This window comes from Podarcis raffonei, chromosome 9 (assembly GCF_027172205.1).
Source record: "Podarcis raffonei isolate rPodRaf1 chromosome 9, rPodRaf1.pri, whole genome shotgun sequence".
Classification (NCBI taxonomy): Eukaryota; Metazoa; Chordata; class Lepidosauria; order Squamata; family Lacertidae; genus Podarcis; species Podarcis raffonei.
In genome coordinates this window covers 57,457,570-57,601,748 of record NC_070610.1, presented here as the reverse complement: position 1 = coordinate 57,601,748, position 144,179 = coordinate 57,457,570, and the positions used below count along the sequence as shown (strand labels likewise).

The following is a 144,179-nucleotide window of genomic DNA, read 5'->3' as shown; positions in this document are numbered from 1 at the left end:
GCAGAAAATATAATTAGCCAAGCAATCAATCATTCTTAAGCTTCATTATGAATTTTCCACTTCATATATTTATGGAAACCATCATCTGTTTCTTCGAATGTGTTCATCATTCATGTTTATTAGCCAAATAGCCAGGGAAGCTGAGTTTCGGAATGTTTTGGCGTGTGCGAAATGTTTACGTCAAACCATTTGCTCCTTGTTACTTGTGTTTTGTCCAACACTATTGTTCCTGGTCCTTTGTAGGGTGATTGGCATATTTTAAACAGAAGACTAATGAGTAGGAAATACTTCTTGCATTAATGTTTAGGCAAATAGTTTCGATAATATTCCTGAACCATAAGGAGTAGATGTTTCATGCATAGCTAGAAGGTTTTCTAAATGCTTACCAAGGCCACAGCCCTGTGTCTAATTATACATTGTTATTTCAGTGGACTGAATAATGGACAACAGAACTTCAGCCTAAGAACTTAGATGCCACCAGAGTCCAAAATGAAGCAGAATGCAACAATATGTTTGTGGTTCTCTTCATGGTGACCTTCTCCAGAAAAGACCCCGGGGCATTTCCAGAAACCAGTATGTTTCACCTTGATACTGGAGATCCAGGCCCTGCGGACCTCAGTATTATTAATTAATTAAATTTGTATACATACTGCCCTGTATCCCAGGATGGTTCACAATAGGGCTGGGAGATATATTGATATATCGTCCAAAACCGTTTTGTGATAGCAGTTCCATCATTTTTGACTTGGCAATATATCACGAATCATGATGTGTTTTTTGTGTGCTATGCAAAAAAAATCATGATGTGGGGAAAATGGTAAAACCAGCCAATGCCTCTACACAGCTCCATCCTTATTTCAGACATTGTGCTATATCAGCATATTACAATGTTTAGCTGGTTATGTATCACAATGTTGAAAACCAGATGCTGCCCAGCCCTAGTTCACAACAGACCAAAAAACCCCATCATGTCCTGGTGATGGCTGGAGGTCAGTCTTGCTTGTATACTCAGGAGTAAGTTGATTTGCATATTTATAATCCAGGAAGGAATTTTACAAGGTTGCATTAGCTGGCGGCTTTGGGATGTTTCCAGCTTTATCTGTAGAATGATATAGGCTGCTTTTGTGTGTGCGGTTCATACATCCATGCATTTATTTTGTTTAATTATTTCATTAAATTTATATACAATGTGATTGTAAAAAATAATAATTTAAAAAACCTCAGGGTGGTTTACAAAAAGGTAAAAGCAAGAAAACCAAGGGAAAAAATACAATACTTTAAAACATACATTTGCAGCACCTAGATCGCTTAAGTACCTGAGGTATTTCCATAAAGTTCCTCCAACAAATTCCACAGAAATGGTTGACCTACCGTAAATTCTTTCTGGGTTGACATCCATACTTGTCTTGAGTTCTAGGAAGATGTGCTGGCCCCCATACTGGGCAGCATATATGGAAGTGTTTGTGTGTGGTCATGAGGGGACCCCCAGCAACGCACTGTGAATGTGCATATACATTTTTCTTTTTCGACTAGCTCAGTTGGTAGCACACAAGACTCTTCATCTTAAGATTGTGGATTTGAGCCCCATGTTGGGCAAAAAGATCCCTGCATTGCAGGAGTTGGTTCCATCCAACTCATCAATTCTATGATTTTGTAAAATGTGTATAGTTCAAAAAAGTCTCTGGAAAGAAACTGAACATTGGGAAGAAGAGAGATGTCAAGTAGAGACCTAGAAAATCCTGTTGGCCCTAATTTTTTTTTGAAAACTCAAGCCTTTTGAGTTATTATTTTAAAGTTCCATAAGGCGAATGCACACAATCCCTATTATCAGTTCTTAAATGAATCTTGCCCATAGGGATTAAGTATAACTGGTATAATTTTGCTTATTTTGCTGTATAATTTCAGATATCATAGGCTTTACTGTGTGGGTAATGGCCTAGGAAGAATTACTTATGGAGAAGTATGATAGAGTTTGGCTAGGCAACTATGAAGGTGGGCACATCTTCTTGAATTAGCTATTCCAAAGTGAACCGGTGTGGTATAATGGGTGGAGTGTTAGATTTTTGCCAGGGAGACTTGGGTTCATATCCACACTGAGCCATGAAGGCCACTGGGTGACCATGGGAAAAATAACCTACACTATCCCACAAGGTTGCTGAAAACAAAATAAGCTCCACATAAGCCACCCTGAGCTCCTTCAAGAAAAGGTAGGTTAACAATGGGATAAATAAAGGAGAAGATGTCCTCATCCCTCAACTTCTCTTTAAGCTCTTGTGAATTTAACAATTTTGTACACTCCAAATACTGCAAGCTTTCTCTCTCTCTCTCATAATCCAGAATAATTACTGGTTTTAGTAAGAGGATGGCTTGATTAAGTGCATTTTGAGACATGTTTATTCCTTCTGCTCCTTTTCATGTTTTATACATTATGGATGCTTGTGGTATTGTTTCCCTGTGATGTTCTGTTGAAAGAATACTGTGGAATCTAGTTGTGTGCCATCAATTTCATTTTCTCCCCAGACAGGCATGGTGTCTGACAAACAATTCTGGTTTGGGTGAGATGAATCTCAGAGTGTCTTGGATTTCTCCTGTTGCATGCACAGGTGGCCAACACATTTGATGAAAAGTGTCCAGCCACAAGGCTGGGTTCAATTAAGAACCTCAGAAAGCCATGGGGTCTCACGCTGTAGATCAAGTCACCTACCAGAGTGCTCGCCAAGCTGAGTGCTGATATGTGCTAACCACAATTCCAAAGGTAATCCTTGACAACCACAGTGGTTATTATACCTTGTTCACGTTTGTGAGCATGGAGCAGAGTTAGACTCCCTCTATGCGGCCTGTTGAAATCAAGGCCCTCTGTGGAGCCCTTTGTGTTTTCTTAGGGTTGCAAGAATTTACCACCCAAAGAGATGAAGGAAGATATTCCTGGACTCTTCAGTTTGAGCAACAATGCAGAGATGTGTGGCTTCATGGCAAAACAAAACAAAACAAAACCCAATTAAAAGGTGTGGCTTAGGAAACTATGGTTGCAACCCTAAATACACTTATCTGGGAGTAAGGTAAGGTAAAGGACCCCTGGACGGTTAAGTCCAATCAAAGGTGACTATGGGGTTACGGCGCTCATCTCTCTTTCAGGCCGAGGGAACTGGCGTTTGTCCACAGACAGCTTTCCAGGTCATGTGGCCAGCAGGACTAAACTGCTTCTGGCACAACGGAACACCATGACGGAAGCCAGAGCGCACGGAAACGCCGTTTACCTTCCCACCACCGTGGGAATAAGTAAGACCCTTTGAACACAGTGGGATTTACTTCTGAGCAGGCGTTCACCGTATTGCACTGTCATATGGCTATTTAATATTTTCCAGTAGAGGAAACCACAGAAACAAAGGCAAAAAAAATGACCCCTGTTTCCTCCAATGCAATTTCCAAAACCAGGGTAATTATATTTTCTGAGTCATTTGCCTTTATTGTTCCTTAAAAACTCATCACTTCATCCGGCCTAGAACCACCACTTTTCTGCCGCCCAGAAAAGAACAAGGAATTAAGTTATGTCTGTGGATTTGCAGCCATGTTGGAGGGCCTCTTATTACAGCTGGAAGCCTATTGTCATTGTGTGGATTCATCACAGCTGTTTGTGGTGCAGAACAACCCTCCATTCAAATTTCATCCTTGAATGCTTGCCCCTTGCAAATCCAACGCACTATGATGTGTAGCTACATGCTCCCTAAACTTTTTTTCCCATGCTTTATTTGACTGTGAGCGTGCGGGCAGGGACCTGTCTGCTTTATTCATCTATACTATTTAATTAGTAGATGCTTGAGGTGCTATTAATATATGGTGAAAAGCTCCTAGATACCCCTTTGTGAATGTTACAACGAATACATTTTTCCTAGGTTCACCTACGGATGAGGGTGAAATTTTGTTTGGTCCACATTTTTATGTGAATCTGCCTATTTCACACCTCCCAAAATGATATGTTAATGAAAACACCATTTATTTTGAAATTCGCCCTTCTCTTAATTTTCTGATGCAGTTCTCCAACCATATAATGTATACAAAATGCATGCATTATCAGAAAAGGAGCACAAAAATGCATATGATATTAGTGAAAATAACATCAGAATTGTTTTACATCTGGGGAAATTGCTTGCAGAAATTGCTTGCAGTTTTTGAACATTTTTGGGGGGAAGCTGAAAATCCGATGAGGTTTCCACTATTGTTTCCAGCGCGCCTGCGCAATCGGAAGCCATGCCTTGGTTTCTGAATGTTTCGGAAGTCGAAAGGACTTCCGGAACGCATTCTGTTTGAAAACCAAGGTACGACTGTATTGGCTTCTTACTTTTTATCCTTTTTAGTTTATTATATTCTTAGTATTTAAGGTTTTCAATGTCCTACTCAAAAAAGAGCTACTGAAATTATTACACACAGTAACTTACGTTCGCTAATGTGAAATATATATATATATATATATATATATATATATATATATATCATTAGCAGTACAGCCCTATGAGTGTTTCCTCATCTCATCCCTGACCATTGACCATGCTGGTTGGGGCTAATGGAAGCTGGAGTCATCTGGAGGACCACTGGTTAGCTACTCTGATCTTGAGTTTCTACATAAAAATACGTCTAGAGTTAAAAACAAGCTGAATAACCTATTTTAATTTATTTATTATATTTATACCTCCACTCCACACCATAGAACTCACAGGCTCCCAAAGCCATGAACAGCATATTAACAGAAAAGAAACAATATAAGTACAATAAATAAATCAAAACAATATAAAACAATGCAATCATCAGATACCCACAAATAATATTTGCGAGCTGTATTCATGCAATTACCACCCACCCACACCTCCCTGCCATTTCACCTGCCTCTTGGAGGCCATATTAACTCAAAACTCCCTCACCGCTGGCTGCTCCAAACCTAGGAGCAAGCCCATCTACAACCACATGGGGCTGTGCCCTTGCCCTCATCACATTCTGAAGAGGCAGCTCAAAAGTCAGACCCTCCTTTAGTGTCGTCACACTGAGGCTAGATGCTGCACTTCTTTCTCAACTTGTATCACCTCAAGCCCAATACTCTTCAGCAAACACCACAGAAACAACCAGCTGAGAGTCACTGAGGGATAATATATCAAATGATGTATGTCAACAAGATGTGAATCAGCCTTATAGCCCAGTCCTTGATCCAGAATTATGTTTGCAGACCTACGCTATACTGCCACGTGTACCGGAATCTTTGGAAGCGGCTGAGTGCTATCATTTGACAAGCAGAGAGGGAGAAGGGACAGGGAGGTTGGTGCAATGCAAACACTCTAGCAGGCGCTCCAGATTGACTTCACCAGTGCATTTGCACTGCACCAACCTCTCTGCCACCTCTCTCTTCTCCCTCCTGATAAGCAACAGTGACCCACCTGCTGGGAAGCTAGCCCCACTCAGCTAGCCACTTCTGATGGTGCACATGCTAAAGACCCAGAAATGCTTTTCCTCAGCAAAGCTCATGCATCGTGTGTCTTCAGGTCATAGCCCTTGGACCAGCAGTCAAGATGGAAGTATCTTGAGATACTTTATAAAGACTTTTAAAGCCTTTGTCATACCATTTTAGTGACCCAACCAACTCTATGATACAGATATTTTGGACAAATATTTGCTCAGCTTAGTCTGAGGACAATGCAGCAGCAAAAGTACCCCCACTCCCCAAAAGAAACATCTATCCTCATAGGGGAAAAGCCCCACACCCTTGTCATTCCTTTAAATGCGTTTAGAAAAAGAGAAAAGAAAATGAACTCACACTTTGACTAGGTTTAGGCAAACTTTCTGTTTAAAGGCCCCAGACTGCATGTCCATTATATGCATCCAACTCTTTATTATGTTCTGCTGCTGTAACAGGAAAAACACAACACAACATGTCAAGAGAAGCTAAGCCTTTCTCCCTCCGTGTAAACACTTTCACACTATCCTGTTACATTTCTACGAGAATGTTATTACACGAATATCAATGATTTCCTTTTTGTTTCCTAAGGTAAACACACAGCTGCCTTAGCAATTTTAAGCGCTCTAGGGAGTTATTGTGATGAGTCCTCCTGGAAAAAAGAAAAGCAGAAGACCAGCATCTCAGCTGTTGGAAATTTGCATCCTTAATACTGATGTCAACAGAACAAACCTGATATACACCAGCTAAGGTCCTGGACCAAGTTTCTTAACATGTAATGAACTTGTTTAATTTGTAGAGCCATTTTTAGAAAACTATCTCAGATGGCCTTACGACTTGCCTCTCTACAATTTTCAAACAAAGCGCTATTGTAGAACACCTTCCCAAGTGAATATTCTTGCATCAGTTTTTCAAAAGGTAGGCAGGCAGAAAACACCTGAGGATGTGCATCTTTGTAATGCTGGTTCAGTATAAAGCTTGCTCATTAGGAGTCCACATGAAGCATTTATGTAGTGAAAAGCTTCTAGTGACTGTATGAACTAATATGGCCTGCACTCCCTGGGGGGGGGGGGGAGCCCATTCCAGCCTGCTTCCTTGTCCTGGGCGGCTACTTCTTGAAGCCAGACATTTCTAAAGAGCGCAGAGCTTATGGGCCAACAAGCAGACAGTACTGAAAAAGAGCTAGAAAGGTGCCGCTTGTGTGTGACCATAACCACTTATCAGAACTAAGAGCTATTACAGTCACTCAGAGGCTTCCAGCCACATGGAGGATGTAACTATTTAGGGCTCCTGTGTCAATTGGGTTTTAGAGTTATGCCTGAAACTCGTGTTTCAGAAAGCTTCTAAGACTTTCTTTTTGAATCCATATATCTCAAATTTGTCATTGACTTTTATGGCATATGCATCCTGAGCTACTTCCCCACAAGTATTTTTAAAACGCAGTCAGGGAAATATAATGGCAGATGCAGCCCTGAATAGCTCCATTGATTCCAATGGGATTTCTCCAGAAAAAGTGATTTGAAGACAGTGGTCCAAGATCCATCATTTGTAATGCAACTTCCCTGCTACCAAGTACAGACAAAAATGTTAATGATTTGTGCAGAAAACGTCAAACTGGTGTGATAGATAGCTGGGACTCCTAGAGTTCTATCTGTAGCACCTTGGACAATGGGGGAAAAGAAAGTTACTGTGTATAGTTTTCAGGTGTGAAATTTTATTTAGCTATTTTACAAAGTTCTCTGACACCTCCTGAGATTCAGAAGCTTCACATCTGTTTTGGTTCCTCAATGGAGTGTTGATTTAGCAGACTAACAAAAGATTAGAAAGGGGAGGGCGAACACATTCTGAAGAATACGTTGGTTACTGGAATTGTAGACACACTTGCTTATGGGAGCAGGAAATATGATGATATGATTTCCAGACAAATAGGGTCATCAACCACAGGTGAGGGTTGGGCTTTGGGAAACGAGGCTGGACTTTTGAGACTGTGCAGAATCTTCTGCTTGCCTGTGCACTACAGGGGGAAAATTGCTCTTCTCTGGACAGGTTCCTTAACAGATGTGCCTTAGTACATCATCTGCACTACTGAGAAACCAAAATACATCTGGCGATTTAAACATCTTTATATAGTTGCATGATTTATTCAGAAAGTATGGCTGAAGCTGTAGAAAGCTGAAGAATTCCATGTAAATAACTCGACAAGAATCTCAGCAGAGATAATAACCCATGAAACTGAAAATTAGACAAAAGTGCTGTTGTTTGCTACAGAAATATTTTAAGGTCATTACATACAACGCAGCCTCCTATTTACATTCTGCTATTTTGGTATTTCCCTTACAGTCAAGGGATTTGAATAAACCTGCAGTCTCTGTGGGTTATAGTTATGTACTGTTTTATACATACTAGAGAACTATAAGCCTGCAGGCTGAGATAACTGCACAATAAACATATATTTTATGAAATAATACCTTTAACATATGTTAGTTGAGAGAGAGAGAGAAATCTATTCTTCCATGTAGATTTCAACCTAAGCCACTACCCATATAAATGTTGTAGGCTTCCATTAAGAAAATGGCTTTTCACAGGGGTGAGATGGAGGGTTCAGGTTGCCCCCACTTTTGTACCAACTGTGCATTGTTGTTATTGTTTAGTTGTGTCCAACTCTTTGTGACCCCATGGACCAGAGCACACCAGGCACTCCTGTCTTCCACTGCCTCCCGCAGTTTGGTCAAGCTCATGTTGGTAGCTTCGAGAACACTGTCCAGCCATCTCATCCTCTGTCGTCCCCTTCTCCTTGTGCCCTCAATCTTTCCCAACATCAGGGTCTTTTCCAGGGAGTCTTCTCTCGTCATGAAGTGGCCAAAATATTGGAGCCTCAGCTTCAGGATCTGTCCTTCCAGTGAGCACTCAGGGCTGATTTCCTTCAGAATGGATAGGTTTGATCTTCTTGAAGTCCATGGGACTCTCAAGAGTCTCCTCCAGCACCATCATTCAAAAGCATCAATTCTTCAGCAATCAGCCTTCTTTATGGTCCAGCTCTCACTTCCATACATCATTACTGGGAAAACCATAGTTTTAACTATATGGACCTTTGTCAGCAAGGTGATGTCTCTGCTTTTTAAGATGCTGTCTAGATTTGTCATTGCTTTTCTCCCAACAAGCAGGCATCTTTTAATTTCGTGACTGCTGTCACCATCTGCAGTGATCATGGAACCCAAGAAAGTAAAATCTCTCACTGCCTCCATTTCTTCCCCTTCTATTTGCCAGGAGGTGATGGGACAAGTGGCCATGAATTTAGTTTTTTTGATGTTGAGCTTCAGACCATATTTTGCACTCTCCTCTTTCACCATCATTAAAAAGTTATTTAATTCCTCTTCACTTTCTGCCATCAAGGTTGTGTCATCTGCATATCTGAGGTTGTTTATATTTCTTCCGGCAATCTTAATTCTGGCTTGGAATTCATCCAGTCCAGTCTTTTGAATGATGAATTCTGCGTATAAGTTAAATAAGCAGGGAGACAATAGACAGCCTTATTGTACTCCTTTCCAAATTTTGAACCAATCAGTTGTTCCATATCCAGTTCTAACTATAGCTTCTTGTCCCACATAAAGATTTCTCAGGAGACAGATGAAGTGATCAGGCACTCCCATTTTTTAAAAGATCTTGCCATAGTTTGCTGTGGTCGACACAGTCAAAGGCTTTTGCATAGTGTGCACTGGCTACCTATTTATTTCTGAACACAGTTCAAAGTGCAGCTTTTGACCTATAATGACTTACCTGAAGGATCACTTTATCTGCCTTTAAAAAATTGAAATAAAACATATATATCTATAAGCTGTTCTAGAAGCCTTTTTGGCTGAAAAGTGAAGAAAAAAGGTTTAAAAATAAAATAGAACAGTAAATCAAGAAAAAAAATCGCTCCTATTGTGGCCTTGCTGAACTTATCTGAGGATGATAAATAGTATCTTAAGGCAAAGGAAACTGATTACTCACCTTCTTTTTGTAGCAAGAATGACAATAACTAAGTAATGGTGAGGGTGTGGATTCATGAATCTGGAAAATTGGTGGATTAAATAAAGCAAATAGCTGTTGTGGAATGACTATTTCACAGACTTCAAGTTCAAACAAAAATGGACAAGCTTTTGGCAGGCTGGCGTTCATCTATTGATTTTATAAAGAGGCAGGAATCTGGTAGATTGGTTCCAACTATATTAAAAGTTGTTTGGCCATTTTAAAGGGAAAATTGGATCAACTAGAGGAGGGTTAGAATGAATGAAGAAACTTGAAATGTGGCTCTAATTAAGGGAGTCATTTGTTTTGATTATAGGTTATCAAAAACAATGAACACTGTAAATGAAAAGATGAATTATATATCACAGTAGATCAAATACTATGTTAAATAGAAGATTATTGGTCCTACTTGTAGAATATATTGTGTTTTAATGTAACCTGAATCCTGAAATACTGTTCATGGGGGGGACAGAAGGCAATTTATGTTTAGATTTAGATTTACTTATGTAATATTTTTCAGATAATACAACCCAGCACAATCCTACCCAATAATTGGGATTTTTTACAGAGGCCCCCTGTATGGCAGCAGCAAGTGGGTAAGAAGATGCCTGTCAGCTGGCTAGTGAGTTGAAGCATGTGAGCCTGCAGGTGGTGTATTTGAGGGAGGTACACAATCCACCCCCATCTTCATCTGTCCGACATGAGCCCTGGTTGTAACCTAACAGATACTTGAAGGGACATAGCAAGCAGAAGGATATTGATAAGCTAGAATGGGTGCAGAAACGGGTGACCAAGATGATCAAGGGTCTGGAAACCAAGCCTTGGTTGGTTGGGTATGTTTAGCCTGGGAAAGCGAAGACGGAGAGGATATATGACAGCCATCTTCAAATATCTAAAAGGCATGGAAGATGGAGCAAGCTTGTTTTCTTCTGCTCTAGAGGGAAGGACCCCTACCAATGGATTCAAGTTACAAGAAAGGAGATTTCAATGAAACATCAGAAAGAACTTTCTGACAGTAAGATCTGTTCAACGGTGGAACGGTCTCCCTCAGGAGGTTGTGGACTCTCCTTCCTTGGAGGTCTTTAAGCAGAGGTCAGATGGCCATCTGTCATGGATGCTTTAGTTCAGGCTTCCTCAAACTCGGCCCTCCAGATGTTTTGAGACTACAATTCCTATCATCCCTGACCACTGGTCCTGCTAGCTAGGGATCATGGGAGTTGTAGGCCAAAAACATCTGGAGGGCCGAGTTTGAGGAAGCCTGCTTTAGTTGATATTCCTACATTGCAAGGGGTTGACCTAGATGACCCTCAAGGTCCTTTTGAACTCTACAGTTCTATGCGTTCATAATCAGTACCACACCACTTTACACAGCAACGGCTCCCCTCAGAGAATACTGTAGTCTGTTAATTGTTGGGATACCCTAGGTCCCCTTACAAAGCTGCAATTCCCGGAGTTCATTGGGAAGAGGGATTGACTGTTAAGCCAGTTTCAGAACTGCAGGTCTATGAGGGGAATGGGGGTGTCCTAACATTTCTCAGATCCCTTAACAAACTATAATTCCCAATATGGTTTAACAGCTGACCTCTCTTTCCAGGGAAGTCTGGGAATTGCTGCTCTGTGAGGGAAATAGGGGTTTTGAAATATACTTGGAGTCCTGTAGTGATGTCATGCTCTTTATTGCAGCTTGTAAAACTGTGATTGAATTGCCTCCCAAACCTCAGGCTTTTATATACATTATTTACACAATGAGTCCTGTCTGATTGGCTGATTCTGCTTCCCCCCTGGAGCCTGATTGGTCTTTTCCTGCAGGCCAATCAGTTTAGTTGTTGCATTCTATGATCCTACCAGCCTAATAGGCTGATTAACTTCTTCCTGGAGCCTGATTGGTCTTCTCCTGCAAGCCAATCAGTTGTTGCATTCTAGGATCCTACTTGCCTATTGTTCTAGGATCCAAGCTTAGTACACAACAGGTTTCCTAATAACTCTCAGCATCAAAGTTCAGTTTCTAGCATTCTTCGGGGGGAGCCAGGATCATTTAAAGTCGAATGGTACCACCTTAAATGTATAACACAGGTAGGGCCTAACTTAGGCCCATAGTTCAGAGGGTTTTACTCTGGATACAACACAGAGAATAGGATTGGATTGACAGTCAAAACATCTTTCAGTCCTGTTGATGGGACAACATTCTCCACCTCCACCTGAGGATTGCAGTCTAGTGCTGGAAATACAGAGCTGGGACTCTGGAGGAATGAGCAAATGCGTGCTGTTGCACCCTGGCATGTGCTGCCCGAGCAGTTGTCTCACTCTGCCGATTGGTAGGGCCGGCCTCAGCCACACAGTAGGGCTACTCAACCAAGGCATGTTTAGCTTTGGTTTTAATAAGCCTGATACCTTCCTGTAGAAATGCAGGGTTTTACTTTACTTTTAATTTTGATGCCTTTCAAAAAGGAGTGATGAACAGCGTATCTGTTGATCTTAACTCACTTTAGGCAGTTCATTTATTTAATTTTGTAATAACCTGCTCGTGCCCTTGACGTTTCCAACTGTGGGGACATTATCAATGACTAGTTAGGATGAAAGGAAATACTTCACCTCAGCTGTGGAGGATCCAGCATCTGTTACATTTTAGCTGTTATCTTTGGCCAGAGACCTATAACTGATCTCACAACGAAGACAGGAACCATATGTATTAGAAACATATTAACCCTCACCTAGCCATCCTGGTGAATATACTATAATGGTGACCCACACATAATGGATCCCCAACCACCATCCCGTGCATCACAACTGTTTATTCCTAGTGTGTGGGTGTGGGTGTATGTGTGGGTGAGAGAGACAGAGTTCAGCTTGTGCATCCTGATTCTTTTTTATTTAAGAAATAACACTCTGAGCAGCTGTAGTTTTGTATTTTAAACTTGAATAAAATTGTAGCACCATTACAGCTGCAGGAATAAAATGGGGCTTGGTTAGACTTGACAGTGAATGTGTCTACTTGCGGGAAAGTGCCATTTTGTTGTAGAAGGTGATAATATGTATTAAAGTAAAAATAATAAAAGGAACATCTGTAACCATGGACATGCCAGCCCACCAGCCCTGACAATAAAATGTAATAACAACAAAAAGATAAGGAAGAAAGGATGGGGCAGTATTACCCATTATTAAATTCTCAGTCTTTGAGTATAGCTTTTTAATACATACCTTAGTCTGTCTCAAGTGATTTTTATGAATTTTACTGCCAAGCCTTATTTAGTAGTAGTAACAGTAGTTAAATTCCTCTTCCTTTCTGTTTGTGGCTTTGTCATGCAGACACCTTAGTCTGTCCCAGGAAATTTTATTTACTTTTTTGCCAAACCATAGGCTGTCTTATTGTGTTGCTGTTAATATCATCATCAGCATCAGCAGCATCATCACCATGCACTTTGTGTATGTATTTGACTTTTTCACATGGACTACTTAGTCCCGTGTTTCCCAAACTTGGGTCTTCAGCTGTTTTTGGACCACATTTCCCATCATTCCTGACCGGTCCTGCTAGTTAGGGATGATGGGAGTTGTAGCCTCAAAACAGCTGGAGACCCAAGTTTGGAAAACCCTGCCTAAGTCTGTCCCAGGTGATTTTTATTTATTTTGTTGGCTGGTCATAGTCTGCCTTATCGAGTCATTATTGTTGTCTGATCATGAGCCACATATGCACTGCTGGCAAAAAAACCCACATGGCGCTCCCAAGACCAGAGTGCCCAAGTGTGTGGAGAAAATACAGATGTGGCAGCAGCACTGGCTTTCTGAGTTCACCTTGCCCCAAGCTCAAAAAACACATTCAGTGTTGCAAGCAGTGATTATATGCAGCAGCAGCAGGTTGGATCCTGCACCAGAAGTGGGACTAAATGGCTGAGCATAGCCTAGGATCCCTTTGAGCTCAGAGTGGATCCTTGCCTGCATTCCAGGAAGAAGTTGGTAAGGGAAAAGCTTTCAGAGTGCTACACAAGCAGCTTATGTCTGCGCTGGCGGCACCAGTACTTTTGCTTGGGGAAGAAAAGAGCCAGGGAAGTCAAGCAGAAATGATGAGAGGTGTGCAAGGCAAAGAAAGGCTAAGAAGTCTCCGCACACTCTCAAACTCTGCCCCACCACCACAACCTAAAAGCTGAAGCAGATTCAAATTAGGAAAATACCTATGGAGAATTTGGAGTGGAGGACGTTTGGCTCCAAGAGAAGAAAATTTCCAGTGATGACATCAGTCTACTTCCTGTATCAAAAGATATTGCTAGCGTACCATCTAGGGATACCTGCCTAATGCGATTGAATTGGTGTCCAGAACCAAAATAGCAGCTTTTAATCCTCCCCCAAATCAATTTTAAAGGTTTCTAGCACACACAAAAATCCTGAACCTATTTGTCTGAAATTTGGGGGCATCTTTCTCATGCCTGTTATTTTCAGACCAATTGTTTACAAAACACTAGGGGAGATTAAGTGATTCACTTTTGTCTCCTCTCCAGTACTGGAAAGATTGAAATTCTGGGGAAATCATTGCATCCCTCCTCCTGGGATTTGTCAGAATTCACCTTCAGATTTAATTAAAATCTGCTCCCAAAGTTTCTTTAAAATTTTATATCAAAATGTAAAATCTAGCAGGAAAAACCCCGCACTGATCTGCCTATAATTTGGCAGGTTTCATACACTCTGTAAGGGCCACACATTTCATTCACTTCTGTCAAAAGAAAAGAGGGAGTGGGAGGAGGGGAAATGAACCCTCTTTCTTCCTGACTTGACTTGGCCCCGGATCCTGAGTCTAACCAAGAAGCCTCTGAATGTCTTCAGATGAAGTTGAGCCGTTTCCCAAGCACCAATGCAGTCCAAACCAAATATTGTGATTGGTACACATCCCTAGACTGGAGGTCACTTCATAAAAGCTTAATTTGGCTTGTCAGGGAAACAAACAACAATTAAATATACCCCAAACGAAATGGTATTATTTTTAAAAATGCAAATCAAAGGAGCAATCCAAAAATGGCTATGCTAACAGTAAATTGTAGGAGAATGTGTTTGTATGCATGCGTGTATTTTAATAAAAAGATGAGAAACATCAACCTAGAAAGTGTTTTATGTGCAGTGAAAACTGAAATTAAAACTTGCTACATTTTCTGTTATGTGATATTATATTGAATTATATGACACTTCCCCTTATCCCACTGCACATGTTGGCTTAGTTCTAAACTCTTTACTCACACAACTATGATTTGCAAGGTGGATGACATTGTCTTGGCAGTACAGAGTCCTTCTTAGATAGGAGAGCCCATGAGAAAAAGAACCAAAAGCAAGGATTAGTGAGGAGTGATCTTGCCTGCCTTTGGCCATCAATACTCGCCATTCCAAAACTAGTTCTACACCATTAACAATCCTTTTGGCACTGAAATTTAAGGCTCAGAGACTCCTTTTGCATTGACTCTTTGTGGTCTCACATATGTTTAAATGGTTGTTATCAGAAAAGAAATACGCTGCACATTGAAACTGCTACAGTAAATTATTTCTGTTGGATGAGTTAATTGTCAAAATGTTAATTTGTCAGATGGATATGGTGAAGTCTTCTGCAGCTTGGGAGTCCCAGTTGCTATGCATACCACCGCTTTGCCCGTTGATCAGAACAAACATTAAAGCCCTTCAGGTAATTACCGTATTTTTCGCTCCATAAGATGCACCTGACCATTAGATGCACCTAGTTTTTAGAAGGGGAATGCAAGAAAAAATATATTTTTAAAGGGAACGCTGAGCAGAGCCTGTATGCATCCCAGGCTCTGCTCAGCGCTCCCCTTCACGAGCCACGTGGAGTGTGTGTGCGGGGCTTGCAGGCTTTCCCCAGGAGGGAGAAAGGCAGCCCATCACTGACGCATGTTCCACACGGCTAGTGAAAGGGAGTGCGGCTCTTGGGGGCTTTTCCGGGAGGTGGGGGAAGGGACTGAAGGGCTGCCCTCTGTCCCTTCCCCCACCTCCCACAAAAGCCAGCAAGAGCCGCATGCTCTTTAAAGGGTGCACAGCTTTTACGTGCTTTTCTCTGAGGAGGGAGAAGGGACTGATGCAGCTAGTCAGTCCCTTCTCCCTCTTGGGGAAAAGCCCGCAAGAGCCGTGCGGAGCGTGTGTGCAGCTCTTGGGGGCTTTCCCCACCTGCCTCCTGTCTGCATTCGTTTCATAAGACACACACACATTTCCCCTTACTTTTTAGGAGGGAAAAAGTGCGTCTTATGGAGCGAAAAATACGGTATCTGGAATTTCATCATCAGGGGGTTAAAAGGCATTTGTTATGAAGAGAGAAACTGATTTTTAAGTATCTACTTCCTCTAACCCATCAGAGTCCAGATATCCTTCTATTAAAACCCTGAATTCCAAAAATTAGAATTAAATGTAAAACTATGAGAAGGGAAAGCTTTCATGTTCAAGTTCTGAACAAAAGAGCTGCTATGGAGCTGCTACAGCATGGAATGTCAACAATTATCTGATCAGCAATAAGTTTATTTAAAGGAACCCCCAACAATGATGATGGGAAAAGACCCTCCAGCACACCTCAGGTCAGCAAGCTAATTTAGGTTGCACAGTGCAGTCCGCATAGTGAGCAGAGCTTTGCACCCCATTGCCTTAGTGCTACCGCCCTTAGCAAAATCTGCCACGCAAGGCAGCCACCTCACTCTGCCCAATGGTAGGGCCAGCCTTGGTCCATAGAGTTTAGTATTGTCTACTGTCAGGGAATGGTCCGAACAGGAGGATTGGGAAGGGTATCTGCAGTCAGATCAGCTTCTCTCCGAAGGCGGGGGGGGGGAGAGGCTCACCCCCCTTCTCCCCAGTAGTTTCAGTAGGAGAGGAGAATACTGCATAGCCTCCACAGGAGTTACCGAGCTATGAGATAGTGGAAGGAGAGAGGGGAGGGAGAGAACAGCCAGCAGAGACATCCCTAGAGAGCCTGGGCGACCCCTCCTCCCCTCAGGCTCGTAGGTCTCTCCATATTAGGGAACAGAGATTAGATTAGATTGGTCTCCATATTAGGGAACAGAGAGCGCGGAGAGGCGGAACTTCCTGTTGGTGCCCAGGATGTTGCTGGGGGCGGAAGGGGAAGGGCTCAGAGTATCCAACACCTCTCTTTGTGGAGAGATATGAATTCTTGCTTTGCAACCAGATGACTGAATAAAAACGACTATAAAATACAAACTGCTTGTAATTCTCGCCTATGAAGTTACCAGGGGAGGACAGGACTCTCCACACATGACACCTACACTGGCAGGCAGCAGCTCTCCAGGGTTTCAGACAAGGGACATTTGCAGCTCTACCTGGACATTCCAGGGACTGAACCCAGGACCCTTTGCAAGGAAAGCTGATGCTCTGCCACTGACCACAGCCCTTTCTTTAAACGTGGCACCAATTCAATGAGGCTTTCAACCTCTGAAAGCAATAAATATAATAAGAGAGAAAGCAGGTTTCAGAATGTGACAGGGTTGACTGTGGTAAAAAAAGTGAAATATTTGGGGATAAATATGACAGCTAAGAATGTGAATTTATTTAAAGATAATTATGAAAAAACTTGGATAGAAGTGAAAAAAGATTTGGAGATTTGGTCAAACATGAAGCTTTCCTTGTTAGGCCGAATTGCGGTTATAAAAATGAATGTATTGCCAAGAATGTTGTTTCTGTTCCAAGCATTGCAAATAATAGACAAGACGGATTGCTTCAAGAAGTGGCAAAAAGATATATCTAAATTTGTCTGGCAGGGCAAGAAGCCCAGAATAAAATTTAAGATACTAACGGATGCAAAGGAAAGGGGGGGATTTGCCCTGCCAGACTTTAAACTTTATTATGAAGCGGCAGCTTTTTGCTGGCTAAGAGATTGGCTACTTCTTGAAAATACAGATATCTTGGATTTAGAAGGTTTTAATAATATCTTTGGGTGGCATGCATATTTGTGGTATGACAAGGTTAAAGCACACAAAGGTTTTAAAAACCATATTGTCAGAAAAGCACTACTAAATGTCTGGACTAGATATAAAGATTTGTTGGAAAACAAAACCCCAAGGTGGTTGTCGCCAATGGAAGCTAAGGCAGTTAAAAAGCTAAATATGGAGTCTAAATGGCCAAGATATTGGGAAATTCTGGAAAAGGAAGGGGACAGACTGAGATTGCAGAGTTTTGAGAAATTAAAAGGGAAAGTGAGAGATTGGCTGCATTATCATCAAATAAATGAAGTGTTTAAAATGGACAGTAAAATTGGCTTCCAGGTGGAAAAATCAAAATTGGAGACTGAACTGTTAGAATCCAGCACTAGAAATTTGTCAAAAATGTATAATTTGCTGCTGAAATGGAATACACAGGAGGAAACGGTCAAATCAAGTATGATTAAATGGGCTCAGGACATTGGTCATAACATTATGTTTGCTGACTGGGAGAAGTTGTGGACCACCGGGATGAAATTTACGGCATGTAATGCCTTAAGAGAAAATATTATGAAGATGATCTATAGGTGGTACATAACCCCAGTCAAGCTTGCAAAGATTTACCATTTGCCTGATAATAAATGTTGGAAATGTAAGGAAAAGGAAGGTACATTCTTTCACCTCTGGTGGACGTGCCCGAAGATTAAGGCATTCTGGGAAATGATCTATAATGAACTGAAAAAGGTATTTAAATATACCTTCCCTAAGAAACCAGAGGCCTTTCTCTTGGGTATTGTCGGCCAAGGGGTGTTAAAGGCGGATATAACCTTTTTTATGTATGCTACAACAGCAGCAAGAATACTCATTGCGAAGTACTGGAAGACACAAGATCTACCCACTCTGGAAGAATGGCAGATGAAGGTGATTGACTACATGGGTCTGGCAGAAATGACGAGCAGAATCCGAAACCAGGGAAGAGAAGCAGCGGAAGAAGAATGGAAAAAATTTAAGGACTATTTAAAGAAATATTACAAAATTAATGAAAGCTAAAATGATGTTGGACTAGAAAATAAATGGTTACTATTAGTAATGGATAAGATAAGGAGAATAAGGAAGATCAAACTAAAATTAAAATAAGGGAAGATTTGCTGAATAAATGATTAGAAATTGGAATACAGAAAAGGGAGGCATGAGGAAGTCGGAGAAGTAAGGTATAAGAAAATAAGATCTGAAATTGTACTTGTTTCTGTTTTCGTTTGTTTGTTTGTTGTGTTTATCGTATTGTATTGTTATGTTTCTGTTGTTACAAAAAAAAATTCTTTAATAAAAAATTATATATATATATAAAAAAGCAAATGTACTAATCGCTCCAAAACTACCTAGTGTGGGTTTTCTATGCATAAGTAATCATGTCACAACTTTTTTCAAAGTTAGGTATTTTTCAATTTTACAGAGCTAAAACACCTGTGTGTTCATGTGGGATTTAAAAAAAAAATCTAGTTGCTTAACTTTACTATTCCTAAATCACCATGCGGTGGGGGGAGGAGGGAAGAGTCACAGCTGCTATTCAAGGTGCAAGACAGTAATATTGTTTAGTTCTGGCTTCAGAGCAATGAAAATTTGGCAGCTTCAGAGGTAGGAATGGGAGGAGATGGGTGTGCGAGAGAGCCAGGGCTTGGCATGAAGATTTCATCACTGGGCTAAGAAAACATCAGGCAGAATGGGGTCTTCTGCATGCGAATTAGACTGCAGAAATGTATAAAGCTGATTAAGGTATGCATTAAAAACTGCAAACCCAAGCCTCTCAGTTTTGACATACTGATTTTGCACCTAATCCTAACACTGTGGTGGCAGCAGAGCCATCTTTCTTATTGGGCTTAGTGGCGCATTGCGCCAGGGCGCTGGCCTCTCAGGGGTGCCCCAGCAAGTGGGGGAGCTGCGTGGCTTTGCTGGCAGCCTCCCCTTTCCCTGCATGCCCACCAGCTGTGCCCCGTCAACCATATGACTGGCGGGCATGCAGCTTGCCTCCAAAGCCTCTGTGGGAGGAGAGTGTTCCCTGCAGAGGCTTAGGATGGAAGCTGTGCCCTGCCAACTATATGGCTGGCGGCAGCAGGAGCAGTAGCAGCAGCTAGGCGCTCGCTCGTGGATGCGCGCACTCTCCTGTCCATCCGTTGGTGCCCGCAGGAGCCTCTGTGCGCTCGCCATGGTGGACAGCATCTACCTGACCCGCTCGCTGGGCGTGGCAGCCGAGGGGCTGCTGGACCAGTACACCCATGGCTGAGAGGTGTGGGTCTGGCAGCTCTGCATTGGCGAAACGCGGAGCCACACTGTCGAGTACAAGAACTGGCTGGTGTCACTGCTGCATGCCCAGCGCTGCAATACGGTGCTCGACTTGGCCTGCGGCACTGGGTGAGTCACACGGCAGAAGGAGGACGCAGTGCTGGGTGCTGGATCATGACCCAGCTTGAAGGCCTGGGCTCCCTTCTCCCCAGGGGGGTTTGTGGCTCTAATCCAGATCTACGCATGCGGCAGCTGATCAGGACCTCCCCCCCTCATTGAAAGCACATGGCTCCACACCTCGCACCCAAGATTTCTGGAAACTACAATTCCCAGCGCCCTCTAACAAACCACCACTTCTCAGGATTCTTTGAAGGTGTGTGCTTCAAACGAGTCGGGTGTGATTTAAATGAAAGGAAAGGGCCCCCGTCGCTTTGTTGTGGGAGAGCCCCCCCCCCATTAGGAATATGACACGTGGGCAGGAGGAGAGCGATCCCCACAGAGGCTTGGGTAAAGGTCGACAATTCTGGGAAATGGGGGGGCGCGGAGGGATCTTTGCACCACAGCACCTGATATGTTTAAGACGGCTCTGGGTGGCAGGAAGTTCTCCTTGCTTGCCAGTAGGTGGCAACATCCACAGAGCTCCACTTTATTATCTTCATTCACCCCTTCTAAACGCTGCAGTCATTTGACTAAGGGCCACGAAGAAATTGCCATTTAGGAATGGTGTGCAGTGGCTAAGTGTGTTTGGTGGGAGCCTAGAGGTCCCTGGTTCAGATCTCACAGCAGCCACAAGCTTGCTATGTCACTTTATGTCACTGGGGAACACGTTGCAGTCTCAGGGGTGCATTATTCCCTTTGGAGCAATATTCCGAGACCAAATGCCAGTCAGCTGCAGGCATGGCGACACTCTTAGGTTTAAGGATACAGAGAAACAGTACACAAATAAAGTGACTATGACCCATGAGGCAAGGTGAGGCAACCATCTCAGGTGGCAGGATCCACAGAGGCAGCAGATCCCATTGTAGATCTTTATGCTCAGCTTCTCGCTATAATGTACGTCTTCACTCACCCCCTTCTTCCCTGCTGGGGAAGGGGGGCACTGTTTTGTGGTACGCTTCAGCATACCCTCCAAGCATACCAAGCGTACCCCCTGTGCCGCCACCAAGGAGGATGAGCAGTGGCAGCGACACTGGGCAGTGGCAAGGGAGCACCCCTTTGCCTCTCCATGGCCACAACTGTCAGCTTCCTCCCTTGAACAGCTTGTAGCAGCTGCTGGAGTGCAAGTGAGGAGCAAGAGAGAGTTGGCAGAAGGCAGGGCCACCCTGGGCAGGAAGAAAGGAGGAATGGAACCCAAGAAGTTTTGATTTTTTTTCTGCATCCACATCTACTGTTGCCCTCTTGTATAATTTATTTATTGTTGCATGTTTTTCTTTTTGTAAATCTACCAAACCATAGAACAAAACAAAAATTTACTGAGCCAACCGAAAGAAAAATGTGTATAATTTGAGGAGAAAGACAGAGGCTAGTTCTTTCTTAGGTCACGCCTTGAACATAGCAGGTTGCCACCTTCACCCTCCCCTGTCTTGGCTTAATTATTATTATTATTATTATTATTAATTTATTTATTCCCCAGCCACTCTGGGCAGCTTCCAACAAAATATAAAAAATACAATTAAACATCAAACATTAAAAGCTTCCCTAAACAGGGCTGCCTCCAGATGTCTTCTGAAAGTCATACAGTTGTTTATTTCCTTGACATCTGATGGGAGGGTGTTCCACAGGGCCGGTGCTACTACCAAGAAGGCCCTCTGTCTGGTTCCCTGTAGCTTCACTTCTCACAACGAGGTAACTGCCAGAAGGCCTTCGGAGCTGGACCTCAGTGTCCAGGCTGAATGATGGGGGTGGAGATGCTCCTTCAGGTATACTAAGTCTAACCCTAAGAGAATTAACCCTTTGGTTATAGACTGAATGATCTCTGCTGTTGCATTCCCAACACTGGGCAGCCTGGTGATTGGAAATAATTGGTTTCATATTCTTGAGTTAAACTCAGATTATGCAGGCTGGCACTCGTCTTTGGGAATGTTCGCATCTGGTGTTAGCAGCTCTTCTGGCCCTGATTCATGGAGCAAGTAGGTGGCTGGATTCTCCATGATCGATGCCAAGAAAAGGGAGAAACAAAAGAGAAAAAGTTTCATCTGTATTGTAAGCCTCACGGGTGGCAGACTCTCCAGCCAGAATGTGTGAATGAAAGGAAGGATGGAGGGGAAGGAAGGGGGTCCATCCGCACCGTTTTTACAATCGATGTCTATTATTCAAAATAAGGGAGGCAGTTTTATAAGGCCTGCGAGTGCAGATTTCCTAGCCTGCTTCTTCTAAAATTACCAAGAATGCAAAAAAGGAAAATAAAATAAAACCCCAATAGTTTGACCTCTTAAATCACAAATTGGATAGGTTTACTACTAAAGTGCATTGTAAATATGTTTCCCATTATTTAGCTCATTTAGCATGTTCAGCAGTGAGCATTCGGATGTTTTGCGTCTTATTATTATTATTATTATTTCATAGCAGGCATTTGATGATTTTCCAAGCCATGGGGATATTTAAAAGACCTGAACGCAACTGGCACAATGCTAATAGGTCATTGTAAGCCATCTGGATGCAGACAAAGAAAGATGAAAGATGTAATAGACTCAGATCAGGCTGCTTATATTGGAGCCCTGGATGCTAAGATACTTAACATACTCAGCATTATGTTTAAAGTAAAAAAAAAGCTGAATAGCTCTTACATATTTGTTCAAACCTTATGGAAATAGCCTTTCTGGTATTGTTTGTGAGTGCAGCCCTCACTCTAATTAAGTAGAGATAAATCTTATGGACAGTACCCAATGAAGTACCTCTTCTAGGGATTTCTGCCTGCACAAGGGAACTTCCCCTTCCTCTCCTCTCCCCATGTGCCCCTGTGCCCTCCTTGTTCAGGAGGGCTGGAGGAAACCCCAGAACAAATTTAGGGGTGAGCACGGGGTGAGTAGCAAAAGAGAAGTTCGATTGCACAATCAAAAGCTAGAGGGACTAATTATTTGGATACCACCTTACCAAATTCTATGGTGCTGTGAGCAAGATTGTAGTCTTTGCCCAAATCCACGGAGAAGTCTTTATACATGTGTGTGTGTTTATATGCATATGTGCAGCAGTGTGGTGCAGAGTGATCTACTACGACCTGGGAGACCAGTGTTCAGATCCCCGCTCAAGCAAGAAGCTCACTAGGTTACCTTATGTACCTCAGGTAGGCGAACCTACCTCACAGGGTTGCTGTGAAGATAAAATGGGGAGAGGGAGAACCATGTCCACCACCTAGAGCTCCTTGGAACAGAGGCAGAATGTAAATTTAATAAATGAATAAATAACAGTAAGAGAACACAGTCATGCTATTTAACCCTTCCATATTGTAATACATCCATACAGTGGTACCTCGGGTTACATACGCTTCAGGTTACATACGCTTCAGGTTACATACGCTTCAGGTTACAGACTCGGCTAACCCAGAAATAGTACCTCAGGTTAAGAACTTTGCTTCAGGATGAGAACAGAAATCGTGCTCCAGTGGCGCGGCAGCAGCGGGAGGCCCCATTAGCTAAAGTAGTGCTTCAGGTTAAGAACAGTTTCAGGTTAAATATGACCTCCGGAACGAATTAAGTACTTAACCCGAGGTACCACTGTACTTTACACAATCACAATTTTCTTGTTATACCATTAACATAATATAATACATTTTTTGCATGTTGTTCTGACTAATCTATGCATTTTTATGTACACTTTTCCCATATGAATGCTTTTTTTAACACTTTATTTGCTTGGAGAATGGCATCATAACATTCAGAAAAGTGAGGATTTCAAAGCATAGCTGGGTTCTGGTTTGTGTATTTCAGGAAGCCTGAATTAGGTAGATTCGTGTTTTTAACTAAATCCCACCCCCATCCCTAGTCAGTACAGCAGGCAGATGATGGGATCAGAGGGAGAATCCAATGGGAGTAGCTGTCGCTGCCCCCCCCCTTCACTACATTCAAAGTTTCACACCTTCTCTAGGATGTAGCCTGATTCACATCTGGACAATATTTAGAGGACGTGAGATCACCTGGGAGCTCCATGTATGCCACTCTGGAGTCCTCAGAGAAAGGCAGGAATGTAACAAACAAGGAAATGTGTGTAGCTGAAATCTGTAGCAAAGTGATGTCTCATTGCACGACGTAAGAAGAAGAGAATGAATTTCTGTGACCAACTTTGAAGGAGTTTTTCAGAAGCATTTCCCCTTGTCCAAGAGGTCTACGTTTAGCACTTATTAGAAACCATATACCGTATTTTTTGCTCTATAAGACGCACCAGACCACAAGACGCACCTAGTTTTTGGAGGAGGAAAACAAGAAAAAAAATATTCTGAATCTCAGAAGCCAGAACAGCAAGAGGGATCGCTGCGCAGTGAAAGCAGCAACCCCTCTTGCTGTTCTGGCTTCTGGGATAGCTGCGCGGCCTGCATTCGCTCCATAAGACGCACACACATTCCCCCTTACTCTTTAGGAGGGAAAAAGTGAGTCGTATAGAGCAAAAAATACGGTATTTAATGGCACACCACAAAATAGTTATAATGCCTTCTGCCTGCATTGGATTGCAGCCCAAGACTCTTGTAACACTGAAGCATAGGAAGCTGACTTATACAGAGTGAGACCACTGGTCCATCTACCCCAGTACTGTTTACACTGACTGGCAGTGCCTCTCCAAAATTTCTGATGGAGTTTTCCCCCCTGGCCTACCTGGAGATGCCAGGGATCAAAACTAGGACCTTCTGCACACAGAACAGATGCTCATCCACTGAGCTATGGCCCTTCCATGTGTTTTAGCAAGGGACTATGGGAATACTGTAATGCTAGATTCTACCGCTTTGGTTAAATAAGAATTACTTTCATTTGCTTTTATTCTTGATAACTAGAGTGGGCCTATTTCCAGATTTTCCAGTGGATTTATTCCTTTGCATTTTAATGTACATCAGACTTCCTTTGCACTGTATTTTTTACATATTTTAAGCTTGGAAAAAAATGTACTGGAACAATAAGGATAATGGAGCAAGGAGAAAGGAGTCCCAAAAGCTGCATTAAGGGAATATGCATGACTTTCAATGCAAAAGCCAGTGACTGCAATCCTGCTCCATTAATATCCACAGATTTTGCCACTGATTCCTAGACGTGCAGGATTGCACCCAGAATAAACTAGCTTAGCACAACCTGAATACCACATAAACCTTGCATTTAAATCGTCTTAGTCCCCCCTGGTTTAAGCGCAACGGTACTGCCTTTTGTCCTTTGCAGATGCCAGACCCGGGTCTCAAACGGAAACAGAATGAAAAGCCCTTTCACTAATGATCCATGGATGTTTCAGCAGCTTACAAACTAATAGAGCATCATTGGCCAGCTGTATCCATACCTAAATGGCGCATATGGTGAGCAAGTTCATGCACTCTCCCAATTAGGCCCTGGGTCTTAAAACTGCAAACCTGTTTAACAGTTAGCCTGGGAGTAGCTCTGTGAATACAGTAAAATGACACTTATGCTGAAAGTGGATGCTACACTTCGCAAAAGGGTGAATTTATTGATCTGTGCTTCTAACTGGACACAAACTGGAAGAATTCCATTAAACCCAGGAATCATATTAGCCTTCAGATGGCACAAATGGCATTCTCCATATTTTTTGTTTGGATGGAGAAACATTATATAGTTGTGATTTACCCCCCCCCACACACACACACGATTCTCCCTCATACACCAAGATGCTGTGGACTAGTAGATGATGCACAAGGATCATATAACTCAGAGGATATCAACATGGTGCCCTCCGGAGTCCAGCTCCCATTAGTCCTAGTCCAGCACAACCTTTAGTGAAGGATGTTGGGAGTTGTAGTCCAGCAGACACCATATTAGCTACCCCTGGTAAAACTGCTGCCACAGAAGTACACAAAAAACAGAGGTGTCCATGCAGAGAGAACCAGCAAACCATCTTTAACTCTGGCCAAAACCATGTCAAATGATTAGGGCCATACTAAATATTCCCTAATGTCAGTATATAATATTTGCTTTGAAATTAGCCCATTGTCTACAGCCAAACTAGTTGCTGGAAAAGGTAGTTACATAACTTTAACTCTCTTGTTGTTTCAGTGCTGTTTGGCACCCCTTTCTTCCCCAGGCTTCTTTACTGAACTTCTCCTCCTTCACTGTCTACAGACCCAATTTGTCCTTACCACTGTTTAATCTGTAGTGATTTGTTCAAATCTATTGTACTAGCAGTTGCGACATCATCTGTTGTTGTTGTTGTTGTTACATTTATATACCACCCTTCATCTGAAAATGACAGGGCAGTTTACAACATAAAAAGCACAAAATCAAGAATACATAACGTAATAATATGTAAAGGTAAAGGTACCCCTGATCATTAGGTCCAGTCGTGGACGACTCTGGAGTTGCAGCACTCATTTCGCTTTATTGGCCGAGGGAGCCGACATACAGCTTTCGGGTCATGTGGCCAGCATGACTAAGCTACTTCTGGCAAACCAGAGCAGCACATGGAAATGCTGTTTACCTTCCCGCCAGAGCGGTACCTATTTATCTACTTGCACTTTGACATGCTTTCGAACTGCTAGGTGGGCAGGAGCTGGGTCCAAGCAACGGGAGCTCACCCCGTTGCAGGGATTCGAACCGCTGATCTTCCGATTGGCAAGCCCTAGGCTCTGTGGTTGTGATGGCCTGGGAATCCGATTCAGAGTCTGAACCGCAGGAATCCCAGCCTGCACAGGAGTCCCCGCCTCCAGGGCCGGCTGAACTGGGGCAGGGTCTTGATTCTGAAGCGCCTGCACCTGTGCCGGATCCTCAGGAGCAGGCACCAGGTGAATCCACTCTAGCTCTGGAGGTGGTTGAGGACTCAGTGCCTACAGGTGAGTCTCCCCCTGGGTCCAGTAACCCTTCAGCCTCTCCTGAACTGCAGAGGCTCAGGACAGAGAGGCGAAGGGAACTGGTTTCTCCCAGGAGGAGTGCTCGCCTTAAGGCCAGGAGAGGCGGGTCTCCTGGGGGCCGGGACCGCCCCTGGCCTCAGAGAAGATAAAGGCCAGTCAGCCTGGTCCCAGGTTGCGGGAGCAACGTCGTTAAAGAGCTGTTTCGGCCAGCATCCAGTCCTGTTCCTCCAGTATTCCTGTCCTTGCCCGGCTCCTCGCTTTGAACCCCGCTTCGCCCGTGGAGTACTGTCTGCCGTCCCTCGACTCAGGTCCTGGACCTCGCCCCACGGTAACCTCCCCCTGGGACCAGCACAGTGGTTTACACCACAGTGCCACCCCATCCCGGGTTCCACCCGGAAAATGACATAGGTCACCATTGGAGATTAAATGCCAATGAGGGCAAATGAGGGAAAGGACAGAGAGGGCAAATAAGAATAATATTTGTGCCGAGATTGAGCAACAGGCAGGAGAACAAGTTGGGGCCAAGCAGCATTGAAACAACACAGTTTTCCAATGAATATGAAAAATCAGACAATGCTTCAATAATCTGACTGTAAAAAAAATTGCTGTGGAAAAGTGTTTCCTCAAAAGCTGAAGTAATATCTCAAAGCTTGCCATATTTACCAGAGGGTGGAGAAGGTGGATGGAGAGAGCTGACAGGCTGAGCTTGTAAACGGGAAATTATTTTACTTGAAAAGCAAATCCTTTTTAATTCTTGTCCCACCCCACCCCCACAAAAAACTTTAAAGGTTTCTAGTATATAAGGCCCTGGACTTATTTGTTTGTAATTTGGTAGGTTCCTACCTAGGGGCACATCTCTCATCTCTGCAGTTTTCAGACTACTTCTCCACAAAGCAATAAGAGAGATTAAGTGATTCCTTTCTTACTCACTGTAAGTCCAGTCAAAGGCTCATCTCGCTTCAGGCTGAGGGAACCGGCATTTGTCCACAGACAGCTTTCCGGGTCATGTGGCCAGCAGGACTAAACCACTTCTGGCACAACAGAACACCATGATGGAAACCAGAGTGCACGGAAATACCATTTACCTTCCCGCCACAGCGGTACCTATTTATCTACTTGCACTGGTGTGCTTTCAAACTGCTAGGTTGGCAGGAGCTGGGACAGAGCAACAGGAGCTCGTCACCATCGTGCAGATTCGAACCACTGACCTTCCATTCAGTGGTTTAGACCACAATGCCACCCACTCTCTAGTGGTTTAGATCACAGCACCACCCGCTCTCTTTTAGCTTAAATAGACCCCAGGCCAAATCAGGCAGTCCATGAAGTGCCTTGGACTAAGGAGCATTATTTTCCAAAGCATTAACTTGGGCTCTTGAATCATGTGGTGAGTGCATTCTCTCACCTCACTTCTTTCAAGCACACTTGGTACCTTTCATCCTCCTGCTTGGGAAATGGGTGGGTTATGGTTGTCCTGAGGAGGTTAAAGAATGTTCCACTGCATAGCAATCTATGAAAGCAGCAAACAGGATTTGATGTTCATTATTCCACTCTGATTCTGACATCAGAGGTGCAAAGGGATTTTAGCAAGTGTGAAATGTCTTAAATTCCTTAAGCCTCACACCGTTCGAGAGCTACCAATATTAACTAAAAGAGCAACGGTGTGAAATTACTTTTGGTCACTTATAATCTATCCAGACTCTAACGCTGTGTTTAAAATTAAGCCCTGATTGCAAAGGATAAGAAATGTTCTCCTCTAATTTCTCATCTGGGGAGATATAAAGTGACTTATGGTTAACCAGAGGAAATGAAAGAGGGATGAGACCTACAGTTAGAAGTCCAGGTGGTTCTACTGCTTTCTTATTTTTCTTCACTTTTAGATTTTTTCCATCCCTCTCTTCCTTTTGTTTGTGTGTGTGTGTGTGTGTGTGTGTGTGTGTGTGTGAGATTTAAAAAAAACCCCGCTTGTGATATTGTGAAGGGAAGAATGTAACCCTTCCATTTTATTTTTCCGCATATAAAGGCAAACGTGTTTCATTAAAACAAGATTCCAAACGTGTTTCATTAAAATAAGATTGCTGAAAAATGCTCTGCTGATGACTAGATCCTCAGCGGCAGATTAATGGAATGTATGCAGTTCTTTACAAACAGATAAAATGTTATCTGCAATTCTTAACCTATATTGCAGCAGCAGTATGCAGGATGGCTGTCCTTTAAAGTTCTCTTGGTTACGCATATGGGTTAATGTAGTTACAGGGGGTTATTGTTCTAAGGGGAATTTGCCTGTGAAATGAAAGACATGAAAAGATAATGATAACTCTAAATTATGCAAGTCTGTTTAACAGAAATATGTGGTGAAACGCAGCCAATGGGACATTTCTAAACTGTGGGTACAGTGTTATAAAATATGTGAGAGTTGCCCAGACACTGCAGAGCTGATGGGAAACATGTGCCTGTACCACCAGCCCAAAGACCAAGGGTCCCTGAGATTCTTGCCTCCAAGGAAAAACATTGTGGCAAGGAGAAGTATATGCAGGTGCCAGGTGGCAGAGGAACTGACCCTCACAACAGGTTGCCAGGAACGGATAAGACAAGGAAAAGTCCTTACCATCTGCTTTTATTCAATATTTACAGAGAGAGGCTTGAGAGTGCAACCTCTTGGAATAATAGCGTTGTCCTGAGTAAATCTCTGTCCCCTCTTTTCTCCTACTTCCTCATTCATCACCTTCTTCTGTATGGGTGGTGCTGAGGACCCTTTGCTCCTGAGCCCTTTGCTCTACTACTTTCACGGCTCGCCAGGTTCTGGGGGTGGGGTCTGGAATGCTTTCTAGACACAGTGTCTGTCAGCTGTTGCTCTCCTGGTGCTTCCTCTCCCATTATTTCCCAGCTTTCCCCGTCATCTGCCTCTGAGCTGTGACCTCCCTCAACCCCCTGTTGCAATTCTGAACAGTCTTCTTCTCTGGAAGGGTCAAGCTTGGGAGGCGGTCTCCACCATTCCTCCTCTGCCCAGTCCCTGACAGCAGGATACCTGGGCTCAAGTACCTGCAGAAGCATCTTCTCTGATACCAAGTGACTTGATCCATAAGATTCTGGTGTATATGTGCTCTGCTCATGGTCTCTGTGGGGATTCCTGGTGAGAGGGTAGTTAGAAGAGCATTCTCCATAGCAGGGCCTCAATTTTGGAATGATCGCGCCCTGGAGTTTGATCTGCATTCTTCATTGCTGGGATTTTGACACCGACTGAAGGTGCTTTTGTTCACCCAGGTCTTTTCAGTTTGATAATGTAAAGGTAAAGGGACCCCTGACCATTAGGTTCAGTCGTGGCCGACTCTGGGGTTGCAGTGCTCATCACGCTTTACTGGCCGAGGGAGCTGGCGTACAGCTTCCGGGTCATGGGGCCAACATGACTAAGCCGCTTCTGGCGAACCAGAGCAGCACACGGAAACGCCATTTACCTTCTCGCTGGAGCGGTACCTATTTATCTACTTGCACTTTGACGTGCTTTTGAACTGCTAGGTTGGCAGGATCAGGGACCAAGCAACGGGAGCTCACCCCATCGCGGGGATTCGAACCGCCAACCTTCTAATCGGCAAGCCATAGGCTCTGTGGTTGAACCCACAGCACCACCCGCGTCCTTGATAATGTAATGTTATCATTAATAGCATTTTCTGGATTAGGTGGGTTTTTTTAATGATTAACATTTTAATCAGCGTTTTAGTGACTTATTTAGGGATGCACTTTGTTGGCTTATCTTGTGCTATACGTGGTTCAGGGCTCTGAGGAGAAAGGCTGACTTATAAACATAATAAAATAAGTAAGAACATAAGCCTTTTGGATCAGGCCAACATCCTGTTCTCACAGTGGTCAACCAGATGATTGTGGGACCTGAACACAAGAGCCCTCTCCCCTCCTGTGGTTTCTTGTTGCCTCTCACTGTGGAGACAGAACATAGACATCAAAATCAGCAGCTCCTAATCTCCTTATTTCCCAAGGATTGGGCCAATCCTCTTTTAAAGCCGTCCAAGTTGGTGACCATCACTGCTTCCTGGGAGAGCGTGTTCCATGGTTTAACTATGTGTTGTGTGGAGAAGAACTTCCTTTTATCTTTCCTGAATCTTCCAGCATTCAGCTTCCTTGGATAGTCTTGAGTTCTAGCATCTCACCTGTCAGGGAACTGCCATTGGAACGAGAGGAGGAGGAGAGGCTCCACGACGATGCTGGAGAGGGGCCAAGTAGGGAGAGAGGCAGGTCTCCTGTTGGGGAAGAAATTCAGCGCGACACCAGGGATGGAGGGGGGCCAATGGGGGAAGCGGAGAGCAGGCTCCGAGACTCTTCACTGGACACCAGCGGAGAGAGCACAGGTCCTCCGCTACCCACGCCCACCCTGCGCAGAAGACTTCTGCGCAGGGAGAGTAGGAGGAGACTGGGCGTCAAACAACTTTTATGTTGGAAAAGGTTGAAGAAACGCCCACTGTCGGATTCTGCCAGCGACTGAACAGCCACGAAGTGAGGGGCTGTCCAGCCAGGAAAGGTTTAACCAGGTCACCTAGCCAGGAGTGGTGGCAACTTATGCACGAGCAACCCCATAACCATTACAGCACCACTCCCCCCATGCCATGCGTCATTTTATAAACTTCTGTCATGTCAGCTCTTGCTCACCTGTTCTCTAAACTAAAAAATCCCAAATGCTGCAACCATAGCTGTCAACTTTCCCCTTTTCTTGCAAGGAATCCTATTCGGAATAAGGGAATTCCCCTTTAAAAAAGGGAAACATTGACAGCTATGGCTGCAACCATTCTCCATAGAGGACCATCCTTGCCCTATCTATAGGGATGAGAAAAAGCAGCAGGAGGGTAGATAATATCTCTCCCCCCTGCCCTTTCTCTGCCAAAAAATGAACATTCCATTCCAACAGTCAGTTGCCCTGGGGCTGTGGAGCAGAGGAGAAACACATGCTGCCCCCATCCATGTGGCACACACAAACACATACAGATTTAATGACCATTTTAAACAAACACATGGGCTTGCAAATGTCTAATATATTTTCCCCTCCTTTGAGATGTCAAACTTCACTGCCTCACCCCTTTTTGAAAAAAACAAAAGTGTGTTTTTGAATACAGTGCTCAAACATACAAGTCCACTTGTGTATATGGGACTGATAACGTGGAATAAGATACAATGCCATCTTAAGCAACTTGCACAATGGACAAGAAAGGATTCTGCCACTTCAGCTTCAAGATCCCTGCCTCCATCTGACGCTTTCGACTGTCCATAGTAATGATGCTCACTCAGCGAGCAAAATCTTCCCGTAATCCTTTTACCAGCCAGTGCTTTGCGAGTGATGACAGCTGCCTGCTCTTTCCGGGTTACTAATGGCCTCGGATACAGAACAGGCTTTCGGAGCATTCCAGTCCCAATGATACATACATAAGAGTATCCCTGCCAGACAGTTTCTGCATCGATAGGTGTCTCAGGTATCTTGCAAGTGTCTCAGGAGGGATGCAGGAATTCGGAGATGGAAAGATCCTTCTTTAAGCAAGGTGAAGTCCTGGCAATCTGTGAATATATCTGTTTACTTTGAAGAAGAAACCAGCCACCTTCTGTAGTCGCTGGCATGCAGTGGCTAGCCTTGTCCTCTCACTGCCATAGCGCTCTGCACCTTCTCTTCTCTTCTCTTTTCTTTTTCCTTTCTTCTTTTTTTAAAAAAATACTTTGTTTTACATTTAAATCAAGGAACAATGAACATCGCATTTCCAAAACAGGAGCTGTGCTTTTGATGTGCTGTATGTAGTAAGGTGTTCTCGTCTTATATATGTCCATGTATTTCCTCTACACAGAAACCCTTAAACGCCACCCAACTTTTGTTTCTGGGCATGCTGAACACTCCAGACTCCAGACTCACATCAACATGGTCTCTGGTACCTTTAGCAGCAACTTTTGTAGCTGGAATCAGCCAGGGTTCCATCCTCCCAAGCTAGATGGAAATAAGTAGCAGAGCTGAGGGCACATCTTGCAGGAATCACATCCGTGTCCGTGTGTGTCTGTGTAAAACTCTTTCAGAGGGATATCAAATGCATGGATGTCTGCTGGGGAAATAGTGAGGGGGGCAGACACAACCCCATGTGCCTTGCAGCTCCCTCTACGTAGTCTCTGGATGGGCCTGTGTGAAGTCCCTTCTACTGTAACAGTCTCAGTGTGCAAAGCTGTTTCTTTTCTTATTAGTGCTTCATATCAGGCACAAAGGGCTTAAAGGGCTTAAATTTATCTGGGGAACCAGCTCACTTGTCCAAAAGCTCTTCCTCTAATTTGTGATGTGTGGGGTCTGAATGCTGTGTACAGTAGCACTTTCAGCTATTTTTATTTCTCATACTTCAGTTATAAGACCTGGCACTGGACACAAATGAAAAGGCTGGATTTGGATTAGCTCTAGAACAAATAAAACCCAGATTCTTCTGAAAATAAGCCTTAAATTTCCAGGTCATCTGAGACATCAAACGAAGCAGGCTGGAGCCTACAAAATCTTTTGGCGCAAAGTGCTTCATGGTCTTTAAAGCGCCACAAGTGTCTCAAATATTGACCCAGTCCTTAGGGCTGAACCAAATGTCACTCTGTGTGTGTGTGTGTGTGTGTGTGCGTGCACACACACACACACACACACACACATGCGCGCAAGCCCCCAGAATTATCCTTAAGACCTTAGCAAGCAGGAAAGGGGAAGCTTAACCCTTTCCTTTCCCATCCATGTCCCCTTTGTGGTTGTGATGAAATCAGTATACGAGGAAAGACCCTAGCTCCATAGTGGAACACCTGCTTTGTAATCAGAGGGTCCAAGGTTCAGTCCCTGGCATTTCTATAAAGGGCTGGGAATGCCCTCTGTTTGGAAACCTACAGAGCTGCTGCCAGTCAGTGTAGAGAATACTGACCTAGACAAACCAATGGTGCAACTCAGCTTTCTATGTGACCTGCACCTGCTATTCACGGTTTTTTTTGGTTTTTTTTTTGTTTTTTTAAGGATGTGAGTGTAAGTTATACATTATGGCTATGTGAACACTCATTTACTTAGCATCCAATGTGCTCCCACTCCTGGTTTGGGAAGTGTCATACATACAACATTACCCACAAGTTCCATTGTGTCCCATTTAGATGTGTTTAGGATTGCAGGCTTGGCCTTCTAACGTCAAGTCTTCGGGGAATTACGATTCCTCCCCCGGTGGCAGTCAAAAGACAAATAACCGAAAGAGTTCTTACCACATGATTTATTCAGTATTCACAGAGAGAGACAAAAGAACGCTGTCTCTAAAATGATGGCGCTGCTCCAACTGAGCTCCTCCCCCCTCCCTTCCTAGCAACAGGATATCCCCTTATGGTGGCTACCAGGGGCTAATTGTCTTGGAGTCCCTCGCTCTTCCACTTTCAATGCACGCCGAGTTCTGGGAGGAGGGGGTCAGAAATGCTCTCCAGTGATAATGTGTCAGCTGGCTGCCCTGTCTCTGTCTTCCCCTTCTCTTCTCCCAACACCTCCTAACTCTTCTGTTCACCTGTCTCTGAGCTGTGACCTTCCTCAAAGCACTGCTGTAATTCAATACTGCCTTCCTCTTCTCTGGGAAGTTCAGGAGGAGGCGAGTCAGTCTCCACCATTCCACCTCAGTCTCGTCCCTCTCAGTCCAGTCCCTGACAAATAATTGCATCACCTGGTAGAGTTGATGTGTCACTTAGCAGATCTGGATAGGAAGCTGCACCCCTGTTTGCATTAGAAGTCGCATCCCTCCAGTTCAGTGTGATCTTCGTGAGCATCATGGTGCACATGCAAACCCAGACGTCCACCTGCACCTTTCTTGCACATGCAGAAAGCTGTGTCACACACCTTTTCTGAAAATATATGAGACTTGGTTGTAGTTTCTTTTGCTGTTGTTGTTCCAAAAAAAAAAAAAGTCAATAGAATAACACGTTAGATGTTGCATGCAAGGCCCAAGAGGTCGTTTCGCATAATTGCATAAGGAGTTGAAAACCCCACACCTGTTTCTGCTCGCTGCGGAAGTGGCATCAAGTACAAGGGATTGCAAGCGAGCTCTGAAAAAAAGTAAATGGTCAAAAATTCCCAAACATGCTGAAAAGTGGAAATATTGAATTTCCACAGGTGGCTTTTAAAACCGAATGTTTCCCGTTTTGTTTTGTTTTTAAATGCCATGAATGAAAAGATGTCATGCAACCAGACTTCAGTAAAACAACCTTGTGTTGGGGCAAAGCTAGTTGATGGAAGTTCTACCTCTGTCAACAAAACGGAATCCAGATGAGGCTTTGTTGACATTAATATTAGTTGATTTGCTCATTCTTGTGGGTAAGAGCTAATAATGGATTTCCACATATTCAAGGAATGCATTTGGATTTTGAAGACAAACTCTTCAGCAATTCCCTTTATAGCCAAATAGCACATTAATGCAGAGAGTAATAGTGTAATCAAATCCTGCTATGAGACAAAGGAAAGTCATTTTTCTTCCCTTTCCTTTTTTTTAACCGTAGGAATTTAGCAGCCTCTAGTAATCACACTGATATACTCTAGACTCATACTTGCTCCCAGAGAGAGAAGTCAAGGGAATAATAACAGATGCAAGGCTGGGTATCAGTCTCATGTGAAATTAAAAACAACATTGACAGTTTCGAGTGGGGAAGGTTTAAATTCAGAAAGTGTTGGAAGATCTAGTTGAAGATTAGTATTAAACCTCATGTGGGGGAAAGGGAGGTGAAGTCTTTTCCATAAATCATCCAGATACTTAATTTGATATCAAACATGAACCTTAACATGTGTCATATAATCTGGCTTAATACACCCGGGGCTTATTAAAATGGTGTGAGCCAAAGAGTACAGTTATTTAGACAAGTTTGAACAACTCCAATGCAAGGCAGAAAATCTACCTTAATTTGAAATCATCTTGGAATTGTCTTATGTAAGGAAAAAGAGGGAGGGAGGGAAAGAAAATGTTTACCAGTTCTGCTGCTATGAATTTTGATCCAAAAAGCAACAATCTTGAGACCAGCAAGATTATTCTAAGAAAAGGTCATGAAATAAGCTTTCAGAGGTAGAAAATGTTTTGTGGTTGTCCTTCATGTCAATTTTGGAGAGAGAATAGACGAGGGCTGAGACCCATCCGTGTCACCATTTGGTAAATCATTTCAGTGGTAAATTCTGAAATATAGGAGTTCATTCTCTTCTGAAAGTGCTCTGGGGCTGAAGTGATCCTGAAGGATATTTTCTTGAAATGATATCACTTCAATGGAGTCACTCTAGACTAGACCAATGTACTGGTGTTGTCCCAGATCTAATTTAAAGTATATTCATGGTAAAATTACGATTGAATGGTGAACAGGGGTGAAGTTTGGCATGGAGTGTTACAAAACTATTCTATTTGCCCAGCATCCACTCATTGTGTATTTACTGCTATGATTTTCAAAATAGGTTTGCTGGAAATCTTGAAGATTCCTTGAAAAATCCACCAGGGCTGCCTCCCTCAACCTAGTGCCCTCCAGATGTTTTGAACTACATCTCTCCTCAGCCCTTGTCAACATGTACACCTGAAGTAGCGTCTCTACCCCCATCTTTCAGCCCAGACTCTGCGGTCCAGTTCTGAGGGCCTTTTGGCAGTTCCTTCACTACAAGAAGTGAAGTTACAGGGAACTAGCAGAGGGCATTCCCAGTAGTGGCACCAGCCCTGTAGAACACCCTCCCATCAGATGTCAAAGACATGAACAATTATACGACTTCCAGAAGACATCTGAATGCAGACCTGTATAGGGAAGTTTTTAATGTCTGATGTTTCATTACACACACACACACACATATGGAAGCCACCCAGAGTGGCTGGGGCAAGCCAGTCAGATAGGTGGGTTAAAAGTAAATTATTATTATTATTATTATTATTATTATTATTATTATTACTTTGTAGTTCAAGCCTTTGCAAATGCTTGACTCCAGCAAATTACTGTGCTTTGAGCTGGTGTAGGAGGCGGCATAGTAGTGTTAACATAATAAAATAAGACATTATTGCTAATTAGTCCTAAGCTGATCAAGATGCAATGAAGAACCTTGTGGTGCAATTATGTCTTGTTTGAGGAGAACAAGTGGAATTTTGAATCGCATTAAACAGTCACCAAACAGCGGTAAGGCAATCAAGTTTAATCACATTTCCAGAAACTCATACAGACGTTCCTTTTCCTTTTGGGAAGCCAAATTCAGTCACAATTGCATTCTTCTCCTTATAATTCTTTCAAACCTCTTTGCATCAATGGATGCTGGCAGCTCTACAGTTTCGGCATTGCACCCTCCCAAATGATAATAGCAGACATTCAACAAGTTTTGTAATGACCAGTGATGACAGATGTAGATGCATCTCAGGTGCATATGGAGAGGGCAAAGTAAAGAATGAAGATGTCTTATAAGGTCTATTATAACTACAAAGAAATGTAGAAACCAAAACCAAATATGAGTTTTATTTGCACGGGGGGGGGGGGGAATCCATTATATCCATGAATGTTAATTAAGCAATATACCTTTTAAGTATTGGTTGACATTACATGTATTCTAGGAGAAAATTCCACTAGATATGAACCGTGATTCCTAGTTGTGTCCTGTTGTCCTGTTGTTCAAGCCATTTTTAATTTTTTCCGTATATAGTGAATGTATTTTGCATTATGACATAATACGTTTATGTTGCTATGGAAGCACACAGAAATGTTGTCCTAGTTGTCCTAGGAAACACACAGAAACAGTTTCTGATAATGGCTGTCACACTGTAGCTCAATCCAGACTTTTTCGTTCTTTGTTCTTCTAAAAGCCAGGATGTCGTACTGAACCTTGAGCTACAGTACTGAAGTCTTAGTGCAGACCACACACAGCTTAATCATTAGGGAGTTGGGTACAATGTTTCCATGAATCCAGTGCCTGCAACCTACCTTTGTCCCATCCGCTATAATCACCGGAGGGGATCATTGGAAGACCAGAATTTCATGGCTGGCTTCTTGCTTTGAGCATGGAAGAAGGGTATACTCATGGTGTATTCATATTTTCCATTTCTTCCCACCCAGTTGCTCTTGTTGGTCTTCTTGGCTTGGATATGCATGCTGTCCCAGTGTTGGGAAGGTTCAATGAGCTATAGCGTTGCTTTGTGCGTGAGCAAGAAGAACAGCTTTTGTCCAGCTTTTGTGGCTCTTCTGGGCGTGGTACCTATTCCTGGCTGAAGCTTTCTGTGGACTCGGCATTGGGAGTCAATAGCGCAAAGCCCAGCACATCTGCATTTTCTGGCATGGGATGGTTGACTTCATTACTGGTAGTTTGCTACATCCATTTGGGGAGAACAGGGAATCTGCTCATTAGGGGAGGAAATCCAGTGAAGTGATTGTGCCAAATTGAATCATCCAATTAACTGCGCAAGATTTAACAGTCTCAGTGGTACCAGTTCATTTTCATACTAGACAGCAATTAAGGATTGCTATTATTATTACTATTATTTACCTTCCCTTCACTAGAAAGTCCCAGGGTGGGTTACAGCAATATAAAACACATCATTAAAACATTTTAAAACAAACTACGCTCGCAACTAGAGTGGGTCCTAAAAATATATAACTCAGGTGTCCAAGCCCAGGTTAAAGAGGTGTGTCTTCAGTATATGATGAAAGCAGTACAATGAAGGGGCCAGACACACCTTTGTGGGGAGGGAATTCCATAATGTAGCAGCTGCTACAGAAAATGTTCACCCAGACTTCTGAGGATGAATGGAATACTATGTGCTTCCTCTGGTGTATGGATCAGCCTACCGAATTCAATGGAGCAAAAAGTCGGGATATACATGCATTTGTTCATGCTGCAGAATATATTTATTTCCACAACACATTTTTCTCCACTTGTTTCAACTGCAACTTTTGAAAATCTGAAAGTTAATAAAGAACATTTTAAAAAACAGTTAACAGAATTAAGCATAAAAACAATTGCATTTTTAAAAGCCATAAAAGGAGTGTAAAGCAAACAAATCAAGCAAAAATACTACTTTACCCACTATCTCCAAAGCTCCAAAACTGAACTTGCTTAATTCCCACTTGAATACATAAACTAACTGCAGCCATCTTGCTATAAAGAATGCATAGAAAGCATATGTGGCAAAAATAATATACTAACATCCAAGGTATCATTATAATTTATTACATGTGTAATAAATTATACTTGTAGGTCTTGGGGCAGTTCACAACAAAAAGTTACAATATACAAAGCACAAAATAAAAATAATAAAAACTTAATCAAAAATAATCAAAACAATTAACAATACTAATGTATACACACCACTAAACAATACACTCCCCAACAAAAGGCCCTAAACAGTACTCCAGCCCGCAAATACAAATACAAGAATCCGAATTAACATGTAACATTTAACAGCAATTTAAAACAACCCCACCCTCTGAATAAAACGGCTGGCAATCCCCCAGCAGTAACTGCAGATGGTCCTCTTGGTGGGGGAGATGGCAGTCTCCAGGAAAACTGTTTTGCAAAACTGTGTATGCTGGGCAAAATCGCAAGTAAAATGTGCATATTAGGAGAACTGAAATGCTGGTGTGTTCTCACGAGGACTTTTTTTTTAATTAAAAAATTGCAAACTAATCTGGAAAAGTGAATGGAAATGGGCAGATTGGCCCATCCCTAGCCAGCAGTAGGCTCGTCTTCCTTTTCCCTTTTCCAGAGGTTGCAATTGCTGGAAGGCCAGAGCCATAGAAAGCAGAGAAGCTCAGATCATCTCAGGTAAGCTTACATTCCAAGGCAGGGCGCCACCGAGAACTATTTCAGACAAAGAGAAATGCTCCAAACTTCCTTACATGAAGCTTCTTGATGGATGTGCAGTGATTTCAGATGTTTTTGATTACTTGTTCAATAAATGCCAGCTCCGTTGTAAATTCCTTCACAAGGGAAAGATTGTTTCCACTGCCTTCAGTGAAAAATCACTAAGCCTTTTTCTGCTCGGTGCCCTGCCGTTTTAAAGTTTGGTTAGTTTTATACTGCTGATTGCTTTTGAATTTTTCATAAACACATATAACTGGAACTGAGGGACAAAGAGACAGCCCCTGTTGCACATGCAAGTATTCAGGCTGCAAAAATTGGTGGGTTATTTCAGCTGGTTTCAGGGGTGGCAGCAAAACTCATCAGTGAGTTTTGGCCACTATTATTGTTTCAAAGAAAAATGCCCAGCATGATATTTACATCATGACATAACACTGCTCCAAAGAGCATTATTTGGGGAGGGGGGGAATGTTGTCCCTCACTGGCAGGTGCCATTAATATTTTGCTTACCTGAAGTTATAACTCTGTGTGTGGTATCTGATTCAAATTGTTTTTAAAATGAGAAATCTCACACAAGTCAATGGATGTCTTTACAAACTTCGAAGCAGTACAACAGAAAGAAAGAAAGAAAGAAAGAAAGAAAGAAAGAAAGAAAGAAAAAGAAAGAAAGAAAGAAAGAAAGAAAGAAAGAAAGAAAGAAAGAAAGAAAGAAAGACTCGCCCAACCTAAGAGAACACAACTTTCAGTATGAACAAGGTTTGAAGGCAAACTCTGAAAACAGATTAACCATCTAGTCCCCTAGACAAAAAGTTGAGAGTAGAGACAAAACCTTGTGCTAATGCATGGCGAGACCGGTCTTCCTTTCACAGAATAAGTCAGTAAGGATGCAACTGCAGCAACCACAGACTAATGCAAAACACAGGATTGGCTGCAGTTTAGCACACTATTAAGTAATGGGCAAATGTGTCGTCGTCCCCCATTTATGTACTTATAGTTTTCTGTACTTACACACAGGGTTTGTGCTTGGGTGGAAGACAAAACCTGGTGTCAGCGCTGCCCAAGGTCCCAGCTCACACAAGACCAACGCTGCTTCTTCCTCAAGTAAAAAAGTCTTTATTGAAGTTCAGTTTCATTTCCAGACGCGCAGCGCGCAACGCTACGTCTATGCCCTAGACCGTAGAAGTCCCATTTGAATCTCCTCCCCCCTGACACCAGCTTAAGATTCTAGCCTTACTCCACCTCTTCCTCTGTTCCTTCTTCCTCTGGGTCCTCCTGCTAGTCGGAGTTTCAGCCCTCCTAGATTCTTCTGACGCTGAGTCCGCCGACTCTTCTCCCCCCCTCCTTCGGGCTTTAGGACCCGGCTCCCAATCCGGGTTTTCTGCTGTCCCGCGCTCCTGCACATTTGAACTTGGCGCGCGCGCGCAGCCTCCCACTTTCCTTCTGACCGTTACACTTGTGTCACTGCTCCCTCTTTCGGGGAGGCTAGCTGGACCTGGCCTTCCCTCCGTTTCCCCACTCCCCGATGGGGGCGTGGTTACCCCTGACTCATCTTCTCTCCCCGCTGGAGGAGAAGCTGGTCCTGACTCATGTGACTCTTCCCCCCCACTGTGCTCTGGTGGGGGAACTGGTCCTGATCCTCCGCTACTCCTTTGGGACTCCCCTCTGGTTCCTTGTTTATGGAACGTCCCCCCTGGGATTCCCCTCGCCCTTACCATAGGCGCCCCCTCCTGGGAATCTTCTGATTCGCTGGAGAAGCTCATGGAATTTCTCGGGCGACTGTCATATTCCCCTACGCTCCCCTCTGATTCCTCTCCTCCGCTCTCTATTTGCTCTCTCCCCTGCTCTTCTGCTCCTGAGCCTCTGACACCTGGGTTTGTGCTGGAGGAGAAACAGCCAATTCCATTTTTCTATAGTGAGGTATTGCTGTTCACAAAAGCTCGTTCCTAAAATTCATTTAGGAAATCAAGACGAGGCAACAGAAACTGCTTGGTCACAGCTCAGCGGTAGAGAATCTGCCTTGCATGCAGGAAATCCCAGGGTCAATTCTCAGCAACTCCAGGTAGGCTAGGAGAGACTCCCTACCTGAAACCTGGAGAGCAGCTGCCAGTCAGTGTAGGCAACACTGAGTGAGATGGACCATTGGTGTGACTAGGTATATGGCAGCTTTCTCCATTCCTAACTTTCTGAAAAGCAATATGCTCAAATTGTGCATTTTAATATATTTCTTTAGAATAATGTAATGGTAAACACGAAACAAAATGGGTGCCCCCTAGTGGCCATATACTAGCTCTAAATCCTTGTAACATTTAATCAAAGATCAACAATTGGCCGGTGGAATATAAAAATCACTCAATAAACTGCCAAGTAACAATGTTTCACACAGGATGATGTTTCAAATGTATTTCACACACAAACACACACACTCGATCTCCCCCACCATACTGTCTGCTTTGGGCTTTGATTGTTAACGTCTTTATTTTCCGACACACAGCTAAATTGTAGCCTTCCTGTTGTGTTGTTTATTTTTATCACTTCCACACCATACAAACTGACTGTGTGTGTGTGTGTGTGAGAGAGAGAGAGAGAGAGAGAGAGAGAGAGAGAGAGAGGGAGGGAGGGAGGGAAGGAGGGAGGGAGAGAGGTGTTGGTGGTTTCCTTCTCTGATGTGCATAATTAAACAATACTCCTACAACCAGTTACCTTTTAGCATTTGTTTTCCTTTTACAATGGAAGTGGAGAATCTGTGGCCCTCCACAGATGTTGAACTCCAGCCCCCATCAGGCCCAGTCAGCGTGACACTGGATGATGGGAGCTGGAGTCCAGTCACACTTGCAGAGCCACAGGTTTTACAGATTGCTAGAAGGTGAAAAGGAGAAAAACCACGTGAGACACCAGACCTTCTTGTACAATTCTTTGTAAGTTCAGCCATGGGAGAGAGTGAAAATGGGAATTACCATACCATACCATTTTCCATATTCAGATCATTTCCCCACACTGCTGTTTGTCCCTCTCTAGTCTGAATCAAATTCTCTCAGCTTCTTTTGAAAGAAATTGAAATAGACATGGGGTCCAATTATGAATCCTCGTCTCGTTTCACTTTAGTTGTCAGGGAGTCAAAAATCCATGCCAAGACTAACGGGTTTTTCTTTCATGTCAGGATAAGTGATTATATACATAAAAGATGACTGTGTTGTTGTTGTTTTTTCTGATAAATGAAGATGTCAGTTCTGCGGAGAAACATAAGGCAGCTTCAGACATTTTTACCTGCACCAAAGATCCTGGACTATAACTGCCTCCACTATGTTCATGATGTGATTTGTGAGAGGGGCACTTTATGCGGAAAGCATGTGTCCTCCTTTTCTTCCCACTTTTTAGATGAGAAGAAAGTTAAACAATTCAGTATCTGCATAGAGTGTCCTTGTCACAGTCACACATCTGTGTCATAAACATGGAAGGAGAGGGATCAATGGGAAGAGGATCTTCAGGTGGGTCATAGTGTGTGTGTGCGCGCGTGCGCATGTGCGTATCCAAAATAGTCTGCAAGTGGAGTACAATTGGGGGGGGGGAATCAAAATTCCAGCATACAAAAGATGAACAGGTTAAATCTGTAATGATACACTGGAACTGGTACTGTGTATGCTTGAGTAGTCCCAGAATAAAAGCACTGACTGTACCCATTGCATTATTGGAATACATTATTGGAGCTGCGTTTTCAGGTGGAATAAATGAGCAATGCTGCTTAACTTCTGCTAATGCTCAAATTCCTGAACAAATAGAACAACAACAACAAAAAGAGGATGCATTTGTGAGGAGGGAAGCGTGTCTCTAAGCGGCCAGAAAGGATGTGCACTCAATAACAAACATCTCTAAAAGAAGATTTCAGTTTCTTAAAAGCATTTGATGGTGAGACGTGCAGCCCGAAAGTGGAGTTGCTGTGCATTTCATCACAAGGAAGACAAATTTCGTTGACGGAAAGACAAACATCTTTGAGCGAGTCCTTTAAAATGAAAGAACATGTGTTATGATTTGTACATATATGGCAATCCTGCGTGACAGACGGCCTGAGAATGTGAAAGGAGCTTTTGGAAAGGTCCGCTGCTGAGAGAACATTAAACAAACACTTAGACCAAGACAACGATATCTCAAGTCTGCTACTGACAGGATGAGAAGCCTGAAGTTTTCACTGCCTGTCTTCATTCCTTTCACAAGCTCGGGTCTTCTGCGATCCTCCCTAGAAAGAGGGAGTTAGAGATGTAAGTGTTAGGTCTCTCTCGAGAGAAGAAACTTGAGATAATCTGAAATGAAGAAGAGATGGACTCCGGTGAATTCGCAGTGATGAGTTGAAGGCACAGTGCACCTACAGATGAGTTTAACAGTTGAGCTCCTCAGGAGTGCAAGCAACTTATTTATGGCAATGCAGCTGGAGGCTAGAAAACCTAGGGATTTAGTAGGCTTTAGTAATGGAAGTTTGCACTGACAAAAAGTTGGCCAGCAATTATCTTACAGGTAATTCAGACTGTCACAAGACTGACTTATTGGACTGGAAATGGACAAAGCTATTAATTGTAAAGGAAACTCAAGGTATGGTTAAAAGCTTGACAACACAGGTCTACTATTTGACCAGTTTGGGGCTTTGCCACCCAAAAGCCATTTTGTGGTCACTTAACATCTCTCAAGGCCCTCTGTGGTTAAGTTGCCCCACAATGAGTCAATGGATCCCATTCTGCTTTCCTCAAGTCACCCGCCAGCAATAAGCTATTAGCTTAACCTCGTAACTGAAATTAATATAGAATAAGGAGAAGCAAGACACTGGGGGAGTTATTATCTGTCTTCCAGATGCAGAGGGTGAGGAAAATATGGGAGGAACTGTGCTTTTTAAATAAAAAAAATAATAAAAAATCATATTCCGATGGCCACAATCCAGGACCTGACTAATGACTTTGAAATGCTGCGGACAGAAGTTAAACAGGCATCTCGATCTGGATGCACAAGGGAGCTCTTGATCAAGGACTGGAGAGGGCCAAAAGCAAGGGAAGCTCTGCAATTTGAAGTCCTGCCAGAAGCATAAAAACCCACCAGGTCTGTGCCTGTTGCAGGTACTAACAAAGGGAAAGTAGCCCTATGAGAGTAGGAGGTACAGTTCGAGGACAGAGAAATTGAGAAACAAGGAGACTGAGAAGGTACCAAATGGCCTTGTATAGATCAACAGGATGCTTTAGCTGTGGTGTCAAATACTTCGCACCACAAAGCTTCATTCTATCTAGGAGGGATATAGAGATACATGCAGTGCCTTTTCTTTTCTCCTAAAAAAGATGTTTAGGAGTACTCTCATTCTGACTCAAGAAAATCACCATTTTATAGTTCAAATCAGGGAAAATAAATACAGTAAAAGGACAAAAGGACAAAGATTCACAAACTTTTTAGGGGTATGCATACCCCTGCATACCCCCAGAAAAAAAGCACTGGATACATGTTAAGTTTCCTCCCAGCACAATGACAGAAGGAGGTCATATCATATGGAGAGTGGGGTGGGAGAATCTAAAATGGCTTCCCCTGAGAATTTGCTCTCAGCATTGGGTGTTTAAGAACTCCTGGCTCAGTTGAGTAAGGTAGAAAGTGGTAGGAAGTTGGAAAGCAAAATATAAGTGGAGGAATATGGGATTAAACATATTGAAAGTTGGGATTAAAGGTGGCTCTTGATTCTGAAAAAGTTTAAGACCACGGCACTATACCCTATAGCCTGATCCTGTTTTATACAAATTAATTATTGGGCATTGTAAAATTATATTTTTTTGCATATTATATTGCGCAAAATCATTTGGATGTATTAATAATTAATCTGATGCAAAAGGTTGTTATTAGAGATGTTCTACAAATTGGCATGCCCAGGTCATTTGTCCTCTGTTTTGATCACTCAAATGCTTAGCCAGAAAGTCAATTGCTTAGCACAACTAGTTATGGCATTGAGAGAATGGTATGTTACCTGTTCATTTTCATCATAGCAACTTGGGGGGGGGGGGATTTTTAATTGGGAAAAGGTGGAGCTGGAAAGCAGAAAATCTGATCACTAATCTCATGATTTATTTATTTTTGCATCCTTAGATAATGCAATAAAGATTAATTGTAAGCTAATTGTTAAAATACTTTTAAAAAAATAATTAAAGCCTTCTGTGGAATCTTCTGCTGCAAACTAATATTAAGAATTGTTATCATGCAAAAAAAAAATACACATTCATTTGGGAAGTGTTATAAAAATTACAAAAAAATCCCCATTTGCAGTAAATGGCATAATCAGAGAGTTAAAGTCCCAGAATTTCCCTGTCTGTCTAAGAATGTGCAGGTGTGCAGTTTCTAATCGGCATTGCAACTGGCTCACTGTTCCCCACAATGCAAAGTCAACAGGTCTGTAAAACAGAATGTCTCAGCTTATTCATCACATCTCCTTGTGGACTGTGTTGTAGGGGTCATAAATGAAATCATTCTGCTCTACCGAGTGATAAATATTCTGTTCATGAGAGCCTGCTTTTCAACTCTGATAAGCCTGGGAGGCTAGGAGTCCTTTTTTCCATTTGCAGGTTGACCCACACTTCCCTGAAGGCTTCTTCATACTGGGGCACCAGTTCCCCCATAGCAGTACTTTCAAATTTCTACGGGGCTCATCCTGTCTCCATGTCTGCCTGTTCTCTCTCTCTCTCTCTCTCTCTCTCTCTCTCTCTCTCTCTCTCTCTCTGTGTGTGTGATCTTCTCAACCCAAAATCTGGTATCTCAAATCCAGAGAAAGTTAGGAGTCCTTAAACCTTATTGGAATCAGTTGCACAAGTTGTGACTCATTTATGTCTCATTCATTTCCATAGGACTTCAGGAGAACTTTATTATTAGTATTATTTCAGCCAATATGTGTGTTCTTCTTGAGCCCCCACCCACCCACCCATTTTTGACCTCCTCACCCCGTCCAATAAAATAAAAGTCTGCCATTTGGACCAAAGTTGACTTTGCGGGAAACTTTATTTTTTCTGGCAGTATGGCTTGGGCCACTGAGCATCATACAAGCTGAATATTTTACCATCACATCATCAAATTAAGTTCTAGTCTCTTTGACTGAGGCTGGATTCAAACCAGGATGATTTGAGTGAAAAGCCACCCATTCTCTTTATAAAGCACTCCATTACTTTTCCATTTCTTAATGGATGATCGCAATGTGGTCTGGGCTGCTTCTTTGCAAGCATTGAACTTGCTCTGTCTGCAGCTGGCAGGTCAAGATTGCACCTGTCTTCACCCTTTGACAACTGACAGCAGTTTAATTCACAAGCTCTTGGTCTTCATTCAACAGGGCGAGTGGTGGATTGCTCACTTTTTCCAGACAATGGCTTGAAAGTGATATTCCAAACCATATTTAGCATATGACTATCATGCATCATTTCTTTTGAAATATGGGGACTGGAAGTCCCATCTACAGCATATCCACCTTCCTTGCCGGGTCCGGCAAATGCAATTTAAATCATGGCAGCACTTTAGGAGCATTTTAGAATCCCAGCTATATTAAACGCATCTGGTGTCATGTGGTGGGAATGGAGGCTGCTAAGAACTGGGCAAGCATTCAGCTTGATCCTCAAAGCTCTCAACTGGTGCCAGGACTTTTAAACTGAGCCAGGGTGGTATACGGCACATGACCACAAATTGCACCTTTGGGACAGTGCAATCTGCAGCTGTGGCCAACAGCAGCTTGTGAGTTTTGCTGAAGGCTTGGCAGACTGACTAAACCTGTGAGAAGGTTGAAATGCACAATGGATAACCGCATAGACTCACCTTTGAATTGCTCGGTCATATTCTGAAAAGCATCTTTGCCCATTTGTCATGCTTATTTTCCAGTATATTGCACCATCTTGTCCTCTAGAGGGCAAGCATTCGCCAGGTGGTCCAGTTTGACCAAGAAATGAAGGGAGACCATTGCCATCTTCATACAATTTGATAAATGCTGGTTGTGTGGAAGCACAGCACACCCACTGTCCTGTCTCCTGTCTTCTATACTCATTCAGCATAACTTCAGAAAGCAGTTCGTAGAATCTGCCCACGCAGCTGATAAATCCTGAAAAAGGTATGTTCTCTAACCAAGAGAAAACATCACATGAGAGTAGAATTTGTCTGCATGTAAGAGGTGGAAGAAAGGTTGAAGGCTTCAATCTCACCCCCTACCTCTATGGGTATTCTTGGTAATCTGTGAAGAGACTGTTGTATCTCTGTCAGGAGTTGGGCCTACACTCGAGTAGGACCCTGGCAGAGACACATGCCCCTACTGACATGTTCCCTCTCACCTGGTTGATCGTTTGGGAGCTTCATAAGCTTTCTTCAGCCAGAACATCACAGCGACCGATGCCAACTGACACCGGCACACTTAGGGATCCGCAGAGTTTGCACACCTGCGTGACAGACCTCAGCAACTCAGCGTTTTGGCTAATCTACTTTACAGTCATACCTCAGGTTAAATATGCTTCAGGTTGAGCGTTTTCGGGTTGTGCTCTGCGGCGACCTGGAAGTAATGGAATGCATTACTTCTGGGTTTCGCCGCTCGCGCATGTGCAGATGCTCAAAATGACGTCACACGCATGCGCGGTAGCAGCGAATCACGACCTGCGCATGCACAGACGTGGGTTGCATTTGTTTCAGGATGTGAATGGGGCTCCGGAACGGGGCTCCTGTCCTCCTTCTCCCCTCCTTCTGTATGCAACCCCCCATATGCTCTGGAGAGTGGGAGAACCCCTCAAAGTAGATTTGGGGAGGGGTGCATGCAGGGAGGAGAGGGAGGGGACATTCTGTGCCACAAGCAGACATCATCCCATGAGTGCAATGATTTCATTGGCTTCAACCATTGGACTTTTTTTTTTGCCAAGGAGTTCCCTGACAGTAGCTCTCCATGGTCTTCCCCCATTTTGATACCTTTGAACTTGAGATGCCAAGGACTGAAACTGTGAATGTTCTCTGTCCCTGAGCTGTGGCTTCTCTCCGGGACTGCTCATCTCTGTTTAATACACTTCAGGCAGGGTCAATGGAAGACACCAAGGGTGTCCTTCCAACTGCTGGGTAACACTAGGATTACTGGCCTGTCTTTGCTATAGGTACATTCATTCTGTGTGTTCTCTCCCCCTAACTGTGGAAGGTGTGTGGGATGCAAATGCTAAACAACTTTTTCATGCCTGTCGGCACAATTGCAATTTTTTTAGGGAGTGCCATGGGTTCAACCACTTCTAGCCACCTCTAGTAGAATACAGTGGTACCTTGGGTTAAGAACTTAATTCGTTCTGGAGGTCCGTTCTTAACCTGAAACTGTTCTTAACCTGAAGCACCACTTTAGCTAATGGGGCCTCCTGCTGCCGCTGCGCCGCCGGAGCACGATTTCTGTTCTCATCCTGAAGCAAAGTTCTTAACCTGAAGCACTATTTCTGGGTTAGCAGAGTCTGTAACCTGAAGTGTCTGTAACCTGAAGCGTCTGTAACCCGAGGTACTACTATAAGTCCAAACCTGGAAAAGTACATAGAGCTGAAAGAGGAAGTGGGAAAATGTCACTCTTCTAATTTCCTCCTTCAGCTCTATGTACTGTTCATGGGAGAAGAAAGCAGCAGCCCACACCATCTCATGGCCAAGGAGACATTAGGGGGATCAGAGGTTTTGTGGGCACCAGGGGAAGACCTCCAGGGCACCATTTTGACAATCCCTGTGTTAAGCTGTCAGGTACAGCACCCCTGCTCTGCAGTCACAGTCCCCAAGGTAATTGCAGATGAATTCTTCCCTGTGGAGAGCAGCGTGGATAATTCAGTTGTTGCTGATAGAACAACCTCTCCATGGAAGGAGCAGAAATATGGAAGAAGCAAGCCTATAGACTAGCTGACTGCAGCTTGTAAACATTAACAACACATCGCACATTGCTACCAGGGGTGATGCCAGATTCAGAAGGGGAGAGAGGGAGAGAAATATTCAACACAGAGCAGCAATTTGAACACTGAAGTGCTATATAAATGATAAGCATTATTATGATGGATGTGGTCAATTTCTTTCCCTTCCTGCAGTAGTCTCTTGCATGTGTTCTAGGAGGGATCTGCACACAGAAGCCTATTTCCGGGCACTGATCTCTTCTCTCTGGACCAGGGCCAATGCGTTTAGGCCTGGGAATGTTAGAAGTTTAGGCCAAACTGTCTGTATTCAGTAATCCAAGAATGCATCTAGCAAACACTGCTCTCTTGGCCCCCCCTTTTTTTGTTTCAGTGACTTTGATTCAGTTCTTGCAGGTTTCTTGGTCAGACAGATTGGGTTGCAGTCCTGCCGTGGCCAGGAGTGTCTCATGAAACCATAAACCAGAAAAGGGAACCTGAACTGGGACTGAGAAAATGTTGATTAGATTTGAAGCACTGGATGGATGCCTCTTATTTGTGTTGCTTTCCTGACATGTACAATTATGATGATGACATTTGAATTGTCCAGTCCAAGAGTTCAGAAAACACAAGGTTAGCTATATATGAACTTAGATTTCAAGCCACTGCAAAGAAGAATGAAAGGGCTTACTGACTGCAAGATTATTATTTTTTCAAATGACTCCAAGTCAGCTTCCATTTTGTACAGGGGAGGTGCAGGAGATCACGTTGCACACGGTTGCCTTTGCTCTGACTGAAACTCTTGCCCTGGGTTCCTCTTTGCACTCTGGACTTCCCTTAATTTAGCCCAATGCAAATTTCTAGGTCACAGCCTCAGGAAAAATGATAGGAAGTGTTAGATGTAGTGCTGGACTTGAGAAATGATAGGATCAGATAAAGTAATGGGGAGAGAGGTTCTGGAGGTTGCCAGAAAACCAATAACACAAGTTTCTGGCTTTCAGTTTCGGCCACAAACTCCACAGTATCATTTCAGATCTTTGTCTAACTGACAGATATCCTGTGATTTTTGCAGCCAGCTGTTCACATAGTACTAGCGGCAACTTGAAGTTACCTCTTAATGTGTTTTTATTTGACTTCTGTTAAGTTATTCTACCCATTGCTTAAAGGTGATGAACCAGACGAACCATAGCACTATCTATTGGTACAGTGGTAAAACTAAAGCTATATGTGACATGAACTATGTAAATATAATTGTCAGGAGTAATGAGAAGTTCCCCTTGATGCCTTGGTGCCAATAGAAGCTTCCCTTGAGATAGAAGTAGCTGGTCCAGAGAGGAGATTGTTGTCAGGACTGTAGCAGAGAGAGAAAGAGTTAAACTCCCTCTTGCTACCCCCCATTGTATCGAAGCTGCCTGGGCTTCCTCATGGCTGTTATTAACAAAAAAATGCAATAACATCATGTCTCGTTTGGAGCTAAAACAAAAGCCCCAGAGTTTATCTGCGTATTGGTCAATGTGTTGATCTATTTGTAGAATCAGTGACTTTCACCAGTGAGCTCCCAGCAGTTGATAAACTCAGCTGTTTAATCAAGGTGCTTGAGCACAACCTTTTGCACAAGAGATGGGATACTTGGAGCTGATTCTTAGTTTTGGTGCTGCCCTGGGTACCTTGGTGTTAGCCAAGGAGAATGCATAAATTGTGAAGAATACATCTAGGTATCCATACATGGAGTGGGTGTGCAGCAGGAATGTGTAGCCAATCACAGCTGCCAATACATGAGCAAGGAATGGAGCCATGCTAAGCAGCCACACCTTTTATGTCACTAGCCTCAACCCCTGGCATCTGCACGCACAGCTGCACACAGTGCAAACATCTGCAGGCAGATGGAGGCTTGCATGTGATCTGGAACCCGAGTTGCTCAGGGATTCAAATTGTGTGGAAGCCTCTGTAAACGTGAAAGCTCTCTCCCTGCTGATGTGTTGACTGAATGAATAAACATTGGGGGATGTGGCTAGTCAGCACAATGACATTAGAGGTTCATGTTTCCAAGCACAATTCAAAGTGTTGGTGCTGACCTTTAGAGCCCTAAAATGGCCTCGGCCCAGTACACCTGAAGGAGCATCTCCACCCCCATCATTCAGCCCGGACACCGAGGTCCACCTCTGCGAGCCTTCTGGCAGTTCCCTCACTGCGAGAAGTGAGGTTGCAGGGAACCAGACAGAGGGCCTTCTCAGCAGTGGTGCCGTCCTTTGGAACTCCCTCCCATCAGATGTCAAGGAAACAAACGACACTCTGACTTTTAGAAGACATCTGAAGGCAACCCTGCTTTGGGAAGAGTTTAACATCTTATTATGTTTTTATATGTTTGGAAGCCACCCAGAGTGGCTGGGGAAACCCAGCCAGATTGGCAGGGTATAAATAATAAAATTGTTGTTGTTGTTGTTGTTGTTATACATGGCACAATGCGTGAGTAAATCACCTGTGTAGGACTAAATCAGGGAAGAGAAACCTGTAGTCTTCCAGATGTTGCTACACTCCCAACTCCCAGTAGCCCAAGCCATCATAGTCCGTGGTCAGGGATTATGGCAGTTGTTGTCCAGAAACATCTGGAGGGCCACAGGTTTTCCGTCCCTAGACTCAGCCATTTCATATGAATCCTTCTAAGATTCATCTTCAGTTTGGAAATTTTTATATTTCTATCCGACTGGAAAGACTATGAAGAGACAGAGTTCCCTGAGCTGTTTTGGCACACCTACAGCTTTGGCTCGAACTGGAAAATCCAGAGGTGCAGTGAAATGAAAACAATGTGGTAAAGAATATATCATAACTGTCAGTGCTAGGCATTCAATGGCCCATCAATACTTCATGGTAGCAGCAGGACAGGATGAAGGCTTCCCTGGTCTGTTCTGTAAAACAACAGGTCCATTTCTGAAGAGAAACCACTGATCATTAATGCATGCATGCATACCGACAGAAAAATACATATGTTTCAGCAATTTCTAGAAAATGAAGCTATAGGGGATCGGGAGACAATGTTCATTGGGACCATGATGCAGGGGCAGGGCTTCCCTTTGGGTGCTATTTAAGAAATTAAACACATACATAAACACACATGGAATATAATCACACAGTTCACATATCATCTGGAACAGTGATGGGGAACCTGTGGCCTTCTGGGTATTAACTCCCACCAGTACTAGCTAACATGGCCTATAGTCAGGGATGATGGAAGTTGCAGTCAAGTGAATTCTCCCTCTGGCCTTTTGTGAAGAGATCTGGAGCTGCTCTCAGAGCCTCTCTGAGACCCTTTGGTAAGCTGAACTTTGTTTTGGGAGTCTTAGCCCATCAAGGTTTCCGTACATGAGCAGATGTCATGCTCAGCCCATGTCTTCAGCGCCTGCATGGGCTGGGCGACAGGAGCACCTTCTCTGACCTTCCGATCACAGGAACGCAGGAACAGCAACACACCATCCCTGAAGAATAGGTCCTCGTGCTGTGGACTCACATCTGCTCATGTGAGCACCCAAATTCAGCAGAGTAAACGGAAACAAAGCTGCGGAGGTTTTGTAGCATACCTAATTTATTTCTCCTAATTAAACAAATAAAAGAACATAACAAACATGTACGAGAGAAGCAGCTCTCATACAGCCATCCTGTCTCTAGACAGATCAAAGGAAAAGTCTTGAATTACTAGAGATGGAAGTCTTGAACAGTAGCTTCTGCCCCCTCCTTTCTCACAGAATGAAAGTAAAACAACATGATCAGGTGATCCTTGCAATGGGAAGGATGAAAATACTGACACAAGGATGGGGCATCAAGCTTAATGGCACTTGTACATTTGGGACCAATCAATGGGGAAATGAGCTTTGAAGCTGACTGTACCAGGTATGGGTGTTGATTGCTAAAGTCATCTATGCTAAAAGGAAGATCTCTCCCTATAAGAGATGGCGATGTCCTTTAACAATATTCACTTAACCAGTCCAGGCTCAGATGCTTATTGTTTTTGGAAAAATTATGGATGTGAGAAAGTTATGTTGATATGATTAAGTCCAGAGCGCTTGAGCTTCTGGCACCATGGGATCTGTTTTGATATTCAGATAAATGATATATAGAAATTAAGGGTGTGCGTCAGATATCAGAATCCAAAATCAGAAGCCAAAGAGGGACACTTGGGAACGAATCAGTGCTAGTTCAAGCCAGAGCAGGATCTTTCTGAAGTGCCCTGAACTGAATCATTGAACACTGCATCAATTCAGTCAACTTCTGAGACTGGAACCTTGTATGTGTGTGTGTGTGTGTGTGTGTGTGTGTGTGTGTGTGTGTGTGTGTGTCAGGGAGGCAGGATGACATCTATCTTTCTGAAACATTGCAAATTTCTTACCTAGGGGCACCTCTCTGATGTGTGCTCTTTTCATACATATTGCTCACAAAACAATATGTTTTAGCCTTTAGTCTTTTTTAAAAATCACCTCAAAACTGTAAATGCTGCCGTTGCAGGAAAATCACTATGATTACCCTTCTGAAATATGGCAGAATTCATTCCCATGTAAGAGGTCTGCTAATGTAATCCAGTTTGTTCCTTTTTTTGTTTTTGTTTTAAAGACAAATTAAAGTTGGCTATTTTTTAAAATTGTTTGGATTTTAGCAGGCTTCATCCACCCTAAATGTAAAGGTAAAGAGACCCCTGACCATTAGGTCCAGTCATGACCGACTCTGGGGTTGCGCGCTCATCTCGCTCTATAGGCCAAGGGAGCCGGCGTTTGTCCGCAGACAGCTTCCGGGTCATGTGGCCAGCATGACTAAGCCGCTTCTGGCGAACCAGAGCAGCACACGGAAACGCCATTTACCTTCCCACCAGAGCGGTCCCTATTTATCTACTTGCACTTTGTTGTGCTTTCGAACTGCTAGGTTGGCAGGAGCAGGGACTGAGCAACGGGAGCTCACCCCGTCATGGGGATTCGAACCTCCGACCTTCGGATCGGCAAGTCCTAGGCTCTGTGGTTTAACCCACAGCGCCACCCGCGTCCCTCATCCACCCTAGAGAAGCTAAAATGCCTGCATTCCCCCAGCCCAAATTTCATCCAATCTTGTCAAACAGTGGAAAAGTAGCCATTAAAAAAATTCCCCATGATGGTGAATGCAGAGTCATGCAATTGGAATTTTCTGAATTGCGATTTGGATTTGGATCTGAACCAAATCACTCATCTTCTGAACTGGCCTGAACCAAATCAAGCTGTTTTCCAAAGCACCAAATTGGGTTCCAAACCAAATCTTGTGGTTTGTTGTAAATCTTTTAAAAAGGGGAACTATCCATCAGAACAGTTCATGCCCTCCTTCTCCTGACAATAAAAATTTAAAGCTCAGCTGTGGTATTTTATATTGTGCTGCAAGCCAGTGTAAATTCACATGTTGCTATTATGATGCTGCAAAAATATAGCAATAAAGTTGCCTTCTCTGGCTGTTCCAGCAACTACCCATTTTCTCTGGCAATATCATTGTTTCGTAACACTTTTAAGATCAATAGGAAATATGAAGAGCTGTCCAGAAAAGAGTAGATGAACTTTTAAAACTACTGTTTATTTTCCTGTTGCCTGCTATTACTTTTTCTGTCATCTTTTTTTATCCATGTGGGTCCTCCTCTATTTACTTAAAAGTAGTCTCGCTGATTCAAGATCATATTCTCTTTCAGGAGAACCTGTAGGCAACAGTCAATTCTCCACAACTAATAGTGGGCTTGTATTTGGTGACACGAACATTTATTTCTAGGAGGGCTTTGCAAGTAATTACACTCACGCAACAGTGACAAACTCTTTAAATAAGTGAAACTTCCAGAACAGGGGGAATAAGTTCTAATTTATCAATAATGAGAATATGCACTCTCCCCATGCTCAGAGGAACTTTTTCTCACATACTCCAGGAGTCAGTACTGGAAACAGATTCCACATTTTATCCCTGGGTAGCCCTGACAGGGTGAGCCCCCGTTGCTCGGTCCCTGCTCCTGCCAACCTAGCAATTCGAAAGCATGTCAAAGTGCAAGTAGATAAATAGGTACCGCTCCGGCAGGAAGGTAAACGATATTTCTGTGCACTGCTCTGGTTCCCCTAAGTGGCTTAGTCATGCTGGCCACATGACCTGGAAGCTGTACGCTGGCTCCCTTGGCCAATAAAGAGAGATGAGCGCCGCAACCCCAGAGTCAGCCACGACTGGACCTAATGGTCAGGGGTCCCTTTACCTTTACCTAGCCCTGACATAAAGGAAGCCATGGTGGTGGCAATGCCCAACCCCTCCACAGTTTGGTTTGGTTTTCTTTCTTTTTGTTCTTAGGAAGTGTGTGTGTGCATGCGGGCACGCACATGTGAGTTCCTTGGTTTGTATCATAAAGGAAATGATCAATGAATGGGACCTTTCTACTTTGTGAAGGCCCAACTGCATGCAACATGGAATATCTCCTGCTGTTTATACTTTAAAAATAGCTATTTAACAGGGATGGGATGCAAAGCCTGAATTGGTAAAAGTCTGTGTTGCCAGAGATTTGTTTATCCCCCCCCCCGTTTTGATATTTTCCCAATCAGCCCCCACTGCCCTGCTAAGATTCTGTATTTTCCCCTCATTTCATTTATAGTTTGGTCCCGAGTTTCTATGCCAGCTGGTTTAACCCAAGAAGCAAGGCTGGTGGAACTTTTTTTTTGTTGATAGCCACATTCCTTTTGGGGTAATCTGTCAGGGCCATAGATGGCCACCACTCTTATCTTCTTTTTCAAGCAGATATGAGGGCTTGGCCACTAGCCAGGCACACAAAAGATTCCACCTGTACTTCATACACCTGTGATTTCTGCTCCCCCACCCCACAACAATGCCCTGAGCCTCAAATCATGTTATGTATTAAAGTTCTCACCCTGGCCACCAGGGGTATAGTGTATATAGTTTTCACTCAGGTCCACATCAGTTAATTTAGGCAGTAAACCCTGGGTTGTTGTTGTTACAATGTTGACAGCCGGCTGCCTATAAAAGCAGGCCGGCTGAGCTGTTTGCTGTTCAGTTCAACTCCAGCTTATTTATAAAGAACCACTTGGAGAAATCTCTGTGTCGTCAGCTATGTCCACCCACTATTTAATAAATCATATATCACACAAGAAATTACTTCTGGGTTTCAAAAGTGGTTAGGTGGTTAAGGAGAAGAAGGAACAGCTGTAGAAACTGGGGTTGCCATATTTCAAACAGAAGCAAAATAAACAAACACGGCGTGCCAGCAGATGTGGTCCCTCAGGCAGCCAGTGCTGCTGACCCCTCTGCCATTGAAGAAGAAGAGTTTGGATTTGATATCCCGCTTGATCACTACCCTAAGGAGTCTCAAAGCGGCTTACAATCTCCTTTCCCTTCCTCCCCCACAACAAACACTCTGAGAGGTGAGTGAGGCTGTGAGTCTTCAGAGAAGTGTGACTAGCCCAAGGTCACCCAGCAACTGCATGTGGAGGAGCGGGGAAGTGAACCCAGTTCACCAGATTACGAGTCCACCGCTCTTAACCACTACACCACACTGGCTCTCACATTGCCCCCATATCTGCCTCTGGGGACACCATGTGGTTTGCTGCATACATGCGTCATGGTCAAACCCAGTGGTGGTTAGCAACAGAAGTGTGACTGTGTGAGGGTGAGATACCACCAGCAAGGGAGCAAGGTTTAAAGCTACATTTCCTGCTTTTATCAAATTTCCTGCTTGGCCATTCATCTGTATTGCTTCTTGGATTCCATTCCCTGATTGAAGTCGAAAGTGGTAGGATGTTGGGTTCCTCAGACTAAATGTTGAGAAGTACCGGTAGCTTTTTATAGCAGGAATAGAGAATGTGTGGCCCCTCAGATATCATTGGGCATTAGCCATGCTGACTGAGGCTGGTGGGAGCAGGCCATAATTTCTTCAACCCTTTATAGAAAATGCACTGGCTACTCACTCCAAGGAACAAAGGACAACTGCAAGTTCATGGCTGTTTCAGAAGTCATTTGGTATTAAATGTTAGCGATTTCCTATCATCATCTTTAGCTCCAATTGTTTCAAAGATATGTGCCAGCACGGCGTCTAAAAATGCATATCAATTTCATGTCAATTTCATGCCATTTTCTTAGCCTTCTCCAGAGGTCAAGCCACAGGAAATGGATACACAGCATTCCAAGGTGATAAAAGCAACAGAATGGGGCTGTGTGGTCCAATCCTTTTCATGCTTGGCCAAAGTTGTTATTATTTGAATTATTTGGAACTTACACCACAATAAGTAAGCACAGAATTGCAGCCTTACAGTGCAATGCTGCTCATGTCTACTCAGAATTAACCCCATTGAATTCATTGAGGCTTATTCCCAACTAAGTGTTTATAGGTTTGCAGCCTAAGCCACAATTTTAGAACTGATTTTGCAATGCTGTTCTTAAGCTTAGTCCTGTTGACCATAGCAGGACCTCAGAGTAAATATGCATATAATCTGGTTGTAATGTAGATTATAGAGCGCAAGATGGGTTGCTTAAAGCATTAAAACAAGGACAGCGGTTTGGGGGTCAGTTCATACAGAGCAAGAATCAGAAATCCCCACACATATATCATCAGGTTTTACATATTTATAAAGTGTTATGTGCTCATGTAGTAATTAATATGACTATCACATTTGATGATTTACATATGGCAGTTGTGAAATGTCCTACACAGAACTGACTTTTCACATAAGATTTTCGTAATGTGTGGGGCAATTATTGTTCACAAAGCACTTAGTGTTCGGACAGAAAGTATATTAACCACTTGAGGGCTAACAGTCTGTTGTAATGATTAAAGGAACCCAAGGCTTCTGTTTTCTCTGCAATAAGGTTGTAAGTTCAAATGTTCAAGTCAAAATATTTTCATTTTAAATGTGTTTTATAGGTTGCATTTCAGGACCAGAACCAAGATATTGGGGGGGGGGAGGTGTTGCTCTCTTCTAAATCTTCCTTGCAATTGATATAATTTGAACTGCTTAAAAAACTGTGACAAAATTTGAATCCCACCTCCCACCCCCCAGCCACTGAGCTGAAAATGAGCAGAGACATATTGCTGGAAACATATTTATTTATGAAAATATTTATATTTTCAGCCCCATTCCAACATGGCTCACAAAAGCCAGTTAAAACAACATACAATTGGTAAAGCGATTAAAACAAAGAACCCAGATGAAAACCAACAACCAGATGTTAAGATTGCAGAAGGGGAGAAAGAAATGAAGAACACTGAATGAGTCAACACAGCAAAATGCCAGTAAATAATGAGTCGGTTGGGCTTCTTGCGGAGCAAAATTCCGCAATCTGGGTGCCAAAACTGAAAAGGTCCTGTCCCACTTTCCAGCCATCTGAGAAATGGCAATAAGACAAAGCCTCTGATAATGATTGTACTTTTTGACCAAACTTACGTGGGAGAAGGCAATTCTTCCAAGTTGCCCACTCCCAGAGTTTATGACTTTATATAGCTAGGGACTCAATTCACTGAATTGTGATTGGAAATGCCAGCGCAATTTGAATGGTGTCAGTTACACTCTCTGAAAAACAGGCCCCAGAGAAAACGTATCTGCATTTAGTTTTATAAATTTGATGAATATTGTTTGCACAGTCTATTGCTCACCATACAGCTGTCTTGTAATATTTCCCTTTGTCTCATCTTCATCAAATTAGTTACTGTAGAAATCAGTCCGTGTTGGGGATGATCTTCCCAAGCCAAATAGTATATGTTTTGGATTTTGGATTTTTTTTTAAAGTTAAACACAGCTTTTCTGAAACTTGGGGGTTCAGTTTGAGGGAGGGAGGATGATGCCTGACATAGAGAGAAGATAAGTCTCAATGATCTGATTGTGAGTTATTTGAAGTGTGCAGCCTGTGGGCTAAATCCTGATGGGTCTTGCTCTTGTGGGTTGAAGTCAGAAAGAAATAAGGCCCCTTTTTCTTCAGAATCAGATGCATTCCATATGGCAATACTGGGAGGTGCAAAGATAAGGGTGGTTGTTTGTACAAATATTTTGCACAAATATTTCCCTGGCCTTGATGTTAAAACATGCTTAAATTCTGAGCCCAGGGGTCCACTTAAAAAGATGGTAAACAATAGATGATGTTTTCTTATTTGCAGTGCAACTGGGGTTATCTGAAGGAAGTCCATGTTTGTTTGGGAATTAACAACAGCAGTAGGAAGAGTATTACTCCTGTCCACTCTTCCCTGCTGGCAAGAGGAATTTCACAAGCAATGAAAGCTTCAGCCTTCCAGCTCAGACTTCCTATTTAGATGGGGCGGCCACATTTCTAGGTGGGGCATTTGAGGGAGGGAGGTGGAAAGGATGTGAGGGCCAGATCAGAGAAAGGAAAAGGCCCTCACTCCTCCTCTGCAGAGAGTATGTTAAAAGTCTGCTGACGACTGGCATAATTTGCTCCTCAGTGGGAGAGAAACTGGATTAAAACAAAAGAAGACCAGAAAAGGAAAGAGGAGAGGAAGCCTGTTCCTTTCGTTTCATTTCCACCCTGTCAAAACCAGCTCAGTAATGTGGGTGCAGGCTGGGCCTCAGGTGCTGCATTGGCAACGCCCCGAATGTGAGGAAATGAGCAAAGAATACCAAGACAAATGTGGGCAAAGGGACATTTTAATATATTTAATCTTTTTATACATTTCTTTCTAAATTACAAAGTCGACAAGTTGCAAGTATAGTTTGCTGCAAAAAGCTTTCTGTACGAAATATCTTCTATAAGAAAATACATCTCATTAAACATTTCCTGTAAATAAATTACTTCAAATGCTAGTTCTTGCAGGAGAATTATGAGAAGGGCATGCAGAAGCCATCAGATAACGCTTAAATGAGTGGGAGCTTTACTTTGGCTGCGCTGAGGGACACGACTCCTTCCTGTAGTCTCACAGAGGCAAAAGGATTTCAGATACGCACTTGCATCCCTTAAGGGCGGTCAGAAATGAAAATGTCTTATTGAAACTGTACATTTTTCCAGCCTTAGTCTTGTTTTCATTGCCGTAGAGCCGTGGCAGAAACCTGTAGTTCTCCATGTGGTGCAGTGGGGAGGAAACTGGGGATCTCTACCCCTAGGCAGCACAGAGACAATGGTAAGAGAGGTGGAAGAGGTTTCCCACCTCTCCACTAAAGTAAGCCAATTACAGTTTCTTGTACTCAGCCTTAAAATAAGTCCCAGTGAGATACAGAATTAAGCCTTTGCTTTTTGGAGTTTACATAGCCCTTTGTAAATAATATTATTATTTAGAAAGATATAACCATGGGCATAATCCCTCTGGCCTAATCTTAGTTAGTTTGCTTCTGTTCTTAGCTACTGATAGGTTGCTATCAACAGGCAAACTACATGTTGTACACAAATGCTAGAAATGAAGACCTAGCTGTTTTTCAATGAAAAACAGAACCAGAAGGCTGAATTTTCGAATGAAGTTGTGCATGGAAAGAGAGAGGTCAGTCTGCCATTTTCCCACCACTGTTTTCTCACTCAGTATGCTCCCCAAGCCGCTGGTCCTCCAAATGTTGCTGGGCTTCAACACCCATCAGCCCCAGACAGCATGGCCAAGGGTCAAGGAGGATGGCCATTGGTAGTCCAGTAGCACTAGGCAGGCCACAGGTTCCTTGCCCTTGCCTGAGACAGTGTACATTATCCCAAATATTGTGCAGTGGTATTGATACTAAGGCCTGAGGTCAAAGGGCTGGACCCAGGATATATATGCACTATGCTCTTAAAACTATTTCATTGGCATGGCTTTCTTTGAAGTCCATCAAAGTAGAATCTTAGAATAATTTTCAGCACTCTCCCTAAAGGACAGTTAGTGAAGAAGCCACAGCAAATGGACTGGTTCAAACCCAGTTTCTATTTGTAGTGTAGACACATGCTCCTAGATAATTTTAGGTACCTTCCAACCCTGTGGTTTGATAATGACATGATAAATCATTCTCCTTATTCACAAATATATGAGAGTTACTTTTAAAAAAAATAGAGATAAAGAAAATGTAGCATAAGGCTTGCGTTTACTGAGAGATATTTCGATACTGGTTACAAATAGACCATAATTTTAATGGCACATTGTCAAAAGGTGGCTATGGGAAGCCAGGAAAATATGGCTTGTGGAAAGTGAGATAGCCAGGGAACCCCTTTTTCATTAGACTGCTTCAGATACTTCATTTTCACATAGATACGATCAATCACACTGCTGTTTCAAATGGCACGTGGTAGCAGGAAAAACTCAGTCTAACACACACAGACACACACACACACACCCCGCCTCTGAGTAGCATTTAAAAAAAGGAATACCATTCTCTTCTCCAATCAACAATATTTCCTGGAGAGTGATCCTACCCCTTTTCAAGGCTCCAATGCTTACACAAATAACACATTTGAAAAATAAGTGAGTATAGAAAATGCAAGAGTGTTAGAAGGGTGGTGGTAGAATGACTGAACAGGTCACCATTCATCTTTGTCAGTCCATTAATACTGTGGCAGTGATAGTGAACACTGGTATCCACTACAGTCAATGGGAATCCAGTAGCAAGTGATAATATCCACATTCCAAATATTTGCAAGTCTGAGTTGTTATATTGTATCATGTGATGTCATTTGCTGATCACACTTTGGGCCTCCATGTCCATCTTGTTTTCTTTTCATTCCACCCCTGTTGCTGCTGGCACAGGATGCTTCCATTTTAAGTTCTCCAAACCACAGAAGATCTGTACTGAAAGCCCTGATGATGCTGTTATTTAGTAGTACACACAGTCAATGGACGCTGGATGCCTCCGCCAGAGGCAAAGCTGAAAAATAGTTCACAATACAACCCACAATTCCCCACTATTTACAGCTAGCAGCTCAGCATACAATTCTGCTCAGAATGCATTCATGGACACTTTGCTTTTTTCTCTGTTAGCCCCCTGTGTGCTAGCAGTAAACTGAGACAAAAGGAAGCCATTGGCTATGAAGATGAAATTATTTGGGTGTTGTGGTCCAAATGCTTAACAGTATGCAAATTGAAAACATCATGCCTGCTTTATTACCTCTGTTCAAGGCAGATTTTGCCAGGCACGTGTGTTGTGTGTGTTTGTGAAATGAGTGAGATTTTTCCATTTGCACTGCAGTCTTCCATATGTAGCCCTTGTTTGGCAGGAGAAGATTTCTCATTCAGGTGACAGCCTTTGGTTGTTCATGGGTAATGTTAACAGATAAAGACATGTATGGTAATTTTCCCCTTGGCCTCTGATAGCTTCAGTTTACTAACATGGTTTTTTGTTCAGTACCCAAGAAGGTGCCGATAGAAAAGTCATTTGGCAAAGCACTGCTTTGTGTTGTAAATATGTCATATAGCAATATTTTACAATCATAAGGGGGGGGGACCTAACCACAACCAATGTGTAGAATTCACAAAGCCATACGTCAAACATGAGTTAAATGTCAAATGTCATTGGCGCGGCGCTTTTCCACAAATGTCTGGCAGCATTGGCAGAGAGGCACCACGTCACAAATCAAAGGCCAGCTGCCACCGTATTCACCTCCAGGGCAGAAATATAATTCAGTTTGGGGTGTTGTTTCTTCCCACGACAATGGACACTTTGGCAATTTGTTTCTTATTTACAATCCTTGCATTCTACGATGCTGCAATGTGTACATTTTGCCAGTTCTTCACGGCCTGTGAATGACAGTCTCCCAGTCCACCATCAGATCTTCTGGCACACGTGAAGCCTCGCTTTTGAAGAGTAAGTGGCATCTTTCCAGATTTTGCATGACAGCCCTTTGGCACAGTCACATCGCTGGAAAATCTCCAAGCCGTGGGACCCCTTCTTGCGTTGCTTGGTGCACACTTCCCCCTGGTGCAAGACGGGCTTGCAAATTTTGGTCCAGAAATGGCGAGCACAACAAAAGCCCTCAGTGCAGTCGGAAGACCTTAAGCAGGAGTCTCCTTCGTGGCCTAAAGAAAGCAACTGCATAGTTAATATACAGGGAAGAAGAGCACGGAAAGAAATCAAACATGGGCTTTCTAAAAACAAAACTCGCAACACAATATAATTTGGGGAGAAACAATGCCAGAAGTGGGGCCAGCAATGAAATTTTGTGCTATAGGCTTGCCCACCAACTGGAATGCTCCAATTTGGATGACTTTAAAGAGGATTAGACAAATTCATGGCTCCTGGCCGTGATGGTTATGGTGAGAGTGCGCTCTTGTGCTCAGATCCTGCTTGCAGGTTTCTCACAGGCATCTTTTCGACCACTGTGAGAACAGGATGCTGGACTAGATAGCCATTGGCCTGATCCAGCAGCCTCTTTTTATGTTCTTTAGCACCTTTTCCAGGCAAGTTTACTCAAAGGTGACACAGACTTTAATGCTGGTAAGTGTGTCTAAGACTGCAACCTACTAGTCCAGTCCTATGCATGTAGGTCACTTATTATTATTATTATTATTATTATTATTATTATTATTATTATTTATACCCCGCCCATCTGGCTGGGTTTCCCCAACCACTCTGGGCGTCTCCCAACCAAATATTAAAAATAGAATCAAACATTAAAAACTTCCCTAAACAGGGCTGCCATCAGATGTTTTCTAAAAGTCAGATAGTTGTTTATTTCCTTGACATCTGACTGGAGGGCGTTCCACAGGGTGGGTGCCACTACCGAGAAGGCCCTCTGCCTGGTTCCCTGTAACTTGGCTTCTCACAGTGATGGAACCGCCAGAAGGCCATCGGAACTGGACCTCAGTGTCCGGGCAGAACAATGGGGGTGGAGATGCCCCCTCAGGTATACTGGGCCGAGGCCATTTAGGGCTTTAAAGGTCAACACCAACACTTTGAATTGTGCTCGGAAACATACTGGGAGCCAATGTAGGTCTTTCAGGACCAGTGTTATATGGTCTCGGTGGCCGGCCCCAGTCACCAGTCTAGCTGCTGCATTCTGGATTAGTTGTAGTTTCCGGGTCACCACATAGAACACATTGCAGTAGTCCAAGCAGGAGATAACTAGAGCATGCACCACTCTGGTGAGACAGTCCACGGGCAGGTAGGGTCTCAGCCTACGTACCAGATGGAGCTGGTAGACAGCTGCCCTGGACACAGAATTGACCTGCACCTCCATGGACAGCTGTGAGTCCAAAATGACTCCCAGGCTGCGCACCTGGTCCTTCAGGGGCACAGTTACCCCATTCAGGACCACGGAGTCCTCCACACCCACCCTCCTCCTGCCCCCCCAAAACAGTACTTCTGTCTTGTCAGGATTCAACCTCAATCTGTTAGCCACCATCCATCCTCCAACCACCTCCAGACACTCACACAGGACATTCACTGCCTTCACTGGTTCTGATTTGAAAGAGAGGTAGAACTTTCTTCAGTGGAGCCTATCCAGGTAAGTGTGCTTAGGATTGCAGCTTTGATCAATTAAAAAAGACCTCATTCTTTCCCATCATATTTATGAAGGAAACTCATTGCTGAATGTATGTATTGCTATCGCTGTATACAAGCATCTGATTAATTCAGTACGCTAGAATGGAGTAGTTCTGCATCTTGTGAAACTAAAGATTACAAAATGCACATTGCAAAACACTCACATGGCATTTTGGGGTTTTGAGAAATATGTTATAACCCACCCCGAACATTGTTTTTGCCATGGAAGTATGGGATATAAAGAGTTGTAGCCAAAGTTAGTCTGACTGAGAGATGACGCATTGAAACTACTAGACGTGACTGAGGTTCACTAATTTCAATGAATCTTCTTGGAATTGGATTATCGTTGGATGCAACACTCATAAACAAACAAAGAAGCTTCCATTGCCAAGGCACGGGACTTCATAAAAGTGGGGATGATTCTTCTTTCAAATCAGGTGGCTACACAAAGTTAAGATCTGTCTCTGCAGCGGCACTCCTTGGGCTGTTCCAAGTCATCGCTCTTTTGCTTGGTGTGGGTGTCTTGTTTATGTACCAAAGAGGTGCATTACAAATGTGTCATTTGATCCTTTCAAGCAATGTGCTGCACGACTTTTCCACAGTAAATACCGTTTACTGAAAAGGGGGGAGTGGGAGCATGCTGTTTTAATTCTTAAAAGTACACAGAGGAACAGAACGAAAACATGGGGAAATGGGAACGGAGAGAGAGAGAGAAAAATCCTAGCCTAAACAAAAGGCTGCAAATAGTTACATAGGTGGCTATAACTGCAATAATATGCTCACTTTTCAGGGTATAAGCCCCGTAGGATGCAGCAGGGCTCTCTTCTGAATAAATGCACTTGCATTGCAGGACTGCACTTTTAGCTCATTGTGGACACATTTCCAACCACCCAAATTCTGTGGTGCGCGCTTACCCTTCCTTGGCTCCTCTTAGACACTAACCAGTTTATTACAGTATAAGCTTTCATACTCAAAGGTTGTGTTGCAGTACAACACAAGCTGTTACTAAGGATTTGAGCAATGGGTTCTTTTTGGCTTGGCTAACCCCTAAACAGCATCTTAAAAAGCAGAGACATCACCTTGCCAACAAAGGTCCATATAGTTAAAGCTATGGTTTTCCCAGTAGTGATGTATGGAAGTGAGAGCTGGACCATAAAGAAGGCTGATCGCTGAAGAATTGATGCTTTTGAATTATGGTGCTGGAGGAGACTCTTGAGAGTCCCATGGACTGCAAGAAGATCAAACCTCTCCATTCTGAAGGAAATCAGCCCTGAGTGCTCACTGGAAGGACAGATCCTGAAGCTGAGGCTCCAATACTTTGGCCACCTCATGAGAAGAGAAGACTCCCTGGAAATGACCCTGATGTTGGGAAAGATGGAGGGCACAGGGAGAAGGGGACGACAGAGGACAAGATGGCTGGACAGTGTTCTCGAAGCTACCAGCACGAGTTTCGCCAAACTGCAGGAGGCAGTGGAAGACAGGAGTGCCTGGCATGCTCTGGTCCATGGGGTCATGAAGAGTCAGACACGACTAAACGACTAAACAACAACAATCCCTAAAAAGTAGTTTAGCATTGTTCGTGTTCTTCCAATGGCATTTTTTTTATCCCCTTCTTTAAATTGATTTGTTTCTACCTGCTTTCAGTCTTACCGTGCAATATAGTTTTTACTAATCTTTGAATTATTGCTTGTCATTGCATTCATTGTCTTTAATAATTTCGTAAGCAGCTAGAATTTTTTTGATAAATGATAGAAATGCTTCAAATAATTAAATAGAATATATGAGCAAGTGCCCAAGACCATTCATGGAGTTTGATTTGAACTCAAAGCTACGCTGGTTCACCTGCTCAAGGGAACCCATTGCCAACTGATGTCATGCCCTCACCCTGATGCTCCTCCTACATGTTTACTTGTTTGTTTACCTGCTGTCTCTGAGTGGGTAAACAGTGGCAGGAGAAAGGTAGAAGAGGGGCAGCCTGTGTTTGCCTTCCCTTTCTCCTTTCAGAGAAAGAGGCTGCAGCTCAGTGGTAGAGCTGGAAAAGCCCGCTACTAGATAGGACAACACTGAGGACCAATTATCTGATGTGGTATCAGTCCCAGAGGATTAGTCCCAGAGGAAGAGGGCAAATAAAATGGGAAGCCAGATATGGCCACAGGATCAGGCTGTGATTCACTAGACACCATGCTGCGCTCTCTGTCTCTCTCTCTAATGACAATGTTAAACATTTCACAGCAAAAAGCTTTTCAGAAGACCATCTCCTCAAGGCAGTTTATAGACAACACGGCCTTACCCTTTGTGTGTGTCAGCTTGGTCTGCCCTTTCCCAAGATTCTGCCATCCCAAGTCCTTAGTGGGATAATGATTATTTTTCTTGTTGCGAGGTACTTCCAAGGCTGGGATGTGGGGAGTAAGAATGCTCTCAGTTACTGGTATACAAATACCTAGAAAGATGAACAGAATGAGTTACAATGGAAGGGCTCTTGGGGGAATAATATGGCAGAGGGCAATTTTCACAGAATGACACAGAGAAGAGCCTCTATGCTGAAAGAAAGCACTTTATTTATTTATTTATTTATTTATTTATTTATTTTGTGTGTGTGTGTGTGTGTGTGTGTGTATATATAACAGTATAGGAATCATAAAATATCAGGGTTACACCATTAAAACCCTACAGATAACCATTAAAGTGGCTGGCTGGCTGGCTGGCCAAATAAATAAATAGCTAGCTAGCTAGCTGCAAAGGCATAAAAAAGTCCTCAAGAGACACCTGAAAGTCAAAAGTGAAGATGCCCGTTGAATATCTGCTGGAAGAGTATTCCACAGCATGAGACGGGTGGCACTAAATCCCCAACTTAAGTCCAGTTTAAGTCCAGTCAGGTCTCTTTAACATGGCAGACAGCTTAGCATTATTTAGTGTTAATGTTGTCTGAAACACCTGGAGGGCACCATTTTGACTACCCTTGGTATGGTAGATCGTTTTGTATTCGGTATTTCCGCAGTGCTTCAGCCAGTCTTGTAAATGCTGGCCAGTATTAAATTTTCCCATCTGGCATTTGGGGGTATTGAGAGGCTTGCCTAAGTCAACCTCATGAGTTTGAGACTGAGATGAGATTTTAATTGTTAATAATAATAAAAATAATTCATTTAAATTCATTTAAATGGTGCCCATCTGACTGGGTTTCCTCAGCCACTCTGGGAGGCTTCTAACAATTATAAAACTACAGTAAAGCAACAAACATTAGGTCTACAGGATCTGTCTATTGATTCACCTAACAATCAATACATAGGTACTTATATTTGGTATTTCAAATTCGACAAGCTAACCTTTTTAAAAAAAATTAAAAGGTTAATTTTACTTTGTTTTACCATTGGCAAATCAACAGGGCTCGTCCCTTCACTAAGTCTGTCTCCAGTTTAAGAGAACATGCTTTCTTGCCTCCTTGCTGCTGAGAACCCTGCCTTAACAGGGTTTCTAATACAGAGATTAGCCAAATGCACTTAACAAGTCCCTTTCAGACCTTCATGTTAAATAAGTGAAGGTCAGGGATGAAGGAGACTCACCTGTCAGTACTGGGGGCAGGGTTGATGCATTCACCCCATCCCTTCCCACTTTAGCCCTCACATGAGCAGGTTGAGCACCTGAAGAGGGCTTATATCTACGATTGTTAGATGAATCCACAGATGGATCCTGTAGACACATGTATTTCAAGTACACTTCATTAGCATATTGATTGTAAAACCCCATATTGATTGTTTTTATTGTTTATGTAGAGAGTTATGCAGAAATTCTGGTTTAATATGCTGGCTATTTGCCATAATCAACACTGACTGCCCGATCAATCCTGTAGACATCTGTTTTTGTGGTTCTAGACTTCCCTACTTATTGACTGTGGAGTTCTAGAGTATGTGGGCTGAGCGTCGATGGAGTTAATACATTGAGCCATTCATGTTGTTGAAAGGGCGTCAAAGTGGTACATATAGTAGATACCATTGTTGCAGCGGTTCCCAGGGCAGCACATGCCGTCTCTGTGACAACGCTTCTTTTTCCTCCTACAAATCATGCAGGCAGACGTCGCTTGATGGGGACTGTGGCAGTATTTCCCAACTTCACACTCCTTGTCATTGGTGCAAGGGTAAGCCTGGGTGGTAGGAAGAAAAGAATGCAGTGATTCATTAATAATACCTTGCCAAATATAAAATGGAACAAATGAAGAAACAAGTTAGAGTACAACCCAGGGTAATTCCAGATGTTAAACTTGAATGGCATTCAAACTGTAAAAATTTAATGACACTCCAAGTCCTCGATTTATGACCCTGTAATCTTTATTGGTCATAACTGATGGCACAAAAACTTGCAGTCCAAAAGTATCCCATGTATTAGAAGAATATGGAATATGGAAGTTGCATTGGATCAAAAAGCCATTCAGGGCCAGATGGATTGCTGTTTTACTGAAAATATGTACCCACAAAGATTTTTGGTGTCCCTTTGTTTTTCTCCAACCAATGGAAGGCAGACAACCAATGGAAGGCAGAAAGCATCTTGTCAAGTGGCAAGACTCATTTGCTCTCAGAATTAGTCACCAGTTAATAAATCCATATAAACCAGAACATGACAACAGGGAATTCAGAGTCCAGTCCTTAAACACACACACACACACACACACACACACACACACACACACACACACACACCATGCTCTTCAAATGGAATAAATAGTGCAAATTTCACACGTTTCTAACTATTTGATTCAAACTCAAATCTCATGGCTTGCTTTGATAATTTGTACATGGAGGGTAAACAGAGAGTGTCAAGTGGTTTTTCAGAGAATAAGACATATAAGGAAGAAAATCATTCCAGGTTACATACATGGACAGGTGTTGCAAATGTAAGTTGTATTGGTCATTTCATATTGCTTATATTTTAAAGATAAAACATTACCCCTATGTACAGTACATTTGAACAGATTTCTTTGTATGCATGAAGGCATGGGATGCACGTGCAATACACAGCAGGATCAAAGTGATTCCTACTACATTGGCCCTAAAGGCAGGAAAAAAGAAAGTTAATTGTACATGTCCCGCTGAAACTAAGTTGTGGTGACAAGGGACTTTAGAATGATATGCCACACTTTCCTAGCAACTATGAAGCCTTATACTGTATGTAGTCCTCAGAAGCAAGTCCTAATGCCTTCAACCAGGATTACTCCAAGGAAAGTGTGTGTGAATTTTCAGCCTTTGTTCAGCTTGTAGAGCATTTGGCTTCCAGCAATAATTTTATCCCAAAGACTCCTGGCCACTTATGCTATCTAGCTTTCCAGGAACAAAGCAGGATCCAGGAGAACCTCAGGATTTGAACCTGCTGTGACAGAGGGGGCAACCCCAGCGGTGGAGCAAGCCGATTGGGCGCCTGGGGTGGTATGCATCCAGGGGTGGGGCCAGCCACCCGTGGGGTGGGGTGAGCTGGGGCAGGACACTCCGTGGGGCCTCCGAGGAGTCTGCCTGCCTCCTCCCACTCAGCCACCCTACATCTGGGAGGGAGGCAGCAGGTGGACCGTTTGGGGCAGCACGGAGACTGTGGGCACCCATGCCACACGTCACTCCCAGAAGAGACGTGTGGCTCGGGCGTGCTGCAGGCCCTACGGTGAGTGCCACCTGGCATTTTGTCACCCCCCTCAGTGGTGACACCCAGGGCGGATTTCCCTTTCGTGTATTTGACATGGTTGATCCTAGCTGGCCCTGATCTACGTTTAGAAACAAATGACAAACCACAAAAGCTTTGTATTCATAGATGAGTACTTAAAAGCTATTAACGTTGCATAGAAAATGTTATTAATCAGTTAAGTTCCAGCGTTTTACCCTCTTCGGTTTCTGTACATGGAAATGCCTCCTAATGTTCTCACATAAATCTCCTCCTCTACCAACGAGCCCCGTTTTGGCAAAACATTATAAAGCTGAAACACTTATCTGAATTTATTACAGTGTCTTTGATCTAGAAAATTTGGCAATGAGAACCAGTGGGCTTGTGAGAATCCCAGCAGGGTGCTTCTTAATTTGAAGAGAGCAGGAAACACTATGAGGAGAGTGTAAGAGACACCCAGAAGATTCATTTTTAAAAATATATACATTAAAAATAGAATGTTTTTAAAAGCTGATTACCGTAACTTCTTGGGTTGTTGGCAAGGTCTTGTCATTAACTCAAGAAACTGAAAAGACTAGATGGATAGATTTTTTAAAAAATGTGTGTGTGAATGAAAGAAAAATATCGGGGAGGGAGCCTTAACTTTACATTACAGATTTCATTGGTTTGTGTCACTTTATGACCCCCCCCTCTCTTAACAGGGTGGAGTTTGATCTATATTCCAACAATCTGCCTGGAGATGCTGGATTTAAGAGAACCAGCTGTTCTTTGGTGGTGTCCCAAACTACTGGGAATATATTAATTTCTCATGAAGCATCTTGATATTCTCATGCAGCAAAAGAAACCAGTCCATATACAAGAGCTCAGCCATCAAAAGCTATAAATCGTGAAAAAGTCTGTCCATCTGTCCATCCCCCAATAACCATAAATGAGCAAGTACTGCCCTGTTATTGTCTGCTGGGTTCACATAACTAACTTTATGGCTGGAAATGTACCGAGGATAAAACCTCACTGAATTCAATAGGATTTTCTTCTTACTAGGATCGCACTGCAAATTGTGTGGCAATATTGGGAAAGGGCTCTCTGTGACTATATAAACTTAATTCTATCGAATATTTAGCACCGTCCTGTTGTTTGGGTTATTGTTGTGCTCTTTAAACTCTATTCCTGTATTACTCACATGTAGGGCATTTCCATGGTGACTATGGAGCAAGACAGCACTTTGAGCCCTGTCCCCAATATAGAAACTTCTTTCTGCCAGTGGAGTGTGCTTGTCTGCTGAGAAATGCCAACCTGCTCCTGTGTAGGGACTCCACACAAACAAGACACCCATGCCATACCTTTCAACACAGGTGTCAACGAGGTGACAAACCAGGGCACTGTCTTCCGGGACTGTGCTCCCATGTGAGCCACATGACCTGGGTGAGATTGGGGGGGGGGCCTGAGCAGGTTTGTGAGAAACTGCAGCTTTGAAGTGGACAGTTAGTGAGTTGGCAAGAAGCCAAGTTAAGCAAGGCTACGTGAGAAAGTCTGCTTGGAGATAGGGGAGCCTAGCAACAGGTGATGATTGGCTAAAAGTTTTCCCTTATAAGCAGCATGACACAGTAGATTGGTGTTGGAGTTCAGAGGTTGGTGTGTCGAGTTTGAATCGAGTCTGTGTATATAGTAACTTGTACAAAGCTGTGCTATACTCTGTATATGATAAAAGCAAATACAAATCAAGTTACCGGTCAGCAAGTTATGTTCCTGAGTCATCATCCTGGACTACACAGACTAAGCAGCAGGTAGCAGAGAGTTTTGGTTGAGATCCATCAACAGGTGAGATGGGGGGCTGAGCAGCCGTGGAGGAAGCTGCTTGGGCGTCTGGGGTGGGGCAAGGGTGGGGTGAGCTGCCCATAGGGGCGGGGTGCACCGCGGGGCCTCCGAGGGGTCTGCCTGCCTCCTCCCACTCAGTTGCCCTACGGCTGGGCAGCGGGTGGACCGTTTGGGCAGTGCGGAATCTGCGCGTGCCCAAGCCACCATGTCTCTCCCAAGAGAAACGCGTGGCTCGGGTGCGCTGCAGGCCCCATGGTGACTGCCGCCCAGCATTTTGTCACCCCCCTCTGTGGTGACACATGGGGTGGACCGCACCTACCGCACCCCCTTCCTCCACCCCTGCCCCTAAGATGGAAAGAAGATAAAGTCCCTACCAGAGAAGAATGGCAAATTAAATTGTTGGACTATGCCGAAATGGCAAAACTGACCAGAAAGCTCAGGAACCAGGAAGACCAAAACTTTAATAAGAAATGGGGGGGGGGAAATATAATTTATCTTGGAGACCGCTGTAAGCAGTTGAAAACACTAGCAGTATTGCAACAACACTTGTACTGTAATGAGAGATATGACTATAAAGGAGTATGGATTATTGAAAAAAGATGCAGTAGAAAAGGTTTAACAACAGAAACCATGGAGGGGACGGTGGGAAGTCCAGAGATTCGGAGGGATCTGTTAATTGTGGATGTGTTGTGGTATTATTATAATTTTAATTTTGTATAAAATAACAACAACAACAACAACAACAACAACAACAACAACAATAGTTTGTGCCCCCCCAAAGCACTTTTTGGGAGCGAGTTTGTGGTGCCCAAAATGGCTGCCATGCTCTCACGTGAAAAAGAGAGAGGATATCCCGGTTTTCCTAGGACAGTTGAGCAATATGCCATGCAACCAGATAAGACCATAAGAAGGGCCATGCTACATTGCCTTGCTGGTCCTGTGTTGCACCTTCCTTGAATGTTTCTGACTAGCTGGATGAATTCTGATCACATCACTTGATTGCCTGAATGGAGCACAGAGACAGGATGTAAGTGTGGATAAGAACTAGCCTTCTGTACAAGGGTAAAATTCACATTTATTTATCCACCCATTTTTCCCCTTGTCCACCACTGTCATGTGGACCCCAGAAGGTTACCCAGAAGAGTGCATGGCCCTTGGGCAGAAAGAGGTTTCCCACCACTGCTGTGCAGTCAGAATTAGAAAGATCAGAAAGATGGCAGGCCTGTTCTTGACATGGCAAGACTATCCCCTGTGGCAGACCTTTCCCGTTCAGGTCACTTGACATAAACCTTCTGAAAATATCTATGGAAAGATAAAGACACCAGGCGGAAAGATAAATATTTGTGAGGGAGATGTGTTAGGAAATCAACTCTCTTAAAGTGGTGGGTTACAAGTTCTGCTAGTGGGAACACATAAGCTTTTGAGCTTCATGGAGATCTTTTCCAACAAATCCAACTGTTGTTATTGCTAGTATTTGGAAATGGAAAATAGATTGGTTCATTTTACCACAGACTGGCTGCTGCTTGCATCCAGGACTTCTGGCTTTGCCTTATGACTTTATAATTTCCCTGGGGTATCCTTATGGTTCATTCAAAGCCCTTGATATTGCAAGCACAACTTAAGATGCTATTGCTAGAGGCCCCTTCTTCATTTCATGTCTAGGTCTCTTCATGACTTGGCTGGCACACAATATTCCTTGAGGAATGATCCAAAAAGTACATGCCATGGCACAGAATGAGAGAAAAACTCCCCAGAGACTCCCTGGAAAGCTTTTACTTCGTATCTGTATTTTAAAACAATCAGATGTTGGAGTCTTGTCTCCCTTGCTAGAACACGAGGAGTGTTTGCGACATACTTCAATTATAAAGAGCTTGCAGTGAAAGAAAGCGTATTTGCAAGAACAGTGAATTCAGGGTGAAGTCACAGAGCTCCCCACCCACCCATTCACCATAACCCAGCCAAAAAGTCAGAATCATGTGAGCTGTGTAAAGGCTTCCTCATGGATTAGATTACAAGTTATTCCCATAGGGGCAGACTTTGGTCTTTCAAATTTCAGCGGCGCCCTGTGTGAGGCCAAAATTTGACGCCCCCTGCCTCTTACATTCTGTTCTGCTCAATCCACTACATCATAGTTGCAATGCCCAGTGCAGCAGAACTGGTCACACTGCCCTAAATTCGCCTCTGATCCCCACTTAGGTCACCATCCTATACTCATGGAGTAAGTCCCAATGAATTCAATGCTATTTATTTCAGAGTGGACATACAGTTGTACCTTGGATCCCGAATGCCTTATGAGTCAAACGTTTTGGTTCCCGAATGCCGCAAACCCAGAAGTGAGTGTTCCGGTTTGCGAAAGTTCTCTGGAACCCAAACATCCACCTTGGCTTCGGCGGCTTCCGATTGGTTGTAGGAGCTTCCTGCAGCCAATCAGAAGCTGTGCCTTGGTTTCTGAATGTTTTGGAAGTCAAACAGACTTCCAGATCGGATCCCGTTCGACTTCTGAGGTACCGCCGTATGGGACTGCACTCTTACCCCAAGACAGCCATGTACACATTGCCAAAAAGAGAGGAAATGCGTCACCAAAAACAATAAAAAGAAAGAGGACCCAGATTTGCATATATTTTGTAAATATATTTTTGTAAATGCTGATTCACATGGATAGATGCAAACTTAGATATCACTGCTATCTTCTTTTAAACAGAAATTCAATGCATCTCACCATAGTGGAGAAGGTGGTGTCAACATGGCCAAGTGCCCCTGCTCAGTTTGGACAGCTTCAGCCACAGAAGGCTCACCCAGTGGGGTAGAGCTGTAGTAATAGCCTCACTGCTGCTTACTGGAGGGAGGAGGAGCAGGTTGAGAACCAGGTCAGGGTGTATGGGTGTACCAATGGAAGTGATGTATTAGCTCTGCTGGTGTGCCTGCACAGCCATAACTTCATTGCTGCCTCACCTCTCCCCCTCCTGGTAAGTGGAAACAATGCCCACAATATTGCTGCAGATCCACACCACCACTCCTGATCTTGAGGCCTTATGGTTCTTTGTCTTCCAGCTGGACCACAATTGGGCGGGCCTTCAAGCAGAAGACTTCTTCAAAGAGAGGACTGTTCCTAAAAGCCCTTCAAATCAAGGATTGCTCCTGTAAAGTAGGACACATCACATTTCCTGTGTATAAGATTGTACTGTTGATCAGCAGAATATGTAGATTGGCCCTTAGAAGCCAGAAGAAGGAGGATGAACAGTGGTGGTTGCAAGGTCTTTCTCCATGAAGCAGAATTATATAAGATTGTGTGTGTGTGTGTGAATGTGCTTGAATTGCAGAATTCTACTTGCAGAATTCAAGCTCAAAAAGCCACCAAGGATGACTACTGCTATGTTCACGTGGTTCAAGCAGAAAACCTTTGGCAGACTCCAAGACTCAAAGTTAGTTTGTATTCCAAAGGCTATGCTTTATTCTTTCTGCCTCTCCTTAGCAGAACATAAACAGCATTGTGTTAGTTGCTGCTCATACCCTCCAACATTTCTCGGATGAAAATAGGGACGTCCCATTCCATAATGATAATTTTACTATTTATAGCCCACACATCTTACTGGGTTGCCCTAGCCACTTTGGGTAGCATTCAACATATATGAAAACATAATAAAACATTAAACTTTTTTTTTAATTTCTCTGAGCAGGATTGCCTTCAGAAGGCTCAGGGGTCAGATAACTCCATACATTTCTCCTCCAACATTTCTCCAATGAAAATAGGGATATCCTAAAGAAATGTGGGACATTCCGGGATCAAATCAGAAACTGGGGTGGTTTCTCTAAATCAGGGACGCCCCTGGAAAATAGGGACACTTGGAAGATCTGGCAGCTTATTAATCAGTTTTCTTAAAGGAATATAAAGTAATAATGAATTTGCCTCTTATTATAGGAAAAAGTAGGGAGTGTGCTTAATGGTTTCTGGAGACTGGAGGTGACATGTTGACAAAGTACCAAGTGAAAATGAGTCTGATGATCTCAGTTTTGCCTGTGGTGGACATTTATTCCTCTCACAAGACCACATTGCTTCTGATAAAACGCAGCTATTTCCTGGTTTTCGTACAGGGAAATAACATAGTTACTGAGCCACAAAAGAACTGACTGGAAACCACTGTGGTTTGTCTAACTCTTATTAGTGGTATGTGATAATTACTTGAATGACCATGTCTAGTACTATGACTTAATTCCAGAGGACAATCAGGACGACAGTCAAGAGAAGTGCTCCTCTTGCAGTGGGTTGCCTAAATAAATCCTCCCAGAAGATAATTCATGGCCAGGAGAAAAACAAGAGAAAAAGCAAACAGGAGTGAAATTATGTCTCCCTTAGATTCTGCAGAGCTGATCACAATTTAGGGGATGCATTTTCAGAGTATGTCTGTACAACGCATGTTGTTAGAAGCATCAACTACCACCACCATCATTGTCACCGACAGTCACATAATGCTCTGTTAATACCCACTGTGACAAGAAGACTTTATCACTTAATTTTATGTCATGTCTGAGTGCTTCACCAAAGAGTCACTGAAAGATGAAGCTTGTCTGTGCACTTTGTTCCCTATCCAGGTTTTGTTTCTTTTAATAATCTTACTGGTCTTTCATCTCTGCTTTTCCCCTCTCCCACCCATCCCCCATCTGCTAGTTAGCTTTTTAGTTTAATCTCTGAGTGGTTATTTATCATCTGGACTAGAGTTAGATCTGGCATTTTGAACAGTCAGCATGCTGCTTTGGGAGAACATAAGAATGAAAGGACAGCTCTGCTGGATCAAACCAAAGGCCTACCTAGTTCAGCATTCTGTTTCCCACAGTGGCAGCCAGATGCCTCTGGGGAACCCATACGCAGGGCTCAAAGTCAGTAGCCCTGATGTTGTTCACCAGTGACTAGCGTTGGAGAAGTATACAAAATGAGGACTAATAGTCACGGAACAGTAGTAAGGTAAAGGTAAAGGGACCCCTGACCATTAGGTCCAGTTATGGCCGACTCTGGGGTTGCGGCGCTCATCTCTCTTTACTGCCTGAGGTAGCCGGCATACAGCTTCCGGGTCATGTGGCCAGCATGACTATGCCGCTTCTGGCGAACCAGAGCAGCGCACGGAAACGCCGTTTACCTTCCCACTGGAGTGGTACCTATTTATCTACTTGCACTTTGACGTGCTTTCGAACTGCTAGGTTGGCAGGAGCAGGGACCGAGCAACAGGAGCTCACCCCGTCATGGGGATTCAAACCGCCGACCTTCTGATCGGCAAGTCCTAGGCTCTGTGGTTTAACCCACAACACCACCCGCGTCCCTACGGAACAGTAGAACTCCCCTGAAATATCAGGTCAAGCCATCAAGTCAGCATCAGTTCCAGGTTTTGCAGAATACAGTGGTACCTCGGGTTACATATGCTTCAGGTTACATATGCTTCAGGTTACAGACTCCGCTAACCCAGAAATAGTACCTCGGGTTAAGAACTTTGCTTCAGGATGAGAACAGAAATCATGCTCCGGCAGAGCGGCGGCAGCGGGAGGCCCCACTAGCTAAAGTGGTGCTTCAGGTTAAGAACAGTTTCAGGTTAAGAACGGACCTCCGGAACGAATTAAGTACTTAACCCGAGGTACCACTGTACTTAGGCAAGATGCTCTCAATGGGGCTCAAGCCCTTTATACCCCCATCCACCTGTCTTTACAATGAAAGCTGGGACAGCTCAGTTGGTAGAGCATGAGATTCCTCCATTGCAGAGCATTAGACTAGGTGGCCCTCGCAGTCCCTTCCAACTCTACAATTCTATGTTTGACATAATTTGTTATTTGGCTACTTTGTCCAGTTCTGAGTGCCTCACTTTAAAAAGGATATAGCAACATGGAATGGATCCTGAAGATGGTGATGAAGATAGCAGAATTGAAAACAAATCGTATGAGGAAAAATGTTTTGTTTTGTTTTTTAAAGGAACAAGGTGTCCTTAGTTTGGAAAGGAGAAGCTAGAGAAAGGATATGATAGCACAAAGACCTGTCCTCATTTACCCCCAGAAGGCAATATTCAATGTTTGCTTTTGAGCTCAGGTTCTGCTTAAAGGCTTCTCATAAGTATCTGGGGACTCAGCTACATTAGTCAAAAAACAGCATTTTAAATGCTTTATAAACATGCAACACCAGATGGTGCTGTAGAGCACAAATTTTTTCTATGCGATTTTACATAGGGTTTTTTTTCTTTTGTTATAAAGATTTAATTTATGACATATTTATAGTTTTCCCCCCCCCTGTGTGTAGATCTTCCCTGGGTGGCCACTATGTCCAGAATGCTGGACAAGATGGGCCACTGGCCTCATCCAGCAGGCTCTTCTTATGATCATATGTAATGGGCTTAAAGTTACACAAGGGTAGATTTCAGCTGAATGTTCGGAGAAATGGCTTGACAATAAGAGGGGATGGAACCTATGGTGGAACCTATTACCTAAAGGGGTGATGGGCTCTCAAGCAGAGGCAAGACCATAGTTTGCTGGAGATGCTTTAGTTCCGGATTTCCTGCAATGAGCAGACTGCTGCAGTGGTGGCTGGTGCCCATGGAGACTGGTGGGGTGGCGGGCAAGGAGGGCAACACTAATTCAGTTTTTTCCACCATCCTCCCTGCTGAATTCTACAAGGAGCAACACTGAGACTTAGGGAGGGAAGCTGCTAGGCATGGCCACCTCCCCGCCCCCACACACCTTGGCTGATTGTAAGAAGGCAGGAAAGTAGGTACTGGCTGAGGGCAGGCTGAAGTCAGTAGGGCAGTGCCCCATTTCCCCTCATGGGCCAGCCTCTAGTGGACTCTTGGACAAGATTGCCTAAAAGGCCTCGGACAGCTCAAAGTTTTTATAATGTGAAATCTTTTTCAGCCTGGGGCCCAGATTTCTCTCTAGACAACCTCCCAGTAATAGTAATAGTAATAGTAATAGTAATAGTAATAGTAAATTATTATTTGTACCCCACCCATCTGGCTGGGTTTCCCCAGCCACTCTGGGCGGCTTCCAACAAAGATTACAAATACATTAAAATGTCACACATTAAAAACTTCCCTGAACAGGGCTGCCTTCAGATGTCTTCTAAATGTCAGGTAGTTGTTTATCTCTTTGACGTCTGATAGGAGGGCGTTCCACAAGGCGGGTGCCACTACCAAGAAGGCCCTCTGCCTGGTTCCCTGCAGCTTAGCTTCTCGCAGCGAGGGAACTGCCAGAAGGCCCTCGCTGTTGGACCTCAGTGTCTGGGCAGAAAAATGGGGGTGGAGACACTCCTTCAGGTATACTGGGCCCAGGGTTGTATGGTAGTGGTGGGCAGGACCAGAGGCAAAAGCAGGTGGAACAGCAAATTTGGATTTTTGTGTGTGTGCAGTAGCTAGTGTTGTACATGCCTGCACACACCCATCTCCCTCCTCTATCCAGACAAGCAAGCAGCATGATCAAAGGGCATATTCCAGTCAGGCAAAAACTCTTGGGGTGCAAACCAGCACTAATGAGAGGTGTGGCCTGGGGAGATTTCATGCCCTCCAACATCCCACTGATCAAAATTGAGATGCTTGGTTTTTTGTGTTCCTTAGCTCTTGTGGGAGCACGCAAGACCAAAAAACAACCATCTTTTGGTCCAATGCTCTGGTGTGAGCCCAGTGGCGTAGCGTGGGTTGTCAGCACCCGGGGCAAGGGAAGTAATTTGCGCCCCCTAACTCGTGGATTTGCGCCCCCTAACCCATGGATTTGCGCCCCCTAACCCTAACCCCCAGATGTTGCGCCCGGTGTGGCTGGCCCCCCCTGCACCCCCCACGCTACGCCACTGTGTGAGCCAGCTGATTCACACAAAAGTATGAGACCAAGAAATGAGCATTGTTTGGTCCGGCGCTCTGGTGTGAACCAGCTGACTTGCGACAGAGCAGTGAACCAAAATTAGGACATTCCAGGATCCAATCAGAAGCCTGGACGGCTTCTGTAATTCTGGGGTGTCCTGCTCAAATCAGGGAGGTTGAGGGGTATGAGATTTCTGAGGGGCAGCTAGAAAGACTTAGTGGGCCACACTCAAGCCCTGGCCTGAGGTTCCCTAGCCTTCCTAAACGCTTTTAATGAAGAGGTGAAGCTCAACAATCTTCTACAGCAAAACGAAGAATAGCTAGATCACAATGTTGGTGTTACACCGTACTGGCACTGCTTATGCTCTTCCACTCTGTAGTTTGCAGCGCTGCATTTCACTTTTCAACACTACAAAATCTTTCCTCAGACACCTTTATTTAGCTAGGCATAGATAGATGGAAGAAACAGAAATCTAAATGAAACCACAACGGCCTTTGTCCCTGCTTCTCAACAAGAGGAACTCACAAAATGCATTCTAGGCTAGTTGTACACATGGGAGATTGTTGTCACATAATCAAGTCTGGTGGTGAAGCTTTTTGGCAAGGTAATGAAGGTGGAATGGGAACATGAGAATGTAGTTTGGAGAAATCACAGCTAGATAAGTGAAACTCTGAAATTAAAGAGCAGCAAAACTGACACACACATGTTTATTGGCGCTCCGTGCAGCATACCACACAATTCTACCCATTGATTCCTATTGCAGCCCTGCTAGGCTGGGAGATGGTGACTGGCTCATGATTGTTCACTGTGCTTCGTGGCTGAGAGTCGGACACTAGACCAGGGGTAGGGAACCTTTTTCACCCCAAGGGCCACATTCCCTTCTGAACGACATACCAGGGGCCAGTGCTGGGTGGGGCCAGAGGCAGAAGTGAATGGAGCAATACATATACAGTGGTACCTCAGGTTAAGAACTTAATTCGTTCTGGAGGTCCGTTCTTAACCTGAAACTGCTAGTGGGGCCTCCCACTGCCGCCACGTGATTTCTGTTCTCATCCTGAAGCAAAGTTCTTAACCTGAAGTACTATTTCTGGTTAGCGGAGTCTGTAACCTGAAGTGTCTTCACTGCCTGAAGCGTCTGTAATCCGAGGTATCACTGTATATTTTACGTTTGTACAAGTTGGAATACCAGTCTATCTACCTCAGTTTCTTTACTGACTAGAAGTGGCTTATCTAGGGTTTCAGAAATGAGCTTTTCAAAGCCACACTTGCAGAGGCTGGGGACATTCTGTCTGCAGAACATGTGCTCTGCTGCTGAACTACAGCCCTTCTTAGCCCAAGGTAGCCCACACTGGGATATAAATGCAATAATTAAAAGCAGGTCATTTTAGTTTTATGTTGATAATGCTAATTATAATAATTATTTTTGCATTTCAATTGCCATAGTTTTATTAGATATTGTCTTGTTGTTTTTTATTAGTGTTTTTAAGTTTAAAATTTTACTGGGTTGCTTTAAGTATTACTGCCTGTCCTTAGGCACCAGGGTGTTTCAAATACATTCAATGAATTAAAATGTGAAAATACTGCCCGATGTCGCATTCTGATCTCGACTGCAATGGCTCTTTTTTCAGTACACTTCAGCCTCTGCTTTTTTACAATAGCCTTTTGATCTGCTTCAGCCTACTGGCTTCCTCAAAACAATATTCCTTGCAAGTTCCGTTTGGGAACCTCGTCTTCCCTCTTGGATGTCTTTGAAACTAGTCAACGTTCAGTCATTTCTTCTTTAAAAAAGCACAAAATCCTCTGGGTTTGGCACAACATCAGACCAAGGGTTGTTCCTTTGTAGAATAAATATCCGTTGTTGTTTTTTTGTTTTCACACTGGTCACTCTTATTGTCCGGTGGGTGGCCCAATTGTCCATTCATCCTTTTGTGCTTATTTACCACCCCTCAGACAACACTGCCTGAAAGAACTCAACTGCCACATTTTTCAAAACCAAGGAAAGGTTATTGTGATGCAATTTCATTCAAATGTGCTGCTTTATGGATCCCCAAGGAAACAACAGATCAGAGAAGGCGAGATCAGCCTCTTTCCATTCTGTGCCAGTTTTATGTAGCTCCATAAGTCCATTCCATCTACTTCTTTTTCAGATTGTTAAAAAAAACCACCTCACAACACCATCTTAAATTTTATTTGCCTTTCCCCAATTTTTGCATTCTTTCCTTAAATATGTATTTTTGTATGCTTTTCAGTGTGTTTGCCCATAAAAGATGTCTTACTGTATGCATTTTTCTGTAAAATATATGTGTTGTATCCAATGCCAGTAATACTCAGAACAGACCCATTGAAATGAATGACTTACTTAGGTTTATTCGTTTCGGTTGGTTTCCTTGGACTGGACTTAGTTGGGTAAAAACCATAGCATTTTATGTGCATTTCCTTAAACTAAAAATGCCCTGTAGAATTCAGAAAGTAATTGACAGCTGGCTTCTGATCCACATACAAGCCCAGGACCTGTGAATTTGGTCACTTGCTTTTAAATGTAGAGTGAATCGTATTTCTCCCTCTATTTCTTACAACAATCTCTTGTGAGGGAAAGTGTATATAGATCACCTGTGTAAGGTAATTAATAAAAGATTTGGCTGGATCATAGATCTAAAGTGCAGGGCTAAACACACTTTCCAGCAAGAGAGAGACCCCAGCTGAGTTTTAACATCACAAAAGCAAGCAGTAGTATAGCATGGGGAAAGTAGGTTGTTAGGCCTTTTAAATATCCTGTTTAGTCCGCAACCAGAGCTTCCCCATTCCTACTCCTCTTATCATTGAATAGACCAATTTTAAAATGCTTACTGTGAATCCTGCCACCTGCAGAGGCTCCTGTGAGTGGACGTGTATGGAGAGGCAGGAATTTTTTTATCAATTTCCCCTTGCCCTGAAGCCCCTCATAACTATCTGTTTTGAATGATTCCCAACACTCTAGAGGAGCTTTTCAGAAGATCCAAACTAATATCCTTTCCTCTGAACCAACAGCTCACACAAATTGTACTTTTTCATACTATATGCAGCATTGCACATTCTATAAATGACCACACTGTATTGCAGTATCTGCACCAACAGTAGATGCTCAATAAAATTATCTGTTAATAGAAAGGGACTAGGCTGTACATCTGTGATAGTGTAAACTATAACATACATCTAATACACCTCTTTGTCCTGGCTTTTGACACTTGAGATGTATATTTTTTTAGAAACCATCTTATTTCTGTAAGTTGTTTTAAACTGTTTTTAATATTGTGTTGTAAAGTTGTGTTTTAATGTCATAACCTGCCTGAGACCTCAGGGTAAAAGGCAGGTAATAAATTAAATCATCATCCTCCTCTACATTATTCATGGGTTTTTGTGCAAATATCTATATTCCCAATGGTCTGAAAATCTACTGAATATAAAAATGATAATTATCATGGACTAAATTGCTGGGATCAGCAGAAGTGTTGAGCTGGAACCCACGTGGTTTTCAACAATTTCAGTAAGAAGCGAATTGAAGATATTCAATGTATTATTTTTTTTTTATGTAATCCTGACCATATGGGGGGAGAAGCCAGTGACCAAATTCCAGTCTCCTTCCAACCCTTCCTCTGCTGACTATTAATTCTGCATTACAAAAGGGGCAAAAGGTCATAAAAGTTGATGCAACTGATTATGAACTCTCTTGCCAGTTCTGAAAATTGTCAAGGAACGCAAACCCCAGAGACACATTGACTTCTCGCTTTCAGTGCCCAAGGCACAAGTGCAGCCGATAGCTTCCTTCCAAACTCTGCTAATTCCAAATTTCACACTCTTGGGATAGTTGAATGAACGGGAAGGCCTGCTACAAAGTCAGACTTCCTAATACAGGAAACGGCTGCTGCTGAGAGGCACGTCTGTAAATCCTTCTTCGGCACTGAGTGTCAGATATCACGATTCATTAGTAATGATTTGTTATATTGTAAGACATCCGTCTCACTTTGTATGTGTAACAAAGCGAGTGAAACACTGATTGCTCTGGGGGCAGGGGGGCAGAACTCACATTCGCTTCATTGATAAAGTACCTGAAGGTCTCTGCTCTTTGATATTCAGGGAAGGTCCTCAAAACTCAATGGTCTTAACACAACTGCAGGCTAAGGCAACACATGGTACAAAGGCTTAGAAGCATAGAAGCATTATAACTGTACAGTTAGAAGGGACCCCTCTTCCAACCTCCTGCAAAGCAAGAATCTCAACTAAAGTATCCATGACTGATGTCCATCCAACCTTTAGCTGATTAACAATCTACGGCCTTTGTATGTGTTTGTGGGACAGAGGGGTTATTGTTTTTGTTTTGACTATTTATTTGTGCCTTTACCTTGTATTTTTATGATATGAACTACCCTGAGATCTTGCGGTGAAGGGTGGTATCTAAATTTAATCAATAAAAACAATAAACATAAATAAAGCCTCTGCTTAAAAACCTCCACCTTGCTCCTTCTTCCACATGACAGCACTTTAGATATTTGAAAATGGCTATCGCTCTCCTCTCAGTCTCGTCTTTTCCAGGCTAGACAAACCCAACTCCTTCAAGCATTCCTCATAGGGCTTGGTTTCCAGACTCTTCATCATCTTGGTCACCCTCCTCTGCACACATTCCAGCTTTTCAATATCCTTCTTAAATTGTGGTCACAGTATTCAAGGTGTGGGCTCACCAAGGCAGAATAGAGTGGAACTATCACTTCTCTGAAGATCAAACCTATCCATTCTGAAGGAAATCAGCCCTGAGTGCTCACTGGAAGGACAGATTGTGAAGCTGAGACTCCAATACTTTGGCCAGCTCATGAGAAGAGAAGACTCCCTGGAAAAGACCCTGATGTTGGGAAATATGGAGGGCACAAGGAGAAGGGGACGACAAAGGACGAGATGCTTGGATAGTGTTCTCGAAGCTACCAGCATGAGTTTGACTAAACTGCGGGAGGCAGTGGAAGACAGGAGTGCCTGGCGTGCTCTGGTCCATGGGGTCACGAAGAGTCAGACACAACTAAACGACTAAACAACAACAACATCACTTCTCTAGATCTGGACACTATACAGGACACTTACTGCTGGTGCAGCCTAGACTAGCTGTTGACTTGTGTTAAGCTTGTGGTCCACAAAGACCCCTAGATCCTTTCTGCATGTACTACTAGCAAGCCAGGTGTCCCTCATTTGTCTAAGTGTCACCTTTCACTGCTTTCATACATCAACCAGCTTGCAAGCTAGATGCTCCAAAGGGATGGGACAGGAAGAGAGCTCAGTAGTAGAACATCTGCTTTGCATGCAGAAGGTCTTAGGTTCAATTCTTGGCAGTGATAGAGAATTATCCCACCCCCACATCCATGATACAGTGGGGGAACCCATAACAAACCAGTGAGAACTGAGCAGGATCAGTGGACATAGAATGGTGGCTGATAAATTGTAGAAAAAATGTATATGCTAATGTAGACTTAAAGTTTTGCATCCTCTTCCCTCTAATGGTTCCTTATATTTAAATCAGATTTGGAACAGGCAGCCTTTCAAAAAGAAGGCATCTTTGAATAGAGGACAGTCCTCTGCAGAATACGACTAATAATAATAATAATAATAATTTATTATTTATACCCCGCCCATCTGGCTGGGTTTCCACAGCCACTCTGGGCAGCTTCCAACAAAATATTAAAATACAATAGTCTATTAAACATTAAAAGCTTCCCTAAACAGATAAAGTGTGAGACTGGCTTCATTATTATCAAATAAGAGAGGCCTATAATTTGGACAAAAAAAATGGCTTCCAGGTGGAAAAATCAAAATTGGAAACAGAATTGTTAGATCCCAAAACTAAGACACTTTCAAGAATGTATAACTTGCTGTTAAAATGGAATACGCAAGATGAAACGGTTAAATCTGCTATGATTAAATGGGCACAAGATATTGGTCATAACATTATGTTTGCTGACTGGGAACAGTTGTGGACCACCGGTATGAAATTTACGGCATGTAATGCCTTAAGAGAGAATATTATGAAAATGATATACAGGTGGTACATGACACCAGTTAAGCTTGCAAAAATATATCATTTGCCCGATAACAAATGTTGGAAATGTAAAGAAAATGAAGGCACATTCTTTCACCTTTGGTGGACGTGCCCAAAGATTAAGGCTTTCTGGGAGATGATCTATAATGAAATGAAAAAGGTATTTAAATATACCTTCCTGAAGAAACCAGAGGCCTTTCTCCTGGGCATAGTCGGCCAATTGGTGCCAAAGAAGGATAGAACTTTCTTCATGTATGCAACAACAGCAGCAAGAATACTCATCGCAAAGTATTGGAAGACACAAGATTTACCCACCCTGGAAGAGTGGCAGATGAAGGTGATCGACTATATGGAATTAGCAGAAATGACTGGCAGAATCCGAGACCTGGGAGAAGAGTTGGTGGAAGAAGATTGGAAGAAATTTAAAGACTATTTGCGAAAACACTGTGAAATTAATGAATGTTAAAAATGATGTTGGATTGAAAATAAGTGACATTAGCAACAAAGTTAATGAGAATATGAAAAATGAATTGATAATGGATGAAAATATAGAGTTATAATATGTTAAGATATAGAGTTAAGATAAACGAAAGAGGGTAAGGATTTGCTGATTTGATTATTTAAATGGGAATACAAAAAGGGGAGGTGTGAGGAGGTCAAGGAAACAAGCTAATGAGTTTAAAGTTACAAAAAATGGATTTGTTTTTAACTCTTTTTTATCTATTCGTTTTTTGTATTTTGTATTTTTATTTTTCATTTTTATTTTTTATGTATTTTGTATGTTTTCTCTTATCTTTTTCTTTTCCTATGTTTTCTTTTTTTTCTTTATGTATTTTGCAAACCTATGTTTTTGTAAAACTTCAATAAATATTTTATAATAAAAAAAAAATAAAAGCTTCCCTAAACAGGGCTGCCTTCACTCTGTTTTGTCATTGTTTCTGGTCACTCTTATCACTGTACTGTGAAGACATGTCCCATATCTCATTCCCTGATGCAGAATCTCTTTGTTTAGATCTAGAGACCCATTACAACAATCTAGCTGATGTAAAGAACATTCCTCTCAGATATTTTCACTTTGGCCTCATATTTTATGCACACCGACACTGAAAATGCTCATTGGTTACACATTCATTGAGGAATGCACAGTAGTATCCTTATCTGTTATATCGCATACAGTTTAAGAAGAGCTTTGGGAAAGTTCAAAAGAAAAGCAACAAACAATGGCTTTCATGAGAATCCATTAGACTCAAATCTTGCTTCCAAACAATGATGAGGCTATCCACAGCTGTTGGATACTTGCAGAAACTCTGGGAAATAATTTGTTCTATAGAGTCAGGCCAGCACTTATATTGCCTATCCTGGTGGGAGGGAAATGATACAAATGAATGGAAAAGTTGTAGTGGACCAACAAAAGGACCTCACCTTGCCAAAATCAAAACTATGTTATTAATTGACTTAGCCCTGGAAAAAGAGTCATGGTCTGGACCTAACATAGCCAGTTGCATTGGCTTCCATGGGGTAAGTTAATGAGTTCTAGCAATGCAAGCAAAGCCCATTCGTGTGGATAACAGCTTACAGCCCTAAAAATGTAAAGAACACCAACCATATTTCAAACCTGGAAGCATTCATTTGCTAGAAAGGGATAGACTTGGAAATGTTCCGTTCAAAAGCAAGCATAGTCATTTGGGGGCTTAGAATCATTGGAGTCTTTTAATTAACAAAAATGGGCAGTGAATTATATCTATGGGGTGGGGGGGGACAATGGTCAGTGATTAAATCTTCCAGAATAAAGTATCTCTTGCTCTGTCCTGTTACATAGAGCAGTTCTGTTAGAGAACAAAGCAGTAACAATTACATATTTTTATGATACTTCATGATCTCACACTCCTTTATATGCTTATTCCCCCACCCCTCATCTTGTGATGATGTTAGATACAGTGGTACATCGGGTTACAGACACTTCAGGTTACAGACGCTTCAGGGTACAGACTCCGCTAACCCAGAAATAGTAGCTCGGGTTAAGAACTTTGCTTCAGGATGAGAACAGAAATCGTGCGGTGGTGGCGAAGCAGCAGCGGGAGGCCCCATTAGCTAAAGTGGTGCTTCAGGTTAAGAACAGTTTCAGGTTAAGAACGGACCTTCAGAACGAATTACTTAACCCGAGGTACCTCTGTATATATGAAAGGAAAAGAGGTGGTGTTTAAGGTTCAGCTATGCTCAGATCCTGAACCCGAAGTCTCCTGAGATGAGAAGCAAGCGTAGATGCACCCTGCCACAGAGCTCCACATTGCTAGTTACTTGGACAATCCAATAGATCTGAATATTTTGGTCCCAGGTCTGGAGGTCTTGGGTTCCTGGCTGGCTCTTAGACCAACCCCAGGCTGCAGGAGCAAGAGGAGATGACAAGCCAGGTAGGAATGCCAGAGCTGCCACTGAAGTGCCTTAGCTGCTCCTCAGGCTCCTCAGGAGGAAATGGAATCACATGGAAACACCTGCATAGATCAGAGCCTGAGAGAGAGCAGGGAAGGGGGTGGAGCCTCCACCAATATAAGGGTGAGCTGCATCGTTATTGAAGCAATAGCTCCCATCATAGATCCAAGCTCCTGCTTGATCTGTGGAAATGGATAGGTGGCAATTGTATTCCAGCCTAGATGACAGCTGGCATGGGTCCAACTTTACAGAGGACACCTCTCTCTCTCACTGAAGGGATTTCCAGTCCAAGCCTGGTTTCCAAATAAAGACCCCTAAGAACCCAATGAATGGAGAGCAGGGACACTGAAGTTGCCTATCAACTTGGCAGCAGACTAAGCTGATGGACAGGACACCAGAACACCATTGTATTTCTGTTTAAAGTATAGTAATCATTTCTACATTTGCATGTATATATGCAAATTAACATATGCAAATTATTATGCAAACCTTTGTCCTTTGGTCCCCCTCATTTTGGATGATGCATTTCTTCTTTGGTGACTAAGTGGTCACCTAATCTGGATATAAATACCTGCCTTATACTGCTTCAAATCTAGGCCAGTCTCCTATGTCTCTGCTTGATCAGATCTACTTTGATATCTCTCTAGTTTTGCTCAAAGTTGTTAAACTATTTTTAATGAAATTTGCCAAACTCTACACTTCCAACATGGATGGCCAAACGTCCAGATTTTCCCGGACGTTTAAGCAATTATCGCCCGGAAACTGTTTACAAGGGTCAAATAACGGCTATGTCCAGGGAATTCTAGACGTATGGCAACCCTACTAGTGTCTTTTCAAGCCCTGATACTTTGTAGGTGAGGACACCACAGACTAAAACACCGGGAAAATGGAATCCATGAGCCATTGAAAACTATTCTCTTGCATGTTCTCCACAGCTTGGCTTAAATGGATTAACAACTTTGTTGTTGTTGTTGTTCCCAGATATGTTGTTCCCAGATATGCTCTAAATTTTGGTGTGGGACAACTTCTATGTCCTTGTTATCCAGGAGGTGTAAAAGCTTAGGGAGTTTCCCCAGGAAATATATAAAGTGCATATTGCACGTGAAGTGAGGGGAAATACCCTTCTTCTATTTGCCAAAACAGCTTCCTTTCTGGGTTTGTTCACTAGGGGTGCACATCAGATTTGGACAAATCTTGAATCTTCAGACAGATTCAGGGCTGGTCCAAACCAAAGCAGGCTTTTCCCAAGCACCCTGCAGGGGTCTGCAAAGCAATTTGGGATGCTTCAGAGGATTAGACATCGAAAAGACTGCTGCCAGAACAGAAATCTTTCTCCCCAAGGCTGCCATATAAGAAAAATGGCAGGGTTAGGAGAGAAAGAACAGGGAGCTCTTTTGTGACTGGTGCCAAATCAGGGTCTGAACTGAATTTTGTGGTCTGTGCACACCCCTGCTGCTTAGCACATATCCCAAAGAGCTTGTGCTGAATGGAGGTGGGGAAGCTGAGTAGGGCAGAATCTCAACCTTATGTGCACCACGTCAAATTGGCAATCCATTCTTCCATCCATGCCCTGCATATTAAATGCAGATTTTATTTCATCATCGCCCCAACCACATGTGCTTGGAAATAATCCCCATTGACTTGAATAGGATTTACTTCCAAGTAAGTGGGATGAGGATCACAGCCGTAGGATTTTTTCCCCCATTTCATTTCCTTCTCTCTGTTCGAAGCCATTTTCTATGTATTTTTCCCCTTTTATGAGCTACCAAATTACATAAGACCAAATGTACCTATTTAGTGAAAATGGTTTCCATTAGTTTGTAACTTTAGCCAAACATTGTTTTCTTTTGAAGGAAGATAATGGAGAACAGGTGGGGATGTTTAGCATCAGGCTGCTGTTTCTAGTATTACATATCATCTGGGAGTCACCGGCAATCTCTGAAAGCTGTCAGGGCTGCTCGAGAACAAGTATGATCCAGAGCACATTCCATACATAAAAAGCCTTTTTGAAAATTTAAGTAGGTGAGACAGGAGAAAACTAGCTGGTTGGCAAAAGGATTTTAAAGTGTCCTTGGTCAAGGTCAGGCCTTCCTTCTGTACTTAAACTGGTCTCCAGTTCTGCAGAAGCATCTCAACATCCTTTCAGAGATGTAACTAAAATAGATCACTTCATCTTTTGCAGCTTTGAATTTAGAATTTAGAAACATGAGCAATATCCATGCTACCAATGTGAATGTAGCTAGATTGATGGTCTTCCAGACGAAGATCATTTGAAAAAGGTGACTGCAAATAAAATCATCTCCTTGAATGCTTTAAGAAGACTAATCCATCAAGCCCAGGGAGAAGTGTGTGTGCCATTTCAGCCATCAATGGCATCTTTGTTTTCACTAGGCTGCTAGTATCCCTTGCTGTCCGCTTTTGGCAGCTTCAAGTAATTGTCCAGCATAACCCATTTTTCATTTCACTTTCATTTCACTTTTAACTTATATACTTACTGTCTTTCTGTTTTGCTAAACACAAGGCAGTTTACAAGCGGGAGGTATGCAACAAAGATCGCACACCTTATAACAATCTGATCCAATACAAATAAGTCATAATAAAAAATGTGAATTGAAAATAAGCAACTTATATTGAACAGAGTAATATTCAACAACCCAATGGACTATAATAGTACACAATAAAAAATAACCCTCAAAATATTAGCAAATACAAATTAAACAGAAATTCATTCTCAACCACTTCAATAAATCATTACTAAACTATAACCAATTAAAATAACAAGTCACAATACATAAAATATGTTTAAAAAAACACCACCCACCAGGGCTAACACCTTCCCTAGATCCCACCCACACACCATAAGATGGCCCGGTCTTTGAGCCATGTTTTAAATTTTTCCACAATTCCCCCAGTGTAACTCCAAGGCACTATGAGGAATAAAAAGGTGGCTTGTAGCCATTTGCTGCTGACTCCTTGCTGCTAAGATCTGAGTGCACAGCTGATAAGACCCAGGATACTAGTCAGTTTGCAGAGCCCAAGCAATTCCATATATTAAAGTGTTGTGCTGGTGCTGGAATAGTTACACCCCATCGGAAATGCTTCTATGCTGGCTCAACGTACTATTTAAGCTGCTTGCCTAAAAATGCATTGTGCTAAGAAGATTGGAAAATGCCTTATTCCAGAGCAGCCCATTTCTTAATGGAGCCCAGTATTGCCACCCTGACTGACGGTGGATCTGCAAAGACTTGGGCTGAAACCTTTCTCATCAGCTGCTACTTGATCCTCTTCACTGGAGATGCCAGGCGTTGAATCTAGGGTTTTTGCCATACAAGACATGTATTTTATGATTGATCTCCAGAAAAACTTGAAAGCCCCTCTGACCTTCCTGGTGTTTCTGGGAATTATTTCTGAAAACAACAGCTTTAGGACCATTACTTTTCAAGCTATAGCATGATGTCTTTTTAAAAGGAAATTTTTCTGTGTCAGTATTGTAAACTGCAAAGCCGCAGTTGCGACAAATATTTTGAGCATTGGTAGAACACGAGGCATGGAAAATTACAACCCTGGTGTTTAATCTACAGAGCATCCATCATGAAAAGTGGGCCACCAATATATACAATGCATAGGCATGATTATAGCTCTTTAGCCTCAATATTGTATAAAGATTTGGGTGTTTTTCTTTAAAAATTACTGTATAAAGATTTAGTTCAGCTGGTTTTGTTCATCATATGACATATTATGGCATATGATTAATCATTAAAATTCTTGGTTGCTACCATTACTTGATGAAAAGTCAGCATGAAAATGTAGGTGGGAGTTAAATATTAGGCAAAACATATTGTGAAATCTGTAAACCAGTGATTCCCTGTGTGCTGGTGCACTCTAGCCATAAGAAGGACTGAAATGTGCTTTAGGTACTTTTAATCACCATGTTAAATATGCCCACCACTTTCTGCTCCTTGGAGTCGGGAGATCTCCTGCACAACTCATGCCCCACATGCCTTTTCTCATGGCCAAGATGGGAAATTCCAAGGAGGAACTGGTGATGCAGCCCTGGTGCCCTGATACTATAACAGTTAAGTTCTGGTTGCTGAAAAGCTTCAGAAAAGGTCAACCAAAATGATCAAGGGGTTGCACCAAAGACCCAGCTCCTGCCAACCTAGCAGTTCGAAAGCATGCTAGTGCAAGTAGATAAATAGGTACTGCTCCGGCAGGAAGGTAAACGGTGTTTCAGTGTGCTCTGGCTTCCATCAAGGTGTCCCATTGCACCAGAAGCAGTTTAGTCCTGCTGGCCACATGACCTGGAATGCTGCCTGTGGACAAACGCCAGCTCCCTCAGCCTGAAAGCGAGATGAGCGCCACAACCCCATAGTCGCTTTTGATTGGACTTAACCATCCAGGGGTCTTTTACCTTTATGAAAAGGTTTAGAATGCTTAGGGCTTTTCAGTTCAGGAAAAAAAGGTTACCTGGAGGGACAGACATAACAGAGGTATATAAAAGTATGTATGGTAGTGAGGAATTAGACTAGGAGACATTTAGTTCCCTCCCTCACAATACTAGAACCTCAGGCCATCCAAGAAAGACTGAATGATGGGAGATTCAAGACAATGAATGGGAAGTACAGTTTTTCATATAATGCATAATGAACCTGTGGAGTTGGCTACCATGACATGTGGTAATAGCCACCAAATCAGTTGGCATTTGAAGAGAATGAGGCATGTTTGAGGAAGATAAAGGCTATATACTACCTCAAGGATTGGAAATAGCATGTCTCTGAATACCAGTTGTGGAGAACAAGTTCAGGAGAGATGTTTTGCCCTTTGCTTCCCAGAGGCATCTTGTTAGCTTATATCACTCCATCCTCAACACTTGCAGGCTGTAATTCAAAGATCCCTACACAAACAAGCCTGCTGTGTGCATTAGTGCATGTGAGAACCTTAGAAATGGTTGATGCTATCAGATGGGTTGGAGCCCATCACCTCTTAAAGAGGAGTGAGAAGAAAGAGGGCTGAATTCAGTCTTTCCACCCTCTAAACATGGTATTGATGTTACAGAAGCTGACAGCACTGACCACCAGGTTTGTGTATGTATGTGCATCCATTTATGAGGCATTGGCCTGCCATTAAGCAAAGTGAGGTGATGACTTCAGGAGACAGATTTCAAGGGTAGTGGAAGCCACAACCAAGCTTTTCTCCATAATCTTCTCTGTTGGAGGACAGAAGTGTCCTGTCCCTCTGCCCTCCAAAAGCTAGCCTGTTGCCCCAGGTGTTGTGAAGGATGCTGCCAGTGTCATATGATTAGACTCCCCATCTGGTCAGCTTCTGTATGTGGACTGGGAAAGGAACACCATCTTATCCTTTGCCTCAGGGAGTAAAAAGTCTCAGGCTAGCCCTGATGATCGAGGGACTGCGTGAACAATATCCAGATGTTGGGTGCAAGCAACTGAATCATCTGAAACATATGCACAGCACTGTTCTGTGTGATCAGTTACCAACCCAGCATGGAAGTTGCATGCAAAAGCTTGCTTCACTTACTCAGGGAGACCAACTTTAGCAATTGCTTCCACCGGTGCACTGATTATTATTCCACAACTTCTCATGAGTGCTTTCACAAAGGCAATCTTAGAACAATGCTAGTCTCGCCGCATTTCCTTTTAATCAAGCAGAATTACTAATGGCAGGAATGCCAATATTAAACGTTAAGACCACAGTCCAGCCAATGTTAACCTTTTACATGGCAGTTCTATGAGTAGACAAGTACTACTGTGTTCAATGGTACTCTCAAGAAATTGGGTATAGGATTGTGCTATTGATTACCTTTACCTGTTTCTATTTTAGTTATAAGCTGCATGGAGTCCCTGACAGGGAAAAGGGTGGGAAAGAAATAATTACAATTCTAATTATATTTATACCTGGGTAGCATTTTCCGCCATTGCTTGAAAACTGAGAGAGGCTGGGCACCACCCATATTTTGTGGGAGGCTCTAGCCCTGGGTTTCCTGCAAAGAGCATCCTAGATAGTCTTCAAAGCTCCCTACAACTCCAACAATTCTATGGTTGTAAGCCCAGTCACCTTCAATGGCATGCATGTGCTTTACGCTCCCATTTTATTTTATTTTATTTTATTTTAGCTGGAAGCAGCAACTCAGCTGCCTCCAGTAATCCAGCAGCATTCCTGGAACAGAATGCCCCATGTGATGCTATAACAAAGCACCATTTAACACAACAGAACGATAACGCTTTCTAGACAAGGTTAACTATCTAGTCAGGGATGATGAGCATCAGGCCCAGGGGGAAAACATAGGCCCTTGGTACTTTCCCCAGGCCATGTCCAGAGGTGGATTTAGGGCAGTGCAACCAGTTCCACCACATTGAGTGCCAAGCCTAGGGGGTGCCGCGAGGCATCACAACTATGACGTTAGCAGTGGTGTAGCAAGGTCAGGTGCAGAAAATTTCTTGTCACCCCCCTCCACACAAACACACATTGAAATGTGTTATTAAAAGAAGGAAAAAGAAGATACAGTTGCAAGTGTTGTTTTCTGGTTTATTTACTTAACATTTTGTGATGGGGATTTCTTATTTTAAAAACACATATTTTTGCCATTTTGTCACCCCCCCAGGGTGGCCTGCACCCACTGCAACCCCCTTCCTACACCACTGGACGTAGAGAACTGAGCAGAACAGAAGGTGAGAGGCGGGGGGGAGGGTGCCAAATTCTGTCCTTGCGCAGGGTGTGCCTGAAATTTGAAGGACCAAGGTCTGCCCCTGCCATACCCCTTCCCCAGCCACTCTCCCTCCCCTAGACTGCACATCTCACGGGCCTTGCTTCACACCCTCCTTGGGTGGCTTTGCGTGGCTGGTATTTGCCCTGGAATCCTGGAAGTGACTCTAGCTTGTCTAAATGGCAGGTCAAGGGGGGCGGGGACTAGCCTTCTGTACAACAGTAAAATTTCAATCCATTGATCTGCCACTTTTGCCTCTATCGCTGCCCACCACTGGCATGCATTCCCTAGAAAGAGGCCCAGAAGGGAATGTGGTCCATGTCAATAAGTGCAAGAAAACGCCATGGAGTTGTGTCTATATTAAGATGCTGGCATTAACCTTCTCTGGCATTACCTGCTGCAGCACAACCTTTCTTCTCTTTGGCCATCTAGATGAATTAATGACTAACAGAATTCCAGTAACTGCAACCATTTTACCACTTTTGCCATATTACTGCTGCGGCGGAGAAGGCAGTACAGACTGCAAAGAAAATCCCGAGGCAGAACGAGCTACATATTGGTCTTCTAAGCTGCGGGCCAACACCACTGATAACAACAGGATGTATCCCAGCAGAAATGAGAATAGGAAGTCAAATCAGAACAATCCTAGAAAAGAATTTGATTCCAAAGTGACCTGGTCTAGAAGCTGTCAGCTTACCGAGTTAAGAGAGGTCATTAACATTTCTATGACTGGTGCCATTGAATGTGAGAGCTACCATGTTTAGAGCCAGCAGAGAGTTTCTGTCAAAGGACATAGATGAAAAGATATGAAAAATCCAGATCATATTCTGTTGAGACTGAACATGGAATACTTAACAGAAACTGTAGATATTGTCTTATTGCAAGAGGAGGCAATCACTAAATGCAAAAGCATCACCTGAAAACCCAAGTCCATCATCTGGGCCTGCTTGCACCATCTTATAAGGCTGACCACAATGATACTACTCAGAGTGACACGCACTCTGTATGAGTTATTTACCAACTTTTGAGATAAGTTACTACCTGGACTACTAAACATTTCAACATGGTCAACGGTGGTTTCTGCATTTGCTGTAGAAGATTATGAGAGGCATATGGGGGTTGCCAACCTGGGAAGGTAGCCCATCTATGAGAAGGAAAACTCTGATCCTAAACTTCAGCTGCCTGGTGGGATATCTTTGGGCGAAGAAAAGGCTAAGGAGTAAACCCTACACAAAGCTGGAGTCCCTAAGACAGTTGGATGTGCCTTGTATGCCTCCTTCCAGCAACTCATGCAGCCAAGCTGGTGCCAAACGTATTGCTCTGCTTTTCTTTGGACCACATCAGTGAAGCCAAGAGTGTGGTCTTGTTGTCTAGGCAGCCCAGGACCTCAATACACATTGTCCAGGCTTGCACCCCAAGGAGGTCACTTTAGTGCTGCTAACACAGCAGTTTGACCTCATCCATTGCCTCTTGACAGATTAACGTCAACAACAATGTTATTATTACTGTTAACTGTCCTCAGCAGCACCATTTGGTGGAAAGGTAGGATACAAATTTAACTGATAAATAGATAAACTAGGTGGAAGAAATTAGCCTCTCCCAATCCACAATTTTGTTGAGGTTCCAATAGACATACACAAATAGTTTTACTGCTATTTTTGGGTTCAAATGCATTGCACCAATTACTATTAATTTATTAGACTTAGTAATGACTTTATCTGACTTTTGGATCTCAAGGCAAAAATAACACTATTCAAATACAAGACGAAAAAGATCTAAAATTTAAAACACAGTTAGTAAGTAGTACTACCTTGAGGTTATTGCTTTTTGCAAAGGCTGTCCCTGAATCTGACATGGAACTTTTAGTCCACTCGGCAGACAAAAATCTGGATTCAATTTTCAAATGCAAGACCACTTAATTAGGCACTTCAGACAACAACAAAACAACAACAAACAAACAAACAACTTTAGAATGCCTTTGCTGACATTGGGGTAGAAGCCTTTTTCAGCTTCGGCCATTATTATTTATTTTGATGTTGGTTTTAGTTCTAAGCTGGTGATGGAAAATGTTTGGGGACAGTTCTGATTTATAAGCTGTCTTATTTCTAAGACAAAAAAGCAATCAGTTCAGGAAAAACTAATCTTCTGTTCACAGAGATACTGTCTGGAATGCCAGTTCCTTGTTCTGACCCAAGCAGATGGATAACATTTTAAGGAGAACACATTGATTCAGATGTTCCAGGCAAGTTCCACCCCACCAAAATTCCAATACACAACTTGTGCTGGTAAGTCCATGTATCAGGAGTTTTCTGATACAGGTTTCCATAATAATAAAATGAAACAAAACTGTGTTGGCTGAATGCTATCTTTCTACAGAAGGTAGGGACAGAAGCCTTATTCTCTTTAGAAAAATGAACAGCCTTTTTGCTTACTGTGTGTGTTCTAGCTGGTGTTTGTTTCCCTGTTATTTTCAGCATGTGCACCCCCTAGCTGACATAGTGAAAATGTGCAGGTACTAGACAAGAATTTTAAATCCCACAAGGATTTGAACCAGGCTGGTCACTATCATTAAAACAAAAAAAAAAGACTAGCTTCTTCTGTACGTTCAGTCAAGGGGATATTAGAAAACACACCTCTTCCATGCAGTGATTTGTTAGTGGACATGATTGAAATTTAGAACGATAAGACTGCCTGCTCATTTTTATAGGACACTATTAAAATCCACAAAGAGCATTGCTAACATTTTCATTGATGGAGCAATTCGTCGTGATTAGTTTCCCTTGATTTTTAAACAGACCAAGTGACGCCAGTACATTCCTCTTCCTCAACCCTGAGATGATCTTACCTTCTTCCCAGTTCTCGGCTAATATTTTTTCTATCTCCGCAGCCAGAAGCAGGCCAGCAACACACCACTATGATCTACATCAGGAGTGGACAAGTTGTGGCCCTAGGATTGCTAGCAACTATTGGCTTAACTTCATGCAGCCCTTGACCTCATTTCAAAAGCCCACTGCAAATGATTAATTCGGACCTATGGTATGAATTCCCTGACCCACTCACAGCAACTTGATGGTCAGAGAGGAGAGGGAGGTGGCAGAGAGGAAGCAAAAAAGGTGGATCTGTCTGGCCCCTCCCATTGTTGAATTCAGCCCCCAACAGATGATCCCCTAAGAAATGTGATTAGCAGTTATCTAGCCTGAATATAGTTCTGACTTATACGGCATTGGGCCCAGTATTGTCCACTCAGATGATGTATTTGTTGCCACCCTAATGGAACTGCACCTCTGTGGGAAAAGGCTATTGTGTGTAAGAACTTCTGCAACACATTTTCCTTTGGGTATCTATGAGCAAAACCAGCACAGGTCATTAATAAAACTAGCAATCCCAACAGTGCCCAACCAGGTGAGTAAAAACAAAACAATAATTTAAATAACTACTGAAGGTCTTCCCACTGAATGGTGTCTAGGCCTGTCTTTGTGATGCTGGTCTTAAGCCAGCAGAACATTTGTTATGGTTTAAAGCATTTAATTGAATAATAACTGCATTTTAATGGGTATTTTCTGTTTGTTCCTTAATCCGTTGTTACCATAAGGCTCTTGGGTTATGAATTCAAATGTATTTCCCATACTTCCACATGAATATTTATTTCTGGCTCGGAAAACGAAGCAACCCTCAGAGATCAGCCATTGAACACATTTTAACAGGCAGAAGGAGGCTAGTGATCAAATCCTTGGCTATACCCCAGGCAGCGTTGCAGAACTCCCTGCTTGTACAGACACACAGAGAGGTCAGCCGATGCCCTAAGATGAGTAGTTCTTTTTGTACTCTGGGACAGAGGAACCCAAAGCCCAGCAGGAACCTTCAAAGCAACGTAGGAGGCGTGGTGCATTGTATGTGTGTGATAGAAACCATGAGTTACGATCATCAAACGCAGTCGAAGGCTGTGGGTCTTGCCACATTTGTTACAATTTGCAACACTATTATTGTCTATCTCACCAGGGGACTGTTTCTAGCATCCAAGAAGGTCCCCTTAGGGGGTTTTTTTTGACTCCCCCGACTGTTCTGCACTGTTTTGGAAGCAGTTAGAAGCAGTGTAAGAAAGCAACAGAGGAAGCCTTGGGAGAGATGCTTGGAGAGTTTGGGTTTTTCTCTTTTTTTCAATGAAGTATTTCTGTAAATAAAAGCTGGAAGGAAAAATGCCATGGGGCTGGAAATCTGCAGCTGGGATGTTGGCTGGGGGAGGGGGAGAGGGATTCTAGGGTGGAATGGCGATTATTAGTTTCTTTGGGGAGGGGGAGAAGAAGAAATTAACATATGTATTTATCGTGACTCCAGCTGGAAGGGAAGGGCATTGTAGAAAATGATTTTTTTAAAAGAAAAATCATTATTAAATATATTTATTAAATCACAACTTGTAACAGGAAACTGCAGCTGTGGGAGGGAATGAAAAGAATGGGTTTTTTCCTTCTTCTTCAGACCATATGCAAGCATTTGCTTTCACCCGGCATAGGAAGCCAGACCTTTCTGATTCAACATCAAAGTGGACAAAAGGTCTACTTCAAATCTATAGTAACCTTTTATTAGCATTCTTAAACTTCCTGCATGCTTGCTCTAGCAGCTTTAAGTAAAAAAACATGGAATAATAGGCCTGAAAGGGAACTCGGACCATTTAGTCCTGGCTCAAGTCAGCAACGCCTCCTCCCCCAGAATCCCCTTGTCTCCCACAAGGAACCCATGTAATCCAGGCCCATAATGAACCTTAAGCAGAGAACAGGGATAAACTTGGTGCACACAACATAGAGGATCCCTGCTGAATTGGACCAAAGGTTCAGTGACCCCAACATCCTTCTTTCCACAGATGCCTATGCGAAGCTCACAAGCAGGACTTGCATAGGAACTTAGGACTTGCAAAGTACGTAAGTCCTTATCAAAGTAAAACCATTAGTCGCTCCAGCTTACCACTGTCTATGCTGACTGGGAGAGGGTCTCCAGGGTTTTGGACAGAGCACATTCCTGGTCTGACCTGGAGATGTAGGAAATTGAACATGGGACCTTCATCATGCAATGCATGTGGCTTCCCCACTGAGCTACAGCTTGCAAGGTATCTGAGAAGTGGCCTCTCTCCCTACATCCCATCTTGGTTCTTCAGGTATGTGGCTATAGATCTGTTGGCAATGCCACATGCCTCTGCGGTAAAGCATGTGGCGACTCAAGCTCATGCTTTTATTGCTGTGCCACCAGTTCTCCGGAATTCACTTCGCTTACTACTGAAGCAAGCCCCAACGTCGTCACGTTTTCAACATTTGCTAAAAACCTTCACAATCATAGAATCACAGAGCTGTTATCTGATTTCTCATTTTCATATATATGTATGGTTCCTATTGTATGGTTTTATGCACCACTTTGATTTTTTTAAAGAATTTTTGATATATAATATTGCTATAAATAAATAAATTAGCCATTGATCCTCTATGAATTTGTCTGATCCCTCTTTTATAAAGCCAATCAAGATGGTGGGCACTGCCACATCTCGGGGCAGCAGATCCAATAGTTTAACTGTCTGAAAAAATACTTCTTCTCATCTGCCCTGAATTGCTGGATAACCCTGGGTTATATAATACTGGAGTATTATCTGAGAGAGGGAGAATATGCAGGGTCATTCAATGAAGCTGAATCCCAAGTCTGCTCCCAAGGCAGTCGTGATGAGGTCAACTATGCCTTTCTGATTTGGAGCGTGTTTCATTGGTGTGGTTGAAATTGCTGTATCCCCGTCAAGAGTCTCTTTAAACAAAGAACTCTGTCCCCACAGATGTGTTGTTAAGAGACTACCCAGCACAAAATAAACATATTACTCAGGCTCTAATCTCTTCAAGGCTCCCTAAGAATGTATTGAAAATAGAGGAGAGGCCCTCCCCACCTAACTTTCTGGCTCTGGGGATCAGTTTCGGCAACATTCCCCATGAAGCAGACATACTTCCACATGAGTTGAGATTGGGAACAATACTGAGGTCTGCATGCTTCCTTCACACCCCATTCCTCCCACATATCGTTCCTCATGCGTGGAAGATAATTCCCAAATCCCTCAATAATGTGAGAGCTGTCCTCATGCACTGAAACCTCAATAGCCCCATTCATACGCAAGGCCAGTGCTACTGTGAGGCAAACTGAGGCAATTTCCTCAAACAGTGGAGACAGAATGCAGCCAGTTAGCACCCTACACACCCCAATTCACTTATCTCACCAGCCAATGCCCTTGTCAGCCATTGACCTTGCTGCCACTCCCACCCTATGAGGCTCCAGTGGGTCAGAGCTGCAGCAATAGCCTTTCATGACTGCAGTTTACCAGGAGGACAAGTTGCAGCCTGGTGGTGCATTTACAGCTGTGCAGAAATGTTGTTGGAGTGCCAAATTGGTTCCACTGGTGTGAGCCCTCACTTTGCCACCTTGCCTTTCTTGGAAAGTGACCGTGACACTGCTGCCAGGAGCTCTGGCTGTGGCTCAGTCCCACCAGATGAGCCTCTCCTTTTGTGTATGGAAGCATAGATTGGCAGGAGCAGAAATGTACTTGCTGGAAGCACCCACCCACCTTCATATCTTCATCCAGAGTTCTGAACAGAACCTAGATTACCAAGGGCAACCTACAACTTGATTTAGCATGGATGGGGGAGACCACAAGGAGAGAAGGTTGGAAACCCCTGATGTTTTGTATTGTTTGGGGAAACCCAGCCAGATGGGTGGGGTAGAAATAAAGTATTATTATTAGTAGTATTATTTGCTTTTCGTTTTATTTTCTCATGTTTAGTTTGACTTGCAGATTCAGTCCACTGCTTGGTGAATTGCTAAGTTCTGCTTTTTATCTCAATTTTTTTTTATCCTATTTGTTTTGTTTCTGGGTTCCATTCAGCAGAAAGGCCAGGCGTACATGCAAAAATGAATGAATGACATTATTAATGCATGTACTGAGATCAATGTCTCCCAGTGGCCTAAAGCAAGATTTTGGTTTCAAACACCCCACCCCCCCAAAAATGTAGGGCAGGAACAAGTGTGCTCTCGATTGTGGACCCAGCATCTCTGGCACCTCATACTAACCCCACTGGATTTGTTCTACTCTGGAACTTCTGAATGGAACCCCTGAGTAAAGTTGATCTCTGCCAAAGTAGATTTGCACATTAAATTCAATGCAGACTGCAAGCCCCATTTGGGGCAAGAATCTGCGTCTTGAATTCAATCCATGGAACCTTCCTCGGCTGCCCCAGCTAAAGTCAGGGCTTTAAAGAAAGAAGAGAATTGGGAATACACTTAGAATTCTGCCCGTTATTATGGAGAAAGCCTCACATTGCAGGTATTCAACAGAGGATGTAAAAATGTTCCATTTTTAGACTTTTGCATCAAAACAGCAGTGTTTCGGAGTGCACGTGTGCCAAATTACAGCTTTCTGTCTGATGGGGAAATGCTCCAGCAATTTACTGATACCCTTTGGGTCAGTAAGTGAGTGAGGCTCAAATGTCTTAATAATACATGATATACCAGGTTCATCTGACAGCCGTTGTTTTCTATAGAGATGATCCCTCTGTATTTTACTGATGACCTTCTGCCCTTCCTATCAGGCAGCCAAAATGCTGACTGCTGAAAGGTGAGCGGCAGAAATGCCGCGCAACAAAAGAGGGAAAATCAAAACCAGAATTTTGGCCCTAGTTAAGTCTGCATCTAACACACAAACACACACACACAGAGAGAGAGAGAGCTTTCCTCATTCTGAATTTAGGGAGTCTCACCTCACACACTGCTTCTACCACTAGCACCATATTCCTGGTCAATGGGAAATCGCTTAGATGCTTTTCTGGGGAACAACGCGGTGCCTGAGCTTCTGGAAGGGCAAAATCAAAACAGACACGCAGAGCTGCTGGTCTGAATTGGCACGGCTCTCCCAGCTGCAGAACACATGGGGCACCAGTTTGTCTTCTAAACGTCGGCGAGGCCAGCAAGGGATTCATTAAAGAAAAGAAAAAGGCACAATTCTGCTTGTAACATCCTTGCATCCCTGTCCAGTTTTATATAGAAAGCATTAGATCAGTGTAGGAATAAAGGATTATGGGTTGCTGGTGAAAGGGTTGTTTCATGCAGATGAAATGCATCCTGCCCAGCAGTTGTCTCTGAGATTGTCAGTGCAGTGCTGATCTCATTGCTACTGAATGATGGCTACAGGCCTCAGACTAGCAATCGTCTGGAATACACATATAAAGCATCACAGTAATCTATATAAAAATTCCTGGGAATGTATGAATGACTCTGCATAAAGTGACACAGAATGGAGAGCGTAAGGAAAGCATGACACAGACACACAGACACACACACACACAGAGAGAGAGAGAGAGAGAGAGAGAGAGAGAGAGGTTGTAAGTAGCAATCCCTTCTCATAGTGCTGCACTGGAACTGGAACAGCACATTGCAATGGGGGAAATGCCATAGCTCAGTGGTAAAACCTCTACCTTTTATGCAGAAGGTTCCAGGTTCAAGCCCCAGCATCTCCAGGTAGGGCCAGGAATGGCCCTCACCTGAAACCCTAGAGAGCCTCTCCCAGTCAGTGTAGACCAGGGGTCAGCAAGGTTTACCTCGCCTGGGCCTGTTCACTCCAGCGGATATCCCTCCATGGGCCGGATCATGTACAGACGCGATTTCCGGTGTCTGCGTCTATGCAGGTGCGATTTTTGGCGAGTCCCCACACCACGCTGTGCCGGTCTAGCGCAGTGCATGGAGACTCGCCAAGCTGGCAGTTTGGTTCGGGGGTGACTTGGGGGGCAGTTAAACAACCCCCTTGGGCCACTTGTGGCCCATGGGCCTTAGGTTGCCAACCCCTGGTGTAGACAATACTGAGCTAGATGGATCAATGGTCTAGCTCAGTGGTGTCCAAACTTTTTCCAAAGAGGGCCAGATCTGATGAAGTGAAGGGCAGTGAGGGCCGACCAAAGGGCCAGCCAAAGTTGTTAACCTTTTTTTAGGATTGAAGTTGTTGAGCTTTTTTCCCGGCCGGATTAGGCCCCCAAAACGGACTTTGGACATGCCTGGTCTAGCTGAATGTAAGGCAGCTTTCTATGTTCCGAATGGAGTCAAAAGAGCTTGTGAAAGTGCCTCAAGTGGCAAGGTTGTGTCTCAGAAGGAAACAAGCATCGCAATACGTTTGTGATTTCATTCCCTTGTATTAAATCACATTGAGCTTTATTATGAGACAGGCAAGGGTGGGTAAAGAAAGAAAGAAGGAAAGAAAGATTGATTTTGGGAAATATAAATGTATGAACATCTCACAGAAGATGAGGTTCAAAACAGGGGCAAATAACCCTGAATTCTAATAAGAGATGCATCTCCCTCAATGTACATATTTCTAAACATCAGATATCAGGGATAGTTTTGTGAATAATGCCTGTTGTTCTGTTTCACTGGTAAATTCTGTATCAAAAGATCCATTTCCTAAGAGTTCAGATAATCCTGAAAAACGTTGTGCTATTTGGTGGGATTTTATCTTGCATACTTCGAACATAGCTACACAAGACTTCCTCTGTGATATAATGTGAAATCTGGCTAACTTGATAGACTCAAGTACAATACTTTTCTATTGATAAACTTTTCTCAAAACCCCTACACTGCTTTTTATGTATGCTTGCTGCTTTTTGTTTTGTTTGTATTACCTGCTTTATTTTAATAGAATCTGGGGTGGGTTTTTTTGGGTTTTTTTAAAAAAAGATCCAGTTCCCAATAAGTTGTCTTGCAGGTTATAATAATCATAATTACTTGGTCACTCATACTTTTAAATCTGAAACACCAATTGAGACTAAAGTTCACTTTCAATTTGTTGCAGCTGCTGTGGCGAGGACCCCTTTGGAAGAAAAAATATTATAATTTCAAGAGGATTCTTCTGGTTAAAAAGCCATTTCCTTACAAGGGAAGTTCTGGAAGATAGCAAAGGTGGGGGGGAAACAAGCCCAGAATTTTACAAGCACTCCTAAAAAGCATTTTGGAAGCATTATATTAATTCAAACAATTGCAAAAAAAAAAACAACACACACCCAAAAAAACATTTTTACTGAGTTAAGGAGCCCTTCCAATGAAACTTTTAATATCGAGTGAATTTTTAACTTAGCTTTTGACAGACAGCTGTTCTGCTTCAGTGAACACATTACCCTTAACAAAACGCACATGAGGTAAAATGTATCACTCGGATTTGCTCTGGGAACCATAGAAAGGAAGGCTGGTGGCCAGTTTTGCTTTGTAGCTGTCTGGAAGCCACTTCAGTGTGGGGGGGGGGCAACCCATGGTTTCCCTACAAATGCACACCCTATACATAGCCCAGCACAAGCTCTCTCAGAACAGTGCTATGCTAATTGAACTGTTTCTTTGTAAATAATGCTTGTTACAAATGGAGTCCCCAGATCCTTTGTGACCAGATCCTGATCTCTACTGTTTCATTTGTTATTGGCACACATCCCCCAAAAACCTTGGATGAAAAAGCATTCAGCCCATGAGTGAATAGTAAACTGTTGTATGTCATCTACTTGAGGCTCAGCATCTGGGGGCTTCCCATTGGTTACTGCAGTCATGTGGTGCAACATCTGCTCCCAGACTGGCTGAAGAACTTCCAGCACACTAAATAAATACTCGTGCCAAAATGTGTGCGTGTGGTGGGAGAGAGCTTCTTCTTCTTCTTTTGCAAGACATCTGGGATTTCTGTACACCTGAAGGCCTCCTTCCATATGTTCACACATAACTAATAATATTATCCTACAACAATGGTACAGTGCATATATTTATGAAATGATTTCTCAGGGCTTGCAGAGTTGCTCTGTTTCCTAGGAGAGTCATCTGCCTGCCATGCCTGCTTAATGTCCCATACAAAACCCTCATCTCATTTATATACTTTCTCCTCCTCCACCACCACAAAATATACATTTTCCCTCTTTTTCCAAGATCTCTTTATTCAGTACTCCATAAACCCTCATTTCCTCAGTTGGCTACTAATTCTCTAAAAGAAATAGCGGGAGCTGAGCAGTTTCTTTAACATATTGTCTTCTTAGGTGTGAATTCTCAAATGAGTTCTGTCATAATAATTTTCTGGAGAACCTTTAGCAAGAACAAGGTATTTTCTGGATGGATAACTGTTTGCAAAAGAGCTAGAGACAGGACAACAGATTGTTGGGAAAGATGGGGGGCACAAGGAGAAGGGGACGACAGAGGACAGTGTTCTTGAAGCTACCAGCATAAGTTTGACCAAACTGTGGGAGGCAGTGGAAGATAGAAATGACTGGCGTGCTCTGGTCCATGGGGTCACGAAGAGTCGGACACGACTAAACGACTAAACAACAACAACAACATGGCTGTCTATACTGTGGTCATCATGCATCTACTCAGTGTTGCAAGTTCTAGATGTTGCAAGTTCTGGAACACTATGGACAGTGCAAATGAGTGCTTACATCACAACCGGGGAATGTTGCTTGTGCTGAGGGCCATATTCCCTTCCAGGGGCCATATACTAATGTTTATTTGGTTGCACATCTCTCTCCCTCTCAGGCAAGAGGCATTATCGGAGTTCAAAGACACATTTTAGCCCAAACACTGGATGCAAAGCAAGGCAGGTCAGGGGTATGGCTGAAGATAGGCTGCAAGCTAAGGAAAATCCTAAAGGTCAGATAGAGAGGCCTAGAGGCCCACATTTGGCTCCCAGACCTGAGATGCCCCATCCCTGGTTTATACAATTCATAATGATGGTGCGGCCAAAGCATTTTCAGCTCCCGGGGGGGGGGAATCTCCAACCAAATATATGTTGACCCATCAACCTCCAGCATTAGGAGGCATCTGCATGTGCAAGTCAAGAGGTGCCCCTTAGGAGGTCCTGCAACAATGCTTACCAGCAAGACCAGCATCCATATATGACATCATAGGGCAGTTGTCATTGCTGGACTTCGATTTCTTTTTCCTGCCTGGAAGTCAAAACAGCACAGGCAGCTGGATCTAGACACCCTTTTAATGTATGCAATGTTCCTAGCCTAGCAATATTTCTGGGGCATTGTGGGAAATTAGAAAAGGTCGCCAGAGACCCAGCTACGAGCTGACTTACTCCATCATCCTGTTTTGCTGAATGGCCAATCAGATGGCTCTGGCCTGTTCTCCCTAAAGTAGTATTCAGAGGCATGCTGCCTGGAATGCTCCCACCACAGCCAAATAAGAACATCAGAGGAGCAGGCTCACCATAGGACACCTTGCCCAGTGCCCTCTTCATAGTCAACAGAGGAAGCTGCCTTACAATGGGTCACACCATTGGCCCATCTAGCTCAGTATTGCCTAGATTAAGTATTGTAGACGCTGCACTGCATCTTTCAAAGAAGGATCTCTCCCAGTCATACTTGGAGATGCCGAGGAATGGACCTTTTACCTGCAAAGCAGATGCTCTACCATGGAGCTGTGGTCCCTCAATCAGGTGTCAATTCTGGAAGCAACATTCTACTAGAGATGTACAGGGAACTTTCCTCTTACAAAACGCTATTGACCCCATGGGAAAAGTCAATCAGTGCCACAGCCAATGGGTGGGCAAAGTGGGTGGGGTTTGCAGCACGGCAGGATTCTATAGGGCTCCCTCTCTCCCCCTCCCTCTGCTATCCATCTCTCCCTCTTTCCTTGTCTGTAGCTCCCCCTCTCTCAATCAGCATTATAAGATATGGGGAACTGTCGCAAAACTAATCCATGCAATCAAAGCTTGAAGGCTGTTGTTCTCTATGTCTGTCTCATCACCCGCCCGCCCATCCCATTGTGGAATTGCATTCTAAATATGGAGGGCCGTTATACAGGGGAAATCATTATCATACCAATGCTTTCCTAGCTTCGCTGTATTACTGGTTTGAATTACAAGATCGTCCAATCAAGGATGCTCTTATCCTGGTGGGTTTTTGTACATGGCTCAGCCAAGTAGGACTCTGATCTCGACTACAGGCTGGGGCTTATTATAGTAGAGATAATAAAATACATTATGGTATTTTCCCCTCTTTCAAGTTGCCATATTAAAAATGCAGTAAATCAAAGGAGCCTCCACATGACAAGATGAAATCCCTGGAAGGAAAAGCGAATAGGAACACCAACAGTAAGCAAGGAAGCTTCATCGTAATAAACACTTAAGACTTTATAAAGCAAAGCACAATGGCAAACAGCTCTCACTGCTCGTCCAGAACTGCAATTGCTTCTGGTTTGCATAGTGAAATTTTGCTGAGGTCCCATGGTTAAGGATTTGGAATTCTCTGGGTTACTAATTATTTAAGATACTGTGGTTACATGTTTGGTGTTCAAGAGGGCCTATTATGGCTGTGCCTTCAGGATACTGTGGTCAATTATTCAGTGTTGTACAGTTTTATTTGCCCACTGGTATGAAACTCCAGCTAGGGATTCTTCTCGGGATGTGACAAGCTCAGTTTTAATGGTATGCTCCAGCCCAGGGGGGAAATTGTACACAAAGGACCCAAACAGAAATGTTCTGGTTTGGATTTAAATTCTCCACCCACGGAGCTTCCTTAGAAATCCGAATGAATAAATAATAATTGCAAAGATAATCAAGTGATTGATAAATGTAAAAGAAGATCTCAGATTATACCCCATCAAAAAACTGCATCGCATATTTTCTTGGTTTTTACCTAACACTGTCAATGTCTACAGATAACTAGCTCTAAGAAGCCAAGATGGGCAAGGGGCAGGTGGGTGGTTTCATTTCTTCAAGGAGCTTGTCAGCCTCCTCATGCCACAATCATTGAAACTGATCCAGTACAGATGGAAGAGACAATACTTTGGATGGTTCTGCTGGTTGCCTCTAAATCTCTCCAAATCTGACCTCCAAGGGTGTCAGAGCAATGTTCTCTTTGCCAGATGACAAAAGCCCATTCACCACTCAGAAATGCTCTTCTGGACAACTACTTGCAGATATAATGGCAGTGAAGAAGTTAGCTTTTTCTGCCACTAACACATGGCAGGCACACTGGTGCAATCTCAGCCATGTTTGGTCAGCTTTTGGACCAAGATTTACACCACCTGTGCTCCAACTGCTGACCCTCCTGTTTTATCTCACATAGGACACTAGAGTACCAAGGTGACTTACATGCGCCAAAGCAATGACAAGGGCACTCAGGACCAATTATGTCAATGGCTCTTCCCATCTCACCCTTCCAGAGTGAGAGAAGAGGCTCAACAGGAACACCAGGCAGGTCAGCTGGCCCGGAAAATACCTCCAGAGCATTCAGGAATCCATCGTATTCCATCAGTCTCCCAGGGTGGAACATCTCAATAAGTGTCCCACCATTGAAGAGTGAAGTAGCTGCATTCAGCCTAGACCTCAAACTTAGAATTGATTGCTATAATTTAAATAGAAATACAATGTGTATCACCCTAGTGGGGAATACTGTGATCAGGTGATCTGTGTGCCTGTTCAGTCTGCTGTCCAGGTGCTGATCTCAAGACTGCTGCTCTCCCATCTTCTGGTTCTGTATTATTAAACCGGGCCTAAATCAGACTGTTGTCTGTAAAGAAAGACACACAGGTACCCTACTTCAAATGCTGTCCTCCATAATATCAGAAGATGGGGATGTGATTTAATGCACATAATGAATGCAGAAGCAGAAGTTCTGGTCCCTTCCCACCAGGACTGCCTGAGATGAAGCCTTCACCCTTCCACCTATAGAATCTGACCAGATTGGAAGCTGAATTATGCTTCGGTTGCAATGAGACAGTGTCCTCAATTGTTTCCAAGGGCAGCAGGCTAACTTAGAGGGTGAAGGGCATGGCAGGTGGCATGTGCACACTCTCAACGACCTGAAGCAAATGCCTCATTTGCCCAATGGTGGTGCCAGCATTTCTCTCCCAGCTTGGGTAGCGTCCACTATCAAACTTGGCTGCATGAAAAGGGACTTTTGAGGACAGGTGGCAGAGATAACAGAAGCAAACCAGGGGGTGCAATACTCCCCACCCAAGCACCCTTTTGGCATATCAATCGTATCCTGAACACTCTGCTTGTGAAAGGACACAGGAAGTTGCCGTAAGCCACATCAGACCATTGGTCCAGCTTACTCTAACCAGCTTTGGCTCTGCAGGATTTCAGAAAGGAGTCTCTCTCCTGGGACCTCGTACCACTGAGCAATGGCCATTCCCCAGAGTGACTGGGGCAGAGTTACACTGGAACACATTATGCTATCCTGCTGACACACAAGTTTCAGGCATTGCAGGGGGTTAGAATAGATGACCCTAGGAGTCCCTTTCAACTCTATGATTCTAAGTTTTGTGACTAAGGAATCAGTGCCCAGGCTGGCACTTCCTTCAGGACAACCTGATGGTTCTCTGTTGTCAAGAATCAGGAGGGGTACGCTTGAAAACCTTAACCGGATTCTGGCAAAAAATTCAAAGCGCTGTGTAATGGAGCACACCGCTTGCCAGGAAAAAGAAGAACCACAAGTCCAGTCTCTAGACCAGCTGTGCAAAAACTCAGGCCTTTTTTTTTCTTTTCAAAAATAGGCATGGCCGAAGCACATGTTATTTTTCAAGGTGTATGCCTGGATTGCAAAGTTTACACCTAAAAATGTAACGTATGGATATGACAAGCAGGAGTTTGAAAACTCTTGCATCATACAGGTACACCTTCTAGAAAGCCACAACTGAGTGCAGCTCCTGGTTGTGTATACACTTGGTGGGAAACCCATTTGTCTCATTGCACAAGGCATGAAATGGCCCCCACACGTTTGTGTGCAACAGGAATGCAAACTAATAATGGAATGCACTACAGACTTTGGCCTGATCTGATGTGTATTAGCAGCAGCAAATCACATGGAAAAACTGCTGTTCTGGACACACCCTTTCCACATCTACTCAGAAGGAAGCCCCATTGAGTTCAATGGGGCTTACTTTCAAGAAGTGTGAACATAAGATTGAATCCTTTATTTATTTATGAGGTATTTTGAAGGCAAATTGATTAATCAGCTTAACCCAACACACATTGAACACTGTTCTTTTGTGTAGCCTGGAATCATTTTTAATGTGCAGGGCAGAATCATTTCAACTGCACTCCATTAATTTACAATAGGATCACTTTTGGTAGCTTTCTAATAGCTACAAGTAGCAAACAAAGCCACTTTATCTCATTCGTTTTGTGCATTTGCCTCTTTTTCCAAAGTCTCTCTCTCTCTCTCTTTATGAAAGGAGGCAACCATCTTAGAAACTAATCATATCAAAGAAATAAAATGTCATAAAGGAGAAGGAAAAGAAAGCGGGCAGAGAGAGAGAATGAAAAAAAAAAGGAAGCCTTGTTCTTTTAACAAACAGAGTTTTGTGTTCCTCCAAACAATATTTTGTAGTCTAAACAAGTCAGGGAGAAGTACTAATCTAATAAAGGTTCATTTGAAACAAAAAATATTTGACTGTTATGTGCTAATTATTTAGGATATATGAAACCGCTCTTCTTAAAGGCAAGACTTCTAGCTTTGAAATCGTTAATGCCATCAAAGTAAATGACCAGTTGAAGAAGAAAATCATTATCAGTTCATAAAAGGATAATGACTGCAGATACTTGCAGGGCTAAACATACTGGCCACAATTTGAAGGAGTCTCAAGCCATAGAAGGATGGCACCCAGGAATACTTAAGGGTGCACCCCCAAAACACAGATCCCAGCCACAGTATATTAAAGTCTGGTCTTTATAGCATAGATTAAATAGTTGCTCATATAATAAACACTTTCGCTACTCCTTGGCTCCTGCAAACTAGTCTTTCTATAAAACTTACTTCCCATAATTCTGTAGGTGACAATGAATTTCCTGTGTCCCATCACAGGCTCTCCCTCTTGCCATGGGCAACTCTGGAAACATCCTTTGTATAAGAAGAGACTGCTGGATGGCTCACCTAGTCCAGTACCCTGTTCTCACAGTGGCTGACCAGACGCTTATGGGAAACCCACAAGAAAGATTTCAGCACGAGAAAACTTCATGCTCTCGTGGTTTCCAGCAACTGGTATTCAGAAGTATTGCTGCCCCAACTGTGGAGACAGAGCATAACCATCATGGCTAATAGCCTTTGATAGCCCTCTCCACCAATCCTTGTTTAAATCCCTCTAGGTTTGTGTGCATCACTCCCTCTGCGGGAGCAAGTTCATAGTTTTAACTATGCGATGTGTAAAGACATATTTTCTTTTCACTGTCCTGAACAGGCCCAAGCAGAGTTTGCCTGAGGCCCGGGGCAGGAGTCTTGTTAGAATAAGGTTATAAACTCTTGGCATGATGGTGTAAGTCCAAAAGGCTCCTGGCAGGAGCCCCCACCCAGTTTAACTCTCCAAGGCCTGGGGGCAAGTGTACCTGTCTGCCCCTGGCACACACTCTGCATGGGCCTGGTCCTGAATCTTCCAACATTCAACTTCTTTAGATGCCCATGATTTCTAGTGCTATGAGAGAGGAAGAAAAACTCTTCTCTACCCACTTTCTTCATGCCATGCAGAATTTTAAAAACTTCCATCACGTCACCTCCTAACTAAAAGAAATTCCAAATGGTGCAACCTTTCTTTACAGAGTTGCTCCATCCCATTGACAGTTTTGTCCGCCTTTTTCTGAACCTTCCAGGCTTCAGAACTACGACTTCAAGGAAATAAACCCAACTGATTTCAGCAGAACTTACTTTCAAGTAAGTGGTCTGTGTGATTAGGCAAGTCATGTTAACAAGGCATAATAAAATTGATGCATTGTATAATCATTCTAGGCCCCTACCACTTTCCGCTCTGTTGCTGTAAGTTGCTTCATAGCAGAGATAAAGGGATAGCTTACATATTTAGCAGATATAAATGGTTATGTTCTTTCTGGACTGTGTGGTTTTAGGCTTCAGGATAATGTCTAAATGCTCTCTCTGCACACTGAAAAGCAGCATGTCAAGGAGAAAATTCCCTGCACATAGAAAGACAGGAAAGCAAGGAGAAAGTAGAATGAGCTTTTCTACTGGCATGCTAGGTTTGTAGGTGGGGGGGGGTATTCATTGGAGGAGAAGCTTTCAAGCTTTTCCATTGTGCCTTCCAAGAATAAAATTTTGCTCGTGCCACACCAACTTTTTCATTGATAAGAAATATGCTGGGAAACAAAAAGAAACAACTCCTAGCCATGCTTGATTTACAACACAGAACACAACCACTTTATAATATGATCATGGTACATCCAGGAAGGATAAAACAATGCAGCTATATAAGAACATGAATCATTCCCAAAATATAAACGAGCCACTAAGATATGTACCGTAAGTATATAAGAACTCAATGAGTTTGATTGTCCTTGAATCTTCCCGCCATGCTTGCCATCCTCTCCTGCCACACCAGAGTGAGGCGCCACACCCAGCGGCAGATGTTGGGCTTTCAAATTTCAGCAGCGCCCTGTGAGGTGTCAAAATTTGGTGCCCTCTTGCCTTCCGTTCTAAGTCATTGTTGCAGTGCCTCCTGCAGCACCCTCTCACCTCGGCGCCCAATGCAAGCGTTCCAGTCGTGCTCCCCAAATCTGCATCTGCCACACCCTCTGAGAACCACTGATCTATGGAATGCCTTGCCAAATGAGGCTTATCAGTCTCCATCACCCTACCGCTTCAGGCAGCATAACTGCCTAATTGTGCTGGCTCAGTTCTGTTGCATTTGTGCTGTGCTGTGATTGGATACTATTCATTTTTTAAAAAATTGAATATATACATTTTAGTGGTTATATCTGTTTCTATTACTCTTTCCTAACCTCACTGAGTCTCCCTTGAGAAAAAGGCAATACAGATATAAAATAAATTTTAAAAAATGAAATAAATCCTACCCCACCTGAAGCCTTTTGTGGAAGAGTCCAGACTTTGCCACTTGCTTTTGTTGGGTGAACTGACCCCAGTTTATATCAATGATAGGGAGATCCAATACCATTTGCTAGAATCTTTGTTCACTGTGTGAAACCCCAGTTTCAAAACAGCTGCATAAAAACCTTCTTAGGCAATTGTACACAGCGGTGAAGTTGTGAGATGATAAAAATATCAGCAACTGCAACAAGCAAGGAATCTCAACTTGAAAGGAAAAGATGCTACAGTACCACGGTTTTCACTTATCATCTAAATGGAAGCCCTTCAAGGACATAGCTGTTAACCTTCCCTTTTTTTGTGGGAAATTCCCTTATTACAGCACCATTTCCCGCTGCTTCCTGCTGCTACCCCAGATTGTTAGATATCCTGTAGACTGTCCCCGGGACAGGTGAGGCTGCTGATCCCTTATTTTCAGATCTGAAAGTTGACAGCTATATTCAAGGATCTATCAAGTAGATCAAGGATGTTTGTATATTCCCCCCACCCAGTGATTCAGCTACTTAACTTACACATGAAAACTCTCTTGATAGTTAATCAGCTTCTCCTCAGGCTGTTTTACTCTCGCTGTCCCATGATGGACTAAGAAGTACAATCAGTCAATTTCCCTTAATTTAGTGGACCTTTCGTATTGTTAAATGCATTCTTCCTTTCCATTGTCTGCATTTATAACTATTTCAAAATAAAATTCCAGGCAAAATCAAAAGGAAAAGTGTCTACAGGAGGCAAGGCTTTTGCCATCCTCCTCATTTTAGTAGCAAATGAGTTTTCCACTGCTGTTGTGGAACTTCATGTCATGTAGTTCTAAGTCTTATTATTTGACCCTTTAAAATCGTGTTCAGTGGCATCCCAGATGCTGACTTTCAGAGAATGAAAAGTCAGTGAATAAACAGAATGAAAAGCAGCATTGGCCGTAGCTCTTACTTCTGTCCCAACTACTGTATATTTATTTGTTATTATGCACACTGTAAATAATGTACAGAGTACATAACATTCCTTCATTGCAGGGGGTTGGACTAGAGGACCCTCATGGTACCTTACAGCCTTACAGTTCTATGATTCTAAGTGAGGGTAAGGCTAAGATGGAACTTTAGAGAGGGCTTGGCTCAACATTAATTATCAGTGAAGAGCTTAAAGGGAATGAGCGATATTTTAGGTAGACCTCAAATGGTAGGATTTTCAGGTAGCAAAGCTAGAATTTTCTTTTGTCTGGCCCTGAAGATTCTGGGCAGATGGACTGAATCATGCTGGATCAATGGACTGACTCTGACTCGCTTACAATATTCATAAGTTATTTGCTGAATGTAAAGGAGATCGATCCAACCACATGGGGCAGCATGGTATAAGGCATGGAGTTGGAAATGGAAGAAGAAAAGGGAGGGGATGGCTCAATGACTTTGTGATGGAATAAGCAAGACCCTCTTTATTTTATTGGGGGGTTTTATTTTAAAAAACACACTTCATTGGAAACCCCACTAGGAGAAAGCCCTATCAATATAGTGCATATTATTAGGGTGGTACAAGATCAAACTATTTTTGCAATACCTGTGTTTGCTACCTTATCCACCAATGAAGCAGAACCCTTGCAAAGCAAATGATCACAAATACATGGTGACAACTTCATTCACTGATCTAGTGTAACTGTCTATAGTCTGGGCTAAATTCCAGCATTGTTTTCTGACATTCTCGATGGGTAAAAACAAACAAACAAGCCAGAATGCTCGTTAATTCTCCCATTAGCTGGCTTTACAATCCCTCATGGCAGAATTGCCTGTCTCCACTTACTATCCATCTTAAATCCAAGGCTGGCGAAAGATTCCTTCCTTGAGGATGCCACTTTGTCAATTACACTCAGTTGTGAATGGCAGCACATGTTTCATACCATCCCATTAAAATGTAATCTGCTGCAACATGTTTTGTTAACATCTTTAACCGAGGGGTTTGCAGTTAACAGAATGGAGGAAAGGGGTCAAGATTCAGACAATGAATCTGTGATTCACCCCCTCCCCAAATATTATAAATTTTCCTACCTGGTAACCACATATTCCATCATAAACTGTTACCGTACATCCTATTATTCAGAAGGTACTGCTAAAATGTTAGGAGACCTGGTCACTTGGTCAGCAAATGAAGTGACTTAGCAAACTTTTCTTTTTAAAATCCTGTTAAGGATAAAGAGGGACTGTACCCAGTGCCCCTTTCATTGTTGACTGAATCTTAGCGGTCCAGTTGCTGCACTGTCTGTCTCCTTGTGGCTTATATCAAACAGCCTTACCTTAGCAGCCAAATAATGTCTGGGCAGATCACCACCAATACACAAATTTCTATGCCCTTTGCTTTTTTTGTGGAATGCAGAACACCAAAGTTATTCAAGTCAGGAGGCAAGGGGAGAAATCCCATGACTCAATAAGAGTACAATGTCCCTAATAATCTCCTGAGAATTGGGAAGGTGGGACAGGAGGAAAACTTGGATGGGTTACCACCAAGTTAGCACCTCCTCTGTGCTTACTACCCAGGTATAACCAAAAACAATGCCAACTTCCATTATGAACATCTAAGGGCCAAAACAGACGTATTATCAGATCTCCACACTTAAAAATAAATAAATTAAAAACAGCTATTGGGGTGTGTGCAAATTGCACCGGGGCTTAGAGAGGTGGAACTAGTAGCAGCTATTATGGAGGGGAGCAGTTTCTGTAGATCTGATTACAGATCTCCAGAATTACCTTCGTTTTGATTCCCAAACCCTGGCTAGCAACTGATCTGGTGGTGTGGGGACACTTCAGTAGTGGAATGGAGGTTAGAGTGGCAGCTCCTGTCTCACCTCCTCCCCCCCCCCCCCGATAAACTAGAAACAAGTCTTCTTTCCACAGCCACTAATGTCTTTCTTACTGTGAGTGTATGTGGTACAGATTTGTTCTGTCAGGGAGCTGAATTTGATTCCTGGGCTCTCCAGCTATTGACCTCTATTATGAGAGTGAGCATTATTCTCACTTAGGAGAGCAACAACTATTCTCTTATAATTGGAGACACATTTATATCCTGATCCTTAAGCACTTAGCAATCAGTCCCACTGATTTCAATCAAGCTGGCTTAGGATCACTGTCTTACATTGTTCTGATTTCATGCTGAACTTTGCAATTTTGCACCTCTGCCAACTGGATGCACTAATGTCACACAACAAATAGCAAAACAATGAAAAATTATCATTCTTCCTAGTAGCGCCCACTGTTTCTACTACTGTGTAAAATGTAATACATCTCACATTTCCTCCATGGAGCATAAGGCAACATTCATGAGTCCCCATTGAGATTAGGGGTTGCTGAAAAAGTTTAAAACGGGGATGCAGAAAAGGGAGGCATGGGGAAGTCGTCGAAATTGGGTATAAGGAAAAAAAGGTTATGAAATTATACATGTTTATATGTTTGTTTGTTTTTGTATTGTCACTTGTAATGTGTTATAATATATGTTGGAAAATCAATAAAAATTTTATAAAAAAAAAACATTCATGAGTCCCACTCTCCTCTATTTTATCTTCACAACACCCCTGCGAAGTGTACTATTTGTGCACACACACAACAGAGAGAAAACACTGTGATAGGGGCTGTATGGGCTTGGCAATCAATACTCTGTTGCCATGTTTTTATTTCTTTATCTTTGGGCTGCATGCAGTGCAAGTCCTACGCAGAGTAGGCCCATTCAAATCAGCCAAGTACCTTAAGTCCATTAATTTCAGTGGGTCTACTCTGAGTAAGACCAGCATTTGGCTACAACCCACTGTTAGCTAGAGATCCCAAGACAAGAGACCCTCCAAGAGACAAGAGACCCACCCTTCAGGAGCAGTCTATCTCTGAATGCTGTGGACGGACCTGAGAGGGGAAGGAGCTCCGCCTAATCCTGAAACTGGTGTTTGTTTGTTTTTAAGAAAAGAGGGTTAGAGCTAAGTTCCTGAAGCATCATGTGGGCTGATACAGAGCAGTTTGGTCGCAAGCAGAGGAGCGGGCTGCGCGAACCGGATGGGAAAGGAGGAAGGCAGGGATGGTATCCTACCGAGAGAAAGAAAGAAAGAAAGAAAGAAAGAAAGAAAGAAAGAAAGAAAGAAAGAAGTAGGCAGGGATGGCTTCCTACCTCGCCTTGCCGGTGATAATGCTTCAGCCCCTTGCCCCCCTGGCCCAAGATTTTGCCCTTCTTGCTGCTCCCGAGAGCCAATCCTTGGTGGAAGGTGGTCGACCTGTTGGTGGTCGCCTGCGTCGGCGTCTCGCCCATTAGGGTGGACTTGATAGAGTTCACCTTGGTGCCGTCTAGCTGGGAGCTCTCCACCACCAGGAGCGCGGCCAGGAAGAGTAGAGGGCGCGACGTGGAGAACTGATTCCAGCTCAGCATGATCATCTCCCCTCGCCCCAGAAAGGAAGGCTGACGCTTCTTTTCCGGGGTTTGGGGGTGGGGGTGGGTCTTGTTCTTGGCTTGACTGGTGCGTTTTATATAGATATTTCAAAGCACCTTCTGCTGCTGCTTCTTCTATCGGATCGCGATGTTCTTCTCATTCACGGAAGCGCAGGCGATGCACATCAAAGCCCCCCAGATGGCATTTTGGAAAAGACTCCGAGGAGCCTGGCGCGAGAAGCGCTCCCTGGAGGGGGCGGGCTGGCGGGCGGCTCGGTCCTTGCGGCAGCGGCTGCGCTTCTGGAGAAGGAGTGAGCGAAAGGAAGGCAGTCCTTGCTCGCCGCCCGCCTGCTCCGCCTCTAGCTGCTGCCGGAGCAGCCCGCGGGGCGAGGCAAGCTCCCGGTCGAGGCAAGGCTGGATAACTGGCTGGCTGGCTGGCTGACCGGGCGGGCTTAGCGCCCTCTCGCTCGCGCTTCCGTCGGGGAAAAAGGGACACACGCTCGCCTCCTTCGCGCTTGCAGTTAGCTGGTCCCGGACATCCCGAGGGGAGGTCAGGCGAAAGTCCTGGGTGGGTGTCTGGGGGAGAAGGACCCAGCGCGCCTAGCCGGGCAGAAGTGGATTCAAGCGCCTCGTCCGTCCCGTCGGTCCGCGCTCCAGCCAGGTCCCCGGCAACTCGCCTAGCTCTCCTCCTACCCCCTTCGCTTTTATAGCTTCCCCCGGCGCAGTTTTCCCTCCGCCCCCCAAAAGCCGAGCCGAGTTGACAGGGAGGGAAGCTGACTCATACGCCCTCCTCTCTCCCACTCCCCACATCTCCTCCCAAGTCCCACCCGGCGCCTTCCTCCTGCTCCTCCTCCTCCTCCTCTCGAGCCCTCGGAGTACAGAAGGAATAAATAAAACGGTCTGCCCTGTCTCTGTCCGCGTCTAAAGCACCTTCCCGCCTTCGCACTCATCTCTGATGCGGTCTTTCTTCCCCCTACCCCGGGAAAAAAACCCTTTCTTTTAAGAGGGCTTTTATGGAGGTTAGAGCCCTCCTTTTCTTTTGGAAATGGAACCCCCCGCCTCTAAGAAATGTTGGGGAACGGTCAGGATTGCCAGGCGTCGGGAGGCACAGAACGCTTCCCCGCTTTGCGCTCAGAGCTCTATGCGAGACCGGAAGCCTGCGAACCTTTGACACAACGTTTTGTTCAATTGGGTTTTCTTGCCGGCGAACACACTGCACAGTTTGCTCCGGAATCCGAAACGCATTGGGTGGGGGTGAGGATTTTTCTAGTTGCGCTTAAACTGTTAGGCGTCTGGCGGCACCTGAGAAACTCATAGGTTTGCCTGGCGCGTTTCATAGTATATATACCTTCTTCTTTGGCGATCACTCGCCATATATAGATATGGAGGAAGATGAGAGAGAGAGAGAGAGAGAGAGAGAGCGCTCTGTCTAAGTCAGACCAGACCTCCATGAAATACAAATGATATAAGTATATGCTATTATTCTGCAACCTTTAAAATATATCCAGGTTTAAGCAACGGGGCAGTTCACATCAGCAGGACTTGGCAGTATTGCTCGCATTACACCTGATATTGCAAAGGGCATATTTCGATATCAACCACCAACCGAGGCTCGCCAGTCATACATGCCGGGCAAAGTGCGCTCTGGCCCTGCGAAGCTGTCGCTGCGATCAAATCTGCTGGCCACCAAACTCCTTGTAGCTCTTTCCTGCTGCAACAGAACCGTGGGTCTTGTCCCTGACGCCAGAGGAGACCCTTGACTTTTATTGCTGGGTGCAGCCAAGCTGAGCCTCTCTCCCCACCCCCACCCGGTGCCTGAACAGAACCCACCACCCATGATTTCGAATCCATCAAAATATTTCCCCTGTTCTTGGCTGAGCTGAAATTCAAAACGCTTCCATTCTTTGCTTCGACGGGCTTGTATGGATCAGGTTGAGGAGCCCTTGTTAGAAAGTTATCTCAGTGCCCCATGGGCACATATTTAATATATACCCGACCTGCATGGCAGGGGGTTGGACTAGATTACCCTCGGACCCCTTTCACCTCTACAATTCTATGATTCTTTGAGCTCTTAATCAAGGGGAGCTCTCCCGTCCAGGCGGGGAGGGCTCTCTGCATGTGCTCAGAGAAACACACCTCTCTCAGAGCCTGGACCATCTCATGCTACAGCACCCTTCTAATTTTGGTACTTAAAAAAATAAAATAAACCCCGGTCCCCTCCATCTCTTGCTTCGCGAAACTTCTTGTCTGATAAAGTTCTGGAAAGCTTGTTTGGCTTTCTGTGGCATCTTTGGCTGGTGAACTTCGGGTTTTGGAGTCTCCGCTTGTTTCTCGTGTACCACGGTTGGGTCCAAGGCAGCAAGAGATACTGGATCTCTGAAAGTCGAGGACATCTTTGGCCAGAGCTATAACGCTGCGCTCCTCTTCCATCCCATAAGCAACTGTAGAGTAGTAGTCCCAACCAATATAATAGACTCTGCTGTCCAAGGGGGTTGAGATCAGAAGGATCATTGGACTGACCTGTCTGTGTGCTGTTACCATAAATTCTTTCCTCTTCCTCTCTCTCAAAATATCTTTAGGGGCAGCGATGGTGGAGTGGTTAAGACTGTCGGACTAGGATCTGGGAGACGAGGGTTCAAATCCCGCTGGGCCATAGAGCTTCCTGTGCGTCCTTGGACTAGTCACTGCCTGTCAGGTCGACCTACCTCAAAGGGTTGTTGTGGGGATAAAATGCGGAGGAGGAGAACCATGTACACCACCTCGAACTCCTTAAGAAGAAAAGATGAGATATAAACGCAACAAATCAATAAGAATATATGTTCTAAGAGATGACTGTCCTTGCGATAAGTAGTGGGATGGGATCCGGAGGGGGGGCAGCCTTCAGCCTTCAGCTGCTTTCTTTTTTACTAGATCCCCCAAATGGAGCCAGGTGCAAGACACATCCACTGGGACGAACATATTCTGAGCCGAGGAATATGAGCTGCAGAACTGAGCGGAGTTCAAGTCCTTCTTCCGCGCAAAGATCCGCTCCAGCTTTCTTCATTTCAGTCCTTTCTTTTAAAGGGGTGGGTGTGTGGGTGTGTGATTTTGTCGATTTTGCTAAACAACAAGGCTCATAAATCCTTCCCGGTCTACTTCAGATCACCCAGAGAAGGAGCGGAGAGGCTGCATTTTCTGGTCAATTTCTTTCCTCCCTGTGTAAAGAGGCGCCAAGGGTGCAACCTTATAGGTGTCTTGGTCAGAAGTGAGTGGGTATCCTCCTAACCCCACTTACCTGAGAGAAAGCCTCATTTTCAACAGGACTTACTTTTGAGTAGGCACAGCCAGGACTGGGCTGTAAACCACTGGCATTGGAGGTCGTCTCCGGATTCGCCTGGTTCAGAAAAGTGACAGCATAGGAATCCTGTTGATCCAGGAAATGTCGATCTAAGGAGGATATGAGGACACACACACACACACACAGAGAGAGAGAGAGAGAGAGAGAGAGAGAGAGAGAGAGAGAGAGAGAGAGAACCTCGCAGGACGGTGCTTTTGAAGTGGCTCCATGGTCCTGAACATTAGCTTTCAACGGGTTTCCCCCCATTCCTGGGCGCAAGAAATCCCCATTTGTTATCAACCAGAAGCAGCGAATCTGAATCAAATTTCTTCTCCCCATGGGATCTGCCCGGGGTGGATCTGCTTCTGAGTAAACACGCATGGGATCGGGCTACAAGCCCTTGTCCAGAGAAGGATGAGAGCGTACCTACTCAGAAAGATGGTGCACGGTGTTCAACGGTGCTTACTCCCAAGAAAATGGGCATTGGTTTGCAGCATAAAAGCAGCGAGAAGAAAGTTCTATTAAATTTAGGGGACGTATTTCGCAGGAGATACGCAGGGAGTTGGACGAGATGAACCCTGAGATACCTTCCAACTCTATAATTCTTTGATTCTATGAGAAGGACCCAGATGCCAATCCCCTTTTTCTTCCGGGGGGGCATTTAGACACCCTTTGAGGTAGTCCCATGGACTGATGGTTTACACGTGTCAGACAGACTAGGTTTAAGTGCCTATATGGTCATGGTCTTTACTCCCAGGAAAGAGGACTGAGGGGCGCGATCCTTTTGCAAAGATTTATGCGGAACGTGGCGCTCCGGAGTTCCTGCCCCGAAACACAATCAAAAATTTCTACTTATCTGGGAGTTTATGCTTCTCTGTGTGTAGGCGCCTCTCACACAACCAACACCTTGTGAAGACGAAAAGGAAATGTTTCATCTGCCTAGAAGAGGACTGATAACTTGACGGGCTCTTTCCAGCTGAGACCGGCAGGAAGGAAGATAGCCAGGCAGAGACTCGAGCGCCGATGTACAAACAAGGGACATCTCGACGTTTTTCTTTGATGGGGTTTCGGAGTAAATTCCGCTGAAGTCACTGGGATTTACTTCCAAGTCTTCCTGCTGTGATCGAGTGGAAAAGATTTCGACTGGCAGAAAAAGTTCACACGGAAGGCCTGGGGAAATGTAATCTTCCTCAAGGCGGGGGTGGGAGATTTTCCAGCAGCCTCTGCCAACCTGGTGCCCTCCAGATGTTTGGCACTACAGCTTTCATCAGTCCCAGCTAACACAGCTGGGGAGTACTGAGAACATGCGTCCCCACTCCCTCCGGCAGTCTGAAGTAGTACAAATCCATACACTCTCTCTGTAACCAAGAAATCTGATGCCCCCATACCGCTATTATTCTGCTCCCTGTGTAGGAGCAGAATAATAGATTTGTCCAGTAGGAAGGGACCCTGAGGGATCAACTCCTGACTGGAAACCACTGTGGAAGGATGTGTGGATCCAGAATTAGCCTCCACAGTCACTTATGGACTCACTGTTAAAACCGTGTTTATGGAAGACAATCTTACTTGGCTACCAGTGACTGCCAAAGAAAGAAAGAATACAGGAATCTCAACTTGATCATACATGACAGATGGCAATCCAACCTCTGCTTGAAAACCTCCAAGGAAGGAGAATCCACAACATCCAGAGGAAGTCCATGCCACTGTCAAACAGCTCTTACTTTCAGAAAGTTATTCCTGATGTTTCTCTTGACTTTCCTTTTTTGTAACTTGAATTGATTGGTCCGGATGCTAGCCTCTGGAGCAGGAGCAACCAAGTTTGCTCCATCCTCCATGAGACAGCCCTCCAGGCTATCAGATCTCTTCTCAGTCTCCTCTTTACCAGGCAAAAGATAGCCAATTCCTTGCCCCAGAAAGTGGAGTAGTGGCCAGGAATGATGGACTCATTATAGCAGCAACATCTGGAAGATCAAATGTTCCCTACACCTTTGCATATATTTCATCTCCCACTCCACACACATACCGCCCCCCCAAAAAAGTTCTTTGATACCGTTGCTAAAAAAAACCCTATGCTATGGGTATCAATAACAGCATAGTAGTATCAATGACAGCTGCAAACTAAACAACACTACAGCCCAACAGTCTGTTCAGCGTCCTCAGCTTTTGCAGCTGGAGTCAGGGCCCTGCCCTTCCAGACCAGCTGCAGAAAGTCCTGCAACGCAAGGGAGCAGGTCTTCCAGGACACACAGCCAAGATGGCCTCTGAAGCCCTGCAGAGCTGCAGCCAATCAGTGTAGCAGACTGAGTGGCGTAAGGCAACTTCCTCTAATTATTCAAAGTTCCTTGGCTTCATGGTGAAGGACAAGGCTGTTTGATTCATATTTGACAGATGTATTTATTTACAGAAAAGGGAGTATCAGCTAAAGTTTGCTTAGTTAGTAGTAAACAGTGTACTTGGCCTGGGAAGATCGAGAAACATTTTCATAACAACTTGGCTTAGATATATGCAAATCTATTCACTAGTTTTAGGCTTTTGTGAAATCTAAACCACACCAAAATGTGAGTGATGGTTTCAATATTCTACATGGTTGCTGTTGCTGTTCTCATCATTCTTATATTCTGCATGGAGATGTTAAATTTCAAGATGGGGGGGTTATGACAGGTCACAAATACCTTTTTGGCATCACAGAATCACAGCAGGGGGCACATGGAAGTGATCAATAAGATATTTAAAATTTAAAAGAAATTGGAAAATTGGGGGAGAAACCCCTTTGGGCATCAATGTTTTATTGCTATGACAGCAGCAATTCAATTTAATTAAAAACTTCTTTTTTAATGGACAAATTTGAGGAGGGCCTCAGAGGGTCACAGGAAAAACTCCACAGTATCACAGACCTCCAGGATACAGCAAGTTCCCAGACATGGAGAAATAGTGACGGCCATGGACACTGTCTAAGAACTGAGGGTAGTGGGTTGGGTGTTAAGAAAAGATGAAAGTTGGCTGTCAGCAGTGGCAAACGCTCCATAGCGATCCATAATATCACCTAGTGTCTCATATATGTTGAGTGGAAGTGAGTGGGACTGGAGTGGAGCTCCTGAAAGGAAGGAAGGCTGACCCACTTTCCACCACCAAAGGAGCCTTCTCATCAAAACTGAGCAAAGCCACTCAAAAGATGCTTTGCAAATAGTACCACTCTATTCTGCTTTGGTCAGACCACACCTGAAACACTGTGTCCAATTCTGAGCACCACAATTTCTGGGCACAAGGATGCTGACAAGCTGAAACGTGTGCAGAAGAGGGTAACCAAGATGATCAAGGGTCTGAGAAACCAAGCCTTATGAAGAATGGCTGAAGGATCTGGATATGTTTAGCCTCGAAAAGAGAAGACGGAGAAGAGATATGATAGCCATCCTCAAATATCTCAAAGCCTGTCACATGGAAGAGGGGGAAAGTTTGTTTTCTCCTGCTCTGGCGGGTAGAACTCAAACCAATGGCTTCAATCTACAAGAAAGGAGATTCCAACTAAACATCAGGAATAACTTTCTGACAATAAGAGCTGTTTGACAGTGGAACGGTCTCCTTTGGGAAGTTGTTGACTCTCCTTCCTTGGAGGTTTTTAAGCATAGGTTGGACGGCCAGCTGTCATGGATGCTTTAGCTGAGACTTCTGCATTGCAGGGGATTGGACTAGATGCCTCTTGGGGTCCCTTCTAACTCTACAGTTCTGTGATTCTATTAAATATCTGCCGGAAGAGGTTGTCCATAAAGCAGTGTCCAAAACATGCTATCCCATTTTATTTACACTGTTTCTGGACTTAAAGACTGTGAATTCCCTTTATCTTATTCACTCTATCTACTCTCTTCAGACAAAGACTTCAGCTTCGAGAAGCTGTAGAAGTGGAACCCCAATAGTGAATTTTAATCACTTGCCCTAGTGCCCTCCATAGGCACCTATGTTCTTCTGCACTTAGATCTAAACGATGCAGCAGATTAAGTAGCTTCCCAAGAGTCCTTGAGCCTTAAAATTCCTTTTCCTCCAGAAAGGATTTCCTGCTCTGGAGGGTGAATTCCTCTGAAGAGCATCTGACCATCTGTAAGAAACATCTTACAAAGTAATGCTTTCTAAGTATTTCTGAAGGTGGGGTGGCATTCTAAATTTCTAAGACAGTGTGAGGGATTGGATCAGAAGGAAGACTGACATTATTGGATGCTACATGGAAACAGCTGAAAACTTTAGCAGCAAATCCTAGCCAGATGCAGGCTGTGCTGAGAAGGAGGTGGAATGGGGTCAGAAAAGGCCTCAGAGCTGAGTACAGGTAAATTGGCGTTTGTCACACACATAAGGGATGCGGGTGGCGCTGTGGTCTAAACCACAGAGCCTAGGGCTTGCTGATCAGAAGGTCGGTGGTTTGAATCCCCGCGACAGGGTGAGCTCCCATTGTTCAGTCCCAGCTCCTGCCCACCTTGCAGTTTGAAAGCACCTCAAAGTGCAAGTAGATAAATAGGTACCACTCTGGCGGGAAGGTAAACAGCATTTCTTTGAGCTGCTCTGGTTCACCAGAAGCGGTTTAGTCATGCTGGCCACATGACCCGGAAGCTGTCTGCGGACAAACGCCAGCTGCCTCGGCTTATAGAGCGAGATGAGCGCCGCAACCCCAGAGTCGTCCGCAACTGGACCTAATGGTCAGGGGTACCTTGACCTTTACACACACATATAGTGTAGAAAGAGTTGGACTCAGGCCTGAAAGGATCTGGGTTCCAATCCCTGTACAATGATTGCATTCTCCTCCTGCATATGCAGGCCAGGCTCAGGTGAGACAGAGATAATCTCTGAACTATAGGCTGCACTTCAGGCTGCAGGTGGGAAATACCATTCCTGAATTATTGTTACATTAAACAACTTCCTGCATGTAGGAAATGAGCCTGTCAGGGAGAAGAATTCAGTATAGTCTTCCCCTTGATATGTTAGATTTTTACTTATAAAGAGTTGCATTAGGGTGTTTTTCCTCCCCGGGGGGACATTCAAAAATTGAATGCCTCCTACGCAGCCTGAAGTGGAGCACTCTATTGCAGGGGTGAGGAAACTTCTTCAGCCCAAGGGAACTTTGCAAGGGCCACATGTCTGTGGTCAGATGGGACATGTCTTTTATTATAATAGGCTTTGCTTTAGCAACACAGATGCTTCTGTACATGTACAACAACATACCGGTACATCTCTTTATCTTCTATCCAGGCAAGTAAGATGCAACATCTCAGTTCACGGACACATTTCAGATGGGGATGGGCAAATCTGCCTATTTCAACTTATCTCAATGTCTCATTTTTTCCCTCCCCAACCTAAAGTGTGTGTTTTTATACGTTATTTTCACTAATATATGCTTTATATGCACAAGTTACTCATGTATATGTGTTTTTGCTCACATTAGCTGGTCTGAGAACTGCACTGCAACATTTAGAGAAGTGTGAATCTCAAAGGATGGCCGTGTTTTGGTTCATGGGTGGTTTCAAAAAAAGTGTGAATTCGATCAGTGAACTGAATCAAATCCTTTCCCTAATTCCACACAGGGAAATACTAGGGGAGGACAAAAAGCAGGACTGGTTAGGAGTGTGGCCTTGGAGAGAGAGGGTGCTGTCCTGGAAAGTTCTGAGGGCCAGATACAGTGGACAGTCACCTACCCCAGGTCTGAAGTTCCCTGCCCCCTGTCCAGCATACCACCATAGGACTTCAGCATCTCACTCATCTTCATGGGAGGGTGTATCCAAATATCATAGTCATAATAGACCCATTGAAATCAATAGTCCAGTCATTTAAGCAGGCCAACTCAGAGTATGACTAATGTTGGTGATCACTCTGTTGATTCACTCTGGTTTAGGCTGCATTACCATTAGGAAGTCAAATCATTTAAATGCAACCATACCTGACTTACACAAGCATGAGGTCATTTTTTTTCCTTCCGATCCTGCATATTTCCCCCTTTAAATAAACAACATTACCTGCTCTTAAAAAATGAAATCTGTTTTTCATTCCCTGTGAAGTTTCGGAGACAATGACTGAATGAAAGACATTGTATAAAAAAAATAAAGGTGTATTGTTCAGTGATTCTGAAGCTTTTTTTACAATTTTCCTTTCCAGCTGCAATGAATTTCTGACATCCCATTCAGCAACTCTTATAAGCCATATATAGTAAGAGCTCATCCCTTGACGTATTCTCCCCAAAGTGCTCCCTTCTCAGTTTTATTTAATTACCAATTGAAAAATATATTGTAGGTCATAAAGACATTCCCCGGTTGTCCATAATAACAGTGGACCAAGCAAAGTGTGTGAAGAGAGTATGAAGTCCTGGTTACTTATAGGGAAGAGGAAGGAAATTTCTATGTGACTAGCAAAGCTGGAATGAAGTTTGGGGAAGGGGGATGCCCAGTTCCATCACCTGTGCCTCCTTGCTGAGCCTCCTTGCCTCTGGAGCCAGACCAAACTACGGTTAGGACTTCCACTTCTTTACTGGCATTCTGAGATGCAGAGTTATTTAACAGCAGCCCAAGAAACATCTACTTTTGGATCTGTTGTGCCCCATTTTTCCTACTGCACCCATGTCAGATACATTTCCATTTCTGGCTCATACGAAATGGCTTCCTTAACCAACAGCCTTCTGAATCAGGCCACATTAGTCACTCTGCAGTCTATGAAAAAGATTGTCAATTTCCTGATTCTCCCTGATGTGTGTCACTCGGTTACGGGCATGGATATTGATTTGTCATTAGGAACTTCCACAACTCCCACAAAAAATGGGATGATTGGGACAGTTGAGGCAGCATTGTTCTCTTGCCATCATTCCTGGTCAGAAACCAGGAATTTCTGACAAATACAATCAACGACACTTGTCCCACACACAAAAGCAATTATTTGCATCAAAGATGTTGTGTCTAACAAAACAGTAACATTACTTCAAACATTTAAAGGCAAGGCCTCATGATGTCATTCTACTAACAGGAGTAATGCATTGACTGACTATGCATCATAACCATAGTGCAATCCATAAGCAATTTAGGCTGCCATACTTATGCTGAAGTTTGTCCATTCTATAAGCCAGCTAAGCATGAGTGCACTAAACATTAGTTTTAAATGCTAACTTGGAAATGGAAGCTTTGTTCTTGTTGCTGTTGAGACTCATTTAGGATCACAGTGTTTTCAAGAGTGGGTAATCTTTTTTTCACTTTTAGGGTAGTGTACCCTCAAGGGAAAGTGGCCAGGGGATGCAAAGTAGTGGTGGGTGTGTCAAAAGTTGGCAAGCACCCCATCTCTCCTTCATCCAGCCATTACATGCACTCATTCTCACTCCCATCCATCCATCCACGGGTAATGCGGGTGGCACTGAGCCTCTTGGGCTTGCCAATCAGAAAGTTGGCGGTTCAAATCCCCATGACAGGGTGAGCTCCCGTTGCTCTGTCCCAGGTCCTGCCAACCTAGCAGTTTGAAAGCACACCAGTGCAAGTCAATAAATAGGTACCACTGTGGCTGGAAGGTAAATGGCATTTCCATGTACTCTGGTTTCTGTCATGGTGTTCCATTGTGCCAGAAGCAGTTTAGTCATGCTGGTCACATGAGCCGGAAAGCTGTCTGTGGACAAACACCAGCTCCCTCGGCCTGAAATCGAGTTGAGACCCACACCCCATAGTTGCCTTTGACTGGATGTAACCATCCAGGGGTCCTTTACATTTTTACCATCCATTCGTCCATCCATCCATCCATCCATCCATCCATCTACATTTACACAAATACAGTCATATATTACAAACTCCCCAGTTCATCATCATCTCACATCAGTCTCTCTCTTCACCACCCCTCTCTCCATTTCTCATTTTCATACTAATTCACACACACATTCATAGAATCATAGAATTGTAGAGTTGGAAGGGACCATTGGGGTTATCTAGCTCAATCCCCTGCAATGCAGGAATCTGGAGCTTCAACCCACACCCCTGAGATTAAGAGTCTCATGCTCTATTGACTGAGCATCATCCATTTCCATCCCACACTTTCTTTCCCTCCCATTCACATAATCAGATAATTCCCATTCTCTTTTCCTTCCATGATGGGTGCGGGAATCAAAGCTTCATCCCCCCCCCCAGCCTAGCAAGGAAATAAAGTGAGATGCTAGGGCAAGAACAGAATGATCTGTTTCTCCACTGGCATCCTAGGAGCAGAAAAAGAGACTTCTCTTTCTCTAAGCTTAGCAGGGAAGAAAAGCGATCTGCTGGAGCAAGAACAAGGCAACCTATTTCTCCATAGGCAGCTCAGTTGCCATGTCGGCTGGTACTTGATCAAAGGGAGATTTGGAAGATGCTGGAGGGGGGAGCATTGGGGGCACACAGAGTAAGTCAAGGGCTGAATGTGGCACATGGTGTGCTGTTGCCCACCCTTAGTCTTTATTGTATTGAAGGGAATGGAGTTTTCTTAATCAAGTTGCTTATGGATTTCAGTTCTTGCACACTTACTTGACTTAATAAACATGCATAGCATCAGGCCATTAGCCGCTTCTGACTTCAATGCAACTAGAAGGCTGTAGTGCAAGTAAAGTGTCTACCAGAGTAGCTCTTCTTCAGATACCACCCAACCTACAGAGTAGGTGGATTGCATTAGCAGAACCTTCACACATATTCAATATGGACTCCAATTGCATGGGCTCCAGTTCATATTAAAGGTGCAAGGTGACAGCAGAAACATAGATGATCTGAAGGTTTTCTTCAGTGCCCACCACATGTAAAGGAAACATGTTGGGGCTGTGTGTGAATGAGACCTGTATCGTGGCATAACCCGGCCAAGCAAGAAGATGGATCAGGTCTCCTAACATCATTCAGCCAACAGCCTGAGAGTAATGAACATTAAAGATCTAGGCAGGAGGCCTAAAGAGTCAAACGGTGATTTGGGTCCTGAGAGGACAATATTATTGCAATATCTCTCTTGTGCTCTCCCTTTACACTTTCTTTGACTTTTCCGCATTTCTGCATGCTTTCTTCTAGTACATCTTTCCATGTTTTCTTGCTCATTGCTCTTCACAGTCCTCTGAAAGAATAAAATGAACGAGACATCGGGGAAGGCTGTCTGAATTGCCTGTTTGGGGAAATGACCCATATGAGCTGGGAGAAAGGGACCAATTTACATCAGTCTAGAAAGATGTGGTTTAGGAGCAAATTGAAGTGTTACTAGAAGTTTTAGAGCAAATTATATATATATATATATATATATATATATATATATATATATCCATCCTGGAAGTCAAGTCCAAATGAAGAAAACAGAAGAGAGCATAAACTCTGGCAAGTTAAATGAAGGGGTGGGGGGAAACCTATAAAAAAGCTGGTCAAGAGGGAATTTTTTGGTGTAACCAGCTAAAAAAAGACATAAAAATGAACAATACGATTTTTTCCCGTAAATAAAAAAAAGCTGAATGCAGGAAACTTGCCAGAGAGTCAATGAGACTAGTAGACCACTCAAACACTGAAGAAAATGAAAACAAGTTGTTTCTACATAGGATACCAGTATGTTTATATCCTATTTTTCCGTTATATTTACAGAACTTATGCCTGATCATTTCTATGTCTGTGCTAATCACCATGCTAATTTAAGAGGAGGTAACTAAACTTGTCACCAAAATGAAATATTAAATATTATGAGTGGTATCCAAGGCTTGCACAAGCTGCCTTCCCTTTATTTTCCCAAATTCTTTGCTCCCACGGTACTATTCCTCCCACACCTCCATGTTCTTTCTTTAGGATCCCTGTGTAGGTTGTTGTGAGGATAAAAATGGTGGGAGACAACTACATATGCTACCTTGAGCAACTTGGGGGTGGGGGGGAATGTGAATGCAATAGATAAATAAATAAAACCTGCTACCTTGGATAACTGAGCTTGCGCTTGGCAGAGAACATTCACTTGATACTCTGCAACTTCATATTGGTAAGCTTGACTTCTCCCACAGGCACCAAACAAACTGATATGGATTTTGGGAAATGCAAAGGCTAACAGCGAAGAAATTGCAAAGCAATACCCTTGCAATATGCATCTGATGTGATTTTCACAATGCTTCCCAACCAGTTAAACCAACGTTCCCCAACCTGGTAGATACTGTCCAGATGTTTTGAACTACAACTCCCATGATCCCTGACCATTGTGGTGGTGATGGGATCTGGAGTCCAAAACCTTTGCAAGGCCCTAGAATGGAAGGCTTAAGTTGAAGACTTACATCTCTAAAATCCAGAAGCCCCAAAAAGAACAAGAGAAGTTTTCAATGTCAACTTTTAAAAGAGAAAACAACAACCAAGAGTCCCATGGCCTCCGATTCGACCAAGTGGGCTTTAGTCCACAAACTCTTATGCCTCAATGAATATGTTAGTCTTTAAGATGCCAAAGGACTCTATTGTTTTTGCTATAATAGACTAACATAGCTATGCTTCTGTAAATCATGTTAAAGTTGTTTCATGGAAGTCTAACTTCTTATGGCAACTTCTTAAGACATCCAGTAATTCATTTGAGTGGAAGACCGGGGGAAGGGAAGCCTGTAAGTAAGGTATCATATCTTGATATATGCCAACATTATGAAATACAAATGAAGAAATATGCTTTCTGCTCCACCAACCCACCAATTTCCCTCTACACTATGGCAATTGCCCCTAAACCAAGCAAAGGAAATGCTTATTACTTCTGTTTCCACCCAACACCACAGTATGTTGAAAACACAAATTCTAGGCAGGAGAACTGTCATAAAAAATGGTCTCCAGCCCAAACCCAGAGATTTGGTCAGTTTTTGCCTGTCGTCCCTGGAAAATGCTGATTGATTATGATGGTTGGTTCTGATAGCTTCAGTTCCAGCTGCCAACAAACACCTCTTCTGATATGAAAGGTCAGTGAACAAAGAAAGGAGTGTGAGCAGCAACTCAGCAAATTATTATCATCAATATTATTAGCAATAACTATACATTTATGGATCACCTTGTATACATGCATCAAAACAATTTACAAATATAGAAGTTGGGTGCCATACCACTCTATGCCAAGCGATAGCAAGGTTCCAGGGGGTTCCAGGTGAATACCTAGAGTTTGTGCACCTTTGGAGAATTGAAGGTGTGGTGTGAAGGCTGTCATAACTTTAAGAAATAGGATTTATTCACATATTTGTACCTTCAGTCTGCATGGAGGGAGTCCAGATCTTACAGCATCGTCATTTTGAGAGGGACTTGTTTTCCACAGCAGTTCTGCACTGGATTGCAAGGCATCTCTCCCAGCCAGCCTTCAGCCGGTCTGCCCAAGATGGATCCCTTCCTTTTGTTCTCCCCCTTTCCTTCCCAACACACCTTGCTCTAAAGACTCTCTTTTCCCACACACCCTATCACCATGGCAACTTCTGTCTGCCCAGGCCCAAGATTCCTCTTAGATGGGGTGTCAACACCTTTTGTCATGTTAATGTGTCTATCCAGGACTTTTAAAAAGTCAGAACTTGCCGGAACTCAGTTCTGGCACCTCTCAGGTGGGTGCTATTGCAATTCTAAGAGAATGAGAGAGGTGTTTATGATGGTAAGTTCCAGCACCTCTTTTTCTATAAAAATAGCACTGCCTCTATCCCAGGTGAGGCACTTGCTTGGAAGGAAGCTCAGCTTGTATTTTTCCACTGGCCTCCAAACTTCCTTTCAATACTACAAATAATCAAAATCCTACCATTTATTAATTTCTAGGATTTATGGAGGTTCCCCCATCTATAACTCTCTCTCTTCCTCTCCCTCCCTCCCTCCCCCCCCTCTATATATATATCTGAAGACAGGTTTTAAAACAATACAAAATGAACATCTAAGGCAGAGACCTTTTCATCCAGCTGGAAAAGCTTGTTGAAACAGAAAAATGTCCTCGATTGTTTCCAGAGTATATATCCATATATTCATCATATTTCAGAACACCTCCTCACTTTTCTACAAACATGCACTCTGGTAACAAAGACAGCAATTGTCTTCCTCTTTCTGCGCTGCTGTTTGAAAGCACATCCTCTATGAATCCAATCCACTGTGTTTTTAATTCCCTTTTAGAAATGCCTAAAGAAACCTGAATTTACTTTCCAAGATTTAATTAGCCAGTTCCTCTATATTGTATGTGTGTGTATACACACACACACACAAGCTCAAAAAAGGCTGGGAAACACAAATGAAGAATGTGTGGGTTTTGGCTGAGAGATTAGCCATGCTTTAGTAATCTAGTGTGCCAAAATGTTTCTTATTAATGGATCATGCAAGCTCTCCCCAGCAGCCCCCACCCCGCCCCACCCCACCAAGTCTGCCACTTTCCCAACATATCAATAGCAAATGTTCTGAGAAACGCAACTTTTTCTGATGGAGCCCACCCTGACTTTTATTGTGTGATCTTAAGCCGCCATCAAACGTTAATATCAGACGGAGAGGAGGCTTTCTGTTGCTGTTAAAGGAAACAATTCTCTTTCTTTTATAAAACACACACACACACTTAGAACATACAGTTTAACTAGTGCTTTCCCCCCCGGGGGTACTCGTGGGTATGCAGTACCAGCACCTTTTTTTCTAGAAGAAAAGCACTGAGTTTAACACAAAAAGTAGTTAGATTTGTTCTGGGAAAGAGCACAAAAGGATATTGTGCAAGGCCTGGGGACAAGCCCCTCATTGCTGCAGCGCTCTGCCGTAGACAGTTGTTGTCTTCATTGAAGCACATACAGTTTTTCCCCAGTATAAGCAAAGTAGGTTTTATTCAAGTTCTACTCAGAGGAGACCCACTGCAATTAGTGAACCTAATCTAATACAGTGGACACTCAGGTTGCGAACGTCATCCGTGTGGGATGCATGTTCGCAACCCGCAGCAGCATGTCTGCACACACGCAGCTTGCAATTCGGTGCTTCTGCGCATGCACAAAGCACGATTTAGTGCTTCTGCACATGTGCAACTGCCGAAACCTGGAAGTAACCCGTTCCGGTACTTCTGGGTTTCGGCAGGTCCGTAACCCGAAAAAATGCAACCAGAAGTGTCTGTAACCCGAGGTATGACTGTAATGTGCATTAGCTTCACTTAGTCTATTCTGAGTAGGACTACAGTTGAATACCACACACATTGATACTGAAATGTTTGGAGGTGGCATGCAGAAGGGGCATCTAGAAGCACTTAGCACTGGTTACTAATTTAAAGGTAAAGGGACCCCTGACCATTAGGTCCAGTCGTGGCCGACTGGGGTTGTGGTGCTCATCTCGCTTTATTGGCCGAGGGAGCTGGCATACAGCTTCCGGGTCATGTGGCCAGCATGATTAAGCTGCTTCTGGCGAACCAGAGCAGTGCACAGAAATGCCGTTTACCTTCCCGCCGGAGCGGTACCTATTTATCTACTTGCACTTTGACGTGCTATCGAACTGCTAGGTTGGCAGCAGCAGGGACCGAGCAACGGGAGCTCACCCCGTTGCGGGGATTCGAACCGCCGACCTTCTGATCGGCAAATCCTAGGCTCTGTGGTTTAACCCACAGCGCCACCCGCGTTCTTGTGTTAAACAACTTGGTTCTTTAAGGACTGCTTGATTCCTTATGTCCTGCCTTGATTGCTGAGGTCTTCTGGTGGGGCACTTTTGGTAGTCTCACTTGGCCCTGTAGTTCAGCTGGCCTTTACTAGGGCCAAGCTTTCAGTGTGACATGCTCTGCCCTGTGGAACTCCTTGCCAATAGAAGCTTTGCTGTCTGATAACACGTTGCTTTCTCTTTTGTGTTAAAGCAAGAGTGGGGAAGCTTTGGCCCACCAGGTGCTCTTGGGCTGCAAATCGGACTACAATTTTGCCACAGCCGTTGGCTATGGTTGCTAGGGCTGATGAGAATTATACTTCTCATCTGGAGAGCCAAAGGTCCTCTGGCATAAAATAATAAGTACCCATTTTCACTATACATTTAAAGGAGCATCATACCACTTTAAAAGGTCATGGCTTTTCCCAAAGAATCCTGCCAACTGTAGTTTGTTCAGGATGCTGAGAGTCATGGTTGTTTTTATTAATATGCACTTATTATAGGGTTTTTTTTAACATACTGATTTTAATAAACTTGTGTTTTAGTTGGCTGTAAATCACATTAATGTTCTTGAATAATTGGTGGTAAATATATATGGATAGATTACTTCCACGGCGCAATTAAGAGGAACAGAAAATGTGCAAATCTTACCCATTTCCTTTTCCTTGTTCAGATAGCTAGGTAATACATCAGACAGGAATTAGCTGCCGACATCCCACCGAAAGACAAATTAGGAATGTCTGCCTACTATGATAAATCCAGACCGCCTCCTTGAGAAATGTTAACTGAAATGTTTGTGACAAGTGCAGGGGAAACGGATTCCAAGGTATAACATCCAAGCGACTGTCAAAGACCATGGTTAATCAGACTGACAACTTTAAAGTAAAACGGGGTTCAAAAGGGATTTGCTTAGCAGAGGCTAATGGTTTTTCTAAAGGAATGATCTGAATGACATGGTGTACCCTGACATTCCCAGTAGGAGGGCCATCATGTGTTCTACTTTACAGAGGCCATCATCTATTTTGAGGACTGTTTGAGGACAGTGTCCTGCTTAAAGGGCTTCCTAGCCCAGGTTCAGTTTAAAGATAGGTTAAAGGAGACCAGAAGATGCCCACGAACAGCAGAATGATGAAGCACCCGATCACCAGGTCAGTCTTCCGGTCTATGCCATTTTATTCCTACTTAAATTACAGGAATTATTTCTGAAATCGCACCCATCTATATAAATTAGCACATGCAGATGGCATGCAAAACTGTCTCCATTTTTGCCCTCTTTTATATCATGCATTTCCTCTTTTTTGCCCTAATCATCCATCAGACCTGTCCAGTTGAACAACCATTTTTCATAGCATCCCCTCTTAACTATCTTCTGGCAGGTCCATTGATGTTGACTGTTTTTATGAATGGCTTGGCTCTGAGAGAGCTGACTTCCCAAGCCTGGAAGGAAACGTAATTTAGTATCCAGCTGCTTATGGCTTCTTCATTCATGCTCCCAGAAAGAGATGGCAGGAGTGGTACCCTAGCGGGTTGGAATCATTCCATTAAGGACTCATGAAAGAGCTTATTGCTGCAGAACAATGGTTGCCAACATGTGACCATCCATATGTTGTTGGGCTGCAACTCCCATAATCCCTGAGCATTTGCCATGCTGGTTGGGGCTGATGGCAGTAAGAGTTCAACAATGAAGGGCACCATATTGGTCACATTTGTTGTTGGAGGAGGAAACAGCTTATAATCATGGAATGAAAATGGTGCTATGAAACACCTCCCAGTGACCAGGACAAATCATTTTGTGGGACAAATATGACCCACTAATCACTAGCTAGCCATGCTTTATTTGGATTGGGTTATACTTATCAGATTTCTTAACTGTATTCATTTTGTTTTACAAGGAAGCAACAGAACAGTACAATGTAGCATGAAAGAAAACCCAGGCTCCTTATTTAAAAGTGACTAAAATCATCTAAAATTCTGTCATTAAACAAATTACCAAATCTCTCTACATACTGTAAGCGGGTTCTTCAAATTTGCTTATTACTTTATTGGTTGGTTGGTTGTGTATTCATAATATGGTGCCTCAGTGAAAGTCACTCCACTCTGCTTGGTTGCTCAGCAGCACTTCTGCCCCTATGGGCTAGTTTTTAACATTAACAAAAATAACCCTTAAGTTGCAGACTGAATGATCCCTGTTGTGGCAGTTCCAACATTCCTGTGGGGTTTTTTCAGATCAGGAAGTGCAGGCAGCCAGGAAGGCTTCAGTGAGACTGGGGAAATGTTTGCTGGAAAGGAAAAAAAACACCACCAGCTTTTTCCTTGTGAAAAGTAAGTGAAACCCTGAATCCACTGGAAATTTAAAGAAATCCTCAATTGTCCTGAGAATGAGGCAGGATAATGGAAGCCTTTTTCCTGGAGTAGAGGGAACCTTTTGAGAAAATGGTAGGACAGATTTCAGCACAGCAGTAGCCCCAGCCAGTATGGCCAATGGTCAGGGATGAATGGAGCTGAAGTCCAATAGCATTTGGAGGCCCAAAGGTTCCCCTGTCCTGAGATAGAGCCTATATAGCTCAGTTGGTAGAGCATGAGACTCTTAATCTCAGGGTGATGGGTTTGAGCCCCACATTGGGCAAAAACATTCCTTCATTGTAGGGGGTTGGACTTGATGACCCTTGTAGCCCCTTCCAAATCTACAATTCTATGAGTCTATGACTGTAAACAATTAGTGCTTTCTCCCCACTAGCAGAGAGGAAAAACTATGAACATACAGTTGCATATTTTTAGACTGCACACACATGAAGATGCTGGCACATGTTGGATATGGGGGGGGGGGAGCTATGTCTGATTGACTCAAGATGTTCCTTTCTCCCTTCTTTATTACCTGTTGGTATATAACAATATTTCCTAAAAGTTATCTATGAGCTGCATATGCTTGGACTGCTAGCAGAAGTTTTGAGCCAGAGCCCACATTCCAAACACCCCAGAGCAGAAACGATCTGATAGAAGCAATCTAATGGGGTTGTTTAGATCTTGTTCTTGCATTTCATCCATCACTGCTGGCTGCCTTACAAATGCATCTCAGCCCAGGAAGACACATCCCATGCATGCATAATTAACACGGACTTTCAGACAAATGAGTCGAAGTCTACCTGGTTGGAACTACCCATCCATTTCCATCCGAAGCCCATTATCTCCCATTTTCAAAGCATCTCATCATATGGAGGCACTGTGGAATGATCTTGAGCATCTGAGCAGAGCAGCTGCCGGGTCATTCCTCAAAGTTAAATGTGCAACTGCCCTGATTGTATAGACAAGGAAAGAAATTGGGGTCCAATTTCCACAGCAGAAGAGGTGTGAAGGTGGATTGCTGCCATCAGGTAACCAGTGTAAACCTCCAAAATCATGGAAGTGGAGAGGGGGCAGACCTGGTCCAGCCAAGGATCTGCTGGATCCTAAGCCTGTCCAGGTACTGGCAATGGGCCTGATCTAGGTTCATCAGCTGCACAAGCCTGGAGATGGCACAGCAAAGAATGAGGGGGGAAACATTCTGGTTGGCACTAGCAACAGAGTTTCGAATGTGGTGGTAGCTCTGCCACTTCACTCCACTTCTCCCAGTTGGAAGTTAGAATTGCTTCTAAAGTTACGTAATTGCTCCATTAGCAGAGATGAAGCAAAATAAGCTGCAGCAACAGACGTATGGAGGATTCTCACCCATCACCCTTTCTGCTGCTACTCATTGTGTGTAAAGAGGGAATTGCCATCCTCATGTCTAGTTTGACTTTCAGTATCATTTATATATAGTATTTATTTTCTGATGAATTGGTTGTGGCCCACTGTGACACCAACAGAAGTGCCTTTTATAAGGAGGTGTGCAGCTGCAAGGATAGTAGATCTACTCTAAAGTTGAAAATCGTAAGATGGTGCCTGAGAATTATGAGACAGCTTTTGAAAACACATCAAAATAATGTGATTCAGCTTTGCTCTACAGCCATGAAGACTGAAGACTTGTGTTGCTTTAAAGAAAGAAAGAAATGAAATGACATTTTACAGGATTGTAATTTAAAGCAGGCTTAGTGGGTCTTTTTCCTAACAAGGGCCATTAAGCCACATTAAAATCAATTGGGGGCCACACAGTCAGTCAGGGCCTGGCTGGCTTTGATGTACACCATTGACAGGGTCAGCTGGTTCATTTTGCATCTTCAAAGCTCTCCTCAGGCTTTCACCGCCCTCCCTCCCTATCATCCCATCCACCTTGTTCCCTCTCTCTCCTTCCCACCTCAAGCAGAACTTGGGGCAATCCAGGCATTTGAATGAGCAAATTGGGCTGGCTGTCATTGGACCAACCCACATTTTCAAAGGCATTTCCATCCTCCCACCCAGCCTTTTATTTGGATTTCAGTCATGGAGGGGGAGTACACATGGTTGGGTGTTGTTACCCATTGGAGAGGTGAGGGCCTTTAGGGAGTGGTGACCAATATGCCCTCCTCTAGCCAAGCCTTTCCAGGTTGAAAGGTTGGTGGGGGAGGGAGCAAACATTGGCTTCTCCAAGAAGAGTTTGGATTTGATATCCTGCTTTATCACTACCCGAAGGAGTCTCAAAGTGGCTAACAATCTCCTTTCCCTTCCTCCCCATAACAAACACTCTGTGAGGTGAGTGGGGCTGAGAGACTTCAGAGAAGTGTGACTAGCCCAAGGTCACCCAGCAGCTGCATGTGGAGGAGCAGGGAAACGAACCCGGTTCACAAGATTACAAGACTACTGCTCTTAACCACTACACCACACTGGCTCTCGAAGAACACACGGAGCATGTTTAGACAACAGGAACCAATACACCCTCCCCCCACCCAGCCTTCCTATGGGTTGAGGCTGGATGAGGAGAGGAAGCACGTGGTGTGACATTGGGATCTGCTGAACACCAAAAGCCAAATGGAGTTAGCTGGATAGGACCCATGCAGAGCCAGCTCCGCCATTAGGCAGACTGAGAAGGTTGCCCCAGGTGGCAGAAGCCCTCAAGAGGCAGCTCTACCTGCCTTGCCACCTTTCACCTGAAATTGGTGCCAAAGCCAGCACCATTTCTCTACCAGTAGCAGAAGTGGCAGGGTGGGCAGAAAAGGTGGCGGTAGCAGCAAGTATGGAGGCAAGTATAGAAGTATGGTGGCAAGTATGGAAAAGGTGTGGCAGCAGCAGGACAAGGCAAGGCTCCAATTCGCCTCAAGCAGTGAAAAGGGATGTGCCACCCCTGGTTCACCACCCTTAGCCTAAAATCTCTACTGTGGAGAACGGAATCTGGTCAGCAGACTGAATCCTTGTCTCCCCTACCCACTAAAAAAATTCCTTCCAGGAGCACCTTAGAGACCAACTAAGTTTGTTGTTGGTATAAGCTTTTGTGTGCATGCACACTTCTTCAGATATGTGTGCATGCACATGAAAGCTCATACCAATAGCAAACTTAGTTGGTCTCTAAGGTGCTACTGGAAGGAATTTTATTTTATTTTGTTTCGACTATGGCAGACCAACACGGCTACTTACCTGTAATTCCCCTACCCACTGTGGGCCATGCTTGACAGGTGGGCAGAGTCACCCACCTGTCAATCACCAAAGATCATTGTCATGTCAGGCAACTCATTTTTGTCCACACAGTTTGTGATCGAACTGTGCAGGCAAAGCTACAGCCCATGGAACTTTGCAGACTCCACCCATCAGCCGATCATCAAATCTTGCATAGTCCCATGAACAGCACTCTGCAAGTGCCAAGGACCAGCTGGTCATTGCATTTGGCAAAGGCCCATTCACAGTGCTCCTCAGCACCCAGCAGTTATAGAGCTGTACAAAATCACCGCTAGGGCACCTCCACAAGGCAGTCAGTTCCACCATTCTGCTGCCCCAGATCAGTCTCCTAATTCTTTTCTGCTGCTATTGTTGGCCAGTGTGGTTTTCACTCAATTTTAGACACATTGAATTTATTCCGCTCTGGCTTCAATGTGCGACAATAACATGTGACTGAATCTCTGTACCTTCCCCCTAAAATAAACAAACTGTAGATGACTAGTCCAATATGATAATAATCAGTATGGCGTGTGTCTGGGCTTTGAGCATTTGTTTTCCATGTGCATTTCCTTTAAATGTCAAATATCACATTTCTTTTAAAAATAAAGAATGCTATTTCCCAGCCTTGGGGTTCCCATGGTATTGTTGCCTAATTCCTCATCCCGGAAGACACAAATAGGTATTGGTTCAGCAAGCAGCTAAGTTGCTTTTAATGCTCAGTGATGGGTCACGTGTTGGGACTGAGCATTTGGTTGTGTACACATTACTGTTTACTCCAGCTCCAGTGCATTCCCACTGCTGGTGCCTGAGGCCAAGTGCACATGCTGTTAGCCACAATCCATATCTATCTTGCAGTTTTCTGAGAAATGTTGAAGTTTGATGTGTTTTCTGTCAAAGCAGCATCCATCCAGTTTGAAAATGCAAGCTGTGATTAAGCTGGGGTGTATACATTTCAGACAGCTGTTGCACATGTGCAGATGACGGCTTCATTGAATAGAAGTTCAGGGTGGTCAATTCAGGTGTAAAGAAACAAGTCATGTGAGAACACGATGCTGGACTAGATGGGTCATTGACTTGAACCAGAAGCCTCTTTTATGATATAATAATAATAATAATAATAATAATAATAATAATAATAATAATAATATATTTATAACCCACCCATCCGGCTGGGTTTCCTCAGCCACTCTGTGCGGCTTCCAAAAAAATATTAAAATACAATAGTCTGTCAAACATTAAAAGCTTCCCTAAACAGATAATGCAATTTATTTGAAACAAGAAATCCACACACTTCGTACTGAAGTCATAATGCTTCCCAAACCAGTGGTGGGAGCACACTCAGGGCTTTTTTTGGAGCCAGAACTTGCTGGAACTCAGTTGTGGCTCTCAGGTGGGTGCCATTGCCAATCCAAGAGAACAAGGGAGGTGATCTGGCACCTCTTTTCCTAGAAAAATAGCCCTGAGCACACTGGCTTAGCCAGTATTGGGTTAGATCAAGGGTTGGGAAGCCTTTGGTCCTCCAGATATGTGACTCTCCAACTCCCATGGCCAATGGTCAGGGATGATGGGAGCTGTAATTTAACAATATCTGGAGTGGCATAGCTTCCCCAACTCTGGACTCAGAGGACCAATATTCTGAGTCAGTACATGGCAGTTCTGCATATTCATTTCATATGGGAGGTCCTGCTCAGGGCTATTCTCTTTGGGAAATGAAGGTGCTTCAGATATCTGCTGTTCAACAACAGCTAAAACAGTTCCAGTCTCAATGACAGTAACTCCATTACCTCACACTTCAGAATCTTCCTGCTACAGTCGAGGTCAAATGGCTACTTTTTCAAGGGAAGCCTTTAAGAATTAAAAATGGTTCTTCCTTACCCACAGCATATCCATGAGGCTGATGTCTGTTTTCCCTAAAAAAGGGGCTTCTGCAAGGGCCAGATCAGAGTTACAGAGAGAGAGAGAGTTCTTTGCTTCTCTGCAATATGTATATGGGAACCAATATCTAAATGTACTAACTCCCTTAAGTCATATAATTCATTTATACATGGGCCCTAAGCAGGCCATTTTAAATGGAAAGGGCTGCCTTAATGGTTCGATGCTCTCCATTTCTCGCATGTTTTCAGCATAACTAATTTCTGCTCCAACTCCTGCTTGTCTCCATAGTGAATGCAATCAGAGAGATATTTATCGGTGGGGGGAGAGGCAATGATCCATTACGTAGATTAAGTCCCCACTCCCTATTGACCACTGCCTCTGTGGATCACAGCCAAGGGATAAAGCCACAGGAATCTCCTATTTGTTTGTTTACCAGAAGCCAGATAAATTGCACACATGCACATACAGCCTCGCTTTATGGGCCAATATCCACACATGTGTGAAACAAAGAGCCATAAATATGTCAGCGGTGTGGGGCTCCCAGCCCCTCTTTTTCACAGAACGTAGTGAACATCTCCCGAAACATGCAGAAGTTTCCCATTCTTCTTCCTTCCTGATTGGTGAAGCAGTGATTGAGTAGCCTTCGTGTCAAAATCCATTACAGTCATTTGCTATGCTGACTGTGTAATTTTGGCACTATCTCCTTATGCTTGTAAGAACATCTTTTTGTAATTTCCGTGCTTTCAGTTGCCTGAAGATTTGGACTGAGTGACATTGGCAGGGTCTTAGTCTTAGACTCTAAGAATTCCCACCTTCCTCCTTTGGCCCTACTACCGACTCCTTGGAAATTGGACCCACGAATCGCACAAAAGAGAAGCAGCAGCTATTCATTCAGCTGACAGTAGAACCGGCTAACAGTCTGCTCCTGTGATCACTGAAATAGTCATGCATGGGATGGGGTGAAAGAGCTCCTGCCTTGCATAAGGAAACTAATACTGTAAAAACATACCCAAAAACTAGTATCCAATTCAGCTGATAGCAGCATTGCTGAGTTGATGCTCCTTCATCCAGCTCAATGGACCCAGTGCTAAAAGTTTTGCAGTAAGAAGCAACATTCTGCACTGCCTCACCTGTTTCCTCAAGAATAAGCCCCTCAGATGCATATTTCCCCCCTATATTTTCATTCCTGAGTACTGGAAGGAAAGTGCTGTGGCGCAACCCTGCTGATGATCGCCAGAGCGCTGGACTAGAAGGACCCACGTCAGAGCACTGGACCAAAAAACCAGGGCAATCTGGGATCCAAACAGAGGCTTATGTGATCTGGGATGTCCCACTTAAAATGAGACACTTGCGGTGTATGCTGTTGTGCCTAGGGTACTGTGCCTCCTCTATTCACAAGCAATGCCAATCCATGAGGGTCTTACAAAGTGAAAGATCTCCCTCTCCTCCCAGG

General features: G+C 43.5%; 1 protein-coding gene and 1 non-coding gene across 2 annotated transcripts; one reads left to right on the top strand and one right to left on the bottom strand.

Annotated features, from left to right (window-relative positions):
* Positions 1–59,934: 59,934 nt before the first annotated feature.
* DKK2 (dickkopf WNT signaling pathway inhibitor 2) lies at positions 59,935–118,828 on the bottom strand. The gene is made up of 4 exons (XM_053403883.1): positions 118,190–118,828; positions 68,707–68,857; positions 67,010–67,159; positions 59,935–63,254 (listed from the first exon to the last, which is right to left on the bottom strand). Exons 1-4 carry the CDS (start codon positions 118,448–118,450, stop codon positions 63,004–63,006), a joined length of 813 nt encoding a protein of 270 aa, XP_053259858.1. The 5' UTR covers positions 118,451–118,828; the 3' UTR covers positions 59,935–63,003.
* Positions 118,829–137,863: 19,035 nt separating this feature from the next.
* TRNAK-CUU (transfer RNA lysine (anticodon CUU)) lies at positions 137,864–137,936 on the top strand. Its single transcript has one exon. It is a non-coding gene; the product is annotated as a tRNA-Lys (tRNA).
* Positions 137,937–144,179: the final 6,243 nt, after the last annotated feature.

Excerpts from the sequence above, each read along its gene's own strand:
- DKK2 (XM_053403883.1), bottom strand. The coding sequence starts at position 118,450 with ATGATCATGCTGAGCTGGAATCAGTTCTCCACGTCGCGCCCTCTACTC. Across the intron at positions 67,160-68,706 it reads TGGGAACCGCTGCAACAATG|GTATTTGTATACCAGTAACT; the intron begins GTATCTACTATA and ends TCATCTTTCTAG. Across the intron at positions 63,255-67,009 it reads CAAGCTGACACACACAAAGG|GCCACGAAGGAGACTCCTGC; the intron begins GTAAGGCCGTGT and ends TGCTTTCTTTAG.